Source organism: Poecile atricapillus, chromosome 3, assembly GCF_030490865.1.
Source record: "Poecile atricapillus isolate bPoeAtr1 chromosome 3, bPoeAtr1.hap1, whole genome shotgun sequence".
NCBI classification, from domain to species: Eukaryota; Metazoa; Chordata; class Aves; order Passeriformes; family Paridae; genus Poecile; species Poecile atricapillus.
The window spans coordinates 95,670,436-95,814,614 of NC_081251.1; the positions used below are offsets into that span (position 1 = coordinate 95,670,436).

At 38.8% G+C, this 144,179-nt stretch overlaps 1 protein-coding gene across 1 annotated transcript; it reads left to right on the forward strand.

The window, feature by feature from the left end:
- The first annotated feature begins 5,697 nt into the window (after nucleotides 1–5,697).
- KCNK2 (potassium two pore domain channel subfamily K member 2) lies at nucleotides 5,698–83,194 on the forward strand. The gene is made up of 7 exons (XM_058835501.1): nucleotides 5,698–5,751; nucleotides 7,458–7,768; nucleotides 21,403–21,520; nucleotides 55,402–55,562; nucleotides 58,012–58,198; nucleotides 66,448–66,587; nucleotides 81,028–83,194. Coding segments are annotated over exons 1-7 (1,236 nt in total). The 5' UTR covers nucleotides 5,698–5,750; the 3' UTR covers nucleotides 81,346–83,194.
- Nucleotides 83,195–144,179: the final 60,985 nt, after the last annotated feature.

The following is a 144,179-nucleotide window of genomic DNA, read 5'->3' on the forward strand; positions in this document are numbered from 1 at the left end:
GAAAGTTAGTTATAATCATTGCTTCTGAAGCTGTCCAAGCATAATAGATTTGTGGAAACAAATATGGAAAAACAGTGGCAGAACATGTGAAAAATAAATCCCATTAGGTCCAATAACATGACACAGGCAGGGAAGAAACCCACTGGGAGATTTGCAAGCCAGTAAAGAAAAAAATACACATTCATAATATTCATTATAATAGTGAATGCTTTACAGGTTCTAAAACAACTTCTCTCTTGCTGCAAGTGGATAAATAGATAAGGCTTACTAGCAATGGGAAGAATTAGAATGTAATTAAGACTGACAACTGAGCTGTATGAAAATAGATGAGTACATGTAAACATTTTTTCTAGTAATTGATGAGGTGAGAAACAATGGCTTTTCTGGTGAATAAATAATTTGTCACACTGTAGGACAGATGCTCATAGTAGATACAATAATTTGCTAGTGAGGTAGAACTCATTAATATTGTGTGATGCAGTCGACATGCTGGAAGAAAGGGATACCATCCAGAGGGACCCTGACACAGCTGGGAGGTGTAACTCAACATGAGCCAGTGTGCACTCACAGCCCAGAAAGCCAACCAAATCCTGGGCTGCATCCAAAGGAACATGGCCAGCAGGTCAAAGGAGGTGATTCTCCCCCTCTACTCCGCTCTGGTGTGTTACTGTCTGCAGTGCTGCATCCAGATCTGGGGAGCCAAACATAAGAAGGACATGGAACTGTTGGAGCCAGTCCAGAGAGTTAATGAAATTCATAACAGAACTGGAGAACCTGCCCTATAAAGACAGGCTGAAAAAGTTAGGGCTGTTCAGCTCAGCTAACGAAGAGAAGAGAAGAGAAGAGAAGAGAAGAGAAGAGAAGAGAAGAGAAGAGAAGAGAAGAGAAGAGAAGAGAAGAGAAGAGAAGAGAAGAGAAGAGAAGAGAAGAGAAGAGAAGAGAAGAGAAGAGAAGAGAAGAGAAGAGAAGAGAAGAGAAGAGAAGAGAAGAGAAGAGAAGAGAAGAGAAGAGAAGAGAAGAGAGAGAGAGAAGAGAAGAGAAGAGAAGAGAAGAGAAGAGAAGAGAAGAGAAGAGAAGAGAAGAGAAGAGACTACACAGAGAACTCATAGCAGCATTCCAGTATCTGAAGGGGCCCTACAGGGAAGCTGGAGAGGGACTATTTGTCAGGAATTGTAGGACAGGACAAGAAGGAATGGGTATAACTTAGAAAGAGGGGAAATTTAATTTAGATATTATGAAGAAATCCTTTACTGTGGGGGTGGTGAGGCACTGGAACAGGTGGCCCAGAGAGGGTGTGGATGCCCAAACCCTGGAGCTGTTTAAGGCCAGGTTGGATACAGCTTTGAGCAACCTGGTCTAGTAGGAGGTGTCCCTGTTCATGGCAGGTGGGTTGGGATCAGATGGTCTTTAGGGTAGCTGCCAATCCTTAATATTCTGTGATTCTGCAGTTACACATACATAGTTGCCCCTGTGTATGCTTAACTAATTTCAAAATGTGAATTAGGAGAGATTGCATATTTTCCATGGGTCTGTTTTAGGGGTTTACCATTTTCAGAGGCAGAGGAAGGCTGACTATCACTCAGCTGCAAGTGTCTCCTGCTTACTGCCTTCTCCCCAGTGCTGGGAGGGTGTTTTCAACATGGTCACTCGCACCAGCCTGGCATCCTTGCTGCCTTTGAAGAACATGGCCTGCCTTCTTATTTGCTCCAAAGAGAAGCAGGCTGTGTACCATTAGTCCCTCATTTAGTTTAAATTCTCATAGCAGGATACAACTAATGGTTTAATGGTGAAATACAGTGACATGGCATGGCCTTAATGTCATAATTATCCATAAAGAACTGACAGAGATTTTTTAATGTCTCCAAAGAAGTCAAGAGACAAGTAATTTGTAAGTCCTGCTGAATAAGTAAAATGAACGTTAAAATTAATTTACTATGAAAGTTCAGTAGTATTTCTGCAAAGCTTTCTGGTAATAAAACTTAGCAGTAGCAGAGGTTTCTCCTTGACTTTCACTGGGTATACAGTTTGGCCAAGTTCTGAAGAGAGGCAGAGGTTTCCTGCTACCATGTGATGAGGAAGAGAGGATGCTGTGTTCAGCAGGTCCCAAAGCTTATAGCAATACACTGTTTGATCAAAAGCACAGGTCCCCTGTGGCCAATTAGACAGGTACCCACATGAAGAAGCTGTTGAAGTCAGTGAGACAAACACCCTCATTGGAACCCTTGTCATAACAGTCCCTTGGGAATGTAGAAATTCTCAGCAACTAAATAAGATTGAAGAAGGCTGGAATCCGTGGTACCTCCCATTACACAGCTGGTTAAAGGGGAAGAGCATTTGCTGCTCACAGAGGTGGGGGCTTAGCAGAAGCCTCTTGCTCTGGGCACAAAGCAGGTGTTCTTCATGACCTCCCAGAGAGGAGATGGGTCCTGAAATAGGAAAAGAAAATGTTAGTGACAGGTAAGAGTACTTTTTACTTGAGACTTTTAAATTGGTCTATATAGCGTAATACTTCTCTGGAATAACTATTTCCTTGCAAGTGACCTCCTGTCCTATCAAAGCTACTTTTAGGTCATCTGTAGCTGTTATTTCCATGAGTATGGGATTGCTATGTTTACCGTGCAACTTTGACTTCCTCTGCATGCTGCATGCCTGTCTCTCTTGGCTGAGCCTACTTTTAACATTTCAAAGAGTTGAGCAGCTTCCAGCAGCCACCTTCTGTGAGTACTGTGGTCATCCCAAACTCATGCCATTACATTTTTAGACAGCATATGACAGTCCTGTACTTTGTGAGTTTTTCTCATGTTAGTGTGAAATACACAAACCTGCTTATACTTAATCTTAGAATCTTTTTTTCCAGTTTGTTCACATAAATCTCCCTGGCTCAGCAGCAAATCCATTTGCTTGCAAGGTGGGAGCTCTATGTTTTTGCCCCTTTTATTACTTAATTTTGTCTGTGTTGGTTAGTGGGAAGTTTTGTCAGGGATGCACTTAAGTGTATTTGTTTAGCAAAGCTCAGGCCAGATGCATCAAGCTGGTCAAATGTCAGTTTTAAATTTGAGGGCAAAATGGTCACACACAATATTCAAACAATGTGTGCTGTACATTGTAAAAAAAAAAAAAAATTGGTGGGCACGACTCCACAGAGTAAAGGCTGGTGCTGTAAAAGGCCTCCAGAAAATAGGAGTTGTTGTACTCAATAGTTTTTATTGTAGACTACAAAAAGGATTACGGGTTTTCTTGCTGAATTTGAAGACCACTGTTGTATATGGAGTGTTTATATCTCTGCTAGAAATGAGAATGCACGGCTCAAGTCCACTTGAAGTAAGTGGTAAGATGAGGATCCAGCTGAGGATTGCATCTGGGATCACAATAGGTAGGGAATATTAGCCAACTGAAAGTAGACATTGGAGATATTTACTAGGTAATTAATGGAAATAAGTGCTTTCCCAGAGATAGCTCTTCAGGTCTTAAGGCACCAATGCAGTCATTCCTTGAGTGGATCTCAAAATGATTCCTTCCCATTGGGTGGAATCCCTAAATTTAAGGCCTGCTCCAAACCCTACTGAAGCTATTGGATGGCTTCCCATAGATTTCAGTTCATAGCAATAAATATGACCCTTTTTAAGCTTTTAATAATAATTCCTTCACTCAAGGAAAAACAAAATATCATTCCAAATATTTTGATTGCTAAAGAAAGGCATGTAGTACTATTTTCCACAGTATTTTATGGAGACACAGGTCAGCACGGAGGAAAATGTTCACGCCTGTTTTCCCATAGGATGTTCAAAGAAATCCTGCAAAATTATTCTTTTCCATGAGATAGGAACAGCCAGTTCATAGGCTAATGATCAAGAAATCTGCCGGAGAAAAAGGATAAACAATAATGTTTTTGGAAGGGGTATTTTATATTAAAAATATTCAGGTGTGAGAATCTTTCATTTTTGAGAATTCCTTGAGTGAAGGAGTATCAGTAGTCAGAAACAGACATTTCTCTTGTGTGTTGGGACTGTGTTGATGAAACCAACCCCATGACCAAAGATCTGCTTGCAAGGGGTCGTTGGACTGGGCCCAGCTGCTCTCACTACTCAGCAAGTGCTCTGCTGGTTCCCAGGGATGGGCAGCAATGAGCTACAGCTCGCTCTGAAATAGCAGAGGCAGCTTCCTACCCTGTGCTGCATCTTGCGGAGACTTGTGGACACACTGGGTGAGAGTGGTGTGATTGATGTTGCTGAAATTGGAGTCCTAAGGAACTCAATATTACGCTCATTTGTACTGTGTCACATTGATATGGAGATGTGTTAAAATAAGTGACTTCTAAAGTGTTTGCTGATGGTGCTGCTGATTTAAGCGGGATTATAGCCCATTAAACAGCCAATGTATGACTGTCTTTGGCCATTTTACAGATACAGCCTCTGGATTTAAATGCTTGAGGCTTATACCCATTTGTTACGGTGAGTAATTTTTTAGACTTTTTAGAGAGTGGTTGTGGAAACAGTTTTTGGTTTCTCTTGGTAAATCCTCTTCTAGGATTTGTCTTCACACCCTTCACCTCAGTGTGAACAACTGACCCACGGGTAGCGTCACAGGTGACAGATGACTGGGAAACAGGGGAGTTAGCCCACGGCAAAGATAACAAGGATAATTTGAGGCTTTTTAGTGGCAGAAAGCACAGTTGAAGCAGCCTTTCTGATGTATCTATCAGGCTGAAATGGAAGAAGGCGGTGCGCAGGCGGTGCGTGCGATAGGAGAGCAGCTACCATCCCTGAGTCCTAGATCCCACCTAGTTAACTCCTTGCAGCAGCGCACTAGGGCTGCCAAGCAGCGGGTTAAAATCAGGCCGAGCCGGGAAGGACGGAACCGGCTGGCCTTTCAGCCCCGCGCCGTTCTCTGGCGAGGGCCGAGGTGTCCCCGCTCGTCCCCCTTCTCCTACTCATTCGGTGACATTTCCGACAGTTCAAAAGTTCACGAGGAGTCTCTGGCGAGGCGACCGGGCGTGAGGCTGGAGCGGGGACCGCCAGCAGGTCCAGCCTCGCCGACGGGGTTGACCGGTGCCTTCTCCTCTCTCTCTCCCTCCTCTCTCCTCGCTTCTTTCCAGGCGAGACCTTGCTCTCCGCAGGTACCGCTCAGCCTCCTCCCGGCTCCCCTTCCATCTTCCCCCGGCGCCCCTGCAGCATCTGCCGGCCGCGCAGCCTGCGCGGAGGGGCGCGCAGCCCGGGCGGGCCGGGAGCGGCGCGGAGCGGCTGTCCCCCCGCCGGCAGGGGGCGCGGAAGGGGGCGCGGAGGGGCGGGGGGGGGCAAGCAGCGGTGCGGCTGCTCGCCGCCCCACAAAAGGCACCGCCGGGCTCGGGCTGCTCCGCACGCCCCGCGCACCGGAGCGCGCACGGACACGCACACGCACACGCGCTCTCACACACACGGACACACTCGCACGCACTCACACATACGGGAGCGCCGCGATGTGCGATGCGCGATGCGCGACGTGAGGCACCTCGCACGCCGCGGGGCCGGGGGGAGCCGGCGGGATCCGCGTTGCCAGCCCGCCCGCCCCTGCCGCTCCCTCTCCTCCAGACCCATCCATCAGCCTCTTCATCTCGGTCTGCTCCTGCCTTTCTTTCCTTTTCCTTTTTTTTTTTTTTTTTTTTTTAAATTTTATTTATCTTTTTTTTAAATTTGCTCTAACTGTATCTACCCAAGCATAGAAAAAATGCCTGCCCGTGGAGCGAGGAGAGGGCACCGGGTCGGTAAATAAGAAGTGAGTACGAGCACAATGGCGTGTCTCCCCGCTCCCAGCCCTGCGGATGCTGCATGAGCCCCTGCTTCCCCCGCACCGGACCCCGGGATGCTCCCCGCGGCGGCCGGGGCTCCTTTGTACCTTGCCTGGCTCCTTTCCCCTCCCTTCCCGGCCCCACTCGCGCCGCGCCCCGGCTCCGCCGCCGGCCGCCTCGCCCCCGCGCCGCTCCCCGCGGCGGAGCATCCCAGCTGGCGGCAGCTTCCCGGGGCTACCGGGGCTGCACCCCGCGGGGGCGGCCCGCGTCCCCCGGCGCATTGCACCGGCCGCGGGGAGGGGGCCGCGGAGCCAGCGGCGCTGCCCGGTGCCCGCTCCTTTGTTCGCCGCCGGCGGCCGCGGCGGGTCGGCGCTGCTCCGGGCGGGCTCGGCGGCTCCGGCCGCGCTGAGAGCGCTCCCCGGCACCGGCCCTGGGGGCTCGGAGGCGCTCGGGGGCTGCCGCGGGAGAGAAGGCGGAGGCGGGAAAGGGGCTCTCCCCGCCAAGGCGCGGGACGGGGGCCCTGTGCCCGACCCCCGGGTGCTCGTGGGGCGGGGGCTGGAGCTGTGGGAGGCGTGACCGCGGCGCGCGTGGAGTGCCCGGCGCCCACCCCGCGGGCTGTGAGGGGTGCCCCGGGGCCGCCCGGGCTGCGGCTGCCACTCTCCCCACGACCCCTGCTCCGGGAGCCTCGGTGTGCGCCGGAGCCCGGCTGGTTCCCAGGCGGTGACTCTGCCGAGTACCATCGCCTTCCCTGCAGGGACGCATCCCATCTCTGCCGTCCTGTGGGAGAGTTTTCTCTAGATTTAGACCTGATCTTTTCCCACCAGTGGCTGGAAAAGCTGTCTTGGCCGTTTAAAACGTACTGGTTATTCAAAACAATTTAAATATAGCTTGTGTGGTCACTGCTGTGACCATCTTCCCACAGGAGACCTTTACGTGCACTTGATGTGGAGGATTTTTTTAGTGCCCATATAGTTACTGGTAGTCACACGAGTTATCCAAGTACTTGATTGACACCCTCGGCCACTCTTTTCCTAACCCGATGGGTTTCCATAGCTGTAAATAGAAATACCGGCTCTAAATTCATGACTCTTCCAGTAAGCACACATGTGTTGTACCACTGTTGTCTGAGAGGTGTGATCAATAAACAATTAGTCCGTTAAGACCGGTATGATGAGCAATGTCTTATTTTTATGGTTGTGTCTGGGGAGTTTAGAAATGATCACATAACTGTTCTCCGAGAACATTTGTTGGAGCATAGGACAAAATAGGTGAGAGAGATGAGGTTTTGTATTTTCCTGATACTTCTGTAACGCCGAGGTAGAACACAGCTGGAAAAGATGCTTAGCAGTGCTTGAGAGAACAGCGGACGTAAAGAATCTCTGTAGCAAAATACTACCTTTGAGTAATTAAGTGAAATGCAAGGGTGCAGGGGAAATCTACTTTTGGAAATGATTCAATATCATATGGGAACAGACATAGAAAATGTGGCAAATGTGCATATGCATGTAAGATAGACACTGCTGCTCAGAGCAGCAGATATGTTGTAAGGTGTAATGGGATTAAGAGAAAGATTCAGCAGTTTAAGAATTCCACTTAGAAGCAACAGAATTTGATTAATCTCTTGGCAAGAAGTTTATTTAGCGAAATCTGAGTGGCACTGTAAACATTAACTTTCTTTTTGTATTTTTGCCAGTGGCGGCACCTGACTTGCTGGATCCCAAATCGGCCACTCAGAACTCCAAACCAAGATTATCATTTTCCACCAAGCCTACCGTGCTCGCTTCACGGGAGGAAAGCGATTCGGCCATTAATGTTATGAAATGGAAGACAGTCTCAACAATTTTTCTGGTGGTAGTCGTGTATTTAATAATTGGAGCAACAGTATTTAAAGCCCTGGAGCAGCCTCATGAGACCTCCCAGAGAACCACCATTGTGATTCAGAAGCAGACGTTTGTATCTCAGCATTCCTGTGTGAATGCAACAGAGCTTGATGAACTGATTCAGGTAATCCATAACAAACCCCTCATCACCTTGCCTTAGAGGAACAAATTATATATGGCAGTACTGCAGTGATAAGGGGCAAAACCTTTATAAGCAAAGCTCTGTATTGGCCGAGTAATGTAACAAGTGTTAAGACCAGAAGTTGAGCATTTGCATTTTCATGCAAAGCCTCATCATTGAAAAACTATTGCTATTTTTAGGTCCAGTATGTTTGGTAGAGGGCCTTTTCACTGAAGCCTCCCATTATGCTAATTAAATGATTATTCATCAGCACTATATATAATTAATAGTTCACAAAGGAATTGGTATATTGATTGTGCTTTACAAGTTCTGTCAATATTTGAAGTGCCTAATTCTGAGGAAGAAGCTACACCATCCATTGCCTTAAAGGACTCCTAATTTACTGCGATTTTATCAAGCTAGTGTTCCTTCCAGCTGTATGTTTCTTTATATTGATTTTGTTTTAAGTACAGGAAAGTACCATGGACTTCCTACTTTGATCTTAAATCTCAATTTTCTCTTCTTAAAGGCACATCCACAAATGATGTACATTGGTGTGTTCCTACTAACATGACTTTACCCTTGCAGGTCACCTGCCTCAGAACCATGGGAGATATTTATTTGCAGTAGCACAGAACTAGATCTGGAGCCTAATAAATCAATTCCCTTCCAGCTTAAATCCCATGTTCTTATGAATATCCAGTGGCACTGGGGGGAATAGCAGAGGGCTGCCAAATCACATAATTTCTGTGCAAGGGACAATGAAATGGGAGACTGGAGTGAACGGTCATGAGTTGGCAAGGATTGACTCCTTCCTTAATGGTGGCCATGGGGCTACCCAGGTCTACAGAGTCCAAGATGGGACAGGGAGAGCAGGAGAGGGTGTTGGGCACCCAGACTATGGCAAACAGGAATTCTGGATCATGCCAGATGCATGGGCAGCAAAGGTTTCTGAAAAAGTTTTTTGTCAGCAGATATGTCTGGGAGTTTGCAAGTTGATTTTACCGCTCTAGTCCAATCAGCCTTGAGCATCAGCATGGACATAGGAGTTTTCAGTTTTAAATATAGAGTTCTGATGTGCTGACTTATTTTTATGGTACACTACTGAATTTTAAAGGTAAGCTGGGAAAATATCTTCAATTTTGTGATTTCTCCCCTGCCTTGTTGCTAAAATTTTTTCTAAAACTGCTACTCTTTAAATGCCTGTTAGACAGCTCCTCTCTCCACGAGTCCAACCAGGCAAGCCTGAGGAGATGTTGCCGATAGCGATTTAGATGTGCAATAACTGTGTTCCAGTGATTTGACCAGCAGAATGTGAGATAATCTTTCAGAGAAATATACAAGCACATTCTGATGAAAAATAACTCTTGTAGCTACTATAAATATCCTCCTATGAAATTTTTAGGTCAGATACTGTGCTTGTGGAGATAAAAAAAGAAATTTTGAAGCAATATTATCTTACATCATCTGTGAGATGGACCTTAAGGCAAAAACTGTTGAAGTTTGCTCTGGAGTACTTAGATATTTTAGCATTTATGATTCCTGCCCAGAAGCACAGATTGATAATAAAAAACCACTTCATCAGCATTCAACGCCCATTTGATGTTCTGTGTAAAATAAACGAGTTTCATTGCAACCATCAGAGCACAGATAACCATATCAGCATTAGCTTCCATCTCCACTAATGACCTTGCCACAACCAGAAAAACACAGGCGTGCAAAGCATGGGGAGGTGACGCAGCGTCCCACAGCACGTGGATGAGAGACAATTGTGGGAAGAGTTTGCTCTGCGTGCTGTTGGGGTAAATGGAAAACGTAATTTGGCCTTGTTCCCTTCTGCTCCTCTGTAAAGAACACTACAATGTGGAGGGTAGGCGTGTGCTGTTACACTCCTTTCATAGGAGCAGAGCTGGGGCACAGGGAGCCTGTTTGGGTGCTTTGCTTCATGCAGAGTAAGTGTTAGTGAATGACATCAAGTTGTTTAAGGATTGAGAAATTCTGCTTGCCCAAAGTAAAATGGGAAAGGAATGGTAAAAGAGAATCTCAAATTCATTTTTCCAGGTCTAGGCTGCTATCTCACACATGGGGTCATATTTCTTCCCTAGCTGACGCTTTGTCACAAAAACTAAATTAGTGAAATACATTTTGTCTCCCTGGGTCTATGTCTGGCTGCTATTACAATATAATGCAGTGTTTCTTCAGTTTTTGTTGAATGTCTGTATGAATAAAAATAAATAGTGCATGCAAGGAAAAAGTAAATGTTATTTCAGAATTCACTGAAAGCTATAAAACTGAATATTAATATGCATTAGAGTAGAAGGGCACTGGAATGATTAGTTTGTGTGAAGAAAATTACAGAGCTTACAGAACGTAATGTCTTCTTTAATCAAGTATTTACCTTGAGTCAAACTATAATGAAATTCATTGCAACTTTTCTTTTTGAACGTCATGTTCTGGGAATCCAGATACTGGTTTGGCTCTTTCATGCTAGTCATTGTTCAAGGTGCTTGTCATACCAGGCTTTTTCAATCTTCACAAACTTCTGCTCTGTAATTTAATCCTTATTCTCAAGCAGGCTTGACTACCCCGAGACTGTCCACAGGCAGTACAATATGTAGTAGCTTATTCAGGTAAGCACAGCAGAGAGCCTAGTTGAAGAGCACAAATTCATCTAAAATAAAAGTACAAGTGGAATGACAGTCCAGTTTCCAGCACCCAGGAGCCATGGAGTTTCCAGCACCTTGTCTAAAATCTTCCTTTTGTCACAAAGCTGTTTAAAACAGTGTTGTGTGTTTCTATAAATACACACAGGATAGGGATTTTTCCCTTCCTGTCTTCTCTATCCTGATTTTATTTCACCAATCCCCAGAACTTCTTCTGGTACAACAATATATACTGTTGCCAGCTCTTCAGCAGGCACAGGCTTATTCCCTGGGTTTTGAATTCTTGAAACCTAGTATTGTCACACTGATTGTTTGTCTCCTCTGGGTGTACTAGGTGAGAATTATACTTTTATAGACACCATATATTTTATATAGATGTAAAATATAGGGCAACAGAGAGCTGCTATGCAGCCTAGAAAATGTGCAAAGGTAATGGAATAGAGTGCTTTGAGGATGGCAGTGAGGTAAACTCAGATGCCTCAGGAAAAGGACTTATGTTTTCCTCGTACCTTTGTAGCCCAGTCCACCAGTGTTGTTTCTGTGCTGACAAAAAAACCAAAAAAACGTGGTCTTCATGGCCTCTTCTGTCTCTGACTTCCATGGTCCTTCATGGTTGCAAATCCTTCAGCCTAAAGCACTGCAGTAACTTGTTGCCTCACTGTTGCAGTAAGGCAACACCTTACTGCAATACCTGCAATAAACAACAGCAATGCATGACCCTGAGAGGTATATTCATGTACCTAATTCCTTCGATATTTTGTGAGCACTTCCATTTAGTACCATATTAAAAATGTGCAGAAGTCATGCAGAGCATATCTGTACACCCAAAAGACCAGTTTCTCCAGGCAATTTCAACTCCTTTTGCTGTAGCCCGAAGCCAGCATTAACAACAGCATTAAGTAGCTCACTGGATGCTGTTCCCAGTGGTGCTGAGGTGGGCAGTGCACAGCACTCAGTGGTGGTATATCTAAATGTACAACTAGAAAAGCAACCCAGGAGGCAGGCTTGTGAAAGTTCAAACATTACCTGGGTGAGTAATGAGAACACAACAGAGCAGCAAGCTGTGCAAGGTCTGATGTTAAACTTCACTTTTAAGAAGTTGCAGTTGGAAGGTCTTGCAAGGATCTCATTTATTAACAGATGAGAAAGTATTGGTTTGGTAAAGATTATTTGTGATATCTAATACATTATAAAGCTGCAGAGTGGCCAGGTTCTTTCCTACAATTTCTTCTTTTGGAGAAGAACACTCTACAATTCATCATGAATGGTGTTTTTGTTTCTCTGTCTGTGCCTGCTCTCAACTTGGCCCTGCCATGCAATGCAAAATAATTGTCAGGTGACAGAATAAAAGAGTAAATGTAGTTCAGACTGTGTGGATTTAATGAATGTGTGACAAAGTATATAAACTTGATCTTCATTTATACTAAGGATTTTTTATGTCTTGTGTCCAACAATTTTTCCCTCTCCACTGAGCTTTTTGTTGGTAGAAGCTGATAGAAACCTGGGAGTAATCCAGCTATGCACACAAATAACAATGAGCATTAAAGAATGAAATAATTCTCTAACTGGAGCTCTTGTATCTAATTATTTCAATCTAATTCAAATTTTCTTTTAGTTTGTTGACTGTTTCCTATAGCAAGCTTGCCGCTAAGCATTTAAAATGTTAAAGACATCTTCCAAACTCAGATGCACAAAATGTACAGCCAAGAACTTGGAAAAATTTCCTGCTATATTTATGCACCTGTGTGTGGTAGCAAATGTAAAGAGACCTTGGGTTACACTGCTGATGTTGAGGTGGCACTCATGTCCTCATGCAGTGCTGTGCAGCCACAGGATGCTTGTGTCTCCATGACGTCTCCTGGGGTTGTCTCTGGGAACAGGTGAGCCTGACTGAATTTGATATTTCGGCAATGTCATAAAATTGTCATTACTGTCGTTTCATACACCTCATTCCCTCTAGAGAATCCTGAAGATCCTATGGAGGAAATAAGGTGCATGAAAAAACAGTGAATTTGCTTTCTCCTTGCCCAGAACTCATGTTATTCCTGGGACATAGGGATGTGGCCAGTATTTTGAGTATTTTGTGCTGTGGGATGTCTTGGCAATTAGAAGCAACTGTTTGTCCCCCTGGCAAAGAAAAAGCAGATTACACAAAAAAAAAAAAAAAAAGATAGCAGCTTTTTATGTAAATACCACCTAATTATATATTTCTCAGCAGTTATTTGTTCATGTTGACCTTTTTAAACCAAATTGGAAAAAAAATTCCTTTTACTATCCAAGCAAGTTGTTTAATGCATTATTTTTGCATACAAAAAAGGGAAATAAGAAAAATTTGCTTATTTTAAATATCTAGACAGTCCCAGAAACCTGTTGTGAATTATTATAGTTATTTTAGTGAATTAATTCTGAAAATTAATAAAGTGTTTTCGAGTAAAGGTACAATGGAACATAAGTTAATAATAGTTAATGTCCTGTTCCTTTACCAGAAAGTTCCTTCAAATATATTTATTCTGAAACCCTAACAAGTGGAAAAAATACTCTTACCCTAAAAAGCACAATCTTTTGATGTGTTCCAAGTGCTGTGTGTAGCAATTCTTGTCTTATAAAGCCTTCATTTTCAAATCTGAACAAGTTTTCAGCGTGTTGCACCAAGCTGTCTCAGCAGTAATACTTTTGTAGAGTTTTAAATCCAGCCCCTTTTAGGGTATGTGGCTTCTTCTGAAAACTGAATGCCCACAAAAATGTGCTTGCATTTAAAATAAACAAACAGACCGAAAGAGTTAATGACCCACCTGGATTAGCTGATTTAATGTGGATCCCACAAGTCGATCTCCTTGGGTTCCGTGTGGGCTTGTGGCTAACGTGGGGAGAACAGCTCTCTGTGCAGGGGTCCAGAGTTGTGTGCCATTCCTGTTTTCATCTCACATTTGTGTCAGCTGCATTGCCCCTTTTCTTTCCATTCATCTCTTAGATTATGAATGAGACCAAAAATAGGGATTTTTTTTTTTAATCTCCCTTGAGGACAAATGCTTTTTTTTCCCTCTTTATCTCTCTCTTGAGGGAAGCCTGGCATAATTATGAATGACATGGGAGCAGTGTTTCATTCTTCCAACTGGCATCACCAGAAAGTCATCATGGCTTCTTATGTGATTAATTTCTTGTAAAAATATATAACTTTAAAATATGTATTTGCTGTGGCTTCATTTTTATTGTTGAAGGTAGGTAACTACATTAAGCTGCACCTCTACCAGTAACTGATTCCTTCTCCTTTATAGGCTTCTTTACAATTTGCAGCCTTGTGCAGCCTTTGCTTTTGTAGCCACAAAAAAATTTTTTTGCCTGAAAATAATTTTTCAGGTATATATTTAATTTTGATCAGGTAAGCTCCTTGAGCCCTGATTATGTAGAAAACTGTTAAAATAAAGAAGTGTAAATCCTTTCTCTCCAAGGGATTAGAAGGTATTTGAGTATGCTGTATAATTTTTGTAGCTAGGAAAACACAGGGATGCAAAGGTCTTGTTTTCAGAAGAATACAAAATTTATTTAAACAAGATTAAAATTTATTAACTAAACCTATGAAGCTTGAAGCAAATTTTATTAATTGTTTGAATCACAGCATTTGCAGACATTTTCAGTCGCGTGAGCTGTATTTTACAGGTCCTCTAAGCAGGAAATTTTTGAGGTAGTTTGAATGTATCAGTTTAAACCATAAATATTTTTAGTCTCTCCTTTTGAAATTCCTTCCAAACTCTGTAAAAGAAAGCAGGAACAATTCCATGTCAGGATCCTAGCCTGGAAGCAGCATTTATGCTTTGTAAAACTTAGAGCCTTGAAAAGATTGATAGATCAGCATAGAAGAAATTGAGGCTGCACTATATTTTATTTATTTATCTGAGGATCCAAAATACCATTGCATCCTTTTTTTTTAATGTGCCATCTGCATTTCAGTTATGAAGCTTATGACAAATTGCAAATATCAGTAGCAGAGCTGCCTGTCAATGTTTTTTTCAAAGCAATGAAAAAAGAAATTAAGGACTTTCAAAGGAGTTAAAACGTGAGGCACAGGAGCTATAGTTTGAGTTGTTGGCCTGTGCATGTGCTTGCTCTTAGTAAGGTGTCTGTCCATCAGAGCACTTGGGCTTTATGTACTCTTAACTCTAAGTCCTGGCAGCTCTAACTTGTACAGTAATGTCCTGCGTCTCTTTTTCCTTTGCTGTGTCTGTGTCTCCTTTCTGCTTCACTCTGGTCAAGAATAAATGTGCAAATGCAGCTGTCTCCATCTGCAACCCCTCTCCTTCCAATTCTACCTGAATCCCCAGGTCAAAGAAGTATTTATTAAATGAAAGATCTCTTTGAAAGACGTTTGACCACACCCTTACCCAGACCTGTGCTCCACAAAGACACCCACCTGCTGTGGTTGGGTCTCAATGGGTTGCAGAAGCCCTTGGACTGTGTGTACTCCTTACTTAGGCTCCTGCTGTTCTCCCTCTTCTGGTTCTGTACTCAGCTCCTGGAAGGAGGGATCTTTTTGCCAGACTTTCTCTTGCCTGGAAGCATTTCCTCCAGGGACAGGACAGTTCCCTTTTCTATAGTAATTTTCTACATAGTGGTTAAACCAAAAGGATTTTTTTAAAGTGGTTTTTATCCTTCCATTATTTTGGGGAAGAATAACAAATAAATTCTAACTGCCCTTTGTCACTTTTTTGTTCAAGCAGATTGGTCTCAAACGTTTTTTGTAGCTTCCGGTGCTGAGACCCGTAAAGATTACATTTCCTTCAGATGAACAGTTTTATGGACCTAGAACTTAGCTTAAGCTGATTGCATCTGAATGCCAGCTTTTGTCTTAGAAAGGGTGGCAGATATGACTCATTAGTAAGTCAGTTCTGCAGAACAGCTGTTTGCATAATTCTTCCAGTCTGTAATCTCAAGAAGCAAGGAAAAGCCTTCTTCCCTGAACGTGCATGTGTATATACATGCATATATATGTGTATGTACATACAGAGAATTTATATACATAGAGTATATATGGAGTTTTTAATGCTTATGTAGAAATAGAAAGGTTGTTCATTGTGTTTTTGCATGTTTTTAGATTAAGTAGCTGTGAAAGAGGGTGAAAAGAATCCTTCAGTTCTTCAGCATGTGGGGTACTAGTCTCCAGTGCAGAGCATACTCATATGTTGTACAAACTAAAAAGAAAAACAAGGAGTCACAGAATTATAATACAAATATTATTGCAATCTCTTTCAACATCAAGGCCAAAAACCATGTGTTTTGAGGCTGGAGAGTTGTTTGCTAAGTGTTAAAAGCATCCTGGTGTGCCTTTGAACTGAGAACTAGGATTTCCATTCCTTGTAAACCAAAGCTGAAATAAAAACACAGGACTTGTGCAGTAGCTGGGCCATATGAGGTGTATCTTTACACTGTAAAGGGAGAGTGCCCTTGTCAAATGGCAACAGAACTATAGCAGTGAAGGAAGAAATCCAGGCTGAGAAATGGTTTTCAGAAACTTTGAGGCACATCTGGCTTTTTGACATCACTTGTCAAGTGACTGCCAGGAAGCACAAGATAACTCCTGACAAGCTGGGTAACGAAAGCAAGCACACTGGATATTATCAGAAGCATAATTTGAGGTGCTTCTATTTTAATCTTTCAGTAGAAGAGCTGAGAGTAATGAACTGTTGTGTTACATCATTTCATAGAAGTGAAGTGACTGGAAGATGGTACAAAAACATGTATTCAGAGCCTGGTGTGGAACAAGGAGATGAGCATTGGAGTGACTGGTTTGACACACACTTATTTCTGCCTGATTTCCATGCGGGACAACAGTTGACTACCAGAGGCCAGCCTTCACACTTTATAAGTTCTCCTTATTTTCCTGTGTCTCTGCAGACCCACTTAGTGGATGTAGCTCTCTGGCCAGAAGGCTGGCTTTAGTCAGTCAATGCCATTGACTCCTTGCAGGGTCAGAGCACCAGAGGATGAAATCCCTGACCTAGAATAGTCTTCTGTTCTCAGAAAATGACTGTGCTGTTCAAAAGACTGTTTTCTCTCTTGTTTTGACAGAAGATAAGTTATAGTATTCTATGCCTTACTCTGCAAAGCAAAGTTCAGCATGGCCTTTACAAAGAGATGCCTGCATGAAAACAGGAATAACACAAATCTGCACAATGTATTTCTAAATTATATAGGAAATGAAAAACTGACATTGAATTAAAATGTGGTTTGTGTTCTCATGTTTCTTTTCTCAGTGTTCTGATTTCAAGCAAAAAATGTGTGGTGTGAAAGCGATGCTTATGTGCTTTTGAAACTCTGGTCATGCCTGGCTTATCCACTCTGGGCTCAATCATCTCTGCCTCTTTTTTCTGATACTCTACTAAAGCTTGTTCCCAAATGTTGCTGCAAAGCCAAGTAGTTGGGATGTGTGGGTGTAGTGCAAGTGAGGACTTGATCTGAGACACACTTCACGCTTATCCTAAGACGCAGTACAGAGGCAGCCTAAGAATTCACCTAACTCAAAAAATGGGAATCCTCTAAAAATTTTTAAATATGTCAAAATTTTATCTCAATCCTCTTCACTATCAAAAAAAAAAAAAAAAAGGGGGCCTGATTTTTTTTCCCCACCATTATAAAGATAATTAAATAAGAAAAACATATTACTGTAAGTGTAATCATATACTATTATATTTAAAATCATTGTGCATAGAGGCCTTGACTGGGTGCTGCATGACTCACCCTCTGCTCAGTCCTTAGTCACCTCATATGAAACAAGTACTAGACAAAGACTCTGGAGGAAGGTAAAACAAGTGAAATAATCTGCATAATTTAAGAATTTAATCTGTCCACATCCTTCTTCTAATGCTGACCAATTATGTAGTGTTGAAACAAAACTTATTTTTGAACCAATTAATTTTGTATATGGAATAAAAAAACTAGAAAAATTGCCACTGAGGAGGTCAGTTAACTTTAATACTGGAAAATAATTTTTATAAGGCAGGAAGTTCCCATGTTAAGATTGCACAAAGTGTTAAAAGGCTGCAACATACAATGACTGTAGAGATTATAGAGCTTTCATGATTCTGCTTTTAGGTTCAAAATGCACAGTTACTGTCACTATTGTATCAATTAGGATAAGCCAAAGGTTTCAAGTAATAGGAGGGAAGGAGGGAAGGAAGGAGGGAAGGAGGGGAGGAGGGGAGGAAGGGAGGAAGGGAGGAAGGGAGGAAGGGAGGAAGGGAGGAAGGGAGGAAGGGAGGAAGGGAGGAAGGGAGGAAGGGAGGAAGGGAGGAAGGGAGGAAGGGAGGAAGGGAGGAAGGAAGGAAGGAAGGAAGGAAGGAAGGAAGGAAGGAAGGAAGGAAGGAAGGAAGGAAGGAAGGAAGGAAGGAAGGAAGGAAGGAAGGAAGGAAGGAAGGAAGGAAGGAAGGAAGGAAGGAAGGAAGGAAGGAAGGAAGGAAGGCATCAAACTCATGACAAATGAAGTTTGCTCCAGTAGTAAGGCACCAGTCAAAAAAGAGGCTGAAAGATCAAGAGTTAAGGTGGCAGAGGACTGAATGTGATAGCTCTGACAGTGAATAATAAGCCTATTACTTGAAGGCTAAGGCTGAGATCCTGGCCCTTAGTGAAGTCAGTGAAGCCTGAGTTTTCATTCTGGGCAAGAGAACTGTTAATATCCCATCCTCCAGGTAAGTTTGTGCGGTGGATATAAGTCAGGAAGATGTTACCCTGATACTATTGCCCTGAAATGTGTGTTAGGAGTTATGCAATATATTATCTTCTTCTTAAATTTTTCTTGGAAATAGTCTTAGATGACGATCTTCTTAGGAATGTTGACTAGACAAGGAAGAGAAGTCATCCTCTGATCCAAAGAAATGAAAATGCAGTCACCCTTACTGAGAAATCCGCAGGCAACATTCAAAGACTATAAGGCAGTAAACCAGTAACCTTACCCACCTGTCATCCTTGTTAGTCAGGAAGACTCTTACAGATGACTCGAAAGGAATAAAATACAGCAGCTTTGTTGATATCTAGTCTGGCTTCTCTCAAACACAGTCATAGCCCAAGAGAAAGCATAACATTGTGTGTTCGGAAACAAGAGCCCAATGATGATGTGAAGGCATCATCTGGCCCTTTATGACTAAAACTATGCCTAAAACAACCAATACATTTACAAATGTGAATTAGTAAATGCAAAAAGAAAATACATGAGAAATACTGGCAATAAAAAAAACCCCTTATTTTAAAAATACTTATATGTGATATACAACAGATTTGTTTAAATAGGCGTATATATTATTTAATAAGAAATCGTCTTCCTTTTGGAAAGAAATAGGAAGTGGAGTGGTCTGTAAGATCATAAATTTCTTGAAGGAAACAAATCAGAAATTGCTATTCAAGTGTTCCTCATAATATAAGGACTTAAAAAATTACTTTGAAGCACATACAAACTCTCAAAAGGGAAATACGTTTTAAATGATCCACAAGTAATTTGCAGATCTTACTGCCACAGAATGACTTGGCTTGCAAAATACAAGTGAGCTCCAAAAGTAGTTAGATAAATTAATGGCAAAGCAATTCACCCAAGCCAATCTGAACACCATGATGCAGATGCAGCCTCCTACTCAGAAAGTCCCTAAAGTGCGTAGTCAGAACTTAGGAGGCTGTACAAAAAGGAAGCATCTCTGAAAGCAACCCTGATTATTTTCCTGATTAGCAGTTGGATAAAATCAGAGACATAATAATAGCAGCTAATTGTCTTTTGTAGCCATCTGTTGTGCTTTGGGCAGTTTTGGGTTAAGTTGTATTTTTTTTTCCAGGAAAAAGTTAGGTATGGTAGATGAAGCCAGGAAATGTGTAGCTGCAGTGGATCATTGAGCAGTGTAGACTGGAACACCTTCCATATTAAAAGGCCTTGAGGTACATGTTAAAAAACATGCAGTGATGATAAAAGCCCTGAAAACATTTTACATCTGGATTTGTATAAAACTTGGTCTTGCTAGACTGTCTAAACAGGTGCATTGCTCTGGGTAGTGCTTTCATCCAGTACAAGAAATTGTAATGAAACAAGAATGGTTCAAAAAATTACATTGATCCAGTGCTATATCATATAATGTCCTCACTGGAGAGTATGTTCCCATGTGCAGGTACCAGGACTTGTGATGGCAGTTCTTAGCCCCCTGAAATGTAGCAGCATTCAGGCTGTACTCAGTGGGCCCTGTATAACACAGCACACTGTTTTGCACTTCCTTGTAAATCAAAGGAATATCTGTGTTGTGTACATTATAAAATCAATTCAATAGATAGTTTTTACACATCTTAGTCTGATGTGTTCCTTCTTACACTGATGGGAACACCTGTCACTATTAGTGCTTCTGTATTTTCTCCTGCCAAGTTGTACATCATGTACAAATGTGGAAGATTAATCCTTCCAACACAAAGGAAAATTAAACTCTATTCCCCCTTATTTTCTTTCTCCATCTTTTCTCCTTCCTCAGTAGGATTGAAAATACTACTTCTTTGATGTCTGCCATTCTGCTATTTAAAAAAACCCACAAAAACCAAAAAAAGGAAATGAAAATGAAAGCAGCTAAAAGTTTGTGTAAAGATACCCCAGCTGGCTTTGTTGACAACCCTGGATGGTGGAAATTGTTTAGGCTTGGCAGCAAAATCCCTGTGGCTGCAGAGGTGCAGCAGTGAACTTCAAAATGGTTACTTTGTGCATCTGAGCTTTGAAAATTGCAACCTGGAAACATTGTATTTAATGTTGGATTTAAGTCCCATAATAAAAAATAAATGCTCTAGTTAATCCCACATTGTTACTTCATAGTCTCTGTCCAGATCAAGTGACTTCTGCAGGCACTGTTTAGTAACAGAAATGTTTTAATTTCCATATTATCAATGTATTTTGGGACTGAAAAAATTATTACTACTATACGACACTGTTCCTCTGCAACAGACTTCTGAAATTGAAGATGGTTCTAGTCTGTCCTATCGCTAAATATATTTATGTATCGAATTATTTTTGTACATTTTGCCAAGCTGGAACTACTAATTAGCTAAAATGCTCATTTTTACTTTGTGGTACTGCTTCCTCTGTTTTTCTTTTGTTAGACACCAATTATTATAAGTAGCATGATTAGAAATAACTCCTGTTTTAGAGTTTCAGAATGAAATGAATACCTACATTCTTTAAAATATTTATCGCAAGTTTAAAATTACTTTAACTCAAATACCAGTATATATCTGCAATTGTGATATAACAAAACAGGAATATAGTTTGTAATAAGAATTTACGGTAGTTGATGCTGCTGAAAAAGGAAAAGTTTCCTATTACTTGAGACTATGAAAATGTCACTAGTGGCAAGCTTGTTAACTTTATTTGCTAGAACTGAATTTTTCAAGAACAGCATTTCTGCAGTATATAGTTGTATAGATATGCATGTTTGATATTTGGTTGAATTTTTTGTTGCTATAGTGAAAGTTTTATAATTGTATGTGTAATCACTTTAATTATTGAATTGTCTGTTATATAAAAGTGTTTTCTTTATTTGGAATCTATTTGGTATAGAACAATGTATGGGCATTTTTTCTCAAAGAAGTCCATTTGATTGCCTAACATAAGACAGGAACAGTGTGGGAAACTCTCATTATAAATTTTGTCTAATGCATGTTTTTCTTCACCAAATAGTTACAGCAGTAAAAATAATCGTGTTTGCCTTCTGACTAAAATTGTTATATCACAGATATTGTGGATTTTGCGTTCTCCCTAATGGTCTGGACTTTACAGCTCTTCTGAATTGCCTGGAGTGGCTGCTGAAGAATAAATTGTAGCCTGATTGAGTGATATAACTCAAGCAAAGCAACAAAGTTCCTTTACTGGTTTAGTGCTTGGATCAAATAAGTGATTAAATCAATTTATCTTATAACATATATGAATACAATTGTTTCATGAATATTGACAAAATCTTTTTAAACTTGCAGCAAGTAGTGGCAGCAATAAATGCAGGAATCATACCTATAGGAAACACATCTGCTCAGATCAGTCACTGGGACTTGGGAAGTTCCTTCTTCTTTGCTGGCACTGTTATTACCACCATAGGTAGGACACAGCTTATTATCTTTTTATAGTCAATGAGCTGAAACTCTTTTGATTTCCAGTATGTGTATATATCTGTTAATGGTAATTCTTCCAAATCTTCAGTTTTAAGCAGAGAGTTATTTTCTAGCTGCAGGGTTAGAAATAATAGCTGTCTGTAAAGGAGCTCTAGCTGAGTGATTTTTCTATAGAAAAAAAATGTTGCTGAACATTTCTCTCAGGTGACTGGAAGAGGTTGTGGAAATATTTTCTGGGGAGAATTTGGTCAACTGTACAGTCACAACTGTTAAATAGGGCATGATTTAAAGCACATGTGCATTAAACCATGACTGAGATGTATGGAATTTAAAGCCTGTGTTCTCCCATTCGATGCTGTTATTTTATCTTAATTCTGAAAGAGTCACTGTCCCTCTGAGCAGGTGTAAAAAGAAACAGTGTTTGGTATTTCGATTTCTTTCCTTTGACTACAATATTGTACACATGGTATGGAGTTAAAAATTTAATGTAGCTCATAGCTCACAAAAGGGCATTAACAAAGATAGATGGAAATTTGAAGATGAAATAATGAGAAAAAAATATTGAGAGTAATATATAAGGAATTGTAGCATCTTTGCAATAATTACCACTACATAATATTTATATGCGTATTGTGATGGGAGAGGATGTTCTTTTCAAGTATTGTCTGGACCCTTTTTCTTTCTTTATGTAGAAGTGCATAAGTACCATATTTTTTGTGAGTTTGAGTGTAAACATGTCTACATTTATATGTATAAATATTGTGCCTATGATATTTTTCCACACCTAGATTAACTGAAACACAGGTGTAGTGAAACGGAGAAATTCTTTCCTGCTTGATTTGTAGCAGACTTACTGATTTTATAGTAGTACCTCATCATGGCGATAAAAGCCCTCAAGTATTGAAAAATCTAATGAAAATTAAAGGTTATAACAAAAAAAAACCCAAGAACTTTGAAAAGATAGCTTTGTGATCAGTCTTAATGTTATCATCTTTGGACAGCACTCAACTTTTTGTTGTAAGCATCCATGGTCCTATAGAAAGGGCATAATAGTTGCTTTACCTTCTAATAGGGACAAAAGCTAACATATGAGAAGTGTTCAAGGAATTAAAAGTTAAAAAATTATTTTAAAGCTGTGGAACATTTTGTCTCACCATCTTTTTCCAAGTAAAACTAAGGCTTTTCTAAATCATAGTGTTTTCTGATTTAATTTACTGACCTGATTCTACTGAGCCATGTGTGAGTCCAGATTTGAAGAGAGCAGGGATCTGCAAAGGCATCCAGGCCTCTGATCCACTGCTCCCAAGAGGCAAGATAACTCAATAGGAAATACATTTGAAAATTAATATTTCTATTCAAAGTCATTTCTGCAAACCAGAGTTGTCAGAAGCAGGTCAAACTAGGCAACAGTAAATATTTATTTCAGGTTTTGTGATAGCCTGAGGAAAAAATGGGCAAAAAAAGTATTCCATAAAATATTTTGGCTTTGGAGTGACTGGGTTTCTTTCATCATGGACCCTTTCTGATGGGAAGCTCCCAGCCAGCTGTGCTTTTAAGCTTTTCTCAGGATCCAAGGAAAGCAAATTTATATGGAAGCTGTAGTATGGTTGGTGCTGTCTCAATGCTGTGAACCACCACTTCCATGGCTGACAGGGCTTGTGGTGTGACAGAAGGTGATGCTGTGGTGAAAAGCATGTGGAAAAGTGAATTACCTGGGAAAATGCTGGAGAGCAGAGCAGCTGGGCCTGCTTTCCCTTAATCTTTGTGTTATTATGTGCCAGCAAGTGATTTTCTGTTCAGAACAGTACCTTTTCGTATAAGAGTAGGTTTTTGAAAATAAAGCCATTCCTTCCAGTTAGAGAGCAAAGGGTATTATAATAACTCAATTTCTCAAGAGAGTCAAAATGCGATTTATGAACATCTTCAGAGAGCTGCCATGGGTTTCAGACAAATGCTACAGATATTCTCTGTGGACAAAGACAGGACCTTTATAAATTCATAGAACAACTTTACAGAAATAATTTGTAAATGTGTTTTGATAAATATGAATAAAATTTGTAAAGATTGTGGCCTTTAGTCTGTATCCCTTAAGAAGTACTTGCAGATAAGAAAAGGGATTACTACCATTTAGAGACAATGATAGCTTTCCCGTGTTGCAGCAGATTTTGTAGCTTTCCAAACCACTTATTACTATAATTTTACCATGTCACTTAGCCCACACTCTTCCTGGTGATATCTAAGATTTTAAGACATTCAAATGGAACCAGTAGTCTATGAATAGAATTTCTCAAACCTTCCTTTAATGAAAGCAAAGCTTTTCTTTATTGCCAGTAGCACTTGCATCCCACAAATATTTGGTTTCTGGGGAGAGAGGATAATAAATAAAGCCTTTAGCATCTGCCTAAGCAATAAATTATTGTTTTGCAGTTACTGTTCTTCTTGTATCCCAGTAGTGTCGAACACTGACATGAAAAATATTGACTGTCTGTTTTGGTGGCTGCTAACAGCAGACTAGAACCATCTTCTGAATCTCCTTTAGGTTTCTGAAAGGCCCTCTGATGGTGTCATTATGTCCATAGAGTTCCAAAGCCAGCTCACAAAAACAGAGGCAACACTTCAGAAAACATGGCTTAGTATTTATGTAACATTTTTTGAAGTCTGTTATAATCCTTCATGTGACTCAATAAATGTTACAGTGCATAATATAAAATTAGCAAGATCAGTTTGAACAGAATATGATGTGATACTGCTACTAGATTGTTGCGCTGAAAACGAAGCCTTCTGATCTTGTTTTCATAGTTTTAGTTACTTTCCCAGGAAAGTAACTGTAAACATAAGTGCTTACACATTCCTTCTGAGAAACGTCTTTGAAATTTTGCATGACCAGTGTGCTTGGGAAGGTAGTAACTTAGTTATCCAATACCTGGTCATTGTCAAGAATCTATAAATACTGGAGTCAGAAAATAAAGTTGCTTCTTCTCCTGTCATACCACTGAGACGTATTCATGTGAATCATTCCATGTCCTTTAGGGACACTAGATCTTTTCTAAAAAGTGGATTTAGTTGAGAGTCATAATCAAACAGTTTCACAAAGCTTTCTTTAGAACAGGTTCTCAGTTTTAGCTTTGCCTTTACTACTGTGTTACAGCACAGAAGTTTTTTCAGGAAGGATTATAGTTTTGACTGGCTTAGTTAGGTGTTCTTGGTTGTGAATATGTTTCCAGAACAAATATACCTCATTGCAACAAAGAGATGTGAAATTGTGTGATTATTAGTCTGTGCATATGGAATGGTTTCAGACAGTCTCTTAGAGGGAAAAGGGTAGCAGAGGGAAATAGGAATATGAAATTATCTATGAAAAATATTGTTGCATTGTTCCCTGGGATACTGCGCATGCTGCAAAGTACAAAGGAACCTCTTTTTGTCTACCTGAAAATGTCATTATCCAGTCAGTCCTGCTCTAAGACCACATGACCAAAGAAAAGAAAAAAGAGGGTTGAGGAGAAAAGGAAGAAAAATGGTAACTTAATCATAAAGCTGGAGGTAGTGCTGAGAAGGAGGGGAAAATAACTTTAATGTCTCCTCTTTTTATTCTGAGAGCTCATTTCTGGCGCTGTGCATGGTTTGTAACCTCTGGATCAATAGGTAGCTGAACTCAGAAATGGCCATACAGACGCAACCTGTACACACCCCAATTTCCCCCAGATTTGTGTTTAGGAGTGGGGAAAGTTTTGTATGGGCTGCAGGGTAAAGAAGCAGACCTGTCATTTTAAAGCCTGAGACCTGTGTCTAGAAAAATGAAAAAACAAAGAAGACATGCCAAGGCCTTGAGCTCAGCAAGTTGTTTTCCCAAATGTCTGGTGTCTCAGCACATAAAAAATGGAGTGTCCTCTGTAATACAAGAAACTGCATCGTGAGAACCACCACTAGCCTGCTATGAGTCTTCATCTAAAAGAGCTGCATTATTTCCACTCTCATTCCAGCCAGTCTGTAATGATTTTTTCACTCTGTAATGATTTTTTCAAGCTCTGCAAGGTAGACATATGGGAAGAGTGTTTTATTCAGCCTCCTGGAAGATGGAGTGTCTTGGATGGCAGTTGAGAGCACGGTGGCAGTGCCAGCAACCTCACTGGTAGCTGTGGTTTGCCAGAGTGCATCCTTTCAAACAGAGCTCCTGTAATGCATTACAGGAGGATGCAGCCCCATTGATGTCCAAATCCAGCAGTTGCTAAAAACTGTGTCCAAAAAATCCAAAAAGGAAGAACATATAATTTATTTTTGTCCTTTTCTACTTTTGTTGCCACCAGCTCTTGACTTTCAAACCCAACATCATGTTCACTGTAAACTGAACCTTTTGAGAAGCTCATTCATGACTAAAGTCTTTAATCTAGGATCATGCAGCTGGCTATAGGAATATGGGGTTTTGGGGTCCAAAAGCATAGCAATCATTATTAAAGTGTGCAGAGGAATGTGAATACAAAAAAAACCAAAACAAAACAACAAAACAAAAAATACTCCAAAAAACCCCAAAACAAAACAAAACAAATAAACCCAGCAACACTCCCCCCTCCCCCCCCCAAAAAACCGAACAAACCTACAACAAAAATATATAAAAAGAAAAACCATTTGTAAATATTTAAACTTTAAGGAACAGATGCAAATAGCAAGCAGCTAAGATACTGAAAAATAGATTTATGTTTTTGACTAGAAATTTCAACCTGATTTGTCATTTTTAAAGCTGCAATTATTTATGTAGCTTCAAATGCAATTTCACTATAAGGAATAATTCCTTCTGTCATTTTCCCACTAGTTGGACACAAGGTTTGCTTGTGAAGACAGGGTCTTTTAGAAAGTCTTATTACATTGCTTGTTGACTTGGAACAATAATAAAATCCTGCTGCTAAAACTGTCCTTTCTGGCACCATTCCACTGCATTTTTAAAATACAAGGTAATAGAATAATGTGCTGACAACTAAAATATACAAAACACTTTTGACGTTACAAAAAGGCAAATATTGTTCATAATGAGATATTACCTATTATGTCAGATAATAACATTTGCACATTTTTAGCTCTAATCATAGAGCTAAAAATGTGCAAATGACATTGAAAAAAATTGTTCTCCTAGTTCAGAAAAGTAAGAAACATCACATGCTTATCTTAGAATATGTTACTTTTTAAATTTATTTGTTCCACCAAAGAAGAAACAAGGATTTTGAGGATGAGCATAAAAGTTTTAGTTTGAAAGATTGCAGCTTAGCAGAGAGTAGATACTTGGATTTCTGTTTATGTATTTGTAAGGGAAGAGAGAAGAAACAAGCAAAAGAAAGTGAAGTGCAGACACTGAGGTGATTGAGGAGGGGATTGGGGAAAAAACTGAAATTAAAAAAAACAACATAGAATACATTTGCCTGAAAAATATTCTGATATGTGACTTTTCTCCATCATATCAGTAATTATGCCTTTGTGTCCACTACTTAAATGAACTTAAATCTTGGTGGGCATTGGAGTATAGGGCTTCCAAGGACCAGTTTCTTTCAGGGTTCCTCTACCAGAAATAATCTTCATCAAGGCAAGATCGAGGATCTCAGGCTCTACTGATAGTCTGGCTGCATGTGTCCAGACTTTATAGAGTTTCTTGCAGGAGTGTGTGTGTGTGGCAAGGCTGAGTATAACCAGCGATAAGACCAGCTGCAGAGCAATGTAGGAAAAAAAGTGGTTAAAATTTATGGTCTGTGAAAATGTGGTAGTAAGAGACATGCTACAGAGGTCACTGGGGAATGAAGTGGAACTGCTCCTTCCATCTCTTGCTCTGCAGAGGACTCCACTGAAAACTCCTGCTGCTCTCCTGAGAGTCACATTGAGTCTCAAAGTGTGTTAAACATGTATCTCATCTGATGTCAACAGAAAGAATTTTTAGTTTAAAAAGAAAATCTCCCTGAGATTTCTTCAGAACTCAGTCTTTCCTCCAAGTTAGTGTTGTGCTTTCCTTCCCGTCCCTGTGCTGCTGTCCTTAATAGTTGTTGGAACAAAATTAGGTTTTTAGTCTCTATTTGCTCCATTCTAATTTATTTCCTTTGCTTCTTTTGTTGTACTTTTGAAGAAGTGTCTGAATTTGACCCAGTTATTGGCTGTTGACAAAGAGTGCTTCAATTGTGCTCTGGAGACACCTATCAGGATTTGGCAACACAATTCTCCAAATATTTCATCTGAACTGAGCATGCTCTCTCCCAGGGTAGTAGCGACTAAACAAGATTTCCTCTCTAATTATTTCTCCCAGGAAGAGTGAGTTGAAAGTGTATTACCACTATGCCCTCAATTTTCTCCTGCATTTGCTCAGGCAGTGGGAAAGAAGGCTTATCTGACTTGAATGCCGAAGAAATAATACTTGGACTGTACAAGACACAGGAGCAATAATTAGGATAAGACTGCTGAGAGCCAGGGAACCTGGGACAGTGGTGGAGGAAGGATGATGGTGAAGAGCTGAAAGGAAATTATATTAGATGAAGAGCTCAGTTAGAGATACTGAGGGCTTGTATATCAAAAAAATGGAATTAAATTGAAGGAGCAAATTACAGAAAAAAATTAAGCCTCGCTGACCAAAATGATTGAGACTAAGAAAATACTCAACAATGCCAAGGGTAGCTATGAAATTGAAAAAGTGAAAATTTATGGGATGATACACAGCTCTAATTATACAGAGAAGTGATTTATTTTTTTTTTTTTTTTCTACCAGCTTTGGTTTGATACACAGGAATCTGATGTGCAGGCATACAGTAAATTGCAAGCACTTGCATGTTCTGTGGGCCATATTCAGGGTATGATATTTCTGGTGATATTGTTACTCTAAATTATCAGCTCTATTAGAACAGGTTAAGGTGATGTGGCCTCTTAATTGTGTGTGAATGTACAAGGGAGGTTTTTTTTCTATCTGGTAAGTTCTGAATTCTTGACAAGAAATTTGGCACTGGATAGCAAGAAGGGATGTTGTCTCTTTAGGGAAGATGGTGGCATCAGTGACATTTTATATCTTTTTTGCCCTGATCTTTCTTTTTACACATTTTTATTTAAGAATTAAAATTCAGAGCTCTGCCAGCTACTTACTTTGCTTGTAACACTCAGTTTCTGACTACATTTATGCTCTGGAATATTTTTTCTGACCACCTGGAATGTTCTTCTACACTGATGTGACTTCATTAAAATTGGTTTTTCATAAAAAAGCCTTTTAAATGTCTTTGATAAGCTTCCTGCTAGGCAGCACTGACAATTTTGTTTTGGTGTGGTGTCTATTTATTGCTGGATCTCGCAAAGCAAGAGGGAAGATGTACCATTTTTGCAGTTTGATGTACTTGCAGCTTTTGAGCTTTTATCTTACTTTTTTTCTCAAAACCTGAAAATAGTTGTGTTAAAACAAATTGCCAGGCTTGCAGCTTTCCATCACTCCATTACCTTTGGTAATTTCCTAAACAACAGACTATGCTTAAAACAGATCTGCTTGGAACTTCAAGTCGTGCTGTGGAGTGAAAATGTCAATTTGTCAGTTGTGACAGTCCCCGATTTACACTGCAAATGAACAGTGAAGTTTTCACAGCTTACTCTGTTAGTGCCAGTGTGCTAATGAAACTGAATTTTGTTTTCTTTATTCAGATTTCTCATCACTGGCTGATTAGAAAAGGGTTTCTGAGCCTCCTGATCATGTCCATTTCCATTCCCAGGTTACAAAAGCTTGTTGCTATCAATAAAGGCAAGGATGAGAGGAAGAATTGCCAGTAGGGTTACACTGGGTGCAGAATGCTAGGATGAATGGAATTATTTCCTGCTCTCTTTTTGTTTATTTTTGTAATTGGATAAGGAGTGATGCAACCAACCATGAGAACCTCAAATCCTATAAGCAAACAGAGGCACAGGATTTTGGAAAACATTGAAAAAAGTGAATGTTTTGTGCTTTGCTTCTGCATCGGGGTCACTGAGTGGGTAAGGTGTAAAGGCCAAAATAAAAGCACCTGTTCACAGTGTGTATCCCCTCAGGATGCTCTGTTGGTAAGTTTTGACCATGTTAAGCTGTTTACCTTTGTGTGTTGCCTTATTCACAGCTGTTTCCAGTTTGTTTAGTTGAGCTGCTAAGCAGAAGCAGCTTTTAAAGAGTGAAAAGCAGCTATAATCCATCATAGATTTTTTGCTTGTCTGTTTGTTTGTTTGTTTGTTTCTGTGGGGTTCTTTTTTTTTTGTATTTTTGGGTGAGGACCCTCGATAGAAGACTAGCATGGGGGCATATAACCTCTTTTGAAAGGAAAGCTCACTATCAGCTGGAATTTCTGCCTACTGATCACTGTAGAAAGTAGGCACTTTTTAGGTACTTCTAGCATGAGTTCTGAATGTTGTGAAGGTTTTGTAGATCTGGCTGAATATCATGTATTTTTTATACCAGGTAAGTACCTGCCTAATATAAACCACACTCTGTTCACCTATCATGTTAATCTGAGTGTAGGATAAGGTATCTTATTTTTCTCCCTAGGAATTAAGATCTGAAGAAGGCTGCTTGTGTTGGATTGAGGCTTTGGTTGATGTACATCATCTGCACAGTTCCCCAGTGACAGGAATGCCCCTTGGCATTCTGGCTGGTCGGAGCAGGGCAGGCACTCATGGGACATAGCTGGGCCTGGATATTCCAGTGGTGTGCTGAATTTGAGCTAGGATCTCCTTAAGAAAGGGGTCAGTTGGCCTAGGTCGACCCTTTACTCCATATTCCCCCAAGTGTTATTACTCAAACTTGGCCTAGGTAGACTCCTTGCCCCATATTCACCCCAATGTTTTCGTGCAAACTTGTCTGTACCATTCCCAACTGCTGGTCTGGATTACCAGTTGATTCTATTCCAATGATACCAGAAAGAGAACTTTTTTTCCTCCAAAGATTATAGAAGGGATGTAGTACTGATAGCCTAAAAGACCTTAAAGATTTCTTGAAGTGAACTGCCACTAGTATAAAATCTGCTGCCTTGTGCCAGCAGCATTATGGAGTAAAATATCATTCAAGCATCACTACAGCAAATGGGAATATCCATTAGCATTTTATGAAAGTGTTTCCTTTTTATACAATGAGAACTCTCTATATTTTATAGATTTCTCATTACTGCCAGCAGCTTGATTCTATTAAAAAAAAAGGCCCTGAAATCCAGAAGGGAAGCTGGGTAGAAATACAGGCAAAGGGGAAATTAACAAAATCCATTAACTATTTTCAGTGATTTTTGTCAGTATTGAATCCTCTTGTGCTTTGAAGAATCTCACCCTCTGGTGTCATCCTTTTGCAAGAGCTGTATGAGTTGGTATGACTGCAAGCAAAGTTGTAGTTTGCATCTCAGTGTGTGTTAAAAATCCATATTTTTCAAGAGTATAATTTATTTCTACAGCAATAAGCATTGCATATGCAGATAGATGTACAAGAGCAAGAGGATAAAAATTAATGAATACTAATTTGAACTGCTAGTGCAAATATAATTGTTCAACACAACATTACAGTCTGATGACTTCAATTTTTCACTTGGCAGAAGCAGGCAGTTACAGAAGACACACGTTAATTGCAAATTAAGAGTAAGATAGGTATTCAGGAAGACTTGGGGGGTACATAATTTAGGTGAGGGTGTAGAAAAGTCCTATATGTGCATTACCTACCTTCTGGTCATGCTGAGTTTCACCAGTGAATAAATGCTTTTCCAGGTGTGAAAAAATGCAATGTAAGATAAAGGGAGGATAATTATCTACTACATACCAGCTAAAAGCAAATAAACTGTGTAGTAGTACAGCCATTAGCCTGTAAAACTTATCATGAGTTGCTCTCTTTTTCAAGGTGTTCTTATATTGAGTAATAGTGATTAAAACTTTAGTCTGGGTTTGCACAGCAGGACTGGGAAGAACAGCATCTTTTCCTTCTAGCGAATTTACTTTGTGAAAATCATCTTCTTCTAGGTGAGACAACTTCTGATTTTTTTTATTTTATTTGTTTGGTTGGGGTTTTTTTGAAAGCAATTAGAAATATTCTTTTATGTCTGTAAGAAATTAGTATCTTAAGTATTTTGATTATTTGGTTCTGTGGGAACAAATCTGCAGATTGTTTCTCCTTCATGTACTTCACTGGAAATGTGATTTCCTCCCTCTTCTGCACTTGTGTGGGATTCTGGTGAGTTTTGCTGGACAAGTAACCAGAGCATGGAGAAAGCCAAGTGTAATTAAAGACAAGACACTACTTCATTTGGACATCTTTGCTGTGGTTGCTTCATAGAAACAGCACAAACTGTGTAAATTCAAGTCTCTCTGGACAGAAATTTGATCATGTTTTCAGTTAGTCTACCTTGCCTGCAGGGATTCTTACTCAAAACCAATTGTCCATCTGAAGTCAATAATTCAATGTGCTCAGATACTGTGGGTATGGAAGTATTACTCTAATATTTAGAGGGATAGTAAGGAAGGTACTTGGCAGTGTGAGTAGGAAAGAGAACTGAAATCTTAAAAATTTAAATACTTTGCAAAATCGATCCATGCTGACGTGGCTTCTAATGCTTTGAATGTAAGCATGGTTTTTATTCCACAGAACTTGGTACACGTTATAAATTGTGTATTTTAAGTTCTAGTATCCAGTTTTAAACCTATATCTGGTTAAAGATGATAAGATTTGAAAACACTGGTGGTATTTTATACCTGTCAGAATGTCATGAGGATTTCTGCAGTTGTAACCAAAAGGAAGAATTAGGTATGTTGGCTTAGATCCTCCTTGTTTCTGATAGCCAGGCTCCAACTGTGACTTCTGAATAATTGCTTCCTTGCTGTCATCACGTGTTGCTGTATAGATTTTTCATCTCACTTCCTTTCTCCAGGCATATCATCTGAATTAAATACCTCTCTAGAATGGATTGGCAACACTTGCTACTTGTGGGCCTAACAAATAAACTCTTCGCTGTCACTGGCATTAGTTGTGCAGCTTATTTTAGTTCAGGAAGGATTTTTCTTTTTGGAAAGGGTAGATACTTGAAAGATCAGGTTGCTTTTAGTATTTGTTACCATTTTGTCAACCTGTGAAAACCTCTTCTGTCTGAAGAGGTAGCATAGGGAGGGAATTGTCTTCTGTTTTCTCCAATTACATTTCAAAATTCAGAATATTTTAGTAGGTTTTTTTAAACATTTCAGCCACCGGAATTAACCATAGTGAGGATTATTCATTCACCTGTGAATTTTGTAGACTTTGATTCTGAAGTCGTGTTATTGGGTCATGTATTAGTGGTGACTTGCTCAGTTTAGCTGAATTCTTTGTAGAGTACAAAAATTGGTACATTGGAAAATATGGATGGATGGATGACTTTAGTTCACAGGTCCTTGAAGCTTTCTTGTTGTGTGATGCATGGTGTTTGCCATCCACTGTCCTGGTCTCTGTGCTGTTGTGCTGTTTTCTGTCTTGTTTATTTTGGTAACAAACTCTTGGAAGCAATTATTTTGGGTCATCGAGGTAACAACAGAGCCAAGCATCCCAAGTGTCTGTATTGTTCAGTTTAACTGATGACATGTTAGAGAGATATCTTGTATTATACACTTAAACTGCTAATTTTTATCTCTAAACTCTGCAAAAAAAAATATTTTGGCATCAAAGTTCCCTCAGATTAAGGATCTGTACTACTTCTAATTTACATAATCTATTTTTATGTGATATTTGAATACTATTTTAAAAATTCCACAACAAACTAACTGAAAAGACTGGAACTTTTTTTCCACTGTAGTGGCAAATCTTTTATTCTTACTCTATAATCTTTTAGTTAAATAAGACGAAGTCATGTCAGGGGCTATTAGAGCTCCTCATTTCAATTTTTAAGCAGGTAACATCCTCTATAGGCAATGACTCTGTTTTTTTAATTACTTATAAAGGTCTTTGATTATACCTTTTTGGCACCCGCTCTAAAGTTCTGTTGGCATTCTGAATATAGTCTCAGATTTGGACATAAATATAACATCATATAATTATAGAACAGTTAGCGTTGGAAAAGATGTAGTTCAACTGTTAACCAACTAAACTGTGTCCTCAAGTGCCACATCTATGTTTTTTAAACACTTCCAGGTACAGTAATTCCCCTGGGCAGCCTGCTGCAGTTCTTGACTGGAATATACTGCAATCATCAAATGCCTATATCATCAAATGCTCTGCCAACATCACTGCTGGGTTAAACTGCTTCTTCTCTTCAGACTGGCCTGCAGATACTGATTCATGCTTTTATTGCACCACAGATTGATAAATTCCCTCTGGTCAGAAAAACACAGATTACTTGCAAAACGTCCAGCATTTGAGCTTGTTGAACAGCCATGGCTGCTGCTTGGAGAAATGGGTGCATGAAAATACATTTCCTGGAATTTGGCTTGTGTTAGGGCACTAAGAATCATGGCAGTGTGAAGGCCAAGAAACTTTTTCTCTCTGGCTAGCTCTGGTTTTTCCGTGCTGGAAGAAGAGATGGTAGATATAAAATGACATGTATTAGGGTCTGTAAACTTTGCTACATGCTTTGGACAGTACAATTGGAAAGTGCAGCTCAACAGCCTGAGAAAGAACTTCTCTGACCATATATCTGTCTACTGTCTAGTTAAGAACTGGCCAGAGAAAATGCTCTTACCAGAACAAGAATCCATTATCTGATTCACTGCTCCATTATAGATCATCCAGACTGAGAAATTTTTAATTTTTGTGTCTCATTATGGGATTTATTGAGCTTCATCTGAGCCCAGAAGTGATGTTTTCTTAGGCTACATAAAAATGTAATTTAGGTTTGCACTTGCCTAAAATGCCTTATTTTGCTATGAGATGGTTTGTAGATCATCTGTGTGAAGAGACTTCTATAAATATGTAATGACTTATGATGAATTCCTATTAATATATATTTTTCACCTTAGTAGATAGCTTTCAAATCTATACTTGCAAGCATTTCATGCTCTTTTCTGAACTTTTGACTGCTAATTAGTCATTGTTAAATTGTTCAGAATTTTCTCCTCTACAGACAAATATGAAAGGTAGATTTGATCAACTAAACCCATAGACCCTTTGTCCATTAGAGTGAAGTCGCTGAAGACTCGGAGAGGCTGTTTTTTGGTACTCTTTGCTCTGTGGTTTTATCTTGCAATTTCCAAGCTGTGCTTTAGCTGTGATTGGGGTAAACGGAGCAGTAGCCAGTGTGGTTCTGCAGCAATAATTAGAGAAGAAATGAGTCAGTGCTATCAGAAATGCACACACATTATAACTGAGCAATTGCTGCAAGTAGAATATATGAGATAGAGATAGTGTCAGATGGGGGGGAAGATACCGAAATCATTTCACTGCTAGGTGTCTTCTTAAATACATAGATTCACAGGTAACTCTGAAGCTGCAGAGTGGTTTTGGTAGGTCTTGCATACATAGGAAAAGATGCTGGCATCCCTGCTGATTTTTGGGTTAGTGTACAGGATAAGAGATTGAATTTTCTTCTTTATTTTAATTTTCTTTAAATTATTTTAGGAGAGAACTATGTTTGCATAGAGTATCCCAATGTTTTGGCAAGAAAGCTGATTGCTTTCATGTCCAAGTGTACACTGTCAGCTTGTCTGGAGCTTGGTGCAGAAGGGTTTTTTTGTATGAAAGAACATCAGTGTGCTGCAGAGACCAAGGCTTGTGCTCTGTATTTTGTCATGTTCTGCAGCCCTTCAGGTTAACCAGCCCTGCCAGTTGCCTCAGCAGTAGTGAGCTTGATGAACCTACATGATAATTTAATATAGAGAATATTCAACTCTGTACAGTAGAGAGATTTACAGCATTTAAAACACCTGTGGAGATCAATGACAACAACAGGAGAGATAGACAGTAAATAAACTGGGAATTAAAAAAAAAAAATAAATTTAGAGCTAATTTTTAAAATTATCTTTAAAATCAAATGACTTCTCAGAAGAGTCCAGTGAAGGCAGTTCATAAATGTGGGAATGGTTGTATGCAGGAGTAGACTGCAGTAGGATAAGATCACTATTACTCTGTGATGTTTTAAGAGTTTAGAAGAATGTGTTTTTTAGGGATTTATTCTTTTATGAGCAAGTCTTACTACATACTGATAAAAACCATAGCAAATTATGATTGAGAAAAATGGCTGTAATATGACTAGAATTCACTAACAGGTGATTATTTTGTCAGAAGAGGTATGATTTGTAGGAAAAAAGGGACTATCTTTTACTAGAGCCACTCAAAACAGTTGGAAGAACAGATAAGCTTTTTGGGCTTGGCTGAGGAAGGGCTAATTTACACAAAATACTGTTGTTTTTCTAATTGTATCCAATGTTCTACTCAAAGACACTTTGCTTTCCTATCATTTTACTCCACTTATGTTCTTTTACCATCTTGATAACAAGAGGCCTCCCTATGAATTGTTTGAACCATCTTGCAGGTATTGAGAAGCTTATGCCCCCACTCTCACAGCAAAACATTTTAAAATATGTATTGTTCTTGCTTAATTTTTAAAATCAGATTTCCATAATGACATGTTACTGGTTCATCATAAAAATAGCAAGTACAGAACTGACTGGAAGTGTAAAGACCCATCTGTGCTACTCTTTTTTTCTCCCACCATGTTTTATATTTGATATTTAGAGCGCCCCAACCTTATATATTAATTGTCTAATACTTCTCTGAGTGGTAACTCATGGAGACTAATTAAAAGCAATCATCCTTTCTGTAATTTGCTGAAAATAAGAGATCAGATAAAGAATAAATTAATTTGGAGATATGATAGATAATGAAGCAGTCAAAATTACTTGTCAGTCAAGAACATAATTTACAATTCTTTGGTTTCATGTTAGAGATATCCCCTCTCCAGGCTTTGACTGGTTGAACAAGTCCTGTCCTGTGCTCTGCAGCCTTGAAAGGGCAATAGAGGTGGGAATCAAGGAAATGCAGAGACATTCCCCTAGAAATAGCAATTAGATGTTGATGTTATGATGAGAGCCATATTCAGCTCTCATTAGCATTGAGAAATTTTGTATCTGACTTTTAGAGAAACCAACCCCTCATGAGTTGGTGGGAGTGGGAGGCTTTACACTGTGGTGCTCTGTAAACCCTACGTTTGACAGACATCTGAATGTATGTGCATGGATATGAATATATAAATTATCCACTACGGAAGTGGCCTGTCAGTCTCGGGCATGGCATGTTCCCTGCCAGCAGAGAAGCCTGCAGCAGTGGGCAGCATGTCCTTGCTGAGGACACGTGCTGTGCTGCTTTTCAGACGAGTGGCAAATGTGTCACAGCATTGCCCCTGTCTGGCCATGCTCTCCTGTGGCTGTAAGATGGTTTATTCACTAGAAGCAAAGACTGAACTGCTTCATTCTCATCCACACAGTTCAAGGTTTACCAAAAGATAGTTTTTTGTGATCTACTTAAAGCACCTGCTTAATGATGGGCTAGAGGAAGGAAGCACTGAAAGCTGTCGGAAGACGCGAAAGATTGCCAGATGCCTGCTAGAACAGCATGTTGCTAAGTAGTCACACAGAGAGATGATGGAAACTTCAACTGCAGCCCTCTGTGAAAATGCTCCCACAGAGATCTGCTTATTAACTGACACCAAAAATTCCTAGCAAGGGAAGCCGAGAAAGCAGCTGGGATGGCAAATTCTTCCTTGGAAAGGGACCATTGGATGCAGAGTAGTGCAAAGTGTGTTCTGTCTCTGGGGATGTTATACTTCTGTCTGGCCTATGCTTCTGGAAAAATTGTAAAGAGGATACACATACTAAACTGGGATGTTCCTCTGAGTTATCTGAAAGCTCAAGTGGGTGTTCATCATCCTGTGCTGGTTGCTTATTTCAGCCTTTTTCCTTTTCTCCCCATCTTTTGATATCTTTTGATAACATTTTTTTTGTTGTTGTTTGTTCATCTGTACCCACCTTGTCTCCTTTTCCATCTGCCCTCAGTCTGAACTCATCTGGGAAAAATAACCACAGAACTAACAGAACCACTGGGTCAGGGGAGGCTGCAGCCTACATCTGAATGAGGAAGGGACCTTGAGATGGCAGGGCCACCATCTGGAGATGCTTCATTTTACCACTTTTATCATCTACTTTTTGGACTAGTCCAGTGATAAGTGCCTAGTAATAAATCTGTCACATAATACAGTGCATATGGCACTATCATTAAATATAGCTAAATACTAAATCACAAAGAAACTTCTAGAGAAATTATAATCTAAACTTTCCAGAGGGAAAAGCAAATTTAACATTTGACAATATTGATACATGCAGCTAGTAAATCTAAACATGAGTCAGATAGAATCATATCCAACCATGGAAATTTAAAAATAATGCCTCTGTGACATGTGGTGTAGTTAAAATTCTGGGTCCTGAGCCTACAAACAACTGTGTGTATTCCTGGTTTGAGAGGCATGAGGGAGTTCTCTGTGAGTCACAGCCTTGGAGGACTCCTGTGAAAAGGGATGATTTTGAGGCTAGAAGACAACATATGCATGGAAGTACACCTGGGTTCAGTATTTGTGAGTTCAGTGAGTCTTAACCCCAGAGTTTTTCACTCTTCTGTTTTGATCTGTGGTAGAGACATATGCTCCTTAAGTCTTTCAGCAGTCATGACATTTTGTTCTTGCTGTGAGGCACTCTGGTAATATTAATACAAATTAATTCAAATATGCTGGAAAAATAGTATTAAGCTTTTCCTTCCATCTGGGGAATGCCACCAGGGTCTAGAGCAAATGCACTTTTACTGAAACTACTTGTAGGTTTCTTGGTTATATATTTTCTTGATTTCTTCAAATCCATGCCATTCTAGTTTTCTGTTGTTTATACTTTAGAGTTTCATTATTTTATTTTGCTGGTGTTAAAGTATTCTCTAGCAATCTTTTTCCTTTCACATAGAAAGGTTTCAAGTCCAACCTAGTAAGGTACTCCTGCACTGAGAGCTTTTGAAACGTTCTTATCTGTTCTAAGAGGGTAGCTGTGTTGTAGGGCAGCTGCAGATGTTCCCATAACTTAGCTTCCTCAGATCTAATGGGGAAGGAAAATAACTAGAACAGCGAAAGACCTTCAGAGAAATGTCTTCTTTGTATGTAAGAATATGAAGACTTCTGGTATTTGGCTACAATAACATGGCTCAGCCACTCCATAGGAAGAACAGTATGACACAATCTGTGTAAAATAAAATTCTTTATTCCCTGACAGCACAAATAATATATATTTAAAGGTACGAACATATGTTTACACATATGTGTTTGCATCAAGGTCTCTTAAATATATGTATGTGTTGGCATCTCTGCAAGAAGTATATGGCTTTACCTTTTCGTAGTCACTTACTGTTGCCATCTCCAGACAAATAAGTGTATGTTAACAACTTCTGTTCGTACAGAAATTTCTCTTCAGATTGATGCAAACAGGGGAGAGGCTGAACAGCTGTGAAAAATCAGAGCTCTCTTATATATATTTTGTGCCCAAGATCGTGTTCTCGATGATGTTTTATGTGTTAGTTTGCATGCAGCTGATACACCTTGGTAGTTGCTGTATGAAGTCTATTGAATATATTTGTCTCTGGGATGCAAAGACAAAAATGATCTCCTCAGCTGGTGCATATATAAATAGGAACTGATTTCAAACCTCTGGTATCTGAAGTTCCAGTCTGAACTGGGGTGACAGATGTTTTCACAGCCAAATGGCTGCACCAGCGCTGACCTGTAACTTGTGGTGTTGATGTGGTGACATTTTAATGTTCTCTTTGCCCTGATACTTCCCTGAGGGGTGGGAGGGTGAAAGCCCTTCATGCTTTCAGTTTTGTCCTTCTGAAGCTCTTGGCTGACAGGTGAGCTTGAGCTTCTGATTTGTGTTTTTGAGTGATAGCAACAATGGTCTTGGATGTATGCAATTGGTCCCTTTGAGAATAGCGTAGTGTTATGCAATGTCTCTGAGGGATTTTTCAAGAATTTTGGGAGGCCTACCAAGGATCTACTTCATGCAGGTCTAATCTCTGGTAGAAAAACTAAATATATTCATCTTCTAGAAGATATTGTCTTACAGCTTTGTTGAGGATTCATACTGTGGTCAGAGCCTCTGGCTGAGCCCTGGATCCTGGTCTTGGTTATTGTCAGAGGGGTTTGATTTGAGCTAAATTCTGTGGGGTTCAAGAGTTTGTCAGACTTCTCTGCAGGGGGTGTTATGAAAGAAGTGTGGGAGAAAAGAAAATTAACTTAGTAACTGTAGGTGAAAAAGAATTTTCTGCCTTTTTTTTCCTGCTCTTCATGTTCTGAGGTTTCAAGGCTCTTCAGCTGGGACATCTCATGTCACTTCTATAAAAGATGCAATTCCTCCTCCATGCTATGGAAGATAACAAGCAGAACAGGGGTAGCTGGTAGCTGGGGCCAGAAACAGTTGTGGGGAGTAACATCTGAGGATGGGGAGTGAGCAGATGTAGCCTTTGTACCAGCTTAGAAATGCAATGGAGCAGAAGGACAACACTCATGTGGCTTCCTTGAAAAAAGAGGAATTGAGTTAGCAGAATGTCTGGCTTACTTTTTGTCAAAAGAATGTGGAGAAATTTTAAATAGCTGATTTTGTTCATCAGGGAGCTTTTACAGAAAGAAGTTGCATTATAATTTATATTCTTAATTTTATTAAGTCAGTCCAAAGGCCAGGGTATACATTCAGTTTCAAGCTCTGTAATTTTCATATCCATGACATTAACTTTGCAGGGCAATATTTGTTCTTGAGTCAGCTTGAGAGTGGTAGGATTTAAAAGGAGTGACAGTAAAAGGGAAATGTTAGCCGCTAAAGATGTGTGTAGCTTTTAGCTCAATCCTAAAAAATTGATTTGAGGTTCCTTCTCTCTCAAGCTGATTTGGAAACAAAGTTTCTCCTTGTCTTGAACCATTGTTACAGGCAAGCCTGCATCTAAGAATATCAATGCCAAGTAAGAAATTAATTTTTCGTTGGCTAAATGCTGCCGCGTGCAAAAATTAGATACCGACTAGAGAAAACTTTGTGTTTGGGGATATTTTTATGTGGAAATCTGCATTTCCTAGTCTAAATTGTGTGGTAGTTTGTAGATTCTCAGTTGATCAAAATGATGGTTAACAGTGGGAAGCAGTAGGGAAGATTGGCAATGCTCTGGGTGTTTATTAGGACTCTGTAGTGTGTACCAAGGGTTTATGAGCACAGGGTTGAACGATACTGCTGAGGCACACCATCGAGTTTTCAGCTGTAGAAGGCTGCATGGAAAGCTTGATTCTGGCCTCTGTATTTCTCCACTGCAGACATCACAGTTATGATATTTTTTTTCCCCTCCAGTTCTACTGATATATGAAAATGAGCATCTGGAGGCTATTGTTCAGGATAGAGGAGGTAGCATCAAGTGGCTTAGTCATATCCAGTAGCCTTTTTAAAGATGTGCAGGGAAATAATTTTGGTATATAGAGTCAGTTACTCCCTCTCTAGCATTGCATACACTTATTTTCAGGTCACTGTGTTCTTTGCTTGAATTGGAAGACACATTGCCTATTTAGAAATAGATAAATATATAATTTAAATGATCTTTATTTTTATTTTTATTTTTTTTTTGTTAATACATACCGGAAAACAGATTTAATCTAGAAGGCAGATTATTTTTCTAGAGATATTTGTTGAAAATGGTTATATTATTCTAGTAGTTGATTTGCATTTTAATTGGTAAAAACGTTCTCAAGATAAGGAAGGTGGTTTGTGTTTCATGATCAATATTTTGTGATGTCCAGGTTCTGAGGCATCTCATCAACACAGGTAACCTGAAATTTTGCTTTCAGAACAGTACATGTTGGTGTTTTCTTGAGGGCTTTTATATACTTTTGAAGATTCTGATTTTTAAATTTGATTCCTCTTTTTCACTTCAACAGATAGGGGACTGACTCTTTTTATGGAGACTCAGGATTTGATCCATTTTTATTGTAGTCTGCATGTATTTGTAACCTGTATAAGTTAATACTGTGGGCAAGAGTGCTCAAAGCTTAGTCTTACTATCTTTTTTGGAAGGACATTTCTTGTTTGCTTCAATAAATGCAGCAATATGGATTCACAAGAGCTACTGCTACTGTATTTCTGGAACACTTTGATTTAGCTTGAGCTAATTTCTGGAGTAATTTTCTTGACACAAGTAACAAGAAGGAGAGGCACATCTGTTGCACCCAATTAATTTTTGTGTGTGGATGCTACATTAGTATAATTGAAGACATGAAAAGAATACGATACTATTATGTAGAATCTTTTTATGTTCTCTCTGTTTCCTGATTGTGGTTGTATGCAAGTCCTATGTCTACTTACTCTCATAATGGCTATTCCAATTAGAGGCAGCTTTGGATTCTTCAGCTTTACTTGTGTGTCCTCCTCTAGAAGGCATCTTTACCCATTTTATTCTACTGAAGGAATCTGAGAAATCTGAGAACAGTATTTCTTTTGAGAATAGGTTTCATCTGTAGATATTTAATTAAGGATTTATTTAGGTTCAAAACTTTTTATCTATATTGATCCTTATAAATCTTATAACTAAATATAAATTAGATTTAAGTAAAATTGTTTAGAAAAAATATTTCTAGTCTGATTTTTCGTAATTTTAATGTATGTAATGCTCTAGACTTCAGCTACCAAGGAACCCAAATTACCAACAGTCCCTTCTGGAAGAACTGTTATGGCCATACATGCACTTATAATTCTTATGGTGTGGGATGTTCTCCTCTTTTTTCCCTTTCTTTTGTTATGTTCTGAATACAAAAACACTAGTTTGATTGATTTTAGAAACTACAGCATGGAAAACCCTTAGGTCCCAGGGATTCATCCTTTTGATTGGAGTATGTTGGACCACAGAAATACATGACGGTAATTTTGTGGTCTTATTTTGGGGAGAAAAATTTGCTGCTTAAATTCTTTCAACTTAAATTCCTGGGATGCAGTAGGGTTTTGATTAGTGTCTTGGTAGCCAGCTGAGAGCCTCAAGATATTTTGGTTTTGGTGTGGAAAAATTTAAATTGTGAGAAGATAAATAGAGTAATATTTATACATTATCATTAAAAAAAAAAGGAATCAGAAGATTTACACTGTTGAATACCACTTGGGGAATATGAATAACCATATAATTTATAGACTCGTAGAATGCTCTGGGTTGGAAAGGACCTTAAAGATCATCTGACACCTTCTGCTAGACAGGTTGCTCAAAGTCCATTCAACCTGGCCTTGAACACTTCCAAGGATAGGGAATCCACAGCTTCTCTGGACAACCTGTTCCAGCTTTTCACCACCCTCACAGCAAAAATATCTTCCTAATACCCAATCTAAACCTGCTCTCTGCTAGCTTAAACCCATTCTTCCTTGTCCTATTCCTACATGCCCTTGTAAAAAGTCCCTCTCCAGCTCTCTGGTACCCTTTAGGTACCAGAAGGTGCTGTAAGATCTCCTCAGGCCTTCGCTTCTCCAGGCTGAACAATCCCAATTCTCTCAGGCACTTTACATTAGAGAAGTGCTCCCTCCCTCTGATCATGGCCCCCTCTAGGCTTGCTCCAGCACTTTCACATCCCCCTTTTGGAGACCCCAGATCTGGATGCAGCACTGCTGGTGAGGTCTCACCAAAGCAGGGTAGAAGGGGAGGATCACTCTGGTGCTGGTCACACTTCTTTTGATGCAGCCCAGGATCAGGTTGGCTTTCTGGGCTGCCAGCACATATTGCTGGGTCATTCAGCTTCCATCTCTTGGTGTGTAAACATAAATAATTCATTTGATTTTTTTTTTTCTACCAAGAGTCACAGAGCCAGACTGAAAAAGCAAATTGGCAACAAACATTTTTCCCCCCGCCATTTTTGTGATGACAGATTAAGCTGCAAGATATACCAAACCAACACAAAATGCTCTCAAAATATTTCTACCCCCCAAAAAATAGTTCTAGTTAAAGCAAGCTAAAAATTGTTAGGCTTTGATTTGATATTTTACTTACTTGTTGGAAAATTAATTTTTATAATCTGAGGATTATGGTATTCTCTTAATGAATAGTCTCCAGTAAACTCAAACAGCTGCAGCATAAACAAATTAATGTAGCTTTGGGTGGGATATTTTTAAAACAATAACTGTTTTCCCAGTTATACCAGTAAGGTTCCATTCTGGTTGCTTGAGTAAAATGAGATCCTGTAGGAAAAAGCAGCTGGAGTTGCAAAATGTTTTAGAGTAGTATCTTTCCATGCTAATTCCATTTAGGAGTCCTATTTAAAATAGGAGACAATTTTGTTTTCATGTTTTGGATGCTAGCTAGTAACTCTAATTTCCTGAGTATAAGGCAAGCAATATTGGGGAAGTGTATGTTGCGTTTCTTTCTCTGTTTGCAATTGTTACACAGGCTTCTGCAAAATCAGCTGCCCTTATTTACCAAAAAAATTGAGGAAACTAATTTGCAACACTGGAAATCTTAGAAACATTAGAATAGATATTCTTGCTTATATTGGCATGATTTTCAGGATCACATATTCCTAAATAAAAATGGCAATCTTTGGAGGGAGAAGATGATATCTTATTTTTTTTTTTTTTTCTTGCAAATATTTTCTGTGTGAAAATACAAGTGCATTTAAAGACAATGAGTGCAGACTTCTTTCTCCATATAGTTTTTTTCCTGAAATATATCCTGGGGAATTTTCAATTCTATTGATCTTCTTTTCCCAACTGACCTACTATGAAATTCACAGCAGCTAAAATGTTGATGAAACTTTCCCTATAATAGAGGATGAGCCTGAGCTACTATTTGCTTATTCTGGTAATAATGAAGTAGTAGTGACCTTCAGTGGGGCTAACCGGCAGATGTTATTTTCTGCAACACATTTCAGAGTCTGATAATAGCATATATTGATGTTAATTTTTCTATTGTTGTTAAAAATGCTATTAATAATATTACTCTTCTTATAAGAATATATATATATATATATATCCTACTGTTCTTACCTCCCTCTTTTAATCCACCTTAAAAGGCTGCAATAACATGGGGTATGCTTTAATTAATGTGTCTTCTCAGTGCAGGGACAGGCCTGTTTAAAAGTCATTAAGATTTAATGTCCTTAGCTTAAATAATTGTTGTGCTGTCCCTATCTTGGTATGTGCTTTCATGTTTTAGGGGAAGAGAAACAATATGATTTTATATTCAGGAAAAAGTTTTACTTGTCTTTCAGATCAAAGAGATATTGTGCTTTTGATGAAAAGGGAGCTGTGGCTTTCAGAACAAGCACTGACACTTAAGGAGAGACAGAGAAAAAAGTAAATGGAGGCTTTTGTGATTTAAAATTGGCAAAGCTATTTATTCAAAGTAGGAACTAGATCAAACCTTCATCCATTAAACTTCAAATTTTTTTGTTGAATTACATCAATATGAGCACCTCGAAGGCCATTCCTCTTCCTTTTCTGCCCCCATTTTACTGTTTGGCAGTGGTAATGCAACCCAGGACTTCGTTAGCTTCTGGTATCTTCCCTGGATATCATTTGCTTCCAGGTGGGCTGTCAGACTCTGCAAGATATGAAATTCCCTCAAGTACTTTAGATTTAAATAGGACAGAAGGTTGATAGTCTCCACTGGGGTCTAAAGTTTGGGGGGAATACCTGTCGGTCTCTTGGGAAGATCAGGGAAGAGACAGGTTGTACCTTGTGCCTCACAGCCATGAGGGTGAGAAACATTAAATGTGTGAGCTGATGATCTGAGGTCAAAGGCTCAAGCTGTTTTCCTTTTGATTTTCCCTTTGCTTAATATGTATATTTTTTCTATTATTTTTTACTCTAGTTTGGTGTGATTGGTCAGAGACCATAATCCACACCTGACTAGAGGAGGGTATATACATATCCCATAGTCCAAACAAGTCCCAGAGCTGTGTTTGTAGGGGCAGATGGCTCTGCAGTCATCAGTCCACGCTAGCTTAGCTATTTGTATTCCAGCTTTGGAGGGTAAGAAAAGAGGTGGAATAATCCTTGAAAAGTATCTTTACATGTGGCCATTTAAAAAAATATTTTTGTTTTAGTGTTTCTTTCCTCATGAGCTGAAAGAAAAGATTATATAAATATAAGATCTTTAGCAGAAAGTCTTCTCTGTCTCATGAAGCATTCTATCCAAGTTTGAATTGCTTTCATGTGTGCAGGTGAGGTGATTAGAGACTTCTAAAAGATTCCACTTGCTTTGTAAAAGAAAAATCATAGCCTGTATACTTAAAAAAAGGTGTGAAAAAATAATTGCTCACAATTTTGCTATGTGCTGAAATTCATGTAAATCACACTGGCTTTTTTCAAAAGCAAGCAGGGAATATAAACAAAATACTTCAGTGTACTAAAAGCACAAAATTTGGAATTTATTTTACACTGCCTGACAATAATAATTTAAATGGCTTTGCAAGATCCACAGAGATAATTTTATGTTCAATTACTGCTCTGTTTGGAACTTCTGTTTAGAATTGTAAACTTTCATAAGAAACTTCTTCTCTGTAGATTCCTATCTTTAGACTGCTGTCTTTGCCAGAGATCAAGTGAGAATGTCTAGAGTGGTAGCTCACTAAGTGGCTTGGATGAAGGCATGGAGCAGGCATGGCAAGACCCTTCTCTGAGTGAAAAAGTCATTGGTAGGATGCTGGTGAGGCACAGAGGGCTCATCTTCCACTGTCTTTTGAAGCACTCTCACTGCAGAGAAAAATCCCACACACCTGCATAGTTTAAAGTCACTGAAAACTGTGGAAGCAGAAATTAATTCTCATTCCTCAGAATATTTCTGCAGTCTTCTAATTGCACTTTCTTGAATTGCTTGGATAATGACATTTTATCAAAAATCTTTTGTTACATGGTGTGGAATTCTGTGAAATTAAGGAGCTGGTGACAGTGTGATTTCTATCATGGCAGTGCTGAAAAATCAGTTGAAAATTTGCCAAGAATTTCCCCTGACAAAGTATGTGCTTGTTCATTTTTGCAGATGTGTATGCTGAAAGATTGAGTATGCTCATGCTCAGTTATTTGAATGTTATCTGAGTAGAGATAAATGTAAACATTTTTAAAGTAAAATGTGTTATTTGCTTTGCTGAATCAGGCATGTAACACCTAAGTAGTTGGAAGTCAAAGGGGAAATTCAGTGGAAGCTATTTATGTGCAGTGCTTCTTTTCTCTGTTTGTAAGATTCTGTATTAGTCTTAATTCCAAAGATTACTGGAGGATAAAAAAAATGAGAATAACAAGAAATAAGAGACTATTTCACACCTTTGTGCACCTGGTGAACTTCACTGGCAAAATATTAATTTTAAGAAAAACAATACTATGAATAAAAATATTCAGAGCATTTTATTTTAGAAACTTGGTAGTATTCCTTATTTTTTAACTGTTACATGTTTTGTTGTATAATACATTGGTAGGACTGCATAGAGAAGCATTTTATTAGTAATAAAATTCTCAGCTATTTGACATTATACACAAAATAATGTGTGTGTGTATATTTTCTTTTGAATACATATATTCTATTTCTTATAATTATTTGTCTTAAAACTTTGAAGCAAGTCTGTATTTAAATATGTGCAAATGAGGAATTTTTCTATCCTGGTATAGATATCCCTATAGATAATTCTATCATTGCTGCCCATCTCCCCTGGACTGCTGTTTTTGCCAGGATTTCCCTGGATACATGGGCTGTGTATGTGTAGCTGACCAGGAAGAATAGATACAGGAAGAAAAGAACTGATGATCCAAAATAATTGCAATGACCTGGGGAAAGACCTCTTGAAGTGAAACAGGGTGTGTCAAAAAAAAAGTTTAAAAACAGGAGGAGGATTGCAGCTTACCTAAAAGGTCAGGGTACTTGCACTCATTCTGACTGCTTGTATCAGCTTGTAGCTGAAGTCCAAATCTGCTGAGTGCAGGATTGTGGTTTGCAGTTCTTGTTTTAAATCTGTGACTTCACTGACACCAAGGTGTGTTTACAGTTTGTTCCTCGAAGTCTGGCATAGCTTTAATTTATGAGTACTTTTGTCACATTTTATTTTTTGTATGGAGGACAGAAACATACAGGCAGAGTAATTTTCCATTCTGTAGGAGAGCATATGGATTGCTTTGCCTCTAGGATGGAGAGGCCAGCAAGAGCCTGTTTTACCCAGCACTCAAAGAGAATTGATTTATTTGTAAACAAAAATGCAAACCTGTTTCTTCAGTTGCTTCAAGGGAACAAAAGGAGAGGTATTGTAAGAAAGCAATCAAACCCTAGAAAAAAGTTATTTCAGATTTCCATTAAAGTTGTAGCATCAAGTTATTTTTGTCATTACATCTAAAATTCACTCTTTTTATTTTTCTGTGGATCATCTGGAACAATTTTTTATCTACACATCAATATATTGCTAATGAAATTTTTTGCAGAATTAATGTTGCTTTGTCATATCTGGTATGTGTTTACACTTGATAAGAATATGTGGCAAGTAAAAGTTTCATGAAGTGGTGGAATATAAACATTTCACTTTAAAGTACATCATGTATTTGCTAGCTGTGTTACCCTGGCATCTTGTTCCCATGAAGCAATCTCACTTAGAGAAAATAAGCAAGTGGGAGATTTTGGGGTTTGGAGCTGATTCAAATTTGCAAGAATAAGAATTAGAGGTAAAATTAATGCAAGCAATAATAATAACAACAAAAAGGAAATAATTGAAAAAAGCATAGAAGTTCTACTACTGATGAGATGCAGATACTCTTTACTGGGCAAAGTGACAGCTGAATGAAATGTAGAATCTGTGCTGGGAGGCAGAGCCATCTGAGTTGATGTTTAAGCTTCTAAGAGTATTTTAACAATTATTACCCAGTTCCTTTGGAAACTGCCTTAGCAACTCAATGTGAGCTGTTGAATACTGCCATATCCATACAGAGACCTTTCCTGGAGTACTCTTTCACCTCTCCAGTACAGCTGATTTGAAGAAAACTTACTTTCTATGAATATTTATAGCCTGTTCTTTTACAAGAAGTTTTATTGATTTGATTAGTGCTCCCACAGAACACAGATGAAAAGAAACCACTGAAAGGAGATCAACCTCTGTCTTGTCAGTTCTTGAATATTGCACACTTTATTAATGTCAGTCTAGGCTTTCCTGTTATTATTCCTAGTTATAAGAGAAGTATTGGTAATGTCTTTTTTTCAGACAGATTAAGAATCAGTATTTCAAAAATAAGTATTTTTAATGTCTTTTTTTTTGAGACAGAACACCATAAGTCTCTAAATAGTCTATTCACAGTTTTGTGACACAGTGTTATGGGTTAGTGCTAAAAATCAGATTCCTGTAGTTTGGAATCGAGAGAATACCAAACACTCAATAAACATCAGCAATTTGTGGCAACATGGTTCCCAAATCACTGACTGAAACTGTGGGAATTGGTTTCTAGAAGCTGGAGTGGGTGAGTGAAGTGGTTGAGTCACCAGCCCTGGAAGCATAGAAATGATGTGTAGAAGTGGCACCTAGGGACACAGTTTAATGGTGAGCTTGGCAGTGTTAGGTTAATGGTTGGACTCAGTCTTTAGAGGCCTTTCCCACCCTAAACAATTCTGTGAAGAAATTATTCCAAACTTCTGTAAAGCAGAGATTTTCAGTTTGGTTTCTCTAAAATAGAGAGAGTTTCATCTCTCTTATTGCACAGGGCTCTTCCATCAGGAGGATTCATGCAGGAACTCCTTAAATTTAAAAGTTAAATTATTTTCTTTACATGCAGTTGATGAATTAACTTGAAGGAGGAACACTATCTGCATACTCATGAAGGGATCCACAGGCAACAGCTTGTGAGCGAGGGCTGTAACACATAGTATGTGCATGGGTGAAAGAATTCAAGTGGATATACAGTGCAGAAATGTACTTTCAAAGCAAGAATATTTATATTCAATTCATTTGGAGTTTAGATTTTAAAGTAATACTTGTACTTGTTCAACCTTCAGATTCTCTTGCTTTATGTTCAGGAATGTATGTGCATGCACATGTATTGGCCCTGACAGGAGGGGAGTCCAGAGTTTGTAGATATTGGCAAACATCTATTGCTGCGCATCTCTATCTTGAGCAAGCTTGAGGGTCTTTGAGAGCTTCAGGTGACAAACTTCCACCAACTAAGGGTCAGTGTAATGCATAATCCTATGCATCAGCCACTGATTTGGTGTGAGTTATGGACCTAAAATGATATTGAGAATTTTGGACATTCCTCTGTGCTTCAGTTACCTGCCTGTAAGAAGGGGAATAGGAATTTTCTAGCTACTTTGCAATGTTGGGAAGGAAGTCACATGGAGAACTGGAAAAGCCCTTATACTTGTACTATCCAAAGCCATAAAACCTCATGGAATATGTATTTGTAAATGTGCAAATATACAACACAGACATACACAAGCATGTCAAAGTGGTAGTGTAGGAAAGGGTTAAGAAAAGGAAAGGAAAAGGGATCAGTGTAAAAATGTGGATTTCTTTTCCACATGATGAACACAAACATGGAAGTTTTACTATTTCTACAGTGTATGCAGGGATTTCCCCATGGTCAGTATGGGTACAAACATTGTCTTTTTGTTTCATGATTGTCTAGACCATTATTTATGCTAAAAGAGATATCTTATTCATCTGTGATTAAGTGCACATCTTTGCTTTGGCACCGTTGGGCACAGATGTATTTAAAATGCTAATCTCCTGAGCACAAGCAATGATCCAAAGAGAAAAAAACCATTTTTTTCTTCCAGAAATTCAATGAGGTACCTTTCATAAAGATTTTACCAGGTAGCTCCTTAGGGCCTGGAAAAAGCATCTTTTGATCTCTTAAAATCAATTTGACATTCAGTATCAAAACCCACATGAGCCCCCTGAAAAGGGCAATCACTGTAATTGAGCTGGGTGGTCAGGGTGGATGTGAGCCCATGACAACACCGCTGTCAGTGGCACACACAGTTTGGTGGCTGGGGCCAAGGCCATGGCAGCTGCCTCCCATGGCTCCAGCCTCCTGGGAGTCAGCAGTCAGGAACTCTGCCTTTTCGCTGACTCCATGAAATCTCAGCATCAACTTTCTGTAATCCACTTCTGTGTAATTAAGTGTGCACCCATTCACCAAATCATTTACCCCTCAGTGTTGAGCTGTTCCATCAACGGACTGCATATCCAAACCAGCTGCCTAGAGTAGTTTTTGATACTTCAAAATACACAACATTAATTTGGGATAATTTTCAGTTCATTTATTTTTGATACCTCATGAATGATGCCTTGTCTAATCTGAGGTTTGTCGTAAACATGGAGAAAGCATTTACTTGTATTTGAATTTACATTTCCCTTTATAGAAAGAAAATGTTTCAGAACTTCCCCAGAACTTTCAATCCCACTTGAGATATTTGAAATAAATGAATCATAGGTGGTGGAGCTCTCTTCCAGTCAATTTAGCAAGTAAAATCTAGTCTTAGAGTTCTCAAAAGCACCTATAATCTCACACATGTGAAATACTTAATTGCAGCTAGTTTCAGTAGATGCCTCTCTTTGTCTAGGAATTTTATGTAAAAAACATGCTCATTTGGAGTCTCTATATTTCTAACTCCACTTTGAAAATGTGTATCTATAAGAGTTTTCTGAAGATATTGGTTAACTAGAAGGCAAAGGGATCTCTTTCTCTAGTTAAAAGAGAAAAAGAAAATTAGTTTTCAGCCTTCCTTTTTATGAAGATTTAAATACTTTTAGATGCTTACCATCTAAACAATAGTGTAATGTCAATTGTATGAGAATTTATAGCATTTCAAGCTTTTCCATATTTGCAATCTAATCTATTGTTTGTCAAGGGGGGAAGACTCAACTAGAATTTGAAACTTGAAGCATTGTTTTGCTCAAAAGCTGTAATATATAGTTATTAAAGTTACTATTATCTGCTTAACAGTGAATCTGCTTCTCATGGGAAAGATACAGATGCTTTCATTCTCCCAGAAATATGTCAAAGAAGACAATATGAAAATAAAGAATCCTATAAAATCTCATTTTGGTTTTATTTTCCTTCCTATTTTGCATAGCCCTGCTTTCATCTCTATTGCTGACCAAAGGGATAAAGATTCCCTTTGAACCTGATTTGAATCTCAGAGACTCCTTGGAGTTTGGAGCTGAAACCCTGGAATATGCTACTTTATTGAGCGAAGCAATTAGTTACAATCTACCCGCAATGTGCTTTTATTCTTAATTCACTCAGGGGTTACTGGAAGCTCCTTCTAAAATGCATTTCTTGTCCACAGCTGCTTGTCAGAGACAAGTAAAGGCACACAATTTAGCAGAACATGAAAGGGATTTGGTGAAATTAGGAGGCAAATCATCCTGGTTATGAAAGTGAAGTGGGGAGGGTGCATTGGGGAAGAGCAGTTTGAAAAGGATAGTGACAGCATTTTGGATGAAACAGATGCCATTTGGCAAGTTAGATTTTGTACTCTGTACTGTTCATGGAAGATAGCATTGGTTAAAATCTTTGAGGGAAGCTTTCCAATGAATTTAGAAGTTTAAATCAAGCAACTTGCTAATTTCCACAATCAAACCCAAGCATACTGGTTGAAGTGGGGAACGGACCAGTTCTAGGAACTTTCCCCTCAGAAACAGGGGATGGGATGAGCTGCACAGGACTGAAAATGTGAAGAATAAGCAAGGTACTGAGGCTGCCTGTGCAGTTGCATTGTGCACATCCTGTACCCATCCCATCCAGAGAAAGAGCTCTGAGGCAGGGAAAAGGCAGCAGACCGTGTTGTCATGTGGCTGATTCCCCAAGGTTTCTCTATGAGCAAGGCAGCTCTAGCCAGACTTTATGCTGCCTCTTTAGTAGAAGGGGGAACTTGGAACATGGAAAACATGCTAGGGAGCTACTGCAGTGGGGCCACAAGTTCCTGCTCTCCACATGCAGGAGCACTGTGGTTACACAAGGATATGCAGCGGCATTCCTATCACCCTGTTCTCTTCTCACAACACAGTGTCCAAAATTAAGGTTTCCTTGGTTTTTACCTAGCAACAGAATTCTTCTTTTTTGTCTTTATTATAAGTATTTAAAGAAAGAAATAATACTTTTCTGACACAAACCTCTTGGGAATTACATCAACCATATGAAATATAAATACGTTTCCTCTCCCTTTGTATAAATAATGGATTAGGTTTTCACTGGAGAAGCTGAGAGTAGGATTTAAGGACAACTTGTGTAACTCTCAAAGTAGGCTATGGTGTACAGCAGCAGACTGTTATAAAACATGACACAGTAGGAAATGTGATTAATGTGTGATGGAAACCCCTTGGTGTAGATCAGGTTGCTAAAGTATGTACTGTACCCTACCCATGGTTTGGTTTATGTTCATTAGCATCTGGACAGAAATAAACTGCTACCTGGTAGAGTGTTATTTTATCCAGTAATATGTGATTTAATCATAAAATTATCACATGATGCCTTTTCTGTGTTTATGGAAGAAAAGCATTTCACAGCTTTTAGGATGAAGAAAAAGAATTTGAATGTAAAAGTGAACTATAATCCTTCCTTCAAGGATGACATAAGTCTGACTTAGGAAGAATACCCAGAGCTGAATGTGAACTTGGTGTCCTCATACCAATTAGCAGCAGATGAGAAGCATGCTGTGGAGCAACAGCCTCTGTAAGAGCTCTGGGATGCTCACAGAGTGCCTGCTTGTTTTATGGGGCCAGCCAAGCAAAACTCCCTGCTTGGCATGTGCTCCACTAGGCTGGTGTTTTGTCACCATTGCGAGACATTGCTTTTGTAGAGAAGTAAATAAAAAGTGACTGCCAAATCCCCAAGCATGAGTTTTCTAAATCTGGTGTATCCAGACCCCTGATTCTAAATTGCATTAAGACCTCTCAGGAATTATAACCTGGAACAATTCAAGCTTCTGTTGATGCATAAACAAGAATGTTTATGAAAACAGAGTAGCTTGGATCTGTTTGTCCCTTTTTGATTGGTGATGAGCTAATTTTATTTTAAAACTTGAGTCTACTCCTTGGTGCATGAAGGGACAGAGTGAACTCAGTGGAGCTGAAATTTCCTGAATTATAAGTTTAGCCCTGACTCTGGTTTAGGGAAGCATATTGGGTTGGTCTAAAGTTGCTGTGACTTTTTCCTAGTTTTCTGAGTCAGGCTTTCTTTCATATATCTGTACAGGGAACATTTACAAAATTGTAGGACTCTGCAACATGTAATTGATATTTCCTGTGATTTTTTTACTTTTTTTTTTTGACAAGTGTCATTAGTCACGATTTGGGGAAACTTTTAATATCATCTTTCTTTTCTCTGACTGAATTCTATCAATATTGCATTTTTTGTTTACATAAGTACAATCTGTAAGCTGATTTCAGAGCAAAAGATCTAGGAGTAAGATATATTCCCAGTGTGATTCATTTTTATTTTAATGAATCATAGGATGGCCTGGGTTGATAGTCCCAGAAAGGTCATCCAGTTCTTACTTCTCTGCCATGGACTGGGACCCCTTACACTAGACCACGTTGCTCAGAGCCCCATCCAGCCTGGCCTTGAACACTTCCAGGGATGGGGCATCCACAGCTTCTCTGAACAATCCAATCCAAGTTAAGTGAGGGACAACTTTGTCTTGTATGTTCTGAAAGGAAAAAGTAGTTTTAGCAACAGAGCTTTGGTGTAGCTTGCCTACATGAGAGCAGAACCAAGAACTAAGATAATAGGTTTCATAAAGACAATCTATATGTTAAACCATCATGCTCAGAATATTTAAATATAAATGCTGATAAATTGCTAAGACATTCATAAAATGTGCTCTATATTGTAGGAATTTTGTCACATTGTAAAAAAATATTAAGCTACTTTAAAAATAAAATTTGTTGGATTGTTTTCAAAAAAATTGGATTTTTTTTGGGGGGGGATTTGTGTGCATATGATGTTTTTCCTATGAAAAATTTAAGACACTAAGACAAATTTCTCAATTACATGCCAAACCATTTTGCTTTTTATTTGCAAGTTGTTTTTTAACAAGAAGGTAATATTAAAAGAAGCTTTAGGCAAATTTCTAAAGATAAGATTTTTTATTACAAGTTTTCCCTCTTGCCTCCTTTGAAGGGTATGTTGTTCTGCTAAAAAGTGAAAGAATGTCAGAAATTCTGGGTTGTTACTGCTACTGCTCACTCCAAACATTCTTTGGAGGAGAAAAATATTTGAATTAAAACTTAGGACTTAGGCTCATCACGCTTGTCTGTAGGGTTCTGCCTATGTGACCTTGTCCAAATTATTAAATACTGATCCTGGGAGATTCCACAGGTGCTGGGCCCTGTGCTCTTTGTATTTCACTTTCTCTGTTCTAAGTGGACCAGCAGCAATCGAGCCATCAGAGGAATTTCAGGTGCTATTTTACACAAGCCTATGAAGATAAAACGATTTACACTTTCAAATGGACAGAGCCATGAACTGTATCTCAGCTTTGTTCGAAGGAACCAAAGCCTTTAATAATGAAGGATCTAGGCAGTCCCATTTATTGTAGAAATCCCTGTTTTGTTCATCCAAGTGGTTTGAGTTTTTTTAAGCTGCTTCACTTTGAAACTTGGCCCAAGTGAAGGAAAATCGTGTGTTGTTTACAGGTGCTGCAGCCTGTTAAAAGCCCATTGACAGACACTGGCAGGCTAAGGCACAGATAAACCGATTGCTATTAACAACATGTAGCAGGTGACAAGAGAGTAGCTCAGTGAGGATTGTATGACCTACATTTCCATTTAATTTCTCACAATGTTTGCTGTGTCATATGGTTAACCTGGTTAGCCTGTTTTTAACTGTTCTGTTACTGTAGTTCTTTTAAAACCTGTAATGTATTATGTGGAACCTCTTAAACACCTCAAGTTGTTTGTAATTTAGGCTTTGGAAACATCTCCCCACGCACACAAGGTGGAAAGATATTCTGTATCATCTATGCCTTATTGGGAATTCCTCTGTTTGGTTTTCTGTTGGCTGGTGTTGGAGATCAACTAGGGACAATCTTTGGAAAAGGAATTGCCAAAGTAGAAGATACCTTTGTTGTGAGTATGCTGACTGCCTCATTTGGTTTTTTTACTGCTTGTTCTGAATCTCACAAGTGAAAGGAATAGCCTGAAAAACAGGGTTCATTGTTGCAGTCAGGTGTACAGGAAAAGATAGAAAGGACTTGTCACAGTCTGAATTTGCTAATGAACACCTCTGAGAATTGGGTGAAGTCATTCCTTACCATGATTTATAGTTGGGAAGAGGAATAAGACTCAAACAATTTTTTTTGCTCTGCCCTTTTTACTTGTAAGCTTGCTGTGATGCTTACACTTAAAGGTTTTTGTACAGACTGTGGTAAGAAATGTATTCACTGAGATTTTTGAATCAGTGAATGCTTAGTAACCAACTTCATAGCTGTTTGCATCAGTACTGCAAGTGTTAGGACTGGTTTTCCACATCAAGCCCTACCTTGCACGCAAGACACTTTTTCTTTATAGAAAGGGTCTGACATGGCTTTTTTTTTTTTGATGTAAAGCAAACTGGGCCTGTGCTAAGAAGTCTTATGCAATAGGCAAACACAAGCTTGAAAGCTTTTTAAGAAAAGGCATGCATTTTCAGCTTTGAAACATCAGTTCATGTCCAGACAAGGTACTGGTGAATAACATAGATTTCCATTGAGATTTGCCTGAAAAAGGCAAGAACATTTTATAATTTCTGGGGTTTCATAACTGTTTGTTTTTTTGTTTTTTTTTCCTTAAAGGTATAGAAGTTCTGAGATAAATTTTTGCCTCTTTTGCTTGTAGAGAAAATGATTTTCCTTTTTTTTCCTTTTTATTTTTTTTTATAATGGATGTATCCCTGCAAGAAGAATACCCCAACATAAAAAAAAGCAGTATCATCCCCTCTTTTGACAATATCTGAGTGAAAACACTGATCTAGATGCTGCAGTCTGGAACACTCTCTAATTCTGTTTATTAGCTTGCCTAAAGAACTGGGAGATGCTGATGGGTCAGAGCAGGTACTTTTATGTTGCCATAACACAAGCTGTTACTCTTATTTGGGTTATGAAAGCTCGACCTTGGTCATGCTGACTGTAAACACAGTTCCCACAGAAACTTAAAAGCAAGAAAACATCCATTGTGAACAACATGATTTCATTTTCAGTCTATTTCTGTGAAAGATTTTTGTATAATCTGTTATTTTACGTTGAACCGACATGCATTGAATGGATGGAAAATGTGAAATTCGCTGGGCATGCAAAATGGAATTTTGCAGGGGTCTGTTCTAGCTTTAGTGCAGTTTACAAAAAATGTTAATAACATACACAATAGCTAAATGCCCTGGTTCATTAAATCTGCAGATGGTCTCAAGCTGTGGAGACAACTGAAACTTGGAGGATCAAAATGATCTTAAAAGTTTTGAAAAGCAGTCTGACTAGATAGGATCAAATTCAAGCAGGACAAAGTCAAAGTAATATATGAAGGAATAATAAAATATGCAGCTGCATGTCAGGAAACAGCTGTCTAGGTGCAATTTTGTGAAAATATTCTGTGGACTCTAGAGGCTAGCATGCTAACATTAGTTAATGGCCCACTGCCATGGAAAATAGGTAAAACTGGAAATAGGCAACGCATAAGAAAGGCTCATTCCATTCCATTTTGTGCTATTTTTTCATATCTAGTTTTGAGTACTCACTTAATGAAACATGGGCTGATTTGCTGATGCCAAGGGATTGCAAGAAAAATGGGAAAGGGTAAAAAAAGAAATAAATATATTTGGTTTAAAGATCATGTAACTGAAAAAGAACACCTGAACTGAAAGAGAAACACTATGAAAGTTTGCTGGAAAGACAAAATTAGTAATTTCTTTGTTTGTCTTGGATAAGACCATAAACAGTACACTTAAACAGAAGGAGCTAAGATGTAGGTTCAACATTAGGAAAATCATCAGTTGACAAGAGCATGATCACATGTTACTTGGCCAGTAATGTATTTGCAGTGGTTCAGGTGGGTTTGTTTTGTCTTTAGGCAGGTTTGGCTCACTTGCATCACTTCCAGTTCTGTTTTGTAGGATTTTGTTTAGCTGGTTATTTAATTGCAGAGAACTGTATGGTTAAAATTCACCTCATTTAGTTGGTTATTTGTGGGTGTATAAAATTAGAGAAATTGCAGGTGCATGCACTACTTGTAATTCACTTGAATATCTAGACAGCCCTCAAAACTTTTACATCATCAGCATATTAGTGAATGCTATACATTCTGCTCACCTGTGAAGGGTCCAGTCCCATTCTGCATGTACTACTGGCAAATGTTTCCTAGGATAGTCATGTTTGCTTAGAAATCCTTTTCAGAATAAAATCCTGCTTGAATTTTCCGGTTTGTCTGAGAATTATAACGCTGTGTCCTCTAGAGCTATGTAGTGCACACTGGGGGGTGATGGGTGCTGATGTGCACTGGTGCATTTTTATTAACAATGGGTTTCCTCTCTTTCCCCTTCCCTTTCCAGAAATGGAATGTGAGTCAGACAAAGATTCGCATCATTTCAACAATAATATTCATACTGTTTGGCTGCGTGCTGTTTGTTGCTCTTCCTGCAGTTATATTCAAGCACATAGAAGGCTGGAACACATTAGATGCAATTTACTTTGTGGTTATCACTTTAACTACCATTGGATTCGGTGATTATGTTGCAGGTAAGGTTTTTTTTTTCATAGCTCTTTGTCTTATAATGTTTTGCACAGTGATGTTTATTCTGCATTTTTTTCTTAGTTTTGGGACAGATGTATCTCTCTTGTGGTGCCTCTCTCCCAGTTTTATCCTTCATCATTCATGTGATGGGGCCTGTCCTCATTTTGGTTGATGTGACAGTGTAGAGACAGGAGGGGTGACAGTGAAATTCATGGTACATGTCTCTGCCTACTGCTTTTTTCTCTTCCTGCACTATTAAATATTAAGTAGGATATCATTTCTGTAGGGTTTTTTTTTTTTCTTACAAGGTTTCAAAATGGAAGCACTAATATAGCATTTTAATCTGACTATACCTTTTCAGCTGGATTTGTTTAAAATGCTTCACCCTGTGAAATTATATAAGTTTTGTGTGCATCCCTTACTTTCAAAATATTCCAGGGCTCTCTTTCTGCCATTGAAATGTCTGTATTCTCTGAGGTCTTTTGGATCCTACTCCTGTGGCTTTTTGTCAGTATGCACTTGCCCATATTTTTTTGTAATGTCATGAGAAGTTTTAGCACAACCTGTAGATAACGTGTCCAATTTTTATGGTTCCATTAAGGTGAATTAGTTTCAAACAACTTTGGTATGCTAAGCTAAAAAAACATCTGGGCCACTTCTCTGTGTAAACTTTTTTCTTGGAAAGATGTCAGAGGTGTTCACTTGGATTTGAGTAGGTATATGCTGTCTGTGCTGAGAAAACACATTGATCTGAGTCAGTGATGTGTAGAGGTGAGGATCAGGAAATCAGAGCTTTGTGCTCCAAGCCTGAGACTTGCTTTCCTTGGCCAGATCTGATGCTTCTGCTGATACAGAACCATCACTTCTCTCATGGAACACTGCTCTCCCACCTCTGAACTCTGTGCAAGGTGGAGGTGACCAACAAGGCCCTTTGTGCTGGGTCTGCTCTCTCAGCAAGAGACTTTTCAGGAGGGAACTGTTTTTAGTAGGCACTCACATGCTGTGGGCTCGTCCTGTGGCTTGTCTGTGCCCATGGCTGCTGTGTGAGTCCAAGTGTGCCAAGCCAACGTTCTCAGGTTGGGTAACTCGCCTTGTAGACGTGCCTGAGGTTTTTGTCTTGATGGCAGTAACGGGTCTTGTCACTGGCAGAAGTTTTTCAGGTTGATGAGGTCCAGCAAGGACCTCTAAAGTGTCGGAACTGCTTGTTGTATTTGTAAATGATGTGGGTAAAATGGGGGTAAATTTATTTGTTGTTGAAGATAACTGTTACTGCTGCTCAGGCAGCCTTCATTTCTAGACTGCTTGCAAACTTGGTAAAAATTTTTGTAAATCATAGAACTGAGCTGTAAAATAGCAAATATTTTTTTTTTTTTTTACTTTTATGTAGTTATTTGTGATGTTTCCAAATGTCTTTGTATGTATCTTGACTTCTGCCTTTCCATTTTCTTTCCTGTATTCCTTTTCTTATTTTCATTTTGTCTTCAGAATTTGTGATTCCAGTCAGATAACAACTAGCATGAAATAAAAAATTTATGCTGTTTCTGAGTCAAGAACCTGGGTGTTTTAGACTTTCAGTCCTGAAGGGTATGTGTATGACAGGGAATAAAAATGATAGTGTATAAAGGCCTGGTTATATTTACTGTAAAGCATTATGTGAAATGGCCCACTTGGCTCTAACTAGAACACTGAGTACATTCATCATTACTCCCATTATAAATTTCCATAGACTTTTCTATTTGTAGGCCATTTGATATAATAATTTTTTCCTACATTGTCCGCTTTTTAATTCTACCAGGAAACACTTTCTCTTTCTACAGAATGTCCGTGAATTATGTTGTTCTATAGCTGATAGCCTTTTATGGTTCACTTGAAAAATGTTCTCTATTTAATTTAAAATCCTACTGTAAATCCATTATTTCAAAGCATCTAAAACATTTTCTAGTTTCTTTGAGCAACAAGCACAAGGCTTATATTTGAACAGCATAATGCTACTGACTTAAAGGGGCAATGGGATTTGTGCTTGCAGAGACAATGCTCAAGAGAACAGGGTTAAATGGCTGGCTACATCATAACTGGGAGCTAAATATTCCCATGGGACTATATTCTGACAGGAATGAAGCTGAGAATATCATAGACTTTGGGTGAACTAAAATAATCTGGTTTTGGCCGGTGACTTGAAGGATTTTTCAAAAATGTCCATTTGGGTTTTTTTTTTTTCAGTACATAGTTGGCAGGTTAAATAAAATTTTTGAAAAATAGGTAAGGTATTAATTGTCTGAGCTTTACATTGTGGAAGTTATCAGTCATTGGTGTGTATATAAGTAAGAAATTATTTGAAGGAAACTGACATTGCAATTCTCAGTGGTTCTCATAGAATTTGTCTTAAGAACTAGGCTTCCTTATTAATTTTGAGGAATTATGCAGAATTTCTTGCACCCTAACAAATCAGTACCTTTTATTCATTACTTTTTGGTTTGCTTGTTTCTCTTTTAGGTAAGTCATAACTACAGAGTGGACACTAAGGACAATTGATATTTTTGTGGTAGGCTTTGTCTGGAGAGCTCTCCTTGAAGTTTAGGAAATCTGGGTGTCACAGACAAGGGAGAAACATGAAGAATTAAGACCTGTAATGCTGTAGAAAGCTGTAAAAGAGGTGGTCATGATAGAATATTGTGGTTTAGAGCATGCTGGTCTTGGTTGTGGTTTGCCATGGTGGGGCAAAAAGCAGCAGAAAGAATGATACTCCAGTCTACTTTGTGCCTAGATGCAGCACATTTTGAAAAACTCTTCACACTGGCATTAATTTATTAATTTTTCTGAATTTTTTTCCTTAAATAATATTTATAGTGAAAATTGCCTTCTTCCACTTACCATTATAGTCAAAGCATAATGGTGACCAGTGGTGCTCTGATTTGCAATTATATCACAGTGTACTTTTTGCAGTAAAAGTCAAATTGATAGTTCTTTTAGCACTCCTGAGGCCCACATGATAACCCATAAATATGTGCCATTTTTGGCCCATAAAATTCCCTCAAAACCCTCCAATTCCTATATATTTGAAAACTTTCAAATCTTTTTTTTCTGGGAGCTGCCATCTCACAGAAAAAAAATATAAGTTTACAAGCCCCACATAATGCCATGGTTGTGTTAACATATGTTCTGGTGTGTGGGGAAAGACCTTTGAAATACCTATAATTTTTCACTAACACAAAACTTGCTACTTTCTGGTGCAAGTAAGAGCTGAAAAGAAGCCCCGACGAACTTTCAGGGGGTAAAGAGCTTTATGTTACTCAATAGCTGTACCAAAATGGAGCCAATAGCTGAACACGGGATTCAGGAATGTAATGTTATCATTGACTGTTGTACAGGCTGTCATATTAGAAATTCTTCTAGTTCTCCAAGAGTTTTTTTAGAACTTTCTTTTTTGTGCTGGAGATGATGTGCTCTATTCCCAGAAACCAGAGTGAGAAAGCATTCCCTTTGTTAGTCAGAGTCTAAGTTATTTGAAGCCTGTGGAAATTTCGCCTGGGGTTTCCATCAGCAAGAGAAGCCTTAAGGCAAAGGTAATAGATTGATCACTCCTGGTTCATGCAAGGAAGGAAAAGATGAAAAGCCCTTGTAATGCATGTTCCAGAAAATACATTAACTGTATTCCAAAAAAATTGACTACTTCCCTGTCTTATGAAATTACTTGATTTTTCAATTTTTTGGAATTATTTAATTTTTTTAGAGGGAGAGGAATAATATTTTTTTATTTGAAGAAGGATTAATGTAGCTTTTCACAAAACAAGAGGACAAACTGTACTACAGCCTTCACTGCCTTGTGAATATCAGGAGGTAGTCAAACAACCCTTTTCATGTTTTCAAGAGAAAACATTGAATTTAACACGACAAAAGAAAACCCAACCAAAATGATTAATATCTTTTGAAAGAGATAAAGAAATCTTCTCATGTTGAATGTGTCACAATATCAGTACAATGAAATGTATTTCTTGGTACTAAGGTTAGCACTGAGGCATGTGAGTATATCTGTATAATCAACAATATATTGTTCACATGTACAGATAAAATCTTTAACTTTCAGTGCAGTTTGGAAGGTACATTCAAATATTTCCAATGACATTAATCTAGCACGTTTCAAGTCTAAATTAGGTGACAGGTCCAAAATTTGCCTAAATAAAGTAGAAGGCAATAATACAAATAGTATATCAGTAATTTGTTTCACAGTGGGGCATAATGATGATATGAAATTATCTCAATTGGTTTGGTGAAACAGATCACAGAATTCTGAAAGTATTCCTTAAAAGATGTATTCCAACTCTTTTGTTACTTCTGTGGGAATTTTTTTTTTTTTTTGCTTGGTTTTCTGTGTTTGAGTCCTGATTTTTAATTTACTGCTTTTTCACTGTTTCATTCTTTAGTCAACTCTGATATATTGCCATTGTGATACACGTACCTGGCTCTGCACTGTGTTGCTTGGCCTGAGACCCAGTTTGTGGAGAACTGAGATATTTCAGTCTCATTTAATGTCACCAAACTGGGGCACTTGACCCGGTGGTCATAGCAGCCCAGTTGATCTGCAGTCACTGTGTGATACCACGCACCAGCAGAGAGAAATCGCTGTCATGCTGAGCCAGGGGTGTGCCCAGCATCCTGGAGGAGAGCTGTGTGCCCTCCCACAGGCTCCGTGTCTTTTTTTGGCATTTGGAAGAGCTCTTTGCCCCCTCTGGACTCGGTGTCTGTAATAAGGGCTCTCTGTGAGCTATGCTTTAAGCTGAAGACAGAGCACTGACTTGCTTGATATCTGTGCAGGACAGCACGTGGGGAGTGTTTTAGATCTGTGCTTTGTTTTCTGAAGTAGCTCTCCATTTTCCACTGAGTGGCATCAAGTGGCTCCTATGGCCTACTCCTATTCCACCTCTGGCAGTGCAATACTATCTTGTCCCCAGCTGTCTGCATTTCCACGTTGCCATGCGAGCTAGTCTTTCTGTGTCCCCCCTTTTTTTTGCAGTACTCAGAGGCAAATCCTTTCTAGCTGCAGGGCTGAACCTCCATTTTTCTTTGGAGTGGGACAAGTGACATTTCTGGATGAAACATGTTTGTCAGGTTTGTCAAAATAGGGATGGTGGACAGCTACTTGTTATTCTGAAATTAAAACTGGATTATATAATTTTTCTATATGCAGAGTAATTTGTACTGCTGATGAAAAACCACAGACATTTCCTTGTTTGCACTGCCAACTTTTGAATAACCCAGAAATTTTTGCTGGTATGGAATTAAGATACTCAGTGTTGACAGCACTTTCTATTCTCTCCTCCTCATTTTGAAGTAAAAATGCAAAGCCAACAAACTTTACAGAAATAATTACATGTTTCTATTTTGAGCCAGTTACTGTAGAAAGAATGGGAGAAAGAGTAGCAACAATGAAGAAAATTATTTACTTTTAAAGTACTAGTTTTACATAAATAAATAAATAAAAAATATATATTTGTAACCCAGAATATGTTCTAAAGCACGACTGAGATATTCACTAATGTCTTTGTTCACTGAAACAGAGTTCTTGACTATAGTAAGGAATATGTTTGGGCCATAGAACAACTTATGTTTACCAAAGTGTTGAAAATCCCAAATAAAAATTATTTGGCAGATGTAAGAATGGTGGCAGCAACAATATAACAGTCTGTGATGATGGTGGATGGGAAATAGACCTCAAGCAACTTTAGATCAATCTTTACCAGAAAACATCCTGGCAATAAACTCTGGCTGTTCTTGGTAACAGATTATGGCAGACTGCTAGATTTCTTCTTCATTGTGGTTTTAACCTATTTTGGGTAGAGGCTAAAGAAAGTTGGGAAAAGTTTTGTCCCTCAGCCCACAAAATTTGGTTTGCCAAACAAGCAACAAAATTCATCTTCTGCCTTCTCAGCATTTTCCTTCCCAGAGGGCTGTATAAACCAATTTACTTTGCAAAAGAAACATGATAGTGTATCATATTGATATGCTTTTTATGATGTTGCCCATAAAATCATTAGATTATCTCATATACTTCAGTACAAGTACATTTAGCTATGCATACTCATACCCAAATGCATTCATACCCATTTAAGTGAATTTGGTAGTTAATGAATTCTTGTAGTTTAAATTCAGTACAGTTGAGTTCTGATCACATTTCTCGATGAAATCCTATTTAATGACATTCCCAGGTAACTTCATTATGGCAGTTTGAGCATCACAGGAGACAGTAGTTATGTCAGGACAAAGATCCTCAGGTATGTCTCTCTCCCTGAGACTTGATTAAATTGAGAAATCATCCAAGGAGTCCTTGAAATTCAGAAGCTCCACAGCTAATAAAGGTTTTAGCTTTAAAGCCTTATCCTAGAGTATTTCTTTAGGTGCCTTTTGTCCCTTTAACTTCGGGAAAGCAGAACTCCTTTGGGCATGGCTAGATGGAGCCATCTCCTGGCCAGACAGCATGGAAAACTTGGTTGAACATGAATATGTCCTAATTCCTGCCTCGGTGATTAACTTTGCTGTAAATAAGTATAAACTGTGGAGGAAAATGCTTCTTGCAGACTGGCAGAATTAGGTTCTAGTTTCAGTTTATAAACGTAATATGCCAAAAATTAAAAATCAACCATGTGGGTGCTTTCTATGATACTTTCTTGTGCATTGTATGAACAGCTAAAGAAGAGGATGAACCACCAAGTGTGACCCATTATTATAGCAAGGACACAGTGGTAATCGACCATTATTTTGAATTACAACACATTTTGGGTGAATCATCCCTAAAATACTGTTTTACTAGAGTGACATGAGATGGATGTTAACAAATGATTTGGTATTTTGTTTGTCTTGTGCTGTGACAAACCCAGCCCTTTGGTGGCTGAATGTCTTCTGTTCCAAACAGCCCTGTCTTCTACCTCTGCTTGGGGCTAGAAAGGTATCAAAGGATATCCACTTTAACAATGTGGATTCATCTCTTGGATAGTTGAGTAAACCACTGCAGCTCAATGCATTTTTTTTGATGAAAAGATGTAATTGACATGAGAATAGCAAAATTTCTGTCTGTGAGGGCTTCCATACAAAGCTAGCCATCAGTAAAATTCGTTGTTATTTGTTATTCTTTGTAATCTCTGCGATAATAAAGCTAAGTAAAAACATTATTTTCCACGAGAGTCAATCTCAGTACCGTAACAAGGTACTTGATATTTTGGGGCCAATTATCCCTTGATTTGTTTCAGTATCAGGTGCAGATATATAAAACTAAGTATTATGTACCTGTACAGGCTACTTTAATGTGCATGAGAAGGTTTTACAGTACAGCCTCTTCAATTATGGGCAGATATACACATCAAACTTCTTGCAGCAGCCCTAACTAGAAGTCTGGTTTTATTTTTTGTAATACAGCTGAATTACAAGTTTAAGGCTTCTGTTTTATTGCATGACAAGATGTGAAATTTGAGTTATTGGGTGTTGTCAAGAGCTCTGGATGAACATAACTTTTTTTTTGTGTGGAAATAAGACATCTGTTCCTTACAGCTGTATTATACCTGAAAGCTCTAATACAGACACTGCTGAAATTTATCCTTTTTTATACTCTAACAGTGAAAAGAAGTGTTTATGGCAGTGGGATTCAAAAAATTACCCTTCAGCAGACTTCTTTTATCCATCTCTTTTTTTTTGGCGGGGGGCGGGGATGATCAATTCAACTCAAGTCCTTGCACTCTGGTTTCCTTATGCAGAATGGAGATGATAATGTTTGTCTACTCACCAGGGACACTTGTTAATGCAGGTGCTACTCTTTCTTTACTGAGGCTAAAGGTTTTATATAAGTATTAAGATGTTTTAAAGTTCTTACAAAAACAGATTTCTCAGAATATGAATGCATTGCATACTTTGGAACACTACTTAAAACTCTGGTACTGCATCATTTTTTGGAGCAGGTGGAAAGTCACTTCATTCAAGCTGTCTTCATTGACCTCTATCTTAAATGATAGTATATCAAGTTGAATCAGTTTGTATTTATTCAGTAATTATTATAAATTGTTAACAATCTTTGTCTAAACTTTGCATGTTACTTTCAAGAGTGAACTGATTTATGTAATTTCTATTAATTCAACAAAATATTTTTTATGGGTAAAAATAGAGAAGGTATAAGAAATTTAACTTTTCTTTTCTAGGAATATTAATTTAAAAACATTTATGCCCCTATAGATACTATGTCTGAATTAATTTTTACTGTATTGTTTTTCAGGGGGATCCGATATTGAATACCTAGATTTTTATAAGCCAGTGGTGTGGTTCTGGATCCTTGTTGGGCTTGCTTACTTTGCAGCTGTCCTCAGCATGATTGGAGACTGGCTAAGGGTCATATCAAAAAAGACAAAGGAAGAGGTAAGAATATTTTCAAAAGGGAAGAAATACTCCTTTTTAAAAAACTTTGAATAGAATCCAGGTGACCTTACAGGTTACACTTTTGCACTTAGTGTGTATAGGTCAAAGGTGGTTTTGTGTGAACTGTAATGCTGCAGCTCAAACTGCAGGAAACTATGTAACAGTCCATTCAAACATACAGTGTTTTATTTTCACATGTCTGCATAGAAAATTAGATTAAATGTATTATTATATAATTATTATAAGTGTATAATTATGATAATTATTTTATAATTATTATAAGTGTATATGAACACTTGCACTGGATTTATGAGGGGAAAAAATTCTTAAACTACTGTTCTAGGTAGTAGAATGTAGGTTTTAATTTTTTAGGCAAAAATCATTCTGTTTTGTTTCAAAAAGAGATGCAGGTATGTAAAGAAAATTGTTAAGTGGTTATATTTACATATTTTATATAAATGTAATATATCTCATCGATTATTATTTTATTTTATTATTTAATTTTTATTTCATTTTTATTTTATTTTTCATTAATAATGATTGATTTTATTATATTTGTTTCTCTATTTTGTAAAGACCATGGTTTATAGTGTTAAGAAAATAAATTTTTCATATCATGCAAGGTATTGGAATGAAATATTTAAATATCCCTGGGTATATTTTACCATAATATCTTCCACAGAATTATTTGATATTTGTAGTCAAGTATATTGTTTTCAATTGAAAAAGGTTTTCACTTGTAAATTTCACTCATTTTCACTTGTTTTCACTTGTATTTATTATTCCAATGATTTTGGAACAATGTTTTAATTTTTGTCATTTAAGAAAACATTCTGGTTTTGAAATTGAAAAATTTCCTTCAATTGTAGCATGCATACATTGGATTTTACTGGAAGTCTGAGAAATTAATTTTGTTTGAAGCAACATATTATTTCCCTCTAATTTAGCTTGAGTTCTTTTGCACGCATCAGTTGATTTGTGCCACTCAAACATAAAAACTCTAATTTGTTTTTGATGGAATGAATATGTTGGCTACTGTGCAGTGGCCTGCTACTTACACTGTTAAATAGTTTTCCTAGCTCTAGGGCATGGCATCAATGCCTAGATGTATTCCTGGCAATCCTTGACTTCCCAAAGCCTGTGCTCTGAAGGGTAGCTTACCCCATCTTCTCTCACTGCAGCCCCTCAGGGTGCCTGCCACCTTCTGAGCAGCAGCAGGGGCGCTGCTGGCAGCAGGCAGGAGGGTGGGAGCTGGGATCTTGGGCAGGACTAAACCCACTTTGTAAGGAATGTGGGGTGGGAAGCCCTTTTCCATTGCTTTTGTTGTGCTCATGGTTCTGTGGTTAGAGACAGCACCGTGACAGGTCTGCTGTAAATACACTTTTAGCAGGCAATTCATAACCTCTTAGCCCTGAAGCAGAGGACAATATTTATTTGAACAGTTTCAGTTCAAGAGTGTCATCTTTTGCCACATGCTGTAAATTTGAAAAGGTGTTTATGACTTCCCTTCCACAATGAACTTCCTAGTGCCCTCCACAGAGAGCGAGCAGCAGATATCATCTGGGTGTTCCCATTTGCAGATTCAACAGCTGGCAGGATCACAGCTCTGTTTTCTAGAAAAGCACTGAGGGTGCCTTTAACAGCCAACCTTACATGGCTTACACTGGCTGCAGGGAAACCCGTGCATCCTTTCAAATGCCAGTAAACTGCATGGTTGTATTTTGTTATTTTGAGCTTCAGAATTAGGTTGGTCTCACCCATTTTCCCCTCTGCAATAGGAAGAAGTAGGAGAACAATGGAGCAGTTCCCCAGTGAAGTGGTCATAGCACCAAGCCTGCCAGAGTTCACGAAGCATTTGGACAATGCTCTCAGGCACACATTGGAATTTTTGTGCAGGACTTGGGTTGGATTTCAATGATCCTTGTGGGTCCCTTCCAACTCAGGATATTATATGATTGTAAGAGTGGTGTTTCCTCCTGGAAGTCTCCTGGTGTCTAACTATTCTCACCTTGGGGCATTTCCTAAATTGTCTAATTTCCCTGGGTTACTCATGTCTGGATGTTTTGGAAAAAATATGATGTGACTGAGGCACTATGACTTCAGACTACACAAAAATAATCTCCATGCTTGTTTTTGCTTTATTTTCTCAGACACTGACATGTTTTAGTTCTTCACACTACTTCCTGGAATTAATCTGATCTTTAACCTCAGTTTTCTCCTATTCTTTTCTGTTATCTAGAGCATCATACCCAGAAATCTTAGTTTCTTGACTATATAATTGAATATATAACACACTGAAGTTTTAATCTTATAGTGATGATAATATATTAAGAATGTTTGAATTTTGTAGCTCTTTGTGAAGCTATTTCAATATAGACTAACTCTGGAAAGGATTTAAAGACACATGAATTGAAGAAACCCAAAAATACCTCCAACACATCAAAAGCATTCCTATTTTTATCAGGGAAAACTCTTTGCCAGGTTATGCAGTGCAGTGTTGAGCTTTTTTTCTCAGGCACTGGGAATGTGTAACCTAGTCCAGCTTTTCATTCTTTCTCACCTTTATAGCCTAAACAAGCATATTAATTTTGTCTACAGCAAGGAAAACCTCATTCTTCAGATATACCCGAATTCTCTTGGCTGAAGCAGGTATTGGGAATTCTGCTATATACAAGTCTCACGTGTGTTAGGTTAGATTAAAGACAGACACAACATAATTGGTGCCATTTCTTCAATTAACCCTATCTCTGATGGTCAGAAATCTCCTTCCCTATTTCTTAACCCATTGTTTGGACATGTGTGAGAATTCTTAGCAGGAATAAAATGCTTTAGCAGTTTAAAATTCTATAGTTTTAACAATAGCAAATACCAGTTTGAGAATTGAATAATGATATACCCGAAGTTATGTTATAGTTAGAAAATAAAAAAAAATTAAAAAAATAAAAAAAATCTGTCTTCTATCCTAATTAAACTGTAGGAAGAAAGTAATATAAATATATTGCATTTTGTTATAAGATTGGCTTATAAGCATTTTACTAATATTCACTTTTTACAGGTTTCATTTTATGATAAAAACTGCTGCTATTAGCTCATTCTTGCTATCTGCCTGGGAAAATCTGAGTGAAGATGCTGAAGGAGTTTAGTGGAAATGTAGTTATCAAATCTCTTCTGTGCCAGCAAAAGCCAGATAAGACTGAATTTCTTGTCTTTTTTTCCAGTTAAGCCTAAATTTACAGTGGACTGTTCCAGCTTCTATGAATGCAGATTATAGCAGAGGAACATCTCTGAAGTTCCAATATCCATGAGTGCAGTGAAAAACCCTAGTTCAGAGTCTGGGGTGTATTTTTTTAATTGCCGTGGGGAAACATTGTCAGTTCCTGGGGAAATAGCCACTTACACCTAAAGGTAGCCTTTGAAGTGGGAAACAATGTTATATATTAAAACCTATTGAGATACAGAGCCCATGAAAAAAAAATCTGCAGAGCTGTGATCAATGCACTCTGAAGACTGAAGCAGTTTAATTTATTTCCTAGGAAACAGGGTGCTGAAAATCTTCCTGAAAATTACTGGGATTGTTATGGGTATCAACAAATAAACAAGGTTTTGTATAGGACTTGTATCCTACTTTCTGTGAAGAAAACAGTAGTCTAACATGTTTTAGATACAGGAAGGAGCAGATCATTCAGTAGTGATCACTTGTGCTGGTTTCAGCAGTCTAACACCAAGTAGCAAAATCTAGAGAATGTTACCTGAGCCCAGAATGAAACAGAGAGGTTGTAAGTGTTCTTTACTTCCCCTCAACAATCAAAACTATAAATCATCAGAGGTATACCTCTTTTTATGGGCAGCTGTAATCTCTTTGCTTTTTCCAGTAGTCTAAGGTAAAAAGTATCAATAAATATCATCGTATTTAGGGCAAGAAGTGAAGTTCTCCTTATTCCAGGGAGGAGGCATGCTGTTAATGACTATCACCCAGAATCTATAGTTCAATTAATATATTTTAATGTATTTGTGTTGTTCTTTGAAGCAGTTTACATAAGACTTTGAGGTAATAATGCATTTCACTGTTTCAACAACAAAAAAATCTATCTTTTTCTCAGTATACTATCAGGAAAGTTTGCCTTATGTAAGTGGATGCGAGACAAAAAAAAATCTGATTAGAAGTACACTAATGCACAGGACTGCTGTTATTTTGATATTAAAATCCAAATAACCAGTATGTCAGTCAGTTGCTCAGGTGGCTTTTGTCTCCTGAAACACTCTGGAGAATATTGAATGCCTCAGATGGGGAGGGAAGTGAAAGACAAGTAGAGACAGAAGTGGGAGTTTTAGAAGGATTGATCTGGAAGCAGCTCATACAGTAAGATAGATGAAATGTCAGAAAGTCACTGGAACATGCTGTGTGCTGTAATCTTAAGTAGGCGATCTGTCTCTGAAGTTCAGCCTCAGCTATACTAGCTTGCCTTAAACTCCCTCCTCTTCATTATTCTCTACATTCTGATTACTCAGAGCACTTTTAAAGTCTTCTGATTTTAGTCTCTTTGAAAGATGAATTTTCAGCAGGATTTTTTTTCTTTGTCATGTTTTTTCTTTTACTTCTGTATGCAGCAGCTTCTGAATTCCAGCATTTTCAGCAAAAATGCTTACCCGACCTACAATCTTAGACATTTGGCCTATAGATCCTGGAGGATCTTCACTGTTTATCCAGATGACAGACTTGTTAGACATTGGCTCAGTTTGGATAAATGATTTTTTCATGCTGCTTGTCTTTCTTTTGAATTGAACAACATGTACCCGGCTTTTAGGACCAAGCCTAAAATTTCATGAGAAATAGCACATTCACTTCTCGTGGAAATTCAAGAGGCAGTTGCTATATTGGATATTTATAAACAAATTCAACAAATTTGACTCATCTGAATCATCATTCAATTTAATCTTCTTGGCACCAGTGACAGAGCTGTCACTCAAATCTGTCAAAACAGAATTAGACTTGTCATGATGATGGCATGGAGATTATTGCACTCCCTATATTATTTGTTGTCTTTTTATTAGCTTCAGGCTGAAGGTGCTCACCCAGCATAAGGGATCCAGCATAAAGAGAACTTGAGCCCATTTCTCATATTGCCCAAAGAGGGACCCTAGATGTAGGCTGTATGCATGAAAAGATGAAAAAATTACTGGACTCAAGTGAGAAACAGTTTTGAAGGGTTTTCACCCTCCAAGCAAACAGATTGTCCTCAGAGGCTGTGTAGTGAGGGTGTTCGACCAAAGAGGAGGAATAAGTTGTTCAGTTGTTCAATGAACTCTTGACCTGGCTCTCCCTGTTTTAAGAAACAAAATCACTTAGAAATGAAGATGGTAGAGAATAACTCTTCAGTCTGGTTATTGGAGTCACTTGCTGGTCCATTTTGCATTGTTTCAAGTGAGATGGGTCAGCTTCTGAAAGTAAGTTTTATTATTGAAGAAAACAACTGTTTGGACTTTTCTTATATTCACTGCTCCCAAACCAAACAACCCACACCCGCCTCCTAGCAAAATAAAACAGACAAACAATCAAAAACATAAAATAAAAACAGGCAAAAAACAAAATATCCCAAAACAAATTCCATCAAAACATAAGCCTAAAACCCCAACCAACCAAAGGCCAAAAAAACAAACCAAACTGCAGCAGTTTTACAGATTTTATATCCACAAGTTCACTGAGCTGGTCAGGCTGGTGTGGAAGTCTGTTCCTAGAAAGCACTGAATTGGAAATATTTGTGGGAGACAAATATAGTGTCAAAGCCATGATGTGCAAAATAGTTTTGCAAGGCAGTGATTAATAAGGGTAATAATTCTAAGATGTACAAGCAGAGAATCATCAAGTTTCTGTAGGAAATAATTTATTTCCTACAGAAGTAATATTTTGCAGATGTTATTAAAAGGTGTATTACTGGAAAACAGCCCCTGGATTTATGGTCTAAACTTCAGGAAGAATGCAGAGAGCTACAAAAATGGCAAGGGAAGCTTCTGAAGAAAAATCTGTCTTGCATTAAGAGGGCTTTTTCCAGTACATCCAAGATGTGCAGAAAAGTCAATTTGAGAAGGAACAGGCATGTTCATAAAGGTGATTGTTTTTAATAATTTCTATGAGATGGGGAGAAATATAAAATATTTCTACAGTCAAAACAACTGCATGTCTCCAGTCAAATTTGACTAGCAACAGAACAAAAAATCTAACCAAAACAAACCCAAAATAAAAGGTGGGAGTACAGTATGTCTATAGCAGCCCAGAGTCTCAGGGATGTATAAAGAGTGGTATTGGTGCAAGGAGGAAATAGAAATGACTGACCTGGTTCTGAATCCAATTTGATCTTCCTTTCTGTGAGTTTAAGTTATCCTGGTGATGTTCCTGAATCTGCCCTAGCAACAGTCTGTAATACTGGGTTTCTATACTGATCAGACTTTTAAAAGTCTGTTGTGGTAATATGAGCAATAATGAACTGGAAAGAACATCTTGTTCTGAGAATTCCTGGAAAACTAAACAGCTGATGGCTTTTGACACTTTTTTTGAGATCTTTCCTCATTTTGTATACTTTGGACATGCGATGCTCACTTCAGATTCAGTACACACACAGATAACATTTCCAAAGTTTTGCTGTGGTTATATTTATATTTGTATCATGCCTCTGAGCTGGGCATGCCAGACATTTAGAGACTGCTGTTTTGTTACTGTATGTTGAGTAGCAGGTCCTGGTGGGGTGCTGATTACAGGAGATGTGCTGCCAAGTACTTCCATGAGGAGCAGCATGGCCCAGGGCATGGGAACACCGCCAGTGTCTCTCATGCCAGCCCCTGTGCCTGGCCCTGCTCTCCCACAGCATTCAGAGAAGAAGAAAATTACTCCAGTGAAGGCTGCATGCAACAAGGGAGTGAAGGCAATTGAATGTGAAGCTATTGAATTTGCAGAAATAAAACTAGGGCAAGAGACTTATACTTCATAATAAGAGATATTGATTAAAGTGAGATCAGTTATAGAGATAGCATTTCTTGGAGTTAATTACCCATGAAGATTCATGTATGCTATGATAGTCTACTTTGAGAAATCTTAATTTTTGAAGGTAAGATGTAATTGATCCTTTGTTACAGCAATAAATATTTCTGTGGTTTGCTTTATTGTGAGCTGAAAATATTCCAGGTTAAATATCACTGACATCTTCATGATTAACATTCCTGAAAACTTTACTTTTTTTTTTTTTAGGATAATCTCAGTGCTTGGATATTGTTAGGAAAAGACTCCAGAACATGTTACTAATGCTGAGTATATGAATGTGATAGCTGTCTTGAGGATGAGTTCCCAGACAAAGCAAGTTCAGCAGAATGCCCTTGCAAGTAGGTGTGTTGACATTGAGGAAAATGCTTTGCAATTGCAGATAAAAGGGACCAAAGAAGCTATGGAATACTGCCTTTCACAAGGGATAGGTGCAGTTGTAATACTAGTGTTGAGCTGCTCTTGCTGGGACTTGACCAAGTAGTTACTATAATCATTCCTTACTACCAAGTAAAAATTAAAAGTCCTTTTTTAAGTTTGTTCTTTTTTAGCATATCTTCATAAGCTAAAAAAAGTCCAGTGAGTTTATGAAACACTTGTTGTCTCCTTCCTCTGGGAGAAAGTTGAGGCAGTCTTTCAGCTGCCTGTTGCTTGGGTTTCATTATGCTTCTAGTATAGTTCTTAAAACATTCGCTTTTCCTGACTGCAGCCAAGTCGTTGGCTGCATAGTGCAGGCAGAGGATACACACTGTTCTCCTGGATCACCTTAAGCTCAGCTGCTAGAGCTTTGTGCAAACCTAGGTAGTTTCTTGTGGCTAATACAGGTGCATGTCATTCACTCTCATCAGGTTGAAAGAGGGGTTGGATGGCTCTCTGAGGCAGCTGAAAACACTAAATAGAACTGATTTTAAGGGAAAATATCAACATCTTTATTTTTGTTGTTGTTGTTAATCTTTATCTTTGGAAGTTAATAATAAAGCAGAAGAAGAGAGAGTAAGATAATCAGGCCCATAACTTGTCTACACTACTGAGACTCTACACATCCAAATCTATGCAAAGGGGTATCTGGTGGGCAATATTCAATAGTAGTTCTGAGGAAATACCTAGCATAGTAGTCTTCATATTTACAGAAAAAAACAAAATGTAAATCAAATAATCATCTCTTGTGTTGATTCTTAGTATATCTAGTTCTGTTTTGTAGGCATTATTTTTTAGGCTGTTTTTATTTTATTGAATCAAACAGTGATAGAGGAAAAGGCCATTTCTTCCATCTGCCATCTGTTACATCTCCACAAAACATATTCCCACAGCTGCCACCATAGATGTTCCTCCACAAATAAAATAATCAAAATTTGTGGGCTCTCTGCATTCCCATTGGAGAATGTGGTTTATTTCATCCAAGGCATCAGATGTGTTCATGGAACTTATGTGGGTAAAACCAAACTATCATTTCTCACCAGAATGAACTCACAAGCATTGCTTATTACAGGACTGAACAATCCAGTTTCCATCAGGAGAGCATTGTTCCCAAAAAAACATTTCTGGCCACTATGGCTACAAAAACACAATTGCCTATGAAATTGATGCCTTACCGAAGAAGACAACAGTTTCACAAAAGACAGTCTTTTCCCCCTCTGATATTTGTCTGAAAAACAGAGGGATATGTATACCAGTGAGTGGAACCAAAAAAGGTATCACTTATTGCTCTGTGTGTGCCATTCATCTTGAAGTCAAAGTCTGGTATCTTAAAGACCTGGCAAGAAGAGCTCCCAGATACAGAATTGAGGTCCTGACAGGATGAAGGCATAGAAGATGGTGGTTCATCATAGCAGATGGTGGACCTGGGAAAGCTCAGCATGGGTATCTCATTAATACCTGTGGTATTTCTTGTGTTTTGTGACTGTTTACCTTTAAAGACCAGTAGAGCACACTCTTCTCTAAACACCTGTCCACAGGTATTTTGGGTATGTACTAATAACACTATAGTAGCAGGAATACTGAAAGCCGGACCATTATGTTGGGAGTTTTAGATGGACTATAAATGAGGTTCCCTTAATGTGCAGCAAATGCACAGGTTTCATTAAATTTTTTTGTGAAGTTTCTCTTGTTCTCTTCTGCACTCTGGTCTTCTCTAACTTATAAAAACTGTGGTGGTGAATAGAAATTTGTGTCCAGCAGCAGCTGGGGTGAAAAATGGTGGAATATACTTGCCCAGAACTGCAGGAAAGTGAGATAGCAGGTAGGAAACCCCTCTGATGCACTCAGGGATAAACCCACCCAGCAGCTGAGTTGTTCAACCCATCACCCCTCTCTGTACCTACATTTTTTTTTAAAGGAACTTTGTGAACAATTTCTGTGAACACTGGCTGAATTTCCTGAGAGCTAAGACAAAAATGTTATGTTCTGTACTCTGCTGCTTGCATAATTTGACATGTAATGCACTTTCTAGTTTTGTCTGAGTAGCATATCACAGAGAGGTTAATTGGATGTGTTATTTTTAAGTAGCAGGATAAAGTACACTGGAGAGTGTACTCAAAAATGGAGCTATGAAAATTCGGAGAATGCATTAGGGGTAAATGCGAGAAATTATACACGAGGAACATCTAGACCGTTAAGAATATCTGTAAGGAAGGGCACTTTTTTCACCCTAAAATGTAGTCAAATGGATACCTCCAGCTTATCTTCCTGCTTTTTAAATTCATTTTTTTGGCTTGCACTAACATGCTCATCATAAACTGTATGAGTCCTGTATGCCAAAGAGAAGGAACATAATGCTCAGCCATGACAGAAAAAGCTGCATGACTTGGAAATACATGTTTTCATTTTCTTGCATGACATATATATAACCCTATTTTTTTTACTTATTTGCAACTCAGTGGTTTACCTCCTCCTGAGCATATCATAGCTTTCATGTCATATATCTGAGCTCCATCCAAGCAGGATATATTTCTTCTCCCTCTGTAAGGAGAAGTAGATTAACTGATTATACTGTGATGTTGGGGTTTTTCAAGAATATCCCTGAGAGAGAGGAGCAAAACTAAGGCAGAATTAAGATAGGCAAGTACATTTGTCTTGGTCTATTTAAGGATGTCCTTAATTATGCTTTTGTTTGTTTGTTTTTCTGCTCAAGCACAGATGTGGCTTAATTCAAAATACAGATTACTTGTGAACGGCTACATGGCTTGTGCTTTCCAGGCACTTAATAGGATGGGTGGTCATCCTGAATGGTGGGAAGTTTTGCTTGCATTAGTATTTGCATAATTCTGTGGGTGTCCAGAAAGATTCTCAAACTCTTAACAAGTATAAGGAACTAGAGCAAATGCACTGAAGAATGAAGCAGGTGCTTCAGTGTGTTCAAATGTCTTTTTTAGTTTCAACAGTAGCATCCCCTTGGACATTCATACATTCTGACTTATGCTGTTGGCCTTTACCCAAGTGTGGAGCTCAGCAGGACAGAAAGCTAAAACACAGTACAATGAAACTGAATAGGAACTTTTGATCCTATTAGAGATATTGACTGAGAGCCAGTTTTAGGACATTATTCATTTAGATGGATTTTGGCAGGAGTAGGTGAAGGAATGATGGTTTAATGTCCATGTTTTTTTGGTGGTTTTTTTTTTTTTTTCTAGTTCTGTCAAATTCAGTACATTGGTCTCAAAATTATATTGGTGATTGTGTATGTGTGCAGCCTGGGAACTCTTTGGTCATTCCGGAAGTTCATGTGGTACTTTATTGATGTCTGTTTGTTTTTCACTACAGAACCCCCCCAAAAAACCCAATAGTGACTTTAAAAAGAATTACTAGAACTCCCCCCACAAATGGTTCAGAGGCAGTTTCTCATTATATCCTAAAAGAGTAAATGTGACATCTCCACCACAGGTGGACACATAGATTGGCACAGACATTTGGAGGTGTTACTGGAGATGACCTGTGTATTTGAGACATCCTCATAGGGGTTGGATATGGTGCAGATCTTATAGGATACCCTGGCAGTGGTGCCTGGTGGCCAGGAAACTTGGGCTGGGCAAGGAATTGGGTCAATGCTGTTCATTTTTTGGGAAAGTCGTGAGTGTTGTTTTTTGGGGGTTGTTTTAGGTGTTTGTTGTTCTTTTGTTTGTTTGTTTTGGGTTTTTGTTTTTGTTGTTTTGTTTTGTGGGGAAGTGTTCTGTGTGGAATACTTAGTTGTGTTACCATATATCATAACTCTCGAGAACTTGCTATTGAGACTTGTCTTCCCTGAAATCATAAGGGAGTAGGGTGCTACTTCCTACTTCTTAAATACATAAGAAAGTTACTTGCTGTTGATGTTCAATGTAGCTAGGTTGATATTCCTTGTGAAATATGTCTAACACCTTGCAGACTAATTTGGATTTTGATGTGGAGGAAGTCAATTCAGGAGCTGTGATAGGGACCATGTCCCCATTACTAGTGGCATTTCTCTTCCCTGAAGGTTAAAGTGAGAAGCAGCACCAGTGCCGCTTCTTGTATGACTGAGCCGGGCGCTATCACTGTGACATGTTTTTCCTATTGCTTCTGAAATATTCTGTGACATTCAGCCTTATGTTAAGTACGTAGTTGTCAATAATTTCTGTGACTAAGAGACCTTGTCCTCATGTCACACTGCCCCCAACTATGACAGCTGTAGAGTCTACAGAGCTGTGCTGTAATGAGGCGAGAGATCTGGAGAAAAGTAAATTGTTGTTACAGTAGATAGGTATGCCAAGAATTAAATTTTTTTGAGCAGCACAGGCAATTGGAATTTCAGTGGCTCTGCATGAGACATTTTTTTGTTGTCAGAACCCAGATGAAGAGGAGATGTAATGCAGTGTGCTAAAATGTCATGACCTAAGGACAGAAAGAACCCGGACATACTACAGATATGTCCCCATGGATCAACGAGGGATCAAATTATACAAGCAAGTTGCTAATGTACAATGATAGCTAAAATGGCACATTTCTTTTCTTATAACCCTATTCTTACAACCCTGCTTGAGTCTGTAAGTGCTATGGAATTAAGAGTTTTGTTTTAAAGAGGTAAAATTTTTGAATGCATTTCAGTTTGTATGAAAAGTAGGGGCCGAAAGTAGTGATTTGGGGCATGCATAGTTCGAACAGCACTGACCTTCTGGGTCTTAACGTGTTCCAATTCCCTCAGTATTACCACTAATGCATCTGATTCTACCTACCAGTAGCATTAATACCAGCATGTTTCAATTTGTATTTTTCTCCTATGATTTTAATATAAACCAGTGTCACAACTTTGGTGTATGGGCAGGTAGAATTGTGTCCACCATGTTAGTGTTCCACACCACCTTAATTGGATTGAGCCTATCTCCAAAGGCACATTTATTGATGCTCTTTAGCTGGCTGCATAAACTTGCTTCCCCAAAGAAATCTCATAGAACTCAGACATCAGATATCCCAACAACTACAATTTTAAGATTCCCCTGAATAACTTGAATGCTCAAGAGCAGCTTGCCCTGTGCAAGACAGGTCCATCACTAGGAGCATTCTGAGCCTATCCTAAAGGTCACATAAATATGCTTTCTTCAGAAACAATGCCAGTAGATTTTCTCTCCTGGACAAACATAAAATCATGTGGGAACTAAAAAGCAATACAAAAAAACCCAACCAACAACCCAACCAAAAAAACTGCCCCTCACCCCCCCCAAAAAAATTGAAATATTATGGGGAGATAGTTCAAGGTAGTTGTATCTTCCAATAAGTTGCTGAAATATAATTTTAAATCCTGATAGCATCTCTTGAATACAATGCCAGAGATGTGTGCCTGAGCAAAATACCTGGTCTACTAAATGCTTACACAACGGGTGAGGGGTACATATATATACAGTAAAAAAGAAACCTGTGTACTGCCTTTTCGCTCCCCTAGGCAGAACCATTCTCTAGCACCTGGGCAGCTTGCATTTACTAAGGCTTAGGAAAAGGAGAAAACTGCCTCAGGATATGCACTATTTATCATATTTTTATTACTTGTTTACTACAAGTGAAAATACTGGAGCAGCTGAGATGTTTCAGCACTGCAGATTTCATTATTTTCAAACTTGACGTGCAGTGTGTCTGATCCTAGCTGCACAAATTAAATACTAATAATCATTCAGCTAGGTGAGTCCTCTGTGTATGGCAGATAATTACCCTTGTTTTAGAAAATATACATTTGTCCACATTTGTCATCTCTGTAAGTCACTGAAGTGGAGAACGATGTAATAAAATGACCCTCGGGTAAAGAGACCTTTTTTTGTTTAGTTTCTGGAGGGGAAACTTTTTCTGAAACTCTGTCACTCCTGGATGAGCTGACTAATTTTTACCTTCATTATATTCCTCTTTTCCACTGCACTGCAAAGCATGAGTAAGCTCATGGCTTTTTCTCTGATGGTTTGCCCCCTATATTTCTCTGTGTAAATTCTTTTTTCATTTCTGTTCTTTCCAAGTCAGAGTTTGTTTGCCAGTGATTGAAATTCTGGAGTGAACAGTCGCAATTAGGCTAATTTATGTGGGTTAAATCCTCCTGAAATGCTTTACTTTGGAGTTATAGTTATGAATAGTCTATATTCCCTGTGCTGTACCTTCCCAGTATTAAGCTGTTGAGGGAGAAGAGATTTAAAGAGAAACAATCTATTTCCTTTGGAGTAACAATGAGATAAAATCATCAAAAGGTGCCTCCTGTAGTTACCTACGTAACTTATTTAATATAATAGTGGTTTGACTGAAATACAAGTGCAAAAATATAAATAGTAAATAAATTACGGGTCATAGTTTACTTCAGACTAGATCTGCTCAGTCTACCTTTTGCCATATCTGAGGAAAAGCAAGGATGATTTGGAATTCAGGTGGGAAGCAGACATGCCACTGAGGTGACTTTTAACTGTTGCTGTGTTGGTGCTATGTTTGAGCAAATACAGAAAAGAGGATGCAAACAGCTGATGGTTTCCTTTAAAAAAGCTTTTCTGTCTAAATTTAGAAAATTCTTTGCCAAGTCACCCAAGGATCTTTCCAGAGACAGTGAAAGTGCTCATAAATAACCCCTCACTCTAGTAACAATACATAACACAGCCTGGATTGCTGGGATTTCAGCATCCCCTGACCAGCTGGGTATTGTGCAGCTGTCAAGCCTCTGTAGCTTCCCTGTATTGTTGACTATGATCACAATAAAAAAAAAAAAAAATCAGCAGAAAAGATTTTTGTGTTTTTGGAATTGTTAACTCTTACTAGAGCAACTTTTCTTCTTTAGTTGCTGTCAATAAAAGTGTGACTCTTTGTCATGAGAAATTTGTGCCAGTGGCAGCAGCAACTCTTTGGCAACCCTGCACTCTCACCAGGCTCCTGAAGATAAAGTGTCTGAAGTCCTTGGTGCCATAATTCTTCCTTTTTCTTTCCTGACTTTTGCTGCAGGTCGGGGAGTTCAGAGCCCACGCTGCAGAGTGGACAGCCAACGTCACCGCCGAGTTCAAGGAGACTCGAAGGCGCCTGAGTGTGGAGATCTACGACAAGTTCCAGCGGGCCACCTCCATCAAAAGGAAGCTCTCTGCAGAGCTCTCTGTCAACCACAACCAAGACCTGACCCCCTGCAAGAGAACACTGTCAGTGAACCACCTGACGAGCGAGAAGGACCTCTTGCCAGCTCTGACAAAGACGGACAGCATTTACATGAATGGTTTGACGCCGCACTGTGCAGCAGAAGAGATAGCCGTGATCGAGAACATTAAGTAGCCATGACTTTGGATCCCAGCCCTTGGGAAGCTCTCGGCTTAGACTAGCCATACACCATTTTTTTCCACCCTGTTGATGACCAGTGCTAGCAGCATTTTATATGTGTGCATGAGTTCCACAGAAAAACTACAGTCCCGAGTTACCATCGCATCTCTTCAGAGACACAAAGACGAATGGCACTGCTGTTTCCGAAAGATGCTGGAACAAACAATGTTTTCTGCCTTTATCTGCCCAGACTGTTTTTCACTTCTAATGTGCCATATGGCCTCACGAATGAATCTCACTTGTTTATGGTAACAATGTAGCTTTGAGGGATCAGTCCTTAAAATTTCAGGGTCTACCTTACTGAGCCTAGGAATGGACCATTTCAGGACTACAACACATTTGTAAATGGCAAGAAATTCTTATGCAGCCTTTTACCTAAGAAATTTTGGTCAGTGCCTTATCTTTTGAAGAACCAGAACCTCTACAGTTCCTGTACAACTTTTGTTTGTTTGGGTTTTTTGCATGAGAAGTGTATTTCATTTAAGCCTTTTGTTCTTCTTGAAATGGTGGTGTTTCAAAGGTGTCTGTTGTGAAGATACCAACCAGCATGAATGAATGCCAAAACTCAACAATCATCAATTGATGTTCTTAGCTCCAAATTTAAAGGCACTGCAGTTTCAAAAGTTGCAAACCTGTCCCCCAGAAGCATTTTGTTTTACTCAGGTCCAGATGATACTTGTTCACGCTGACTTGTAGGATTTGCAGGCCCTTTTCAGGTCTTAGTTTTCCAAGCAGTGTTCAGCAGCTGTTTTTCTCTGCATCAGATGTACCAAAAAAATCTGCAGCTTATCTATCACTAAATTATTTGGTAGATGACAAGAGCAAATAAAAATTACTGTTTTCATGAGAGGCAGGGGGAGGCTTTAAATTGCTGTGTTCTAAATAATCACATCCAAAAAAACAATGCAGAAGAATGCAGCTATTTTTAATAAGCATAAACCTTCTGCCAGATATTTGGTATGAAAAGGATTCTTAATTTCCTTTCTAAGCCAAGTCACCCCAGAGGCTACATGATATTTTACCCGGGAATCCTGGTGGAGTGCTTTCCTGAATGTCACGTGGGCTGCCTGTGCCAGAGCTGTGGCTATGTGGGAATGCAATTGAAACTGGTATCACTGTGACTTTCTACATTTCAAATAGAGATGGCTCTGAGTATCAATGCAGGCATGAAGAAGAGCTGATAAATAGCACAATCTGAATACCGATGATTGTTCAAACAGGATAGGCTTACAAGAAGCAGATCTAAACCAGACTGTGGGTTTTCTTTATTGGTTTTAAGAAAACACATTAATTTTGTACCTTCTGTTTTGCTTATAGGTGTACATGAGATTCAGAAGAAATGCAGGATGGAATGGATAATTTTTCATTTTTTTTCCTTATGTTAGTCTATTGTAATCTGGCTGTACATAAAATTAATGGAACAGGCCTTAAAGAAAAATTTAGGCTCTGTAAATTAAAAATGAATGGGACTTTGATGATTGGGCATGATTCAAGTGGCAAATCTTACAGCATCTCTGACCATTAGATAACATGCAATATATGAATGTTCATGTTTTTTGGATGCTTAGCTTGTTTTCTAATAAATATAAGTTAATATGTAAATTCAGTGTAAATATCAGTCAATTAACATTTACAGAGAGTACGCTTTTAAAACTAAGAAAGTTCCATGACACAGCACCGAGCAATGCTCTTATAACAAAGACCCTTGTCTCCCCAGCACAGTGTTCTGAATGTCCACATGGCAAGGGTACTTCTTGCCATGTATAAACTGTGAATTGCAATGAAAAATAAAGTTTTTAATTAAAATAAGCTTTCCTGAATCTTCTGCTTGCTACAACTGGAATGCTAAGGAATAATTTGTGAAGTTGATTTTTATGCGTTCATTGGTTACAGAGTATAGCAGTTTGCCACCTACTTTAATTTAAGCTGGTTTAGCAATAAAGGCTTGACTTACCCAGCGTAGAAATTACTATTTTTTTTCCTTGATATTAAAAACTATTCTCTTTGGTTGTCATACCTTAAGTTGTGTTTCTTGCTATTTTGTTTCAAAGACTTATCAGGATTCCGTTTCTTCCATCATATGCTACAGAGCTTCTGGCAATTGCTCGGTCCTTGCCCTGGGGGAGGTGCAGGGGGCTCTGCACCTCTGTGCTGCTGGTTCTGGTGTGGTTGCTGGTACCTTTCTGCAGTGTGCGAACAAGAAGCCCTAGGGACAGTAGCCTTTCACACTGCAGCAGTTTTTCTACAGGGGCCTCTTTAATTAGGTCTTGGCCAAGGGAATGAAAGCCCACACCAGCCTTGGTGGTAAGTGAAGAAGACTGAGGTTTTTAAATTGTTTCATTCTGATTTTTGTGGGGCGTGTTTTAGTGCCTTTTGAAACTGATTTTTCAGAAAGGGACAGCTAATGTTCAAAGTTCATTGTCCTCAATTCCCTGAGATATGTTAAAGCCTGGTATCTCTCTAACCAGCTTGTTTCCAGTTACCAACCTACAGAAGTGCTTGGTTTTGTGGTTTCTTAAATTTTAGACTCTCAGGACCTGCTGAAAAGAGCATATTTTTTGGAGATCCTGTGGCAATGTTTGAGATACAAGTATGGATACGTAAACCCATTCAGTTTTTATTTGGTTTGACTTTTGAATATGATCTCTGGGAAAAAAAATCCCCGTTTACTTATATTTTTGTTTTTTCACCTTTGTAACAGATCTAAATTATCCTCCCTTATCAAAATAGATTTACCTGTGGGGAGCAAAACAAAAATAAATAAAATCCTTTGTTTGGAAGTACAATAACTGAAGGAGAAAAGATGCCATAGTCCAGATGGTATAGGTAGGTAGAGTTATCATGATCCAAACATGTCCAGTGTCATTAAAGTTATTGGAAAATCTTTTTTCCCTATCCACACAGAGTGATAGACCACAAAGGCTGAGGATGGCTCAGTTAATCTATAATACTTGATGAACTCAAAGCTTTTTATCTTTATTCCCATAACAGCAGATTTTTGTATTAAAAAACCTGTCTTTCTTGCCTCTGGAAATTTTACATAGCTCATTTTCCCTTCCAAATATGGAGCTACCCAAGCATGAATTAGGATCCATTTGTACCTTCTTTTCTGTTACCCATACATAGAAACATGACAGGGTGCTAATATGCTTGGTACTTAAGCAAGCTTGTGAAAAGGGTAAGGGGCTGTTTTCTTTTATACTGAAAAAAAATAAAGATATTGGGAAAATGTTCTGGAAGAGACAAATTATGCCACATAAGAATGTATAAAGACACTTGTGCCACCTAACAGAACAATTAATTTCTAAGTATTACAGTAAACACTTCATTAATAAAATCAATTTGAAATCTCTTGAAGGGGTAGCTGGAGGTGATCTGTACTATTTGCTGTTGGCTGTGATGGTCTTGGGTTGTGTGGGGTTTTTTGGGGTTTTTTTGGGTTGTTTTTTTGGTTTTTTTTTTGTATTCTTTGGTGTGCTGTACCTGATAAAGTGTCTATGTCAATGAAATCCTTCATTTTGGGTAGCCCAGCATGAGAACCAGGGAACTTGAGTTGCAGAGAATTTGTACCATGTACCCTTCTTGCTTGATTACCAGGACAAGAACTTCCTTTGGTATCCCCTCCACGTGCCTCTCCTCCTTTTTCTAGTATTTTGGGAGCCTTGAGATGTTACTGTGAGAGCAGTGAAAAGCATGGAAGGATCACACCCAGAAGCTTGCTGAATCTCATGAGCATCCCGGCCATGTCTCTCTCCACCTCTTAGTGATTCTATAGGAGGAAAGCTCAAGGGTAACAGAAACCCAGAGAAAAGCTAAACCTCTAAACTTTCCACCCTTGACCTGAAATGGACCTTCCTTAGGTCACAGCATGAGACCAGGATGGCAGATGGGAAATCTGATAATCTGTTTGGAGTTCTTGCTCCTCCAGCGTTATTCCTACACCAATGACCTCCAAAGAGGAACACAACACACCCTGCAGAAGAAGAAAGGAGGCTGCTCTACTTGGTCAAATCTACATGCACATCAAAAGTGGATATACATTTATAACTAATTCTTGGGAAGGAGATTTTCCTGTCAGGGAAACTACCTACAGTGCTGAAATACAGCAGTAATGCTTCTAATAAATTCTTGTCATACAGTTATGTGATAATTAACTTTTCTTTCCTACCCTGCAATACTGTTTGAAAGAAAAGGATTTTATATATATGAAGAAATACACATTTTGCATGACTTCCAGAGTTATTTTGTCTTTAAAAAAAAAAATATATATTTTTCTGTTTCCGTTGCCCTACAGATTTAAATGAACAATGTAACCTTATAGTGAATAAAGTGTTCCTTTTGGGAAGAGTAGACAAGATGCTGATTTACTGTTATTGGAAATAACAGGCTGTTGAGCTACATTGAGATTAAAAATGTCAGCTTTTTCCTTTGAGAAAGCATTCTCTGCTTTGCCAAACTATTGTTACAATTGTAAAGAGCCTTTGTGAGAACCGATAGGTATAGTTTTATTGCACTTGGAAAACTTGAGTATTTCAGTTTTAGGCCGTTGCTTATCATGCTTTTATGAACTTTCAGAGGAATATATTGAATAGGCTTGTAAACAAATACATTACTTAGTGCATAACAATAAGTCCCCTTTATGCATAGGAACTGATATAGTAGCATATGCAGCTTTATGTTCTGGACCCAGATATTTGTGCCTTCAGTATGTATTGACATTGTTGCATCTTCTTAAGTTATCTAAAAAACCCACTTTGGTATAATGACTATAGTATCTTGTAAACTCGGTGATTTGAAAATATAGCTCAATTTTAAGTCAGTATCTTAGAAAATCAATAAACCTCACAACTTTTTATGAATTATAACAGTCTATCAGCACTGGTGATGTAATAAATAATTTCTTATTGATTGCCTCTTTTAGTTATTTCTGAATATTAGCAGTTTTCCTGCCTTAGTTGCTGGAGACAGATAATTATGAAGAAAGCACCTCATCTCCATAGTTTGTGATCAATACACTATGACTGGGCTGCTGGTATTAGAGCTCTTAGTGGTTAAACCTGAGGTATTATGTTCTGCCTGCACTGTTACTAATTATTAGCAGTAGCATTCATTAAATTCTCCGGGTGCACTGATTTTTCTGGGAATGTCACAAGAGTGTTTATATAGACATCTCTAGTTTGACTTTGGCAAACAAATGTACTTAGTGAGAAACTCCTTTAGAAGGATTGACTGTGTTAATTCAGTTGTTAATAATAGCTAATTCTCAAGACTAATTATATGCAGCCAGATCTTCATCCTCCAGAGAAAGGCAAATAACACACGTATAATAGAGATCCTGATGGGAATGTACTATTTGTCATTAGTAATAAATAACAATATTCCTCAGAATATAATCAACAGCCTGAAATGATTCCTTAAACAGCAGTTTGATGTTAGCTCCATTTCTTTTTCTTTCACAATTAATTTGATCCTTCAAATTAAGCAGTGTGTTCTGAGAAGTTTTGCTGAAGCAATACACTTGCTGTGAAAGATGTATTTTTTCTTGTTTGGCTCAGGGGATACTGAGACTAACTTTGCTGAGTGGCTAGAAAAGTGAGCATATATGTTGAAAACTTTCTTATGGGAACATGAGAGAATACAACACTATACTGCTGATTTTGACTTTTATACCAGTTACAGGTCTGCTTCTGTTTTGTGTGGATTTTGCTTTTTCTGCAAAATTATAATATTCAGTATTCATGCACTCAAGCACGCAAAGCCCACTAGAGTGGGTAGGAAAGGTGATAAAGAGAGGATCTGCTTTAATTATCCCAGTTTTAGTTAGCACACCCTTCTCTGTAATGTATTGGCATTCAGAACCATTTGTCACCTTGCTTATTCTGTAGCAGAAGGAATTTACAGATTTGAAGGCATCATGCTGCACATTTGGACAGAATAATAGCCCAAGACTTGCAGGCTGGGCCCTTGCAAACTGAAGGCTGATAAGTCACAAAGTCTGAATGCTTTTTTAATAGAGAATACTAGAGTGGTTTGTAGCAAAAGGAAGCATAAAAAAATTAGGCTCTGATGTGAGAAGTGAAAGTGGGAGTAACATGTCATGTACTATTGTACTTCATAAAGTGGAGGTGGTACAGACACAAAGACCTTTTCATTTCTCAGTGTCCTCAGGGACTGTCAGAAGAGAGTCAGAGTGTAGCCTGCATTATATCACTGTGCTCTTGCTCATTTGCAAGCTCTGAGCGTGCCCCAGCTGTAGAGGCACTGTACCTCCCTGGGTGCCACTGGGCTGGCAGTGGTGGGGTAGCTTGACAGGGGTTCACTTTCTCTTGCTCGTATAGCACAGGTGGAGTAACAAGAGATGGGTTTGGCTGTTGTAGGAACAACTTCTCCTTTGGCAAGAGGCAGGATGCACCTGAACGCTGGACAATTTCACTTTGGACAATATGAAATCCTTAAAATTTTTGTGTGGAGAATTTTTTTTTGGAAAAATGGATTCCTATTTGCTCTACCAAGATTGGAGCAGAGGCTGCAGTTTTGTTTTATCACTGCAGCTGCATGCTGCTTTTGAGCTTGGCTTGTCTCTAAATGAGCAAGACTAGCACAGAATTAGCACTGGAAGTGGTTTCTGCTTGTGTTGGCAGAAAATACAAGAAAATGGTTCCTGAAGAATTAGAAATTAAAACATTCCTCCAAATTCAAGCTGCTGGTTGGTGATCATGGAATTGGATTTAGAAAGGAAACTTTTACTGTCAGTACAGAAGGGCTGCATTTGTACATTGCTCTATACTTTCTGTCCTTTAACAGAGTTGCCTGCTCCAAGAGTAAAAGATTACAAAGGAGAACATGTAAAGTCCTTAAGTACAGAGCACACCATAAACTTCCTTCCTTTTTCTTACGAATCCAAAGAGAGTTTCCTGTACAGAAAAAGCACAGTGCAGAAATGCACCACTAGCTACAAAGATAAGTCAGGATATTTTCCTTTTGTTCTTTCTGTTGTTATCTCTGTTTATGTCTGTGGGCTAGAGTTAAAAGACTTCATACATTTTAATGTGGCATCTTGCATAATAAATGTAACTCATAGAAGCACATTTATGTGCTGTTTGCCTCTGGTTTGCACATTTTGGTCCTATTAGAAGCCAAAAAATGTTCTCCAGTGTAGGTGAAAAAGCTATTTGTGAAAAATATATGTAAGAAATGGTTAAGAAAGAATAAGCTTTTGACTATTTTTTTCCCAATTAATATACCAGAAATTAAAAAAAAAAATATATGTTGCTGTGGAGACCATGGCATGACATGATGCTTGAAGAGGACATGATCATATGCAAGCATGGGCTTGCAGTACTTAAGAGAGCTGTTGGAATTGCATGCAACAAGCATAAAGCTGCTTTCCTACATCTTCCAGCATGTCTGCCTGGTAATTTAGCAGCAAAAAGCCCCTTTTTGGAAGCCAGTTAGAAGAGGAAGACACAGGATACTAACCTGAACAACAGGGACAACTGTGGTGATTATATCAAGTTCTCAAGTGTCCTTTTCTCCACCTGTGCTATTTGGGAGCTGTGTGAGAGACATATCTTGACAATTGAAGTTCTGTCCCATCTCTGCAGATATGTAGCTTGGGTTTGAAACCATCTGTAAGCCTCCACTAACTCAGAAATAAAGAAATTAAAAATTATTTCAAAGAAGTAATAGCTATTTTTTGGAGACAGTTATGATCTTGGGGGCTTTTGATGGTCTGTCTGTATTTGAGCTATACTTGAGGTAAGGGATTATTACAAATTGGCAAGAAAAATCAGGGCACACTAAATTCAGGTCTTTCACACCTGACTTTGTATTCCTTTGACATCTTGCAGGTAATGGTAATCCAGAATGAAAAATCACTAGCCCGAAAATTCCTTACAAAATTCCCCCAAAAGCAAAACCCAAAACCAAAACAGTCCAACCATTTGGCAAATTCATTCTTTCCTCTGTATTTTCCAGGAATATCCCCCCACTATAATGTGACTTTTTCCATCTTTCCCTTTATCGCCATTTTATTTTACATTTTTTTTGTGTTCTTAAGCAGTCAGAGAGGAGTTTGAGACTTAGATTTGTGTACTCTATTCCAGTTTAAGGCTTACTCAGGGAGCAGCAAGATTAACTTCTTTAGCATAGGTAACAATTGCATTGGGATGTCTCTTTAAAAATAAACAGAAACAAAATCAGCCAACCAAACAAAAAACCTAACATGGAAAACATTCTGGATCTGCTTTTTTGGTTTTTTTTATTGTTGCAGATTATGGAATGAGAGAATATTCTGAATTGGAAGGGACCCACAGCAATCACCAAGGCCATCTCTTAAAGTGGTGTTCCATGTGGGGATTGAACCCACAACTCTGTGTGTTATTAGCACCATGAGTCTAACCAGCTGAGCTGATCTCAGGCTCTGAATTCCAGAACATTCTTCCCTTTGTTCTTGAGAGAAACTCTCTACAAGTATTTTATCCCCTTTTCTTCAATCTCTAATAATTTTTCTTTTACAGCAGTAAAAAGAGTCCTTTCTGGCTCCTGACATGCCCAGAGCAAATATGTTGTGGTCACTCATTTTGTTTTGTTTCTGTTTCGCTGAGATACTCCATATCTCTCTGTATCCTTGCCTTGTCCTTGGATTTGGAGACAAGGATCACCTCTTTGCTCTCTGCTCTACTGTCTGCCCAGCCCAAAGAGGTCCTTTGTTCATGGCTGGTTCATACTGCAGAGATGCAGCTTCCTGATGTGATCATGCAGTTGTTTTCTTTTCACTGGCTTAGATACCAAAATGTCTCATTTCTCTCCTGTGGCAAGGCAAATGAATTATCTTGTATATCCCCACCATGTAGACTGCCAAGAACTTCTCACATTCCCTTGATTCCTTGGTTTGTTTATTGCCTTGGACATCATCTTGGACATCAGTGAAGTGCAGGGTGACTGAAAAAAGGAAAATTGTTGCTTATAGCAAAAATCTTTTTAACTGACGATGTTAAAAAATTTTCTGTGTGTTCAGGGAATTAGGATAATGCCATAATTCTTAACTAATACAGTTTGCTGGGAATGATTTGTGTCTATTTACTAAATAAATAGTAGTGAGAAGTATGAGAACCACAGATAAGTATGCAAATTTTGTTTGTAAGGTTTATTTGAGAGCCCTCTAAACATCTGTCAAGTCATCATAATGACAAGCATGTAAAATTAAAACCAGCACTTGGGGTTTGGACTTCTCCAAGCAGAACTGCTGGCTCACTGCAACTTCCTAGTGTTAGGCTGGAAACCAGCACTCATTAAATATCCTAATTTTTCTTTAGAATAGGCAACCTTTTGAGTACAGACTCCTGGAAAGTGCATGAAGGGAATAGACTGTGGACCCATGCTTTGGGTTGGATCAATGGTTACCTCCATATTCCCTTTCATGGGAGATGACAGCAATTTTTAGTTTACTAAAAGCTATGCTGCCAAATTTCATTAAAATGCTGGGCATGAATTTGCTTCGATCCATGAGGTAGCCAGACTGGTGGGGTGCTTCAGGGGTGAAAAATCTGAGTTCATTGGCAGGTACATGAAATAAAAAATATACAAGAGAATATAAAAGGAGAGTCTTGCTTTGAGCATTGACTCCAAGAATCAAAAGCCCAGGAGGCAGAGTCCTGTTTTTCATGTCACATAAGCTGTCACTAGAGGCAACATGAGAGCCTTCTCACAGGAAGTGGTTATTTAAATGGATGTCTTTCCATCTGGGCAGAGTACGAGGCCACAGTCTCATCCCTGTACCTCTTTGTCTGACTCTCTCCCACTGTCTCCTCCTGGAGTAGGGTGAAAACAGGGTGGTTCCTACCCGAAAGAACTGAAGGATTGGGCAAAAAACTAGGAACACAATGTTTGTGGAGAGAGCTTCAATGCTGTGTCCCTCTCCAGGATTCTAAAATTTGGATGAAATATGTTGTTAAAAAGTCTTTCCAATCATTTCCTTTGATCGTGTTTTTGAAATTATGCTATTGTGTAGTTTCTGAATAAGGGCAATACCAAAAAAGTATTTTCTTGCAGTTTCTTCTCACTTGCTTGTGCAGTTGAGCATTGAATATAAATATCATAACTGCTTCTGCTCCAATAACCCACAGAGAGATATTTTCTTCAGAAAAAAGTGGGAGAGTGAGGACATTGCAGGAAAGGCTTTGCTCTAAACCAACACCAAGGCTTAATAATTGCAAAAGCACAATTTATGCAGTGAGTGGGAGCTTAATACAAGTGCAATTAAGTGTAATGACATCACTAATCTGCCTGAATGTTCATTCAGCTTGGCAATCAAATCTACAAAGCCAAGTCTCCTTCAGGTCCATGAGGGCCTGCAGCCACCTCAGCTCACTGTCCCTGTAGCTGAGTGGCAGGAGAGCCAAAAGCCACTGTAGACACCTTGCAGCTGATCCCTGTGGTGATGAGGGGCACTGAACTGGAGCTATCCTAAGCTGTGCAACCTCTGTTCTCTTCAGACCTCTTCTGCTGGCTCTGTGCTGGAAAGATGCACCCTGTGTATCACAGAGACAAACACGAATTCAGGCTGGGAGCAGAATGTTTTACTGTGGCACTTCAAATCACCTGAGCTTCTGGGAGATTTGCTGGTTGAACTGGCCAATTTCTGAATGACAGTGCATGTCCTGAGCTGCCTGTAGGTGAGGGAACAGCTGCCTCAATATTCTTTTGAAGTTCTTCATTCTGCAGAGCAGACAAACCAACTAAAGATGCTTTTTTCTCCCAAGGGAGTGCTTGTCCCATCTTCGTCACTCTTGGTTTATTCCATATGTAGGAGGATAGATAGCCTGACAGATTAGGTTTGTTTGGTTTTTTTAATAAGTTAAGCTAGGAAAAGGAAGTGGATGAAAGGGAGGAACTCAGCTTTATCTTCATCATTCTCCAATGTCACTCCTCACGCCACCTGAAAATCTTGTCAAAGCCTTCAAGCCAGTACTGGGAAAAAAATGGTCATGATATCACTTATCTAAAAGCAAAAAATAAAACACCCACCCTGAGAAAACACCTTCTAAGGCAATCTTTATGAGTCTAAGACTCATAAAGGAAAGGACACAGTATGTCTAAATTTTGCTTTGCAAGTCACATGGAAATGACGAGCACAAGAGATGAGGCTGGAATATCATGTGGTGGGACTGATCCATGTAGTCTTGCCCCATTTTTGAGTGACCTCTGTGCAGCTGAATTCTTACAGTATGTAAAAGCACCTGTCAGCCACTGGTTTGAGGTTTTTTTTGGAATAAAATATACAGTTAATTAGCATACATTAGAATAAATTTTAGCCTTCACTTTTATTATATTAAAGAACATTTTCCTTCCAATTCATAAGTCCTCAAATTTAAAAGATCAAACTTGACATAAATAAATCTGAAATGACAGAGACAGAGACCTCTGATCAAATGAGGGAATGCTAAGCTTTTCAGCTAACATGAAAGACTAATTACTGAAGTGAGACTTAATAATTGATGCCTTCATTCAGTATAGCTCTGAGATTTAGGTCCAATAAAGAATTTATGTATCTAAAAATAGTAAATACAGAACCTAATTTTCCACCATTTGGTCCCCAGATAGGGACCCAGAACCCTGTGCATATTGTTGAGGCCCTTGAGCAACAAAGCAGTCAAGAAAATTTCTCAGATCATCAGATGGGGGCTCAGCTTGGTGCCCTCAGCCTGCCCACAATTAGCCAGGATAAACGTGACTTGGTTGATCATGAAGGGATGTGGAAGTGAGGGCTGGCTGAGCAGCAACTCAGCTCTCCTGCCATCTGATAAGAAGCATCAGAGTTTGCTAAATTGCCATTTCCTTCAGCTCCCCATTTAATCCTCACGTCTAGATCTGGTTTAAGCAATAGAAATTCCAAAAAGCAGAAGGAAGCCTCACGTTCAAGAAGTGTCTGAGTATCCTGAGACATGCTTCTTTACAGTCCTCAAACTAATGTGTTACTGAGGTTTTTGCCCCCTCAAAGCACTTTGCAGGACTTTTTACTGTGCAGTCAAAGAAGGCTGAAGGGGGTTTTGCTACTGCCCCTTTTTACACAATAGCTCTAACCCTGGAGGTCACTGGGAGACTGAACTTCATTATCTGGCATGGGTGAGTTCATACATCCCTGAAGGGAAGCTGAACCATGGGGCAACAGGTCAGGCCATCAAGGCAGGACTTTTACTTCTGCTTGAAACTGAAGTGGTGGATGGCAAAGGATGGAGCTGAGGCGTTGGAGGCCCTGTAGCTCAGGTGCAGGATAGTGAGTCCCACACATTTGAGCCCTACTGCTGATTCACTGCCCATGTGAAGCAAAGCGATGGAGAATTAACCAGCTCTCTGGGCAGAGGCTGGCAGGCAGAGTCTCCAGCCTGGGAGACATCCCTGGGTACTAGCCCAAGAAGTCAGGCTGCATCTGAAAAATAGCCTAATCCCAAAAATGCAGTTCTCCAGGATGGAAAGGATTGACTCAAGTCTACTGGTTAAACATAGTGGAACTGGGACCTGCAGCAAGGCATGGTTTGGGACTCCACAGCCTCTGCAGCTGTGGTGAGGGGGGTGACATCAGGAGGTGCAGGTATTCATGGTGGTAGAGGTGATATCAAGGGGTGAGGGTGGCTGTGATAGTGAGGTCTGTTGGTCAGCGGGTTGCATGGAGACCCTGTGCCTGCACAGGGAAGTGTGAGGATTTGAAATGCCCTTGGATCATTACCGGTGCATCCTGACAAAGTGTTTCATGAGGGAGCTAAAACTAGAGGGGAGGGTTGTGTGTGGTCATGTGCTCCTGTTTTGAGAGGGCACTGACTTCAGGCCATGGTGGGGAAAGGGGAGGAAGGTCTGTCTTGACTGTTCATGTTTCACTTTGGTTTTTTGGTCTTCTGGGGGTTTTTTTGTTTGTTTGCTTTCTTGGTTTTGTTTTAAATAGACAGATGAAGGTTTGCTGCCATTTTGCTTCCCACTAAGATTGCCCATGACTGGAGGAACTGTCGGTTTATGTGGCTGCCAAGCAGAGGGGCCTCTCCAGAGGCGGACTGTATCCAGGTGGGGAATCAAGGGACAGGCGGCGGGGAGTTATACTGCTCCACAATTCAAGAAACTAATATTTTCTAACACACCATGTTGCCACTTTTCTCCCAGCCTAGAAGTGAGAATTTTTTTAAGTCTGATGTTGCTTTGTATTTGAGCCAAGTTAGTGATGCCTGCTGCAGAAAATATTATGACTGGTGGTGACAAGTTAATATTCTTCCTACAATTATGGCATTCCTGGAGAGCTATAGGAAATGTCCCAATGATATTAAGTAAACCAAATGGTAGGGAATCCAGCAGCAACCCTGCTGCAGAGAGAGAAGTTGAGCAGAAGCAGCACATTAATCAAATGCTTAGGGGAAAAGAAAATGTGCTATGCAAAATCAGATGAGTTGCCTGTTACAGTTCTTCATGGCTTTTATGTTGATAGCTCGCTGAAAAAAATGCTTTTTCAAGTTTATTGCTGAAGGTTACTTAATGAATGTGGGGTTTTGCCAGATATAATTACAATGACAAAGTAATTATCAGTGTGTGCTGCTTCTCAGAAGAGGAGTCAAACAAGTCTACATTTTAGTCCATTTTCCTAAAGAAAGAAATCCTGTGTGAGTTAGCTTTTCTTTAAGTTCTCTCTTTGGCCATTTGTTTCATATTCTCTTTTGTCTTTGACACAAATTCATCTGAACTAATGCAGTGTGAAGAACGATACCTAAAACCACATCATTATTCCTGGTCTTACTTTTGTGTCTCTGTTTGCATGTTTGGTTTTTTGGGATTTCAGGGGAGATTTTTTTTCTGATTGTTTTCTCTGTGTGTGTTTGTTTTCTAAATAAATAAAAACTGTAGGGCTGTCAGGTGAATTTATCAAACTAGGAAAAGCTAATTGTGGTTTTGAGAAAAGTGGCACTACATATGGGTATACAGAAACAATACTGAGATAATTCAGGGAAAATCACCACAAACACCCAAAATATTAGATGGTTTTGTTGCTCTAGCTCTTAGAAAAATAACATCAAATATAAAATAAAAAATAACACAAAAAATAAAATAAAACACTGCAAGCCTCCCTTTTTGGACTGTGATGGGCTGGCTCTGGCTGGATGCCCAGTGCCTACCAAATTCACTTTATCATACTCCTCCTAAGCTGGACAGGGGAGAGAAAGAATGTTGAAAGATTTGTGGGTCAAGGTGAGGAAGGACAGGAAGGGATAAGTCTACAATTAATGTCACAGGCAAAACAGACTCAAGGGAAAATTAATGTAATTTATTGCCAATCAAATTGGAGCAGGATAATGTGAAATAAAAGCTAAGTCTTAAAGCACTTTCATCCCATGCCTCCCTTCTTACTGGTCTCAACCTTACTCCTGATTTTCTCTACCTTCTCCTCACCACTGTCTCTGGGGAATGGGGATTGTGATCAGTTCATCACTCGTTGTCTCTGCAGCACTTCCCTCCTCAAGGAGAGTACTGAGTACTCCTCCCACTCTTCCCCTGCTCCACAAGAGACAGTCCTCCACAAACTCCTCCAGTATATCATGTTCTTTGTGAACTGCTCCAGTGTGGGTCCCTTCCACAGAGTCCAGTCCTTCAGGAGCAGGCTGCTCCTCTGTGCGTCTCCCTCAGAATCAGAAGTTCTGCCAGAAAATCTGCTTTAAAACAGGCTTCCCACCGGGTTACAGCCTCCTTTTGGGAATCCACCTACTCCAGAGTGGGACTCCTGCATGGGCTGCAGGTAGAGGTCTCCTCCTCCATGAACCTTCACAGGCTGCAGGGCCACAGCTGCCTCACCATGGTCTTCATCACTGGAATCTCTGTTCCCCCTCCTTCACTGACCTCGGTGTCAGCGGGTCTGCTGACTCCTCTCTCCAGCTGCAGTTGGTGTTGCACAGGTTTTTCCCCTCCTTCCTAGATACTTAATTCCCAAGGTGCCACTGCCACTGCTGATGGGCTCAGCCTTGCCCAGTAGTGTGTCCATCTTGGAGCTGGCTGGCTGTGTGGGACAGAAACTTAGAAACTTCTCACAGAAGCCACCCCTTGTAGCATCCCTGCTACCAAAACCCTGCCTTGAAAACCCAGCACATGGTCTTAATAAACAAATATGTAGATTTAGTATTTGAAACTTCCCCACAAACTAATGGTGTTTATTGCTTTGTCCTTCTGTGTTGGTTTAGTCTCCTGGTTCTGTCCCACATCCCTCTGGTGAAGACTGTGCTCCCTCCTCATTCACAGTACTCCAGCTCTCACTTTCATGTTTGCATGAAGGTTCCAGCCCTGGCTTTGAATCCACTGTTTATTGACATTGACACCAAGAAATGGCAGTGGGATACAGAAAGCCATGTACAGGAGACCACAGTGTCTGGAATCAAGAGCTTTTGGATGGCCACACGGGAATGTCAGCTGAGATACTGTGGGCAAATAGAGTTAGAAATGTTTTGTTTACTTTTCCTGCAGAGAAATGGATTAAAAAGCAAACATTGCCAGGTTCTGGTTTGCATCTGCCAGACGCTTGTGTGTCTGATTCTAATATCTTCCTTTTTGCATTTGGGAGGACTAGACTCTTCCTCCTCCCTTTATTCTATCTTGCCTCATCCTGCTTCCACTCTGGTGTTTTCTTTGTACTGACTACACTGTAGTTTGTTGTTGCTTTGGGAGCTGCAAATGCTCCTCTCTAGCCCAAGGCAGATCTCTGAAAATCTCCCTCTGTGCAAAGCTGTCTGCTTGGGCATGTGTGTGACTGAGCTTATCCACCTTCATCCCTGCCACGAGCAGAGGGAGCCAGGGGTTGTGGGAATGTCCTGGGAGAGTCTGTGGATTGTTTGTGTGTGTGTCACCCACTGGCAACTTTACATTTATGTCAACCTGCAAAGTATTTCTGGGGTTACTCCTTGCTGATTGACCAGTTTTTATCTCTGCCTGTAGAGGTTTGTAAGAAATCTTGCGTTTTTGTATGAATGAAGTAAGAATTGAAGCATGTCTCTGAAAGTGCTGGAAGAGGCATCAGACCAAGGACTAAAAGAATGGCCTGTGCCCAAAAAGAAGCATGCTGCTGCCAGGTTGCTGTTCCCAAAAGTAAAACTGAGAAATGAGGTTTTTTCGTTGCAACTGTGCTGGCAAGACCACAGAATAGATGACTCCTTGGTGAAAGATCCTAACAGGAGGCATGTGGCATTCTTTTACATGACAACTGAACAATAGAACAAGCAGTTCCTCACCTTCCCTGCCTTTTTCTTTTTTCTCCACCTCTTTCTTTTCCTTCCTCACTATTTTTTTTTCTTTTTTCTTTTTTCTTTTTTTTTTTTTTTTTTTAATTTTTTATTTTTACTCATTTCTATATTCCTCTCTCCCCTTACCAGGAAAATCACTGAACAGTAAATTTTGATGTTTTTTATGGCATGGTGTTTTCCTCTCATTCCAGGGCATATGTAAGATGCTTGAGTGTACCACTGAGCCACTGTCACATGCCAAAATCTCTTCTGCATTTCATCAAAAGCATCTTAAACTAGATTTCTTATCAGAAATATGCAAATATTTTTAAAATATTTAGAAACTTAGCCGTTGTGTATGTGTTTCTCTGATAAATTTTAGATCTGAAGGTTTTTTCCTATTGTAGATTTTGGATAGCTGGTCTTAGTCTACAATACTCCTAGGGGCAAATTTCTTGATCTTATATAATATATGTATATATATTGATATATCTTACTGCTGTGGTCTAATCCCAGCCAGCAACTAAGTACCATGCAGCCACTTGGTCACTCTTCTGCCCCCAGTGGGATGGGGAGGAGAATCAGGGGGAAAAAAGGTAAAACTAATGGGTTGAGGTTAGAACAGCCTAATGATTGAAATTAAGTAAAACATAATAATAATAATAATGATAATGATAATAATAATAATGACGATTATAATAATAATAATGACGATTATAATAATAATGATAATAATGATAATAATGATGATAATAATAGTAGTAGTAGTAATAATAATAATAATATTAATATTAATAATAATAATAATAATAATAATAATAATAAAGTAAAGGAGATAAAGAAAGTAATAAAACTCAAGAGAGAAAAGTGAGGCACAACCCGGTTGCTTGCCACCCCCTGACTGATGCCCAGCCTATCCCCAAACAGTAATCAATGGCTCCTGGCCAACTCACTCCAGTTTATATACTGGGACTGCCTCACAGATGAGTAGACTGCTTAAAGAATTGCCATCAAAAATATTGGCAAAACGCAAGTTCTAATATGAATTTATGAATCAATGGCAAGACTCACTCTATTACTTACTACATAGCGGAAGGACACACAAGAAAATTGAATTAGAATCAATTTTGAATGATTACACGATTTGGAAGGATTGGGGATGCAAGAAGGAAAGGGTGCAAAGAATATGGGTACAAAAAGATAAGGGTGAAAAAGGGTCTTAATCACCAGTGAACTTAATCAGCACTTAATCACCAGTGAACTTAACATTTAAAAAAACAATTCTATAGGATTTGCTACAATTATAACCACGACTTCAGTATAGATTCACAGTAACAGCACTTGTACCATAATCAATTCTTAGGCAGAGAGGTGTGTCAACATCTATATAAAGATAAAGGCACCTATCCAAAACTCCTCTGGGGTTCAGGGAATACTTACATCCTTGGTGTTTCTCACCAGGCATGAGCTGCACTTGGAGGAGTTTCTGTGTGGCAGGGGTATCCTCGTTGTCAATGGTCCTTTGAGTGTGACAGGCTTGAGGGCTCCCAGGTTCTGAGAGGTGTTCCAGTCAGGGGGAGGTGCTGGCACATCCGGCTGCAATCCAGGAGAGCTCCACGGGCCTCATTTGGGACTGCTCCTAATAAGATCGCAAGATGATTATTATCAGTCATCAGTAATTTTCTGTCCTGACCATATCCCAAGTTGGGAACTACTGGAAATTATGGTCCTGTTTTACTTGGACTGTGATTTGGGTAGGGAATGTCCCAGGGCTGTCAGGGGATTATTGATCATCCTTCGTTCACCACCTTGGTCAGGCGTGATGTTCCTGTTATGCTCAGGGTTGTTTCCTGCACTACCTGCATCCTCCAGGAGCTCCGTGTAATGGGCAGGGAGGCCTTGCTGCCCAGCTGGTCTGGTAAAGGGGTACTTCAGTGCTCAAACCCTTCAGTCAAGGTCTGCCAGGGGCTCCTGCAGTGCAGGCATGGGGAGAAAGATGCACCACCACAGCATGATGTTCCCTGGAATGGGATATCCCCTTGGCTAGTTTGGTTCACTGGCAGAGCATGGGAAACTGAAAACTCCTTGATTTAGACTATTTCTACAAGTATTTTAGGCACTACTTTTTAGCATTACTCAGCAATAACTAAATCATCAGTGTGTTAGCAGCATTATCCATGTCCTAAATCCAAAACACAGCACTGCATCAGCTACTGAGAAGAAAATTAACTCTATCCCAGAGGAAACCAGGACACATATATTAGGCTTAATACGTAGTCAAACTACTGGCAAACAGGACTTCAAAATTAAATCAAGATTGTTTAGAATAGGATGTGCAGAGCTGCACTCTGTAAAGAAATTAAACTGTATGTTGACTCTGTCCTTCTGTAGCAATGACCGGAGGAAACCCCCACCTTCAGCTTTCTGATACCCACAGGGCTGCTGTCCCTCCCACCCTGTATCAGGCAGTTAAATAGTTTTAGACTGTGTGGTCATATAGAGCTTAGTTTCAGAATTAAGTGCATTTAATTTCTGCATATTACTTGCACAACCTTGTTGGAAAATCCTTCAACAGGGTCAGGTAAAACAATAAAATCTGAATTTTAGAATTTGGTGACTCTGGAAGTTAATAACTTTGGGATTACAAGCAACAGGCTCTAGCACTAAAAGGTGCATTGTAAAAACAATTATAGTTTATTTTCAAATTGTGCTGTAATCTTGACATTAATGAAGAAAAAGAGGAGTGAATTTTGAACACCTGCACACTTTTCCCTTGGTTTTTGATTATGTGAAATGGTGTTAGCATTTCAGGATAAAAATACACAGTGTTCAGGCCAGCTCTGAAGGATGTTAGCACATTTAAAGATAAGATATTTGTCAAGAGAAAAGAATAAAAGAGGAAACACCACCAGCAAAGTGGCCATATGTTCTCAATAACAGTACAGCTCCAAAAGGAGCTGCAGCTGTTTTAAGTGTATCTGCTTTACACTGACTCTAACAGTAACTGGCATTCAGTGCAAGTGAACTACCTAAGAGGGTAATTGTACTTTAATATGAAAAATGTAACAATATAATAACAGGCTGGAGTTTGAAGCAACCATTGGATTTTTCAGCTAACAGTCTCCCTAAATGTAGCTTTATATAGTTCTGTTTCTGCCAATAGTAAAGAGGGTATTAAAGATTGAAACACCGAAGCTTTCGTAAAAAACATCCTCTTTGGTCTCTTCATTTTCTAAACTATAGCAAACTAATTCTTTATTTGTATAATCTGAAGCTTTACAGAGTTTCATCCAAACCACAGTGACACTCTTAAGATCTGGAATAATTATCCTGTTGAGCTCACTACAAGTACAAATGAGAACTGCAAACCTATTCAGCTTGCTGCTGTCCTGGCATGCTGAGTCTGGTTTCCAATTTTTCTCTTTATTAGCTTGGGCAGACAAGCTGGTAGTAATTAAATGTGAGATCAGTTATATAATGCATTTCTGGGTATTCAAAAGGGCTGAAAAAATCTATTATTGATTATGTGGATCAAAGTCAATAGGTGCCAGACACCTTTCATGTCTGTGAGCTTTACATTAGGCTTTTGGCAATGCCTTTGAGAAACCTACACCTCCATTTGGAGCTACTTTTAGGTTAACCAGTACCAGAAGAGGACTCTTGAAAAGCAGCAGTCCATTTGCTTGCAAGTCATACCTTTATTCAACCACTTTCCTCAAACTGAAATGACAAATGCTTGGATGGAACACTAACTAGAGAAATATCGGATAATTTCATCCTACAATTATAGATTAGATGAAATGAAACCCAAACTAAGGTTATAAACAGGCACTTCTTTCTTCACCTTGTCTTAATTTTGTTGTTTCTGAATTATGTGAAATTATCTAGATATACAGGTAATTTTTTTTTTTGTGAGGAAAACTTTTGGGTCCACTAAATCTGCTTGGCCTCTAAAACTCATTTATAGCTGTCAGAGAAACTTCTGCAGCTAGATAAGAGAAAAAAATCTGTTCATGGTACTTCCTCAGCTGAAGGAAGTGACCAGAGAGACAATCAAACCTTATCATGTGCCTTGGAGCACATGTTAGTGTTCTTGGAGAAATTTTCTAGAAACAGTGAAACATTTCTGAATACAGAAGTACTGGAATACAGAACACTGATTACAGAAATTTAACTGTGGTACTATTTTTCTCAGTCTTCCTTACCTGACGAGAAGACACTTTAAAAATTAAGGACTATGGAGGACATTTTTTAGGTTTAGTACAGCTGATCTGAGGATGCCAAACATTTCAAGCAAAAGTTTCATACCTCTGAAATCACCATCAAAATTTCTCTTAATGATGTGATTTGTAATTTCTCTTTCTTTTTCTTTGCCTCCTTTGGGCTCAATTCTCTGTGAATATAGCTTTTCTCTAGTCTCTCAGCCTTCTTTGGGCTGAATTCTTCTGGGATCCTCCCTCGTGGGGAGTTCCACTTATCTCAGTCTTTATGATCCGAAGAAAACTCTCGAGCTCGTTAGAATCTTGTTTCTTGTGTTTATTGAAGGATCCTTACAAAACTTAACAGGTCTCTCTAGGCTGGTTACAAGGTTAATCTTTGCAATCTGGTACATTTCTTTCTTCTGATGGTACAAACAAGGCCTTGTGGCACACTTCGTGTCTAATACACAAAATGGCCCCAAACTACGCAGTTCTTTTATCTTTATACCTATTTTTACCCAATTAACAATAGACACGTATATTATTTTTTTTAATGACCCAATGACCCATCACCTCTGTGATGCACTGCGGCATTTTCTATCCAATCACTTACTATTACCCAAAAACCTCCAGGAGAAGAACATGAAGAAGAAAGAAGAAGGGACAAGGGCCAACACCCTAAATCCTCCATCTTGTCTCCTGTTCTCTAAACTAACTTTTTCACCCAGTGATTTAAGAAACTTTCTAATCTACACACCTACACTTTTAGCTTTTTCTATCTAACTTTAACATTTGTTTTCATGTATCACCATGAAAACATGCTCATGAATTTCATATTATATTATATATATATATATATATATATATATATTTCTTGAATCTTAGAACTAAAAATTAAAAACAAGGGCACACAGTCTGTATTTCAGACTCCAACATGATTGACCATAAACCCTGTGTCTACCCTTCTTAACCCCTTACTTAGAAGAGACCTTCAATACAGGAAACACAAAGACATTGGTGTTTGAGAAGTACTGTTCCATGATCTACTACTGTCTATAGGGCTTTAGAAATGGAAGATGCATGATGATGATGATGATGATTATCATCATCATTAGGGATGTTATATTGGGTGCTCAAGACTCATTTGAGTGGGGAGAAGATGGAGTTGAAATCCATCGGAATTAATAAACAATGTGGATTTTTTTCAAAGTTGTTTGCTGTTTAAGTATTCTCTGAGGGGTGGGACAACAAAGAAATCTTCCAGCACCTGTCTGTGCTATTCTTGCCCTCTGGATAAAATGAGGCTTTTCATCTCTCTGAGTATCAATATTCTGTCAGGGTAGAAACTACAGGTATTCTTCAAACTTACTTTTTATTTTTTGAATCTTCAACTCCTTCCAGGAGGGGATGGTAATGTAAATGTGTAGGCACCTGTTTGATCTGGAAGGTAGCCTGGGTAACTGGTGAGAGCTGAATCATGTTTCCAGTGCTTCTGGATATAGCCAGCCTAAAAATATGTCCTCTCTTTGCAAAACCTGAGTTTGCGTGAAGAAATGTGAAAGATCTTGCAATAGAAAACAAATTCTGTTGTCAAACAACACTAAACTAGGGTTTTTTTGTCTCCTTTCTAATGACCAATACTCCTTAATATGTTTTCATAGTTCTATCTTCAAAGTGCAGCACCCCAGCCATTTGTAGTTGGGTTTGGTTTGTAGCAAAGAACCTCAATGCTCACCTTTGTATTGCACATAGAGGTGTCTTTCTACAGCTTAGTCCAAGCCAGCCAAACTTATTTGAAAATCATGCCAAAGAGACAATGGGTTTTTGCTGTTGTTGACTGGTTTAGCTTATGTATTTCCCTGATTAATGTCAAGATATTATCCTTTGAACCAAAGAGGTAGAAGTTCAGCTGAGAATATGTGCTTCTCTCTGGAGCACGGGTGGCATGTCTGTTTTAATCAAGGATAAAGCCCAGAACATATGTGGTCTTTTAAAAAGGTTAAGAGATTACTGATGCCTGCATTTTTTTTTCTTTTTGCTTGAGGTATTTTCCCTGACAATTAAAAAAGAAATTTGGAGACTATTTCTGTTTCTATTTAGATGGGAAATAATTTGCTACCTCCTATTGATCAACTCTGACTAAACTTAGGGACTTTATGTCACTGGATTTACCAAATCAGTGTCTGAGTTTGCTTTTGATTTAGTTGTAGGGAAAATAAGTACAATTTAAATTTGATGTTTTATTTTTATATTTATAGTTGGTAATGCTAAGAGCTGGACTCGCCAAGGATAGTAAAGTCTTTTCTTTGGCATTTGAAGTCTAAATTTAATTACTGAGCATGTAACTCTTGAGTGGGTATTGACAATTTTGTATGTGACTGATGTTTTTCTGTTGACTTGCATAAGTAGCCAGTAGAATATAGCTGTTTATTAAAAAACTAGTTAGAGTTCTAGAAGTGTGCCCTGGAGATACATTTCAACTAAACTGGGCATCTTTTCCTTTTATTTCAAGTAAGGAAATATTCTATTTGCTTTTCAAAGAAATCAAATTATTCTAGCCATTTTTTGGAGTGGTAGATGACCTAAACTTTCTAAATCAGTGCTATGGATCCTAGATACACAATTTAGTTCTTTCTGGAAATAATTTTAAGCAAGTGTACTTTCAGCTGTTTATTTCTGAAAAATGAAGTTTTGTTACTGAAGATTTAATTTTTTGGAAATTGTATTTTGGATTACTGTTTGTGGTACAAATTTAGAGAACAGATACATAATGTCAAGAAGTCTACCCATATGAGATTTGAGATGAAGATGGCAAGAGCCTCACTCTGTTAGGAATCTGAGGATTTTGGTATCTGCAATTCACTAAAATTAGATCAAAGTTATCTAACAGTAAATGAGGCTACAGTATGAATCTCAAATGGAAGTACTATTATAAAAAAAAAGTTTTGAAGATTTACTGTGTATTTTGAAGTAAGGACTGACAAAAAAAAAACCAAACAAAAAAAACCTTGTACTGTTCTTCTTAGAGGGAAAAGAGTTTGAAAAAAAGCAGGGACAAAAGTTCTCAGGGAGACACTGCTGTTTAGCCTGTATTTATTACATCAGGTAGAGTTTGTCTCTTAACTGTACTAATCTATAGTTACTTGGTTTTCTTTTTATCTGCTGGAGAGGAGAGGCTTATTTTGAATTACTCATCAAATTGACTTGGGTGCAAATTTTACCTCTACCCATCTATGTTATAACAGTGATTTAGGTTTTTTTAATAGTACAATACACGCACAGCATGCAATGCATTACATAGTTATAATAAAGCATGGAATACTAATGAAATGTACATATAAATAAAACATAATGCATTCTACTTTGCTCAAGAAGAGTTCTCTCCTCTTCACCCACTTAAAATTCCTATCCTTCACAGTTGCTCTGTGGGAAGAGAAAAGGTCATGCTTTGCTTCAATAGATATTACCTGGAGGTGTCTGGATTTAAATTTGAATTCTGCTGACTTTTGAAACCATACAAATATGAAAATGTGTTTCAGATCTAGTTCTAGAGCTTTTCTTGAAATACAAAACATTTTTAAAGGCTTCATGACTGCTTCTAATTAAAGCATTTCTGATGATGGGTCCTGGGTTGCTTCAGGCTGCTTTTTTGCTAAAGTAGTAATTCTTGAGATCCTTTAGGGATGAACACTTAATCAAGCTGGTTAATTTCCTTGTTGAATTACCAAAACCCCTCCAGACAGTTTACTAACTCAGTTGCTGACTACTCATTGCAAAACAGTAAGCCTAGGTCCTTTGCTAGTAAGTCTTTTGTAGAGTCAGCCATAACTTCTGCTGATTTTCATCTGAGGAACTAAACACACAGTGTTCAGATAGGAAAGATATAAATAAAGCTGCATATTTATATATTTTATATTACATTGTTCTTCAACAATTAAGGATATAATAAAAGACATTCTCTAATTGCCTTTTTTTAGCATATGAACAGAGAATGAGCAGCTCTCCAGGGCTTCATGAACCTGCTGTCTTCTGTAATTTTCAGTCCTTGTAATTTTAATTTTTTTTGAGGTTTGCTGACATACTGTTGAGATCAAAACATAAGAACACCACAAGCATAACCCCACACCTTTGCTTGAGGGTAGCTAAAACATTTTATTATTTTTCTTCTCTTCTAACCCAGAAAAGAAAGAATGATGGAGGAGGGTTAATTATTTCTGAAAGCAGATTTATTTTTAAAACTCATTTACAGAATTTTACACCCACATATATGTAGATACTTTACAGATGGTGGTGATCTTATCCTTAGGGGCAAAATTTAAGGTGTACTTTCAAGCAACTCGCTTCAAGATTTTTCCTGGAATAGAATGCCTAATAATTGTCCTCTTTTTCTGCCACATGCAGTGGTGAAAAGGGAGCAATAGAAGTGCTCCAGTTATTCTATCTGAAATTAAATTGGAAATTAAATGTTCCCTCCTCAAAGAACAGTTACCCTTAGGAACAGGTTTTGTACCATTCAGTTCCTATTTTTTAATAAGCTAAAAACCACTATCAGTAATCACAATACCTGTGTAGCTCTTGGCCATCCCAAAAAACACCATCAGAGCAGTAGTGACTATAAACCTTGAAATGTCTCATTGGAAACACTCCACCTTCTTATGCAAAAGAACAAAAAAGCAAAGGATATGTATTGAAGGATGTTATTATTACTAATAGTGGTAGTACTAACATTTCTGAAGTGATGATTCCTGAGATGAGTGGCTGTAATGCAAAAATTTCATGGTCATTTGTGAAAATGCCAATCATAAAAACTGATTTTTGGTGCATGTGGTGCAAAATGAGGGCCTGAGTTTTGTAGGTAAAAGGCTTTTTCCTCAAAGCCTTAGCAATTAAAAGTGCTGTAAATTGTGCCATTTCAGAGTCTGAGCTGCTGTGCTTGTACTCCCTTCTGGATGGCACAGGGGAGGGGATGGAGATGAATAAATGTGCTGGGAAAGCTGAGAGCTGGGAGCTTTCCACAAAACCAGTTTTCCTACTTTTGTTTTTCATTACACATCTACATGACAAGGCACCATGAAAGTTAATTTAAGAAGCCTGGAAGCTGCACAAACATTTCACTACTCTGGGAAGAGCATGTGAAGGGGTTGTAAAGGGTTAGGGCATGCTCAGCTTTGGTTTTATCCGAATGGATATGTGAGCTCTTCAACAGGAAGGACTCTGCACGGTCACTTTACACTCAGCAAGGTTTTTAAAAATTGTAGCTGTCAAGGGCCAGCAAGTCTCTACTAATTACCTGCAAACAAATGATTATCAAAGGTACTATTAATAGGATCTAGGGAGCCTGCATCCTTGGCACAAAATCCATAGAGTGATTAGGGCTTTGCAAAGTCATAACTAACCAAAAGAAGGGTCTTACGAAAGTTTTCTGACATTTTCCATTATAACAGCTAGAGCTATGCAATTCCATGAGCAACTTGGGCTAGGAGGCTTGTAAAAAACATCTACACTGCTAAAGACTGGAAAAAAATTGTTTGAAGAAGTTAAAATATATAAATTTTATATATTTTTCCTCTGAGAAATTGTTTGTTTTATTTTAGTTATGACTCAAGTGAGGAAATTGCAGGTATTTTACCTCATTAGTAAATCATTTTGTGATCCCTCACTTCTGTCTCTGGCCACCAGAGAAGACAGCAGCAGTGGTGGTGCTGGAGGGGAGCAAGGCCTTGCTGTGGGGCTGGGCTGGAGCTATTGCCTTCCAGAAAACAGACCTGACTCATTCAAGACCTATCTCACCTTTGAGAAATACTCAAGGAAGGGATGGAAAGCTAAGCTTAATTTCCCACCTTGTACCAAATTGCACCTCACCCTACACTGATGTGTGAAATGCTGGCTGTGAGCTGCTGTTTGAAGGCATCACTGTATTCTGTACAATTTACATTATATTTTAAGTAATAATAGTATGTAAAAGTAACCAATACATTATTTGAATTACAAGTAACTTAAAGCAAAGTTGCTTCCAAGCAAATACACTATTTCATCCCAGGTGCTGATGCAAGTAAAAGACTACTTGCACATGTAGAAGGGCAATAGAACTGAATCTAACACTCTCTTGTTAAATGTAGGACAAGTTATATCTTTTCACTGAAAGAGATTTGTTTACTTGGGGCTACAGTAATGATCATTAAAAGAAAAACATAAATAGGCTCACATTCTTGGTCCTTTTATCAGTTCCATTGTATTGTGGAGGGATATTTTCAAGCTATTTGCTGCAGATTAGAATATTTAGATGTTTCATAAGGAGCTTCAGTAGTCACTCATTGCATCAGCCTTGCTTTTAGGCACTCTTATCCTGTGAATATGGATGCTGACCATCCCTGACCCAAGCTGGCACAATCATTTTTCCTTGTATTAACTCAGGAGTTACAGCTGCTGTGATATTAAAGTCTGGTATAAATGTATAAGGATCCTCTAATTTTCTTTCTCAATTCTATAGCTTCTCTGATTGCTTGTTTGTTTGGTTTGATTTTGGTTTTAATGCTGATCTCCTCCTGCTCTTCAAACACTAAACCGAGCTATGTGAAAAAGCACAAAAGTAAAGGCAGAGGTGCTTTATATAGTCCAAAACATCTACACACACAACAAACCATGTTAAGCAGAATGAGGACTAAAACTGATGTTTAAACTCCCTCATCTGTCTCCTATCCAAAATTAATATTATCTCTCCAGGGAAAGCTTAGACACCTCTTCTCTGCTATTAGGGCATACTGGTCAGAATAACAGTGATTTCAGAAGTAGCTGTTTTGGTTCCTTGGTGTAATTTGAAAATTAGAGGAGAAGAGGGGGGGAAATGAAGAAGCCGGTATCTCCCTTCTTAACTGATTTATTTTTTTTTTCTGAAGCACTAAAGAGATGAGAGGAAAACATTAAAAACTTAGAAAATGGATAGATTTAACTTTGTCTCTGAAGGAGCCAGGCAGTAAAGGAAAAAGGTGTAAAGTGTGTTTGTTGAGCTACCCTGACTTATGATATTTAGATGTGTGTGATTGCTCTATTGACGTCAGCTGGCAGGGTGGGGTGGTGTTCTAACAGAGCATTTATTTTTTCCTCATTAGCAAGGAAGAGCTATCAAGCTTTTTTTTGATATTATGTCTAATTGAAGCCACAGCTTCTGCACCGTGTTTTCATTTCCAACTACTTGAAAGGATCAAGGACAAAGTAAAGAGCCTCCTGTGACCTGCAGAACATTAAAGCTTATAACCTCTGGGACTGATCTGAGAACTGGATAGTGTTTGGTGGGGATTTTTTCCTCTCCAAATATCTTAATGCTTTACAGAAAAGTGTCTCAGTATCTAAGATGATGAGCCCTGTCTCCTTTCTTTCCTATTTTTTTTATTTGTGGTTCATTTTTTTCTGATCAAAGCATCTCAGCAGAATTTCTTTGATGTTTCTCTAGCTCTAGCTGTATCATAAGCAGTTTGACACAGTAAAAAGGAAAAAAGCATTTGTGAAAAAAATAATTTTCCGAACAAGACAATTTTTCACTCGACCAAGTAAGAAGCTCACAGAAGCAAAGGTTTATACAATTGATGTTGTTTTGATTTTATGCTCAGCCTTCAAGAAATGGAGCACTTAGCCAAGATAATTTTTTATATTCCTGCTGGCTTTTCTTCTGGAGGTTCTTGTGTGGCACCTCTCAGGCCCTCCCCTTGTACTGACCACAGAAAGCCTCCTTTTTCCATCCCATTCGGGACCAAAACAAGCATGAAGCCTTTTGTGTGGGAGAGGAAAATCAGGCCAAGTGTGTTTATATTGCAAGTTGTTAATAACAACAGCTCTTGGCTTTTGTGAAACACACATCAGGCAAGGAATGTAAAGTGCTTTTAAAACAGGCATTAATTAAGGTTGACAACTTCCACCTTCCCTTGCCATGAAGTTAGTAATGAGCCAGGAATGCTGACTGTCTTTAAATCTCTCTCCCCAAATGGTGACCTGCCCCTTGCCTGGCATGGTGGCTGTGCCAGGGCAAAGTGAGGGAAGAGATGGAACTTTTCACTCTGTTGCTCTGATGGAGAAAACACATGCCCTGCTCTTCTTCCCCCCCTGCCTGGAGGGGCTTCTGGCACCCAAAAAACCTTGCACAACCTGAGATCCAAAATGGCTTTGGGAGAAAAGCTTCTGAAGTGTGTTTTGAACTGTCTATAGAAATGTTTGCTGGTTTGCCCTTGCTCAGTTACCCATGGTAGGAAAAAACAGGTTGCTCACAAAGTAATGGGAATGGTGAGGCAAACTGTTTGGTTGAGCAGCTGCTCTTCCCTAATGGATTTCACCATCCTGACATTTCGTTTAGTGATAAAAATCTTTGAGCCAAGTTGGAATCACAAAGAAACCCAACCAAAGACTGCCACAAACAACAATCAAACACCTCCCCCTTCCCAAACCCCCAAATCACACACCCCCTCAAAAAAAGTCGCAGCACCCCTCACCCTTTTGGACTAGCAGTGCTAGAAATTAAAAGTACTAATATAGGGGAGCCGAAAAGCATTCACGGTATTTATTGTACCGCCTTTCTGTAACTGCAGACGGAATTTTATTCGTGTACGCCTAGAGAAATAGAGTCACTACTCTGCAAGTTATTTGTTAATGCTCTTTGAATATGATGCTCTAGCCATTATATATGAAATTATCACAAAGTTTGCTGTAGACATCAGCAGCCTTTGAACTGGGCTGAGATTTCGCAAACTGACCTCAGAAATCGTCTTCCTATCCAAAATCCATGTGTTTTTCTGTGGACCTGAGCTTTTCCTAAAGCTGCTTGGACTAGTTGAACCAGGTAACAAATCCAGCAGAAAACTGTGCTGCATTCGCATTTGCTGATTCTTTTTCTGCTGAAACGTTGACCTGAAATTACTTCAGCAGGACCTAGAGAAACTATATTTTGATGCATAAATAATAAAGAGAGGTTATGCCCATTTGTTTATGAACAAGAGGGTCCCTTGATGTGTGGTGGCACTCACCAAAGTGTTTTTTATTTTGTATGCTGCCAATTTTCCCACATTTTCACATTGTGTCTGCTACTATTTCTTCTCTTTACTCAACAGCTGTTCCTTCATAAAAATCAGCTTTTTGAAAAATATGTAATTTAAAACCTGTTTTGAAAGCCTGCTCAGTGAAACATCAGCACATGGGGGTGTTAAGTGTCTCTCAGCCAGATAATCTTTTGAAAGGCCATTTGTCACAGGGGTTCAGTTTTAAACACAAAAGAAAAGTTACCTTGTAATGAGTAGCTAAAAATATGTACCCACACAGAAATACAAATCCCTGGATTTATTGTATTAAATCCCTCAGTAGAAAGTCTCATTGAATTGAGAAAATCTGTGAAGTGTGGTAAGGGAATGCAAAATATATTAAATTAGGTTCCAACTTAATCAAGAGGTTCTTTACTAAATAGTCTTGTAAATATTTTAGCTAGAGCAGTCAGTCACTGCAGAAAAGGTTTTTTTTTCCTGTGCCATGAACATGAAAAATAGTATGCTACAATTCCTGGCTCCAAGTCCAAAATCTGATTCTGTATCTCTACTAACTTCATCTAACTCAGAGGGAGTCTGATTTAAAAATTTTAAAATTATAATTGATAGACTAAATGCCTCTACCATTTTATGATAAAGATCTTAAATAACATTTTAGCATCTTTTGTTCTAAAACATCTTTGAAATTATCTTTTAACAATCTAATGTAAAATTAGTACTATATAAACTTCCATATTAATTCAAAACTTCTAATATGGCAATTATTTTAACTTGGTTATGAATAATATACAAGGGTGTATAATCGTTAATCTTCCAAGCAGCTAAGGATCCAAACCATGGCTTATAAATTAATGGCTTCCTTGGGAAAGGAAAATATAGTGTTCAGTGGCAGGAACATGAGATCACTGCTTTATTAAACAAAAAGGACAAGGAATTACTAAGAACTATATTTGACAAAACTAGACTAATGTAAAAACATTAGGCATGTATATTTAGCATTGCTGGGCATGTCCTGGTCTTCTCTTTAATTGTGTTCATGTTGCAATCTTTTGCATATATGTAATTTTATAGGAAGTGGACTCAAGATCCATTTTGTCCTGCATCCTACCCTTATGATGGGTCATTGTTTCTTACTTCTGAGGAGAGTATTCCAGCATAGAAAAGGGTTTTCTTCTGTCTTTAATCTATAGCATCATTACAATCCATAGCTATCCTGAGGCTTGGTGTTCCAAGCTTTTGTAGCTATGACTGATCTATCTTAAAGTAGAAAGAGTTGATTCCTTCTACTGAAACTGAATTATAGATGTAGTGTTTGTGAAGTATTTCTTTTATGGCTAATTATTTGAGTTGTCACATTACCTATATAAGCCAGTCCTGGACCAGATCTTTGCTGCATTAGGAGCTTTGTAAACATTGAATAAAGAGGTTTTTACTGCCCCAGAAAGTTTGATATGTATATAAAAGTCTTAAGGCTGGAGATTGATTGACAGGTGTAAATTGCAGTGATTTGTGGGGACACACACAACACATTAAACCACAGCTGGGAAAAGAGTGCTTAAAATACAAAAAGATTCACATATGAACAGTGCAAGAACAGAATGACTTGATTAAGGAAGGCATGATCCTAGGGCAGACTTTCACTGACTTGACTTAGTTTCATGAAGTTCTTTCCTCCAAAGTAACTTTAGGGTGCAAGTGGCTACTCTGAAGTTACTCTGTCATTCAGTCTCCCCATTTCATATTTCCTATGTGTGGCACCTGAGAAAACAGAATTTTTATTGAACTGTCAAAAGTAGCAGTTATGCCAGCAGTGAAGGATGAAGTCCCTGTGGCTTATTTTCTGTCATTTACTGAAAAGCTAACTACAATTCACAAACCCATTTCTCTGCTCTCAGCGCACAGTGCCCCATATTACTAAAATCATTTGGTTTCTCAAATCTGATTATGTTCATACTATTTCTGAAACAAGACATTTCCCTTTCTGTTATCTTGGATAATACAATTTGCAGCATGCATTTAGAAGATCAGAGAACATCAATGACTACAGATGCTCCTGTTTTTATGGCACATATTGGTCATAGTTCTCCACAGCCAAAGATGACTTAGTTATGGGCTTCTGATTATTAAACCTTATAATAACATAAGGCATGCTATACAATCAATTACAATAAATGTCTTAATTGCCAATATCTACCAATTTCCTGTTATTCTTATCTCAATTATTTCCAACAGAACAAGTTGCCTAAGGGCAATCATGTTGTTTTTTTTTTTTTAAGAGCAGATCTGCACAACTTTAAGGCTGCAGGGACAATGCATGAAAAGGGTCAGAGGGAGTCTTGAGGCTCCTCAATCATACTCACTCATTATTGCAACTCACTATGGAAAGTGTGAAAGGTGCACCTTGACTGTGCACATCATGGTCCTGAGCCCCTCTGTTTATGTGCTGGTTGATTGGCAGCCTCTGGTGTTCAAGGAGAGAAGATAATGATGGTGGTGACAGTAATGTCTGCCTGCTAAACACCTTTGGATTGACTCATAAATCATTAAATGGAAAAAACTATTCAATATTCAGTCTTTTTTTTTAGTTTTCTGATCCTTTGATTGTCCTCCGTAGCAATGCAAGCTAGAGCAGTCTTTGAGAGAGGACTGAGATTCTTCTGCAAACCCTCTGTGAAACAGCAAGCACAAAAGATCATAGAGATGACAGTGAAATAATGTTAACACTTGGCAACATCTCATGTATTGCTGCTCTGAAGTAACGGGCTGAAGTCACAGGATCATGCTGTGAAAGATCATCTTGTAAATGCAGGGAGAATATGTAATCCAAACTGAGGCTGACAAACTATGATATCCATTTTATAAAAGAAAGTAAAGAAGAATGGAAAAAACATTGGTCCAAATCTTGTATGCAGCAGAAATTAGAGCAGAGCCCAAAAGTCCTTATTTCAAGTTCAGAGAATTAACTAAAAAAACCCAAAACCCAAAAACATTCATTTTGTTTTCAGCATGTGCTCAAGAACACCAAGAATATAGATTTAGGGGTCCTCCTGGAACTCACAAATCCACCTCAGTTTGTGATTTTCACATGTTTTCTCTGCTTGTGTTCCCCCTCTTTCCCATGTTCATGTGTTGCTGCTGTGATCTTCACCTGTGAACAACTCAAGGTATTTTCTCGCTCCTGCACATTACCAGCTTCCACTGGTATAGGATGTAGCCATTGAGTTTAGCTCATAAACAATCTTTGCAGGGGATATCAAGCCAGCCTGAGGCCCAGAAATCATTGAATTTTGACCAGATTCTTATATGTATATCCAAAGTAGATAACATTTGCTCCTCTCCATAAGGAGCAACACTGTAGATTACTCAGTAGATTATTCATAACAAAAAAGTGAGCATGTGGGAAAAAAATTATTGGACTAGGATTAACACATCATTCACAATGGAGAAAAAGATAATAAAAGCACTGAGGATGTCTTTGAAGCTACTCAGCTTTCAATTTGTTGTCAAAAACAGGACACTTAAATCAATTGATTGTTACTATAAGGAAGAGATACTCAAGCTTTCCTGTTCATTATTAGCATACTTCAACTGGCTCTTGTGCTATAGAAAATTAATTAATCAATTAGTGTGACAGATCTAATTGTGGGAACTTGCTAAGTTTTTATCAAGTGAGAAGTGAGGCTTGAAAATACAGTACAAAACATGTTTGGTCAGGTTTGAACAGGTTTGGAAAATATGTCACTAGAATATAGAACAAGCTGACTAGAAAGTTCAAGGCAAATGATGTCTTATTCTTCTAGAAAGATGAAGAAATAACGTTTCCATTGGTAGAAAGTGGAGGGGAAAAATGATTAAATGAAGCAGGAGAAAGTAATGCAGTTTCAAAGTAAGCAATTTCAGTGACAAATGGAAAATTATTGTTTGCTTTCAGTTTTCTTATGTATTTTTCAAAATTGAATTGAAAGTCCATTTGTAGGAAGCTTTTTCCTCAATAAGGAGCTACCTAAATGGGTGAAAAAATTAAGTTCAGTGGATTTTTTTTACTTTTTGTGTTTTGGTTTATTTTTAACATTATTTCTTTGCATTAATAAAGTTTCTAATATTAATTTAATTAATAAAGTCATATGGCATTTGGTGTTCTGAAAACTGAGGCAGAGAGTGGGCAGGCATTTAGAATTTTTTTTGCAGAATAAATCATAATAAAAAAAAAATTAAATATTATTTGCCAGGTGAAAAGCTGCAGAAGTCAGCTTATGTATTTGGTTAAAAACTCATTCTACTGATCCAAGGAACCAGTTTAGGAGCCTGGGTTCTTTGGGATATGCTGGGTGGATTGTGTGGTGCTGAGCAGGCTCTTCCCTTTGGTTCTGGAAGATATCTAAACAGATGGGTCTTAGGCAACAGGGGCCTGAGCCATGAGCTTCAGAGACCAAGGAGCAGCTCTGAGAAGTCCTGATTTTCCCATGTCATCTTTAGATGAGCAGCTTCAGTGATTAAAAATTTGAAAATAACTTTAAAAGCTACAGTATACACATATAAAAGTGTAATTCTTGCTTCAAGCTGGAATGTTTGTTTATAGCTTTGGTTTTCTGGAACTCTTAGGCTCCTTCTGGTCTACACAGGTGGCTAGTTAATCATCTGCTTGTATTAAAGAGTTTTTAAGGCTTTCTCCTTTTCCTTTAGGGGTTTCTATATTCAGACTGATCTGGTGAGTGGAAGTTCTTGCACTTGAGTAACAATAGGAGTTTTTTATTCATCTATGCAGATCTCTTTCCCCCTTTTTACAATTTCTTGGTCATCAGCATACGTCATTCTTGATTCTGAAGGAACTGATCCTTGACTATCAACCAATTCTCTTGGGCCTTTCTTCCATGAAGGACTCTTTCCCATGGGATTATTCCAAGAAGATCCCTGAAGAAGCTAAATTTAGCTCCTCTGCAATCCATGGTTACAATCGCACTACCCTTTTTCCTCCTCACCCAATACTGATCTCCCCAACTTCATGGTCTACATGAACTACAGCCAAGGATTCCTCCAATATTCACATCTCCAACAAGACCCTCACTGTTTGTTAATATGAAGTCAAGGAGCCCACCATTCCTTGTCAGATCCTTCACTACTGGTGACAGGAAATTATCATCAGTGCTTTCTAGGAATGTCCCAGACTGTGTTTCTCCAGTGAATGTCAGGGTAGTGAAATTCCCCCACAAGAACCAGGGTCTGTGACTGTGAGGCCGTTTCTAGTAGCCTGTAGAAGTTCTTACCCACTTCCTCCTCCTGCTCCTGTGGTCTGGAGCAAACACCCACACCAGTGTCACCCTTCCCAGCCAGCTCTTTTGTCCTGACCCATAAGCTCTCACCTTGCTCATCACCCACCCCGACAGAGCTCAGCACACTCCAAGTGTTGCCTCATGTAAAGGGCAAGTCCACCTCTGTGTGTTCATGGTCTGTCCCTCCTCAGCAGTGCGTAGCCCTTCGTGACAACATACCAGTCTCGGGAGCTGTCCCACCACGTGTCCGTAGCGGCTGTGAGGTCAAAGCCCTGTGACTGCCCACAGGTGTCCTGCTCCTCCTCTTTATTCCACATACCGAATGTGTTGGTGTACAGGAACTTCACAGAAGCATTTGACTGTTTCCATTTCCCAGTCAGGTTGCAAAGGGGTGCCCCATGGTCCTGTCTTGTCATCTTTGGTGCTTGTACTGACTGAAGGTGACCCCTCTAAAACCTCTTTTTGCTGCTTGGGTGGTCACTATAATTCTCCCCTTTGCACAATTTATCTCTTTCAGGTCTGGTTACATCTCCAAACCCCTTCAAATCTAGTTTAATACTCTCTCAATGAGCCCTGCTAAGAATTTTTCCAAGAAGCCAGTCTCTTTATATAGCTCTTGACCTTTTTGTCTTGTAGGCAATTAAAAAAACAACGAAAAAATCTGCCAGCAGCTCTCTCTGAGGCCAAAGAGAAAGGGAAAGATTTCTAGCCAAACAGGTTCAAATTTTGATAAGGTACAAGATGGGGACATATTTTTCACACATGGTTCTATGCCAGACCTCAAGCATTTTGAAGGATTATCAAGAGTCCTTGAAGTATTTCTGTGTATGAAAAGGAAGTTTTATCTCACTCAAAATCATGTTATTTAGTCCTGTATTAATAATGAAAAAAATATGAAAAAAGCAAAAGCATGAATATATTGATTGCTCAAAGCATACAGATGTAGCAATGAGTATAAGAACTTGCTTAATACCAAATGTTGAACGAGGTTTATTTTTTTTGCTTAAAATTAACTCCTGTCCAAATATTTTGTTTATTTTGGACCTAAAATATTCAGTTATGCTTGAATATAGTGTAAGCCTGATTAGGGAAATACTAATTTCATAATCTCCTGATGCAACCTGTCTTTGTGAGATCCTGCTTCTTTGAAATATGTCTCCAGTGTGTTATTTTTTGAGAGCTATTGCCTAGTAATTTCTCCAGTTCTTTTCCTCAGGTATGCTGGATAATGACAACATGTTATATGTTTACAGTGTGGATGTATCAGTGTAGATCTACCTGCTATGAAATGCTATAGGACTCCGTCGGGCATGTTTGTATGTGAAAATCTTCAAGAGGACCCCAGGAAAACCTTTTAACTGCACCCCACATCACTGAACTGCCTGCTTGCCTCAATGCCTTCATGGTCTAAAACTGCTGTTACTGCTTGTGAGAGGACTCAGTGGAAAATGTGTTTTACCAACACTTGCTTTACTGTGAGGAAATTTAATCCATGGCACTCTGGTCTTTAGCTTGTAGGGTCCAGGATATGAATGCTTTATCAGAAATTTTCCAAACAGGAAGGGACTTGTCGACCATTATCAAGCTCCTCAGTGATAAAGCAGAAGAATGTGGGAGTATTTCACTCTAAGCCTTGCACCTGGACATTGAGAGCTCATAAACAGATGGGATTTTTTCCCATTTTGTAATTGGCAGTCTCTATTAATCCAGTTTAGACATCTGGAACACCTGGTATGGAGACAGCAGAAGTGCCAGGTGGGTCAGCTTGGATACATCAGGACAATTATATAATCAGGTTGGCGAGTTGGGTTTTTTTGGTTTTGGCTTTTGGCAGTGTTTATTAATGTCTCCTGCTGCTCTCTTTAAAAGCAGTAAGAAAAGCTCATAGGTGATCAAGCAATTTTGCACTCCTCAGAAAGCAGTGTGTCCACTGTTAATATAATTGGACATCCATAGTGCAGAATAAAAGCTGTATACGACATAAGAGCCCTGAAAATACTTTCATACAAGTTCAGAACCTTTTTAGTCACTTCCTTTTTAACTCAGTGATCTCACTGAGCCTGAGGAGAAAGAACTCAGGTTTTCTTGAGTTAAAATCTACCCAGACCTTGAATATTCTATTTTGACATTATTATTGTTTTATGTTCATATAAATGTATAGTCATGATATTTCAGGCACATTTTCATAATACTTAAGAAACCTGGAGCCTAACTCTTTTAAGAAACAAGTACAACTATGATAAAGCATGCTTTGTGTAGTCTTTTTAGCAATAAATAATGAATCTTATAATTAAAGGATGCTCACCACCCCTCTAAGAGTACTCAGCTGATGATACTGTAGCTGATAAAATTACAGTGTGGGTATATTGGTTCTAACATAATAAACTTGATTGCTTCTCAACCTCTAATTTTTCATGTGAGTTCCAGCACAAACCTCATTTTCTTAACTACTGTCCTTGCATCACTTAATACTTGGCCACTGTTGTGTTGGCAGTTCTTTACAATTAATAAAATATAAATGATAGCAATTGTTGGATGAGTCCTGTGGCCTAGGATAGCTTGCAATACAATTATTAAATATTAAACACGACCTATGGCCATGCATGGTAACATCCATTGATGGATTAATAGCATCTATCCTTGGCCCACAAGATGGCCATTCGTAACTTTCACAGTAAACGTCCCCAGATGACACCTTGCAGTCCCATGTGTTCTAGAGATGCTGTGCATGTATTGTTACCATGAAAACAACACAGTTCTACTTTCTGATTTAGCAAACCCTGAGAACTACTTGGGCTGAGCTGCTTAACTTTCAAGTGCTTTCATATTTAGACTACTGTGCTGAGAGAAGAGAATTGGTGCTAACAATGAAGTATAAAGGAGGCTGTCAACACAGAAAAAGCCCTCAGCTCCATGTGAGAACTTTTCCATAGAAATACCTGAAATTATGAACTCTTTGCTAGAAGTTGGCAGCAGAATTTCTACTTTTACATGCATTAAAAGAGTGTAATCACATGGAATTTAAATTTATATCAATTCTTATCCCCCAAAATTAATGTTTTGTCCCAGTTTCTATGAGTTTAGGAAGGAGTTACCAGAAAGTAAATAAGTATGTCATTGTGATAACCAGTTGCGATACACAGGCCATAAAAGTGTCCCCAAGTGCACCACAGTATAATCAATAATACTCCCTTCACTTGCAGCATATCAAGTGAAATCCTCACCTTTGTGAGGCTATTTCAGGTTTTTTAACAGTCAATCACAGTGATTCATCCACAAGACTGCCTGAAACCCAATAATGAAATATGTTTCATTAATAACTGCTGGGTAGAGAACTATATTCAAAGGCCATACACTGTAGTTTTCAAAATTAAGTTATTCAACAACAGGAACAAGTACATTTCTGTTGGAAGAATCTCAGAGATGAAAGTGGCTTCTTTGGATTTCATATGCATTTTATGAGCCAAAATTTTGTGTTAATTTTCAGTAAGCAGCCTGATTTTCACATTATAACTAGAAACTATTGGGTTCTTTTAAAATGGTGTTGCAAGGCAGTCTGTAGATCTCATCTGGCTTACATCCCGGGAGGCTGAAAGCAGGAAACTTTGGAGCCTGTGAAGGATGTTTGGAGGATCAATAATCTGTAGACAAAATTCACAGAGAATTCTTGTCTCAGGAAAATGTAGAACATGCCTTTTTCTTCAGTAAAAGGGGATTTCTGGAAGCAGGATGGCATTTGTGTATATTCCCAGGTTCTGCATGTGGAAAGTAAAAGGAGACTTGTGCAGCTGAGTTGGTGTGTAGTTTTTAAAAGGGGAACTGAAACTCTAGGTGAAATACTACACTTCCCAGTGTTATGCAGGAGAAAACTCAGCCACTAGTAGATGGTAAACTTCCATAACCCATGAGTAAGGTTTTGTATTGCTCACATTTCACTGTGGATGGCTTAAAACCAAATATTAGATCCTGAAGTTAAGGCGGTAGTGTTATAAATGTTTATCATCTTCCTCAGTATTTCATTGGCAAACTATCATCTTTTGAGTCATCATGTGGTTTTTCAAGCTTTCCTGGCTTGATATCAGCTTCCAGGGTGTGATGGGAGGACTGAGTGCTTTTCTGCTGCCTTGTGTGGCAAGGCATGTTCTCCACCTCCATCTCAGCCACACACAGCCTGTGTTGGGAAAGGAGAGAGATGGGAAATCCAACCCAGGAAAGACCACTCTGTTCAGATCTTGAAGGTGGCACTAAAAATCTAACAAATATTATCCAGTTTCAGGGCACCATTGCATGCCTCAGTGACACCTGATGAATTCAGGATAAAGGCTTACTTTTCCAAGAGAGGGCAAAGAATACAAACTTTGTGATGTTGTTGTGCAGCAACAAGACAAGGCAAAGTAAACACAAAGCAGAGATTGTATCTGGAGTGCAGTTTTAAACCAATTCTGTATTCATGTGTCCACCAGAAAAGCCTGGTGAATATGCTGGCAAATGTGGACAGATTAAAATGTCTGTCTTCAGGAAAAATCCTACTCTCATTAAGCATGAAGGAGAATAAAAACATAATGAAATTTTTGAAATTTGGATGAGACTAAAATAAAATTATGTTGCTTTTGTAATCCTTGAAATCAAATCTAGAGCCCTCCAAGACAAAACTAAGGAAACATAGGTCAGAGCAGAAGCAATTCGGGAAAAAATGGGATGTTACTGTTAATAATGTGTGGTATTTCTGATATGTAGGTCACTTTTATCTGAAGTAGGATTTTCTATCTTGATATATGCTGTGGTATTTGTGGATTGTTGCTCTTAAGTTACATATATTGATTAAGAATCTGTGGATCCAACTCCAGATGTTGGATTTGCATTGTTACAGATGGAATGCAAAAAGTACTTCTATTTGTTTAAACTTTTATTCTGTGTTTACAGATGTATAATTAGTATAGTTTTGGGACTTCCTACTGTACAGGTGCATAAGAAACAAGCTGATATTTAACCAGTTTTTAGTGAATGAATGTACCTTTGACAAGTAACTGAAAGGTTTTAACTGTTCTCTTACCAGGCAGGTTGAATGAAATCAAACTGGAAGAATTCTGTACCAGGCATGGCTGAGGCACAAGGTGAAAAGTATATTTCACTTGTTCTTTAATTTTTTTCCTGGAAGTGAAAAGGATTTTTCTATCCACAGTGATTAATTAGTCTTCTTTCTCATTGGCTTAAAACAAAAAGGAGTAAGATCTTTAGAGGCAAGTGTGTCCATAAATTGTCAGCAATTTGCATTGTTGATGTATTTTGTCCCACAGAAAATGATGTGTGAGAGGCTGACCATGTGCTAGAAGGTACTTCAAGACATAATGATAATTTATTTGAAGGGAGGAGAATAACCATAACTAAAATACAACCAAAAATACCCCAAACCCCTACAACCTGAAAACAGCAGTAATGACAGCACGAGAGGTAATAGAACACGCAGGATGTGAGAGTTTTAATGCAATAAATCCCGGACCCTTAGCCATGCCTTTAAATGTGCTGCTTTCAAGTGTCAATCCTCCTGATTGCTGGGAGAACCTTGAAGTGTAGAATATGAATGAGTGATGTCTTTTCAGTTTAGCTATTCCAAATGGAAAACAGAAGAAGAGCAATACAATTTCAAGTACAAATCAAGTTGCAATCTCAGTAAAAGGAAGAATTAGCCCCTTTTCTGAGACTTAGGCTAGCTGCTATTTTATGTTTAGAGGGCCAAAGCCTGATTAGTCCTGGCAGAGGTACTGTGGTTTATATCAGAGGAAAGGGATGTCCTGAATACCGCATTTGGCCTTCTGTACCAATGTGTTTTAAAAACGTATCAATTCCAACTTTTAATGCTTGATCATCTCTATTTGTGAGTGAAATAAAAATGGGATCCAAGTGCAAATGAGGATTAGTCCTGTTAACATTTACAATTCAGATTTTTAAGAACAAGGGTGATATAAATGTCTTTATTGTCTCACTCCCATGGACTGCTGAGAAAGCGAGAATGCTTTCCATCAGGGCAGAAAGATACCACCCTAAAAGGGAGTCAGACAGACTCTCTTTGAATGTCTCTTGCCATCAATTTCCTTCAAAATCCCAGTGGTTTATTTGTTCAGTTTGCAAATGGATGCTTCTCTCTGCCCAGATAGCAGGGGATAATTTAGAGTGAAATTCCACTTGGATGTGATGGTGCCCCTTGAAGGTTTATGCAGGTCCAGGTTCAAGAAAGCAGTATCTCAGAGCTGAGGGAAAGATATAGCAGACAACAATACTGTCCATAAAATGGTCCTCAAGAGTCTACAATAAATTTTAAATGGTTATCTGCAGGGATGGGCATTCTCAGTCTCTATGAGGCATCTTTTTTCAAGGCTGAACCAAAACCTTTTTTCTTGTGTCTGTCTGGAATTTCTCTTGCTGCAGTGTTCAGAAATTGCCTCTCATTCTTTCTCTTTGTGCCACCAAGAGGAGTCTTGTCTTCTTGATAGTTCCTATTAAGCAGAATATTTCTTGTAAACCTCTCTACATCTAAGGCAAAGTTCAAATTATGTAATGATTTAGATACTTTGTCTCTTTATCTCCACAAAAAATTTAATTAATTTATAAACAATTATGCACATTTTTTGCATATTATTAAGCATGCTAGTGTAAATTGTGTACGAAGAACTGTTCTGCTAGATTATCTGTTCAGAGTGATTTCCATTATTTTCATCTTTAAATGCACAAGTGTCTTCAAGAAAGAGATATTATTGCATACAATGTACTAGTATCATTTGAAAATGTAGTGTTAGCACTCCATTGAGACAAAAGTTTGGAATAAGTATGAATAAGTGGTAAAAATTAACAGAGAAATTACTCCATGCTCTATGACTCCATTTTTTGATAGAGTCTGACCTCTGTAATCTGTAATTTTTTAGTTCCCTAGACCTTAAGACTTCCATCAAAAATGTAAGTCCCAAATTATGAAGAAATCACATCAAAATGAAAAAAACAAATCATCTTTCCTTTCACTCAAAATGAAATATTGTATAAAGCTACACATCAAGCCCATGTTTCATTGGAGTTGTTTGGGCTTTTTGGGCAGCAGCAGCAAACAGAGGCAGGGGCTGCATGTTGCCCGTGTTTTATGGGATCCTGTGATTTAGTGAACAGGCTGCTGCAGCCATTTAGCAGAAATCTGCTGGAGGATGCCCAACACTGCAAGATGATGTGCTTATATTGACATGCCTGGTCATCTGGGGCATGTGAAACTGCTCTGTGTGGGCAGCCCTGCTGCTGGATCACATTGGAGCCCTGGGGACAAAAAGAATCCTCTCTGGTTTTGTCTGTACTCTGATTTTCTGGTCCCTTTGCCCAGGGGCAGTGTTGGGTGAGAGATGCAGGACAGGAAGGTCAGCCAGGGAGCACTGAGGCAGTGGCCATGCTCAGTGCCATGGGAGCAGGCAGAATGCATAAGTGGGATACCATGGGAGATGGCCAATGTCACTGTGAGGCTACTGCCTTTGTCCTAGATGGCTTGTAGCAGTCAGGAGAGGTTTCCCATCACTGGAAAAGAACAACCAAGTGCAAAAAAGAGGAAGAAGGAGTAACCAGGGAACTATCAGCTGATCCCTGGAAGATCACAGAGCAAACTCTCCCATCTTTGAGGGAGAAGGTGTCTGGGAACAGCCTGCGTGGATTTGCTAAGGAAAATGTTGCTTTTAAAACCTCATTGCCTTCTATAATGAAGTGTCTGTTCCAGTGGATGCGGTGGGAGCAGTGGGCAAAGCTCCACTTTAATACAGCTTCCAGCAAAATCTCCCACACTTTCTGTGCACTCAGACTGGATGGGTGAACAACCAGGAGAGTGACAAATTGGCTGAATTTCTGGGCTTCAGAAGGAATGGTCAGCTGCTGTTGCCTGGATACTAGTGATACCTAGGTTTTAACAGAAGCAGCAGTAATGTGCATTGTATTTGTTCCTGGATGATGGGACAGAGCCAATTTTTACAAGCTCACCAATGACACTAAGCTGGGGAGCAGGAGACTTTCAGAACCTGGAGATGTTCAGAACTTGTCTGGCTGAGGATCTAACAATCTGATCAAACTCTGGAGAGGTAGCCCTGGGGAGCAGGATTTGGACCAGATGATTTACAGAGGACCCTTTATTGTCCCACCTTTCTATATATTCTGCACAAGAAGCGCATGTGATATATACACACAATACATTAGAGTTTTTTAGTTAAGGAATGGTTTGCTTGATTGTAGGGACAGAGCTGCACAAAGCCCTTCATTGACTGAAACTGTGCTCCTATGTGAGCAGGTGTTTAAGATTTATAATTTTAAACAGGCTTACTCTATTGCTTATATGTGCAGAATCTTCTCATCTTTAAATTACAAAGTAATTTTGTTCCTCACAAAAGTAATGAACCACAAGAGATGTCATTAATAATGCCCGCTTTCAGATGTCCTAGATTAGAAACAGTATGCTAAAACAATATTTTGATATATCCATCATCCTTTGAGGCAAGAATTCATCATACTTTTACAAATAGTCCCTTTTGGCTTTGCAGTTCAGTCTAATATAAAGTCTAATACAAATTTGCCGCTTCTGTCATCTTCTACCTTCTCCATGGTAAAATTTACTTTTATTTGACACCAATTTGGGCCATGGACTTTGTAGACAGAAGTCCAAAGTGATTAGATACAGCTTGTTGTAGTCTAGAAAACTAAAAACACTAGGGGAGAAACTTTTCCTTTGCCCAAATAAGTGCAAGAGAAATTAGTGCAAATTTAAATCAGGTGAAACCAAATCTAGAATTTAGTCACCAAGACAAGCAGCTCTGGAAAAAAAAAAAAAAATACTGTAAGGAACTTACCAAAGAAGTTTCTCTCAGCTGGTTACTGGGCCCTGTTGGTCAAAAGTGTATGAAAACTGGGAAAAAAGAGTTCCTGAGAGACACATGGAAAGTGACCGGGGGAAATACAGCCTTTAGTACTGTGAGTTCCTGAAACCAGGATAGTAGCATGAGACCTCTGTGTAAATGGAGAGGTGAGGTTTTGTATGGTCACTTTTTTAGGTAAGGTGAGGTTTTCTTTGGTTGGTGTATTTTCCTCTCAAAAAGGTACAAGCTGAATGAGTCCACCCTATTTCATATTAAAGAAGGCTGGAAGGGCAGCAGTCAGGAGCCTGCCTACATGCCTGGCAGCACCTTTTAGTGACCACAGCTGTAGACCAGGACTTCCTGGGGGGCTGGGAATGGCAGAGGCAGAAGAAGGTGAGGGCAGGAGATGGGACCTGCTTCAGAGTCTGCCCATGGCATGAGCAGCCCCAGGAAGGCAGCTTCCACTGATGATCTGTAGCTGATGGGAGAGGCAGAGGGCTCTCACCCCCTTCTTTTCTGCTCAGTCTAGAGAGCTGGCAGCTCTGTGGTTACATTAGATCCTGTTTTCTGTGTACAGGGGATGAGAAAAGGACTATAAAGAAGACAGGTGATGAAGCTGCTTTGCATGGCTTCAATAGATGTGAGCTGTGAGCATGCTGTGTGCTACCAGGAGGGACCACACTCTTGGTTACTGACAAAGAAGTACTGGATAATCTGTTGTACTTCGATTACTGCTAATTAGGTATCTGTACTCTGATTCATTTGGAACCATTTCTGCTCCTTAATTCCTACAAAAATAAAATGAGAAGCTCTAAACCAAATTATTTTGTTCATAATGCAGTTACCACTAATGAACAGCTGCCAAAAAGACAATTTTGTCTAAATAGTGTAATAACGATTTGCCAATGGGCAGCAGTGTAAATGAGCTGTCCGTTAAGCAGCACTTTCTTAAACTGAAAACAAAAGAAGGAGATTTCTTCCTTCTCCTGATTCTGCTCTTATATAGACTGAATTTGAGAGGTTTAAAAAAAAAAAATCACTGCAAGCTTATACACAATAATGTGACTGAAATATGACTCAGGAAAGGAGCCAGGGATCAGAGAATGTAACTGCTCAGAATTGCCTATGTGTTTATGGTATCAGCTTGCTTACAGCTCACAGGAAAGGAGGTGAAACAGCTCTCCACAGCAATAATTGTACAAAGTTTGAAGCTTGAATAGCTACTCAACAATCCTTGGAGACCTGTGCCAGAGGAGAGAACCAGAACGCTGCAAGTGGACACAGGGCTGTTGCTCAGTGCTGTAAACCAATTCCCAGCTAGTCCTCTTGACCCAGCAACAAAATGCCTAAATTCTTATCCCTAAACACTAGCAGAAGAGGCAGGTAATTAGCTGCAAAAATTGAGTGGTAACACACTGCATTTCAGATATTTGTTACACAATTACTTTAGAATTGATTTAATCTGAAAAAAATATTAAAATTAATCTTCTCCATGAATGGATCTGCTGCAGGGTTGATTTTACATTTTCCATGTGCTTCTTTTTCTACCTCAAATGCATCAGCTGTGTTGCTAGAATGCTTGTCTGCATATTCTGCTGGTAGCATGTGTTTGAGAAAGTCTCAGTAACAATCCATAAACAACCAGAGAAGAAACTAGCTCTTCAGAAGATCCTTCTGTGCTACTGCTCAGCTGTCATTTTGCAAAGGGGAGACGACAGCACTTCAAGGTTGTACAGAGTGGAGAGAGGTTGAGGTGCTAGATCAAAGTCCTTTAAAAAAGAAAAAGCAAAGAACAAGTGAACAAAAACCCCCAGACAAAACAAAATAAACCCTCTGAGTTATTTGAACTCCATTATCTTGACTGGGGAATTTCTATGTGTGTGTGATTCTGATTTCACTTAATGTTTGGAGGTGGTGGCTTCCCGCACGCAGGCAGCAGCTGTGCCTGGTCTCTCCAATGCTGGGGTGCCCTTCCAGCTTGCTGCTGACCCACCTTGCACTGCAGAGCTTGCAGCCTTGTCAGAGCACATCTCGAGGCCAGCTCCCAGCAGCTGCCTGTCCTTCGTTATTTTAGGTGGGATGGGGCAGAAACAGTGAGTGTATGTTAGCTCATCCCAGTGTCTGCTGCACCAGCACGGTGTCGAAATAAACATTTCTATCCCTGCAGGAGTTTGGCAGCTGGCTTGCTCCATCCTTCCCCTGGAGACCAGGAAATGCAGAATGTCTTTCCCAGGCTAAGCAGGAGCAGATATTCTGTAGCAGTGCAAGGAGATAGATTTATATAATTGCAAAGAACAAAACACGAAGAAAGCAGAACCTTTAAAATAAAATGTAGGGGAACATGTGTATGTTTAGTGTCACTGCAATTTCTACCATTGTGAGAGCAAGCAGTGTGGCAGGTGGCAGGGACAGCAGAATACGGTTGAGGGGACACTTATGCTCGCAAAAACGTGCTGCTTGCTGGTACAGGACTGATCCCAGTTCATATGGATGTTTAATTCAGAATATTAGCAGCAGGACTCTTCTTTGCATGTAGGTCCTTTTAATAATGTCCAATATATGACAATTTAAACTTTCTAATAGAGTCCAGACAGTGCTCTATATATACCTTCTGCTGTTATAATGTAATAACATTTTACACTTATTGATTTACCATGCTATCTTTTAAAGAAGACAAAATGCTTACCTGTGTAAAAATGCTTAGTTCAAACAATCTACATAGCAAATGCTTAGGCTAGATAGCTCATATTGCTACCAGATCCAAATTGTCATATTGTCTTTGGGAATCCTGCACTGAAGTCCACCTGGGTACAACCGGGATGAGAAGCAAGTGGGTGTGAAGTGGGACACAGGACAGCAGAGGATGTCTGTGCATTTAAAAAAATTTTAGGTCCTTTTCTACATGACATGATGTGGATGACCTAATTCATTTGATGTTGTATTATTTTTATTCCAGCAATCATGGAGGTTTTTTATTTCCTTTCCCTTTTCTTTTTTATCTTCCCCACTCTGAGAGGAGGCTTATCTATGCCTTAACCATGCTGTGCAGGACTGATATGCTTCTCTGTGCATCCATTCCTTTCTGAGAAGCTTTTTTAGTCCATCAGTTACTTTCAATACAAGTTAAAAGCGAGGTTTCTCTAAGGCCCATGAAAACAGGAAGGCAGATAAAGATGCAGACTAACCGTGGTTCTCTGACTGCTTAGTTGGAGCTCGTGCTTCATTAGGGAGTCCAGACAGGAGAGACCTCACAAAATCCCCCCTTGTAGCGATAGGTTCAGTCAGAACTTGTAGCTAAGACAGCAAGCAAGAGACAGAAATCAATAGGAAAGCTGCCTTCATTAGCTCCCCTGCTCTGCAGCTCTTTGTTTTCCCTTCACATGTTGCACATAGGCATATTTACACTGTTTCCTAGCAAGTCTTGACTTCTCATTGACCTCAGTTTGCCTCCCTTTTTTTTTTTTTAGATTGGATAAAGGGTCCCTTCTCCTCCATCATTCACTCCAAGTCATTTCCTAGTCTCTTGGAGTATTTTCTACCTTGCCTCTTGCTATAGAGCCAACTCTGATTATGATTTGGTGCAGAAAAACAACTTATTTTCTGTGTAAATTAGTTAAACCGGTTTCTAGTATCTAGAGAAAAGTTCCTTCAAACAGACTGAGGGAAAGAGGCAAAGAGCCTTGAAAAGCAGGCAGACATCAGAGACAAGCAAGACAAATGGCCCTGATTTTGTTCACAAGCTGTGTGGGATTTGAGGGAAGACAAATTAACTCCCTGCTCATTTAGTTAAGGGTTCTCAGTGATGTCAACAGGAGTGTTTTTCTCATCAAATGAGGAACGAGTGAAAACAAGATGATTTGGAACTGAACACATTTGCAGTTGTATATGTTTTTGGCTAGCAAGATACTTCAACATTCACTATCATTTGCCCTACAGGCTTGAATTATTAATTATTTAAGGTAGAGAAAATATTTTTCATTCCATTAGTGAAGTTCATAGTACAATGTGATGATGATCATGGCTGTGGCTTGTACATTGCACAGATGCAGAACAAGGCAAGAAAACAGAAATTTGGGGGTTTTCATCTTCTTTTTTCTTCAAAAAACAAATTATATATTGGGAAGTGCACGCACACACACACACACACACACACATACACAAGTCTGGTGCTGAAAGAAATTAGCTTGCAAAACCAGGAAGCTTCCCCAGTGGCTCTGGGAGTTAAGCGCTGCTTTTCATTTTTGCTGTTTCTTTAGAAATTGGAATTTCCAGCATGTCCAGTTTTGCATGTGCTAAACTCCACAACATGCAAAATACATCTTGTGTCAGCCAGGAAATAAGTCCCCAGGCAGTTGTTAATGTAGTAACCATGAAAAAAAGGTGAGCTTTTTGATCTTATATTTGGCCTGGAAAGGTTTTCCACATGTGAATTGCCCTAGCACTTCTTTCTGCATGACTGCTTATCCTGGAGAAGATTTTAAGTGGGTTCAAGAAAATTGTGCAAATACCTGCTCTGCGGGTTACTGGTAGATAAACCAATCCCAAAGCTAGTGTTAGATGAATTTTTTTTAGAAGTAGCAACATCATAGGAGTATGGTGTCAAAAAAATTAACTTTCCCTGTTGCAAGGACACTAGATTACTCTGTTTTGACTATATTTTTATTATTCTAATCCTCTGTTTACAGCTGGTTCTCTTTGGAGGTAGGGTGAGAATAGCTGTGCATGAACATTTTCCTCTTGATCCAACATTCAGCTCACTTTTCGTGAACTACTGCAAACCCACCACAGATAAAAAAAGAAAAGGTGTTCTCACATTCTTGTAGCACCACGTGCTAGATTTTTGCTTATATGTTCATTTTAAACTGATTTAGGGCCAAGATCAAACTGTTTCCCCAGACACCCCTAAGAGCTGAGGAAAGATTGTGAGAAGGTTTTTTCTTGTTTTTAACACCTCTTCAGATGTCATGGTGCCATCCATTGCCAAGGTCCTCCAGGACCTGTACTTAAGAAGTCTGAGGGGATCTCAAGTGTGGCAGTGCCCTTGATATGGTTGTAGCATATGATGATTTGCTGCAGTTAAAGCATTTGGTGAAACGTGCTGGGAAGATGCTGCATATTGAGAAACACTCCAAGGCACAAACTGTGCTACTTTCAGCTCTGTTACTTTTGAGGGGGCTGCAGTAGCTCTGTGTGACAGTATGGTCATGTGTATAAGTGTGTAAGCTTGTTTAGATCTAGATCCAGGATATTTTAAAGAGCATTTTGTTCCATTCTGTGAACAGACCCTAAGTTTAGCACTGTTTTAGTTGGGGCCTTTTTTTTTTGTTTTGTTTTGGTTTGGTTTTTTTAATTGATTTCTATTTTAACTGAAGTGGAAACAGTTTAACAAACTCAGACCCCTGCAAACAGATTGTGCTGACTGTGAGGATAAGTTTGTGGGCTGACTTTGTATCTGCTGAAACTATAGAAAAATCTTAGCGTGAACTGCAAGCTAAGATGATGTTGTTGCTCAATTTGCTTTAACTAAAAGTGCCTACAAAAGATCAGACTAATTAAGGCTGTCTCTGAGGGCCTAAAAAATGCACATTCTTATTAAAATACCCTTGAGCTTTTAATTATTTTCAGGTGGAAGTGTAGAAGATTGTGCCTGGATTTTCCTATCTGAAACCAGGTAGATGCCTCAGAGACCTGGCTGGCAAAAGTGCATGTGGTTCTAGAGGACAGAAAGAGGAGTTTAAGCAGAAGTTGAGGCACAGCATGAACCTCCAAACATATGCTGTGTCTCTTCTTGTAGGAGATGCTTCACTTTGTCTAAATAAAACCCAACTCTTGCAGCCTCTTCTGGAGTCTCACAAGCCCCAGCCTATCTTGGTGTCCCTTCCTGTTGCCCTCCATCCAATGTCGTGGGGAACCCACAACTAGACAAGCACACAAGAGTAAATTTGTTGCTTTCTCTTTCCAATGAATATATAAATTCTTTTAGCACTGAATTTATTTCTACCACCCCTCTGCATTTCTATTTAATTTGTGTCCATATAATGTCATTTGCAGTATTTTTTTTCAGCCCTCAAATATAGATTTATTAGGTATACAATCAAAACTATTTGTCAACACTTATTTGGGTTCAGTGCCTGAGAAAAGAAACAAAAATCTGCTCTTTTTTTGGTCTGTGTGATCAAATATGATTTGAGCAAAACAATTCCTGTAAGGGAATGCTGTGCTGATTCTTCAAGAGTCATTCCCAGCTGAAAATAATAATAGTCATGAATAGCTGTCAATGCACAATATGGGTTATTTCTCTGTGGTTCAGTTCCCACTAGTCTCACTAGTCTGGAATCCATGCAGCTCTAACCACCCTATTTTATAAATTTGGGAGATTCAGAATACATACATGTCATCTTTTTGAGGTGATAAAACATAGTTTGCATAACCCCCCCATAATCTTTAATAACAATCTTGATTATTCTGACATTTTGAAAATATCTTTTTTTTTTTGGCACTTCAGAGATATCAAAGTGATATCAAACTAATGAAAATGGATTGACTAATACAGCATGAGGAAATGTACTTCTATTTTGATGGACTCTGATCTCTTCTAAAACATAAAAGCAAAACTCCAGACTTTTAATGTTACTTTACATACATTCTTACAGAAAAGGTACAAATATGAAAAGGAGGAATTAGCAGAACTCCAGTCAGCTGGGGAGATCTGATTTTAGTGGTGTTTGTTTAGGCTGGAAAACAAACTGCAAGTGGTCAATGATGGGAGACTGACATGGCAGTGAGCACAGTGAGCCTGGGGTGCTCTGGAGCTGGGCAGCTCAAACGCGTGGCTGGAGAGCAGCTCTGCTTATGCAGTGGGGACAGAAGGCCACTGAAATTACAACACTTCTCTTTCATGAAACCTTACAGAAATAAAGGGCTTGATACTTCTGATCAGAGATGAATTCCTCTGTAGTATTGATGACCCGAGAGCTGGAGCACCTCTCCTGTGGAGACAGGCTGAGACTCCTGGGGTGGCTCAGCCCGGAGAAGAGAAGGCTCTGGGGACACCTTACAGCACCTTCCAGTGCCGAAAGGGGGCTACAAAAGAGCTGGAGAGGGACTTTCTATACGGCCATGTAGTGGGGGAATGGCTTCCAACTGGAATAGAGCAAGTTTAAATACAGAGAAGGGTGGTGAGGCACTGCAACAGTGCTGCCCATAAAAATGGTGGATGCCCTGTCCCTGGTTCAAGGCCAGACTGGGTGAAGCTTTGAACAACTGGGTCTAGTGGAAGGTGGTGCTGCCCATGACAGGGGGATGGATCTAGGTGATCTTTAAGGTTCCTCCCAACCCAAACCATTCTATGATTCTACCATTTTGGGGGATGCAGCTTAAACATTATTGGTATTTTCAGGCTTCTAGAAACAGAGGCTGTATTACTTTGCCTGTCTTAACTCATCTCAGCTGATGAAATCCAAAAATACAATAACCAATGAAAAGAATTTATTCAACATGGATTATTCTTGAGATTAACTTCCATGCTGGCTGTATTTGAAAGTTTTATAGCATCTGCTAAGAGCTGACATTCAGCAACTAGCCAAAATTTTGGCTAATCATAAAGGAATTAATGGTGTTGCTTCTGTGCTTGTCTTGAGTGAGACCAAGCCTGTTATCTTATGGCAGTTTTGCCAGTTCTTCAGCTCTAGAAAGTTTTTCTAATTTTCATGTGACAACATGAAGAAAATCCTTTGTACTCTTAAAATGTGAAACCAGCTTTAGTCCTCTGGGACTCCAGGCCAGAGTGCTTGTCCTGCATGTAGAATCCAGTCAGGGCTTGTAGAATCAAATATGTGTCTCCTGAGCATGAGATGTTCCAAAGTCCATCAGGAAAACTGCCCCATTTTTGCTACCAGGTGAGTGATACAAACAATTTATCTCACTAATTACTACATTAATATGTAAATCTGACAGAATTGGCCAAAAAAATCAGGAGCTTGTAGCTTCCATAGGCTTTATGGAGTGCCTGCTGGTACTGCAGATAGACATCAGCACTAAAATTCAGGACCCTGTAGTGCTCTCTGGCTGCAAATTGCCCAGGATTAGCAAATTACTGTGATCTTTTGGGCATTCTGGGAAATGGTTTCGGGAATGGCCAAGAATAAATATGCAAGGGGTCTGAAGCACTGCAAATAAAGGCTTGCATAGAGGTGTGTGCTTGAACTGAATGAAAATGGATGTTTCCTGATGGCTTTGTAGACATACCTGGATTATGGCTGATACATGGTTTTGTCTCCCAGAGGCTGCTGAAACTGATAATTATTAGAAATAAGGCTGCTTAATTTCACATGTAAGTGGACTCTCGGCATAAATAAAACCATTATGGTAAGACAGGGTCAGAGAAAGGCCAGATTTAGGATTGCACTAGGCAAGGTGCCCTGATTTTAGCTGGGACAATTGTGTCCTTAGAAGCTGGTACATTGCTGTGTTTTGGATTTTGTATGAGAATAATGTTGATAACACACTGATGTTTTGGTCCTTGCTGAGTAGTGCTTGCTTTATGTCAAGGACTTTTCAGTTTTTACATATTTTGCCAGTGTAAAGGTGCACAAGAAGCTGGCAGGGAGCACAGCCAGGACAGCTGAGCTGAACTGGCCAAAGGGATATCCCACACCATAGAACCATTGTTCCTGGTATACACACTGGGAGGAATTGGCTGCACAACTGTGTTGTGTATCACTTGTTTGTCTTGGGGATGAATTCTCTCCCTCTGTCTCCTGTCACTGCAATTATTCATTTCATTGTTGTTGTTATGAGTAGTGGTTTATTTTACTTTATTTCCATAATTCAGTTGTTCTTTTACCTTGTTTACCTTTTTTTTTCCCCCAGTTCTCCTTCACATCCTACCTGGGGGTGAGGGCAGGTGAGAGAGCAGCTGTGTGGTATTTAGTTTCCATCTGTGCTTACACTACAGGACAAAGTTACAGAAGAATCCCATTCTTTTAGTTGGGAAGTTCAAACAGCTCATGCCTCTGATCTTCAGAGAAGTTGAATTATGATTATTATGATTTTGGTCTTTGATATATTGCATAACTTTTAACACTTCAAGGTAACATGTTGCCTTTTAATCTAGCAGAGAAATAAAATCATTATTGCCTACCTGCTGATCTGGAGATTACAGTGATGAAATACATTAAGATGTTTTAATATACGTTGCTGGCCTCTGAAGAAAATGGCAAGTAGAACTTTAAAAAATTGATAACACTAGAAACTACCATTTTTAATGCCTTTTTTTTTTCCTTAGTGGCAAAAAACATAAAAAAAATTAAATAATAATATACAATAAATCCACAGTCTGGGTTTTTTTTTCTCAAATTAGTAGGAAAAACCTGGGTGCTGTTAGGTGTTATTACAGGACAAAATCGTGATGATGGTAGATTTGCATGGGTGAAATCAGAGCTGAGGCAGAGAAGTCAGATATAAAAACTGCAGAATTTGTCTGTTGTTTTATCTTCTACTGCTTTGTTATGCCGATAAAAGAGGCACCCTGAATTGGGGGGTGAGGATGATATCAGTGTTTTGTCAGAAACATAGCCTTTAAGGTTAAATATCAGCAGAACACTAATCCAAGACATTATTATTCCTTGCAGACTTGAAATAATTTAACAGCTCTGGCTGTACAGAATGCCACAGTAACAGAGAGCTAAAGCAGGAATTTGACCTATAAAAATGCAGAATGTAAAAACATCAGCATTCTGAGTAAGCAGTTCACAGGGTTATTATGAAGGCTTTAGTTCCCCTCCTGTTAGGGAAAATAACTAGGTTTTTAAGAGGAAATAGAGGCAAATGTATTTTTGAATGAATTATTTAACTAAAAAAAATTGCTGTAAGTGGGGAGAGCTATGTCTTCATAATTTTGTAATTGTTTGTATTCAGTTGGTTTTAGTAAAGCTTTTTTTGACTACAGTCTTTTGTTTTCAAGTCTTCTGGCTAACTAGTAATACTTACTAAAAGGAAAATAGTTAAACCTGAGATATGTGCAAATAAAATCCATTACTAATGTGCTAAATGACATTTAGCATCAGAGAGACTATTCTTCAGATTAGAGAAAAAAATGGTATATTTTAGATTAAAAAAGAAATATTGTTTGTACCCTTGGGAGGGCTTCACTGAACAACATGAGAACTAAAATAGCACAGAATATTTTATTTCTGCTTGATAGTCATTTTAACCTGTCTGCTCACTTCAAAGTAAATCTGCAAGCAGGTGTCAATAGGTGAGCATGGACAGACAGGCAGCAATTGCTGAAATGCCACCAGCTGCTCTCTAAAGCTATCAGTCTGTCACATCTTGACTGTGAGCAGAAGTGAAAATGGCTGAACAGGACAAGTTTTTATTCATCAGAGTGAACATTTTCCAGTAACCTTCATGATTAGACCTCCAAAGAAATAAATACTAAAGCTGTGCACGAAGGACAGGAGCTCCTGTTTGTTTCGTGATGCGAGCTCTGCTGCCCAGGCAATGTGAGTAGGCTGCTCCTCCCAGTGAAACAACAGGGTCTTTAAAGCTCCCTTTGAAAGCTCTGCTGTGCAGCCAGGGAAGCGACGTGCCATGGATTATAATAAAACCTTCCCCCCCACTTTCCCCCACCCTTGAGCATGGTCAGCACAGCAGATTTTTTTTTTAAAAAAATTAAATCAATCTGGATAGCTCAGGCACTTGAACTATGTATTTGCTAGATAAACATTTGTGATAGATTAGAACACAAAGTATTTTATTTCTTGTTATTTCTCGCGGCGCTGTTTGTTGTTTTACTGCTCTGACAAAAAAGCGTGCTCCGTAGGAAGGCATGCCTCGCATTTATGCTGACTTCACCCAGGAACCCTCCCTGGCTCCAGTGTTTACCTCGTGCCCAAATAAAGCACATCCAGATTTGAACTCTTGTCACTCGGATTCTGCTGAAAAGGAAAAAAAACACGGGGTTTGGGCCTGCTCGTGCTCAGAGCTTTGACTTATTTAGGCTCTCAAGCTGCATGCAGTGTGTTTTCTGGAAGGTGTTGTCGAGTTGTCTCAGTTATAAAAAGTGAAGGAGGACACGCATTATGCTGTTTGTCTACTTTGCAGCTTGAGAATTGTCATCCATGCTTGCTGCTCCTTTTTTTTTTCCCTTGATCTGCTTTGTCTTGATTTTTCTTGTGGCTTTGCTTGAGATTTGATTCCTGATCTGCTGATGCAAGAAGCAGAAATATCCATGCAGTGGCCTTGCCATAAAGGGATGCGCTTTTCCAGATAATGGACAGCGTCATAGTGCCAGTCGTTATTCTGAGATGTTGTAGAGGTCTAACATCTAAATGGATTCAAAAGGTTACAGAGGATATTATATGCAGTATATATATTATATACTCTGGGTGATTATATGCAGAAACTTGATGTCACCGTGTCTCAGACATTTCTATATCTATATTCTTTCAGAAGTAAGAAAGAATCTTTTGATATGTGCTGGTTTTGGAATGCATTTCTGAACATCTATTGTTTGTTGCTGAAAGAGAAAAATAATGGGCTGGGATGACTCCCTGATCTGTTGCAGGATGCCTCTTACCATGGCATAAGCAGTAAGAGCTACAAGAATACCTACCTGTTTTCTATGTCTCTTTTCCTAATAATTCCCTGTGGTCTGTATGGGATAGTTTCTAACTGAACATGCTGCCTTCTGTAAATGCTCTCCATAAGTGCTCAGTTCCTGGGTCAAAGCTCAACATTTAGGTGCAAAGATACCCAATGCCAGCAAGAGCAGGGCTGCTTCAAGAGAGAGAATGATCTGGGAGCCAAGGATGATGTAAGAGGGCAGTCCCAAAAGGTCATGGGTGAGTTGCTCTTAGGGTCTATGAACAGCTCCAGTCACGGTGAGGTAAGCAAAATTACTCCGGTGTCCATTGATGGAAGCCAGTCAGGGGCAGAAGCTGGGGCTGGACACACAACATAGGGCTTGAGGTTAATCCAGGAAAACCAGTCAGCAAGGCAGGGCAGCAAAGGACATGGCCAGGTGTGGATGCACCTACAGCATGGTTCTAGGGCCTGAGCTCAAATAAGCCGTGAGAAGCTGTCTGGGAGAAAGACTAAGGTGAAGGTGGTCATAATAAGGTCAACTGGTGGCCTAAGTTTGTTCACAGGTTTAGTTCTTGATGTCAGGTACTGTATTGGGTTTGAGTTTTTTGGGGTGAGGGTTTATTGTTTTTTTCTAATTGTCAGTAGGTTACCAATATAAGTGACACATGAATCTCTGGTAGGATTTAGTGAAATAGATCACAAGCAGTAAAAATGACAGAGGGTGTGCAAGACTTTGGAAATGAGAAACAGGAGAATCCGAGCTCCCTGTGCTATTTTAGTAGACTCACTAGTGTCTCACAAATCAATTAAAGTTAACAGACATTGTTAGGATAACAGGCAGAAGGAATCCTGTAGTAAACAAATAATTTTACTCTCTGGGACTTTGAAGTCAACACCTGCAGCAATAATAGGCAAACACTAACTATTTAAAAAAATGGAAGAAATAAACCAATAAATACTGTAACCAATGCAGAGGGAATGTGCTACACCAAGTTCTACCCTTATTTGCAGTCAATGGATTTTCAGGAATGTGCATTAGTTTAAATCAGAGTAAATTTGGCTTGTGTTTCAAAGATAGAACACTACAGTATATTTTGACATTAATTTTAACACTCCACTTACCACTTAATAGAATAAGATGAACTTCTTTGTAATGAACAGAATGGTTTGTACATCTGTTGTAAAGCAAAAATAAGCTTCTGTCAGGTCCACTAGATTATTATTGATGTTTAAAATTTATTTCTACAAACTCATTTGCAAATTTCAGCCAGTTTCAGAGTCATGGTAATCATGTAACTGCTTAGATTTAAATCTTGACTGATTATGTCATCTTCACTGTATGCAAACCCTCTAAAAGTTTTGTTGTTTATTTAAAAATATGAATTTGGCTCTGTAAGATGGGTGTAAGATTGTCCTGCAGAGGGAGATTGTGGTTTAGGGAATTTATATACAAGATTGGGACCATTCTCTGGACCAGGTTGCCCTAAAAGCAGGCTGCTGCTTCACCAATATCTCATCTAAAATGCATTGAATAGTGATGTAGAAAAACAGAACTGCGTTTTGACATTTATCCAGAAAATCTAAAACTCTTGTGAACTGGAAATTCTTCAAATCTTGATTTTTTTCAAATGGAGTGTTTATTTTTATAGGAATTTATATTATGCTTTTCAGTCACATAAGAATGTTATGTTTGCTATGCAAGGGTATAATAGCAACCCTTTAGACAAACTGAGTTCTGAGAATGGGCTTAATAAAGAGACAGACATCCTTCTGATAGAGAAACTGGTCTTCTCCTGAATAATACGAAGCAGCATACTTTTTTGAGTGTGTTAAAGTTAATTTACAATTTTTCTGTTACTTTTTTTCTTTATAATGTGCAATTTAATCCTGATTTTTCATGATGCTTGGGCAAAAATTCAGCTACCGTAGCACCAGCATAATGAAGAAAATCAGAAAAATAGCAGTTTAATCATGATATGCATCTCTCATATGATATATAGAATAATAGGAAACCAACCATAAATTGACTGCCAATGTAAAATCCTTGCCCCAGTGCAGACATGAGGGTTAGCTCCATTACTGCACGCTGAGCAGAGAGGATGAAAAGGCAGATAGAAGCTGAGAATTACCTTCTTTTTTTGGAGGGGGTGATGGAGGAAAAAGGAATAAAAATTGGTTTTATCAGTATTAGTGTATCTAAATTTGTATCTCTGTCTTAAATATATGGCATATCTAATTGCATTGGAGAAAGCTAGTTAGATTGTCTTGCGTGCTCAATCTTGTTTCTCAGAAGATATGAATAATGGCTCAAATATATAATTTATGAAGATGCCCTGATGCAATTTTCTTGTTTCACATTAGCATCCTTCAACGTCCTGTGCCACTTTAGTTCTAAATCAATATATTTCAAAGAATTTTCATATATTTTTGATAATATCATAATCAAGATTGGCTTAACAGATGAGATGTATTGACTGGCAAAGACAAGTGTGGAAAAAAATCTCACAGCTGGTATCATACACTAACTCTCTCGCAGACTTCTCATCTTGCATGAATAATAACAATTAATGATTATCTATGCCAAGAGAAAGCATGAATTGTCAGTTTATATAATAATCCAAATTTCTGATGATTTACATGACTCCAAATTTTTGCATCTATAGCTATTCTCTCTTCCTCTTTGTTATCCACATACAAGACAGTTTCTCTTTTCCTCCATCATTCTAATATGTGAAAGTAAATTATCTAAATGGAAAGTGACACTTTTTGTCTAATAGAAAAATAGGCATTCAAAGTTTTCTTTGAGAATTTTTACACTGAAAATTGAATAGTAACACTTTACTGGACCAAGGAAGAAAAAACTATTTCATAAGGCATGCATTTTATGATAAAATCATTGTTGAACAATTTGTAGCTGAAATTTTTCAAAGGAGTTTTTCTGGTGCATGAAAAAAGGAGGAAAGGTGTTCTTTTTTTCAATGCAAAATTGTGGTTACCCCTGAATTTTCCCTGCCCCAAAATTGTTTTGCAGAATTTCTTTAGCTTCATCCCAAAACCACAGCCCCCGGTGATGCTGTGGGTGGTATAAAATAACAATTTAGATGCACCCACACCACGCTAAGCTCCTCCCCCACCTCTGCAACCAGGACACTGAGTGACTTAGAACTCAACATATAAAATTACATAATAGGCACCAACATTCTCAGATTTCTTTAGGACCATGCGCTGAAATATCTCTGGAGACCTGTCTTCCATTACCAGTTCCTGCAGGGGTTTGAAATGAACTAAAGCTGTGAGCACCTGATTCCCTCACCCTCAGGTTGAACCAGCATCTTTGAGCTTGTTATTTGGGTCCCTGCGTGGTTCATTAAGAAAAGGAGACAACAAAACCATTATTTTGAAAAAGTCAGGATGCCCAGCAACCACCTAAACTAATCAAAAGAAACCACTTAAGCAACATATATCTTCCATACCTTAAAATACACTTGCCTATCAGGAAATGGCTGGTCCTTCTGCTTTTCATTACTGACTTATTTTACTAATATTTACTAATATTTTACTAATGTTTTATACATGCAGAGACATTATTGACCCTTCTTTTCTGCCCCATTTGCTGTTTTTGTCATCACAACCTCTCTTCCCCAGAAAGGTATAAAACTAAGGGGGAACACCCAGTCACAGGTCTGACCTGCATTGTGGTTTGACCTTTTATTAATAATTTGGCTAAGTGTAGTGATCCTTACAAAGCTTAGCAGCTGCTGGTTTTATCTCTCCTTGGTTTAAAGGCTGCATGTGGGCTCACCAGCAGGAATGTTTGGTGAGCTAAACTAAAGAAAGTTCCCTGATGTCTCCAAATGAAGCATGTTCCTTGTGGGGACCATGGTTTTGGGAAATTTTATGGCTGTTTAAGTGAAGCATGATCTTCATTTAATGGGGAAATTTTGATTGCAACTAAACAATGCCAGATAGAGCGTTATTAAGAAATGTGCATTTTAACAATTTCTATAACATTTTTTTTTTTCTTTCAAACAAGCAAATAGTTTGTTTCAAGCTCTGTGTATTATTTTAAACTCCAAACACATTGAACTGTCAGATGCGGTCTGTGTCTTCTACTTCATGGAAGAATAACCAAGCCTTGCCAAGAACTCACAAGCAGAACTGAGATCTGAGCAGAGAGCTGGGGGTTTGGATAACTGTGACCCTGAGCACACGGGCATCAAAAGAAACACCAGCAAACAAGATGATAGTGGCAGAGCACTGATAATTTAATCTGGAGAAATATGTCTTTTATACTAGATATGTCAGTCTTTACGTTAAAAAAAGAAGAAAAAAGAATCAGAACTGAGGGAGTAATACTTTCTTTAACAAAGGTGTCCTCATGGTGGGAAAGAGAACAGCAGAAGACTGTCATCTCCTTGTTTTCCTTGATGCCTGCTACAAAGAACTTGTCTACTGTCTCCTACACATATTTAGAAAGAAGAAATCCTTCTCAAGAATATACTTTTATAGTCTCAAATCTATAACTTTTCTAAGAAACTTTTGGATCTGTGTACAGCTTCATTCCAAACTTTCTTTCTCCAACAATTCTTTTCCAAACGTGTAACACTGAGACATCTGTGGCATTTTCTGCTGACAATAATTACAACAAAGTGCACAAAAACTTCTGCATAAAACCTTTATTTCTGAACGCGATCAAATGTTGGCAGCTCAACCTCTGATCTGTGTATTTAAATCAGCCTTGAAAGAGTAATTTCATTGCTAACATTAAACCTTGGAACAGATTTGAGGAAAGAATTGCACTTCACTGTGTGGAAGATGCCAGCAATTCAATTCTGTTCTATTATCCACGGGATAAAGTAAAAGACTGGTTCTTTGAGTAGGGTCTAATGCCTAATGAATAACCAGATGGGAGCTTGAAGGCTGTTTTCTTCATAAGGGGTTTCTACTTTCTGTGCCTTGATTTAGACATGATGTGACCATCCAGTACCACAGGGCTCTTATAAGCATTACTCCTCTTTGTGTGACTGAAAGTAGAATTTTTAGGTGCTAAGGATATTTTAAGGCCAGATATCTACAACAATGGGATCAGAATGATTCTAGGTTAGATATCCAGGTGGACTGGAGACTGCAGGACAGCAACTCCAACTTTGTCTAAAATCTGCTTCAGGCCCTGTTTAGACATCCACCTCTCCCTTTTTAAGCTCTGATTTTGATGGGTTTTGCTTAATTTACACACTAGTAAAATAAGTGCAATAGGGATTCTTTTCTACATCTATTTCATAGACCTAGACAATTCTTTAATGTAATTTTGTATTTGTACGACCTTAGATTTTAGCAGTAGGCTGTGAATGTACTTCTGGTGTATTAATATGCCACGGAGCAGCAGCACAAAAAATGAGAATAATTAACATTTTCCACCAAGTATTAAATTTAATCTAAATTAAATACAGTTTTAACAATTAAATACTATTTCACCTTATCCATATTTTAATATGAGTATGAAATATTAGCACCCCCAAGGCAAAGCAGCTCCTGTAATTTAAGCCACTCTGGAAAAAAAAACCCTTCTAAAATATTCTTCCAGGGTAATTCCTAGATTAAAAATATACAGTTATAACTTATTTATAGCACTGTGCATTAAATTAAATATATTGTTAATGAAAACAAACAAGCACCATTCCTTCTCCTGTTAGAACTTGCTCCTGTGGTCCATATGTGGATGAGTATTTCAGGCTGACACTCTGTCGAAGCACAGAGTCAGGATTAAGGCTGGGAGAGAGAATAAATCTACAGCTCCAAGTGGTGCTGGATTACACAGGGATGACAAAGGATGGTGTAGACTGCAAAAACAGTGCTCCTCAGACAGGTTGTTGGTGTAGACTGTGATGCTGTTCTTTGGCTAAGGCTTGGTCAAAGCCTAGCCTTTGTTTTTGAGTAAGTAATTAGGTAGCTACAAAGTCAAGAGTGTCAGGTGGTGTAGGGCTGGAAGGAGCCTGGCAAGGGAAAGCACAGACTCTTGTTAGGGCTTTCCCCTGAAACTGGTTTCTGTTTGTCACTGCTGTGGGTCTTGGGGTAAGGCCACCCAGGAGCACTGAGCACTTCAGGGGGTAGCCAGGGACTGCTGAAAAACTGAGAAAGCTGCAAGGTTTCTTCACTGAGGACTTGTTTGAGCCCTAAGTGTGGCCTTGGCACAAACCTCTGACAGCCTAGAGTTTGGGTTGGTGTTGTGGCTGGGGTGGAGGGATGGCCTAGACTTGCTGTTGGAGTTGGGCTGCCAAATAATCTTTAGGTGACAGAAGGATTTCTCTCCCAGGAGCTGTTCACCTAGACCATGACTGGGTGTTTTGACATAAGCCAAGGGTGTTCCTTAGGATTTAAAGTTAGTTTTAAAGGACAAAACTGAGAGTTTCAGATAGTGTGGGGCTGCAGAGGGGTTGACAGAGTTCTGCCCATAATTCCAACGTGCCATTGCTGGGCTATAGTAAATGTCTGTAATATGTATCTACCAGGAGAGTGCTTAAAATAATAATTATTTATATTGGTGGGGTAATGTAGAAATCTGGCATTATATGGTGTTGTCTAGTTGGTATTTTGTTGGGCTTTTATCTTTTCTGTTTTGGTTAGGTTTGATTTCCTGGGAGTAGGCTTTTTTTGCTGTGGTTTCTTTGTGTGTTTGGGTTTTTTTGTTATTGTTTGGGTTTTTTTGAAAATAGCATAATAAGTACTCCAATAGTTGAAAACATATTTTTCAATTCTTGTTTTATCAAGATAGAAGACTCTAGAGAAGGAAAAATATGGATATTGAAAAATAGTATATTTCTTTCTGGAGCTGGAATATTAAATAATGATACCCATAATAAAATGTGACCAAAGTCACTTTGATTTTCATAACTTAGGTGCATGGTGGTCTGTGGTATTCAGCATCTATATTGTTGAAAAATTCCTAAAAATATTTTCAATACTATGTAAACCCTTAAGTTTCAGCAGTCTAGTTCTGTGTGTGGAGTCAGGGGGAAGAAAAGTGATAGTAAATAAAAATTTCAAAAGTTATTGAAGGACCTGTCACTTCCCAATTTGTATAAACTGGTCTACACAGGAACATGCACCACAGTAATATTCCTTAATTCCATCCTTTTCCATCTTGTCTAAACCCAAGTCAATTGCTGGAAATGATAGAGAGGGACTTTGCAAAACAAGTACTGATGACACATTTTGTAGGTCTGGAAGTGGATTTCTTTAAATCTCCTGTCCAAAGCAAGTATTTTATTAGGAACTGGGCCCTCTGCAAGATGATCAAAACCATTAGTTCGCCTGTCTGCACTTCTTGTGACAATACTTGATGTCTAATGCCTGAAATAAGAGTTTAGCCTCCAGCATGGTCTTGGCCACCAAATTCACAAAAAGGCTATGGAGTGGCTGCTGTAGCTAATTTCCACTGTGGGACAAGAGACAGCATGGCCAGAGATACAATTTTCTGAGTCTGTCTTTTCCCAAGTACAACCCCCCCACACAGGATAAATAGACAAGTATTCCAGTCCGCCCTAAGTGGACAGTTCAGGGACAAGTCCTTAATCTGTGTTCTTGTGTCTAAACATAAAGA

Bases quoted from the DNA above. Each gene is read 5' to 3' on its own strand.
- KCNK2 (XM_058835501.1), top strand. The intron at 7,769-21,402 runs GTAATCCATAAC...TTAAACTTGCAG, and splicing joins AGCTTGATGAACTGATTCAG to CAAGTAGTGGCAGCAATAAA. The intron at 21,521-55,401 runs GTAGGACACAGC...TTTGTAATTTAG, and splicing joins CACTGTTATTACCACCATAG to GCTTTGGAAACATCTCCCCA.